Here is a 144,179-nt window from a genome sequence, read left to right on the forward strand (position 1 = left end):
GAAAAGGCTATATTGACCTGGTTAAATATCTCCTGAACTGCATAGGGGGGAAGCCTCTTCACATAAAACACTGGGCTGTGAAGCTGCCTACTTGGTCACTGGAACACATTAACATAGATTTATTATTATTTAGCTTTTAAGACCAATTTATCTCTATCTATCTAATCTAATCTATCTATCTATCTTCTATCTAATTTTTATTAAATTTTCTGTTTTACAATTTAGAATACTCATTTAAACATCCTTAAATGACTTCCCTCCTCTTTCCATGGTTCATTTTGCATATCATAAATCCCTGCATACTTTACAAAAACTAAACCTTTCAGTATTTCATTATCACACCCACCATAAATTATTTTCACTGTTGAATTTATCTAAATGCTGCCAATGTTTTAAAGTGTACACAAATTCCCCCCTTATATTCAATAAACATTTTCCAATCTTGTCTATACGTATGTTCTTCTGGTTCTCTTATTCTATATGTTAAGTCTGCAAGCTGTGCATATTCCGTCAGCTTAAGTTGCCATTCTTCTTTAGTTGGGACTTAGCTCGTTTTCCATTTTGGGGCTAACAAAACACACACTGCAGTAGTGGCATACATAAATAACCATTTTTGACACCTGGGTATTGCCCTCTGAATTATCCCCAATGAAAAAACTCTGCTGGTTCTTTTTATGGAAAAGTACTTTTAAACATTTTTTTCAATTCATTATGGATTATTTCCCAATACTCTTTTATCCTTTGACAGGTCCACCAAAGACCAATTTAGCTTCCTTCCCGATGGTTGTGAAGAAATATTTTAGCATCCCCCTCCAAGTCTAGCCGTGTGATTAGTTGTGCCAGAATTTGGCCAAAGATGCCCATTAAAATACCCATCCTACTGAAAGCCACACGGTTTGAAGAGACAGCATCTGCCTTCAGCTATGTACATTGTTACACCCAAGACATTTTCCTGCCCAAAATTGCGCCCTTTTCTGCCACCCCAGTTGGGAAAAAAAGCCCGGCTGCAATGTTCACAGTGCAAAAAGGTCCTTATTTGTTTCTATTTGAAATGTTTTTTTGCCCAAAGGTTCCAGGGCAGCGGAAAATGTGCGTGCGCGTGTGCGCGCGTGTGTAAATTAATCTGCACAACATGCGAATATAAGTCAGAACCAACAAATAAGGTGCCGGGGTGGGGAAAACCAACAAATAAGCATAACAAAATGTGACTATAAACAACAATAAGAAAAGCAGTAAAACTAAAATTGTATATGGTAAAAAAAAAACTATAATCTATTCCATGCCACGCTGCCTTTTTCCGGGGGGGGCGGATGGATGCTACTCTTTCTAATACTCTCCTTGTGGTAAGTTATATTGGCTGAAACAATGTTCTTTTTCTAGCCACTAGAGGAAATTAAATGGTATGCGGAGGTGATTCAAAGCCCTGCCCCATTCCTAGAGAGTCTATTCAGAAAGGAAGAATGTCAAGTTCAATCCGAGTATTGTTTCTGCTCCAAGACGGAGAGGGGAGAGAAGGAAGGAAGGAAGGGGGGGGACATTTCATGGGGAATCACTGCTTCTGATTAATCCACGCAGCACTAAGAGAAGGATTGCTTTGGCTGTCTGTGGCCCAAAGCTGTGTTAGCCAATCCAACAGTTGAAAAGCACTCTTTTTACATCTGCTTCATAATAGCGGGTGAAGGTGACATTATCTAGATGATGGATAAGCACTCTGGTGATTCTTCTTCATGGTTTTCTGGCAGGTCTAGAGCCTCCAATTGACAAACAAACTGTAAACAGATAAGAACCTTGGCAGTTTTATAAGAGTATACATTTAACGTAGATGGAACAAATGATGAAGTTCATTTGGAATATGTAGGAAATAAAAATAAATAAATTTAAGGAACTGCAGAAAGAGGGGGAAGGAAGTTGAGTTTTGAAATGTTAAACTGGTTGCAAAATTATTGAAATAAATTTTTATAAAGTCCAGCACCTCCGACCTGGACTAGTGCATGACTTGTGGAAGGGTGGACTTGAGGCTGTTGATATTGCAAAATGATCAATCCCCTACAGGATGTGATTGTTGTTGTTTAGTCGTTTAGTCGTGTCCGACTCTTTGTGACCCCATGGACCAGAGCACGCCAGGCACTCCTGTCTTCCACTGCCTCCCGCAGTTTGGTCAAACTCATGCTGGTAGCTTCGAAGACACTATTCAACCATCTCGTCCTCTGTCATCCCCTTCTCCTTGTGCCCTCCATCTTTCCCAACATCAGGGTCTTTTCCAGGGAGTCTTCTCTTCTCATGTGGTGGCCAAAGTATTGGAGCCTCGGCTTCAGGATCTGTCCTTCCAGTGAGCACTCAGGGCTGATTTCCTTCAGAATGGATAGGTTTGATCTTCTTGCAGTCCACGGGACAGTGGAGAACAAAAGAAGGGAAGGCTCCTTTCATTGCCTTCTTAAAGGGATCACTGATTACCTTTCAAAACACCCCCCCACAGCCCACACCTGAGGCAAGGTGAGGCGAGTACCTCGGGTCGTAGGATCCACAGAGGCAACAGATCCCAATGTTGATCTTTCGTCCCCCTTTGTCCCTGATGTAGCTCTTCCCTCACCCCTTCTTACCTGGCAGGGTAGAGGGCACAATTTTGGGGTCCGCCTTGGGTACCAGAATGTCTAGGGATGTTGGCATCTCTCTCTCTTTCACAGTATTTCAATGCAGCAGCATAAGCAAGCTATCCGGAAAGCAAACTTAAGCACAGGATGCCATATCAACTTAAATTCTCCCCCCCCCACCACGATGTGCACATTTTATCGCTTATGCATCACATTTGCGTTGGGCCAGCTGTACTTATTTAACCAATTACTGAAAGATTTTGATTTGCACAGGAGAATTTCAGTGGGATGAAGAAAAGCTAAGGAAGTTTTCTCGACCTTCTCTTTTCCAGTTCCTCAAGGCTCCCTGGGCCTACATCCATGACTTTAGGTGATCTTTCCTCAATGTAATTGCTGAACTACAACCCGGAAAGCCATTGCGCAGTTCTTCACAATGCGTCTAGCTTTCCCCTCTGCAACTAAATACAGTGGTACCTTGGTTGTCAAACCATTCAAAAACCAAGGTGCGGCTTCCGATTAGCTGCAGGAGCTTCCTGCACTCAGTAGGAAGCCGTGTCGGATGTTTGGCTTCCGAAAAACATTTGCAAACCAGAACACTTACTTCCGGGTTTGCGGCGTTTAGGAGCCGATTTGTTCAGGAGCCAAGCCATTCAACAACCAAGGTACCACTGTAGTGCCTCTGTCTCCTGTAGCTGAAGTTCTACAAAATGACAACAACACAAAATCCCCACTTTGGCATGAAGCTTTCAGTGTGGAACTTTGGCCGGTCACTCACTATCCGTAGCCAAATCACCTACTTGTTGTAAAGAAATAATGGCTGTTGTAAAGAAAGAATGGGTGGAGGTGACTGAACGCCTTGGAAAAAAGGGCAGAATAAAGGTTCGTTTAATTCATTCAATGATACTCTCTCCTAAACATTGGTTTGCTCCTATTGAATATTGAGGCTGCAATGTCTTGCTATAACCCATCTTCCCTCCCTCCACCCCCTTTTTTTCTTTTCTTTTTTCTCCCCCTACTGTCTCAATCTCAACAAATGAAACGGATTTGTAAAAATGTTACATGGAAAAATACGAGAGACATTACACTTACTTCTGTAAAACAAGAAAATCTTTAATAAAATTTTTTTAAAAAATTTAAAAAGGGGGTGAATCATGGAGATATAGGCTGAAGCATCCAGCGCAGGGGTCAGCAAACTTTACCAGCAGGGGGCCGGTCCACTGTCCCTTAGACCTTGTGGGGGGCCGGTCTATATTTTGAAGAAAGAAAAAAAAATGAATGAATTCCTATGCCCCACAAATAACCCAGAGATGCATTTTAAATAAAAGCACACATTCTACTCATGTAAAAACACACTGATTCCCGGACCTTCCGCGGGCTGGATTGAGAAGGCGATTGGGCTGGATCCGGCCCTCGGGCCTTAGCTTGCCTACCCATGATCCAGTGGGTTACCAAGAAATCTGCACAATGTCTTTGCCGCATAAAACCTGTCAACTTTACCTGTGCATTGGAAGGAACGCAAGGGCTTGTTTAATCCATCAGTGACCACCTGACTGTAATCCAGGGAAGATGGACACGCATCAAGCAAGCTGCTTAGGAGGTGCAGGGTCATTCCTCGTCTAGATGTAATTGCTCACGATACAGGGTAAAGCATACTGCTGGGAAAAGTCCAAGCTTACTAAAGCTGGGTTGAAAGTCAGGGCATACTGCCCTCTCATGGCCTTCTTCTGTACTACAGTCAGAAATCATGGTACTGAAATGGTCTCCACATTAACAGTGAAAATATTGTCATAGACCTCTATGGTGCTGTCTGGAGGGCAGAAATCAGAGACCCCAAGACCCTCTGCACAGGTGCAAAATATATCATACCAGGATCCTGTTCTACTTCCTTAAAAACATTGTACTGTTTTCATAATCTCTCCCTCTGCAATGCCCGCAATATCGTTTTCTTTATCTAACTTGCTTGCTGTACAGTGGAAACACGGTTTTCGAACTTCTGAAATGTTAAAAAATCGAGAATCGAACTTGTCAGCAAGTTCAATGGGGAAAATTGAGAAAAGTGCCTCAGAAGCCATTCGACTTACGAGGTGTGTTCAAAAACGGATGCATTCACTTCCGGGGTTTTGGTGTTCGGCTTCTGAAATGTTTGGCTTCTGAGACGCTCAAAAACCGAGGTTTGACTGTACTAGAAATATTGCTCTCTGTACTCATAAGCGCTTTCCATCCTTTTCACACTTGTTTATCTCCCTGCTAAAGATGCAGACAGATGTACACTATTCTGCTCGGGTCATAAGTTGCCACAGCATATATTTAAAGCACTCACATACCATTTTTAAAAGTCTTGGATTTGACCCCGGCATTTGCTGGTCGAAAGATACCGCTTCTGGCAACCTGGAAGTCATCTGCGAGGGTGCGTCTTCTTAAAAACAAATTCAATTGCAGTCCACACAATTGCTTCAAATGCATTGGGTGTTGTGACTAGAAAATAGGGGTGTCTGTGTGCCTAGAATGATGGCCCAACTCCCCAAGTACATTACCGGTCAGAGATAAATGAGCCGAGGCAGAAATTCAGGGAAAGCAAGGCTGGTTTTCATTCTCTGTTGCAACAGAGTCCTCCTACCCACTTGTAAGGAAGTGAAGGACCCGGAAGAAAGGAGTAGAACTCCTCTTAAAGGTTTGCATTTTGGGCTGGTTTTTCCAGTCATGTTTTTCTTACTACCATTGTATGGAAGAAAAGGTAAAGGTACCCCTGACCGTTAGGTCCAATCGCGGACGACTCTGGGGTTGCACGCTCATCTCGCTTTATTGGCCGAGGGAGCCGGCATACAGCTTCCGGGTCATGTGGCCAGCATGATTAAGCTGCTTCTGGCGAACCAGAGCAGAGCACAGAAACGCCGTTTACCTTCCTGCCGGAGCGGTACCTATTTATCTACTTGCAGTTTGATGTGCTTTCGAACTGCTAGGTTGGCAGAAGCAGGGACTGAGCAACGGGAGCTCACCCCGTCGGGGGGATTCAAACCGCCAACCTTCTGATCGGCAAGTCCTAGGCTCTGTGATTTAGAGCTAAACATGTTTTTTCAAGGTCTCATAATTTTGTGAAGTCTTGCTATTAATCAGCCTCTTCACATTTTATCACGTGAGACTTAAGTAGCGTTCAATACTTGCCAAGCCAATCTTGTAGCAAGGAGAACTTCCTTTAGAAAGGAGAGCATTACAAGGTTGCTGTCTGCCTCAGAGTACTTCTCTCTGCCCCGCACCCTTTTAACAAAAAGGAGAGCAATAATACATTCCAACGTTCTGGCTTTTTATTCTCTAGGGCAAGCAGCTATTCGGAGTATTTCCTGGACAGCTGATGCCTGTTCGAAGCCTGATTCAAGCGTTTTGCAACACTTCCCTACCATCAAGACACTGCAAAAAGAAAAATGCAAGACTATAGTTTTAGTAAGTTGCGAGAAACCCAACTAATCTTTCGGCGGTGGCGTCAGGGATTACACAGGATTGACAACACTCTAATAGTCAACATCAGGCACTAGGCAGGAAATACAGTGGTACCTCGGGTTAAGTACTTAATTTGTTCTGGAGGTCTGTTCTTAACCTGAAACTGTTCTTAACCTTAAGCACTTTAGCTAATGGGGCCTCCCACTGCCGCTGTGCCGCAGGAGCACGATTTCTGTTCTCATCCTGAAGCAAAGTTCTTAACCCAAGGTAATGTTTCTGGGTTAGCGGAGTCTGTAACCTGAAGCGTATGCAACCCGAGGTACCACTGTATAATGAACTTGATTGCCTAACGAAGAATTATAGACCCAGGCTAACACTCAGGAGGTGATCCCCACTGCTCACAGCTATATCACAAACTCTGAAGCTCTGCTGGGTTTAAAAAGAGGTTGACTGTTGACTAAAGGGCAGAGCCTCACAGGATATAAACAGCCATTATATTAAAAACACAAGCACAACAGATTTATACCCCAAAAGCTCATTTCCACCAAGGAAATTCCTTCAGTGAAGCCCTTCAGCTAATTCGTTGCGCTAGCAGAAGCCAGTGCCAGTCCCACTAGAACAACAGGACAGAGTGCTTTCCCCAGTTTCCATCCATGTTGATCTGTGAAGATTAGCCAGTACCCTTTTCACATTTAAAGGGTTTTCTCCAGAGAAGCCAGCAGATGGCCATTTCAGCTTTGGGAAAAGGCAAGGTGCCGAAGTTACTTGCCTGTAACCAGCGTTTGAAACTCCCATTGTTCTAGGCGCATTTTGCAACAGGGAACTTCATTAAGGTGAGCAAATTCAGAGCTCTGGGTGTGCGCCTAAGGTTTCCGATTAAAAACTGCAGAGTGGAAGGAAAGGAGGACCTTTTTCTGCCTCCCCACTTCCAGCTACTCTCTGAAGACTAGAGAAGAAACCCTCTTAAAAATATTAGGAGTGTGGGGCAGGGGAGGGACTAGACCATGTGAAACATGAACATAAGATTTTAGCTGCAGTTCATTCATTGTCAGCTTGGTATTCTTGTTATAAAAAAGCACACTTAGACATTGCATTGTTGGGCCCACAACCTATGTTTAAGTTGCCATTTAGCTCCTAGCTTTCATATCTCCATTTCTAGCACTGCCTGTAGCTGTAGCTCAAGTAGCTTTAAAAAGGTAAAGGGACCCCTGACCATTAGGTCCTGTTGTGGCCGACTCTGGAGTTGCGGCGCTCATCTCACTTTATTGGCTGAGGGAGCCGGTGTACACCTTCCAGGTCATGCGGCCAGCATGACTAAGCTGCTTCTGGTGAACCAGAGCAGCGCACGGAAACGCCGTTTACCTTCCCGCCGGAGCGGTACCTATTTATCTACTTGCACTTTGACGTTCTTTCGAGCTGCTAGGTTGGCAGGAGCTGGGACTGAGCAACGGGAGCTCACCCCGTTGGGGGGATTCGAACCGCCAACCTTCTGATCGGCAAGTCCTAGGCTCTGTGGTTTAACCCACAGCGCCACAAGTGCACTTAATATATATTTACTATCAGAACAACGCCAGATGCTGTTCTTACCAAGGAACAGTCTTTGGGGTCACTATAGTTAAGAGGCAGATGAGAACAGGTGGAGCTAGTCAGGTAGGATCCAGCCCGCAGCAAGGCAGGGACAAAGGTGAGCAGCCTTTTCCACCAGCTATCGCTATTCTAAGTGTGTTATCTAGAACAGCACACAACCAAACTCCTTTAACAAGTTTAGTACTGGAGACAGATGGTGACAAAAGCAAAAACGATCACTTTGCTTCTCCTAAAGAGCCTGCCCCTTGTGGGAAGAGGAGGAGTAATCCAACCATCGCATTGCTCCCTAGCTCTTTACACTCCCATTTTTTCATTTCAATTTTTAAAAAACCGTTTCATCATGCTTTCAAATTGTCTCTTTTGTTGCATGCTTTATTTTCCCAACTGAATTGTTACTGCGTCTTTTAATCATTGTATTTTATAGTTCAACAGCTACAGGCACTATTTTGCATCTTCAAAGAAGAGATTAACAACTTTGCTTATATGCAGATACCAGTTTATTAAGTTTGAACAAGAACTCTTTAAAAAAAGTATTTGGAAGGCTTTGCCCTGAAAGCCAAGGAAGCACAAACTCCATTGAGATGGCTATGTTGCCAGGATATGACCACATCCCTTGTGCTCTGTGTGCATGTGTGTTTAGCAGGCTAAGGAGGTTATCAGGAAGTCCAGAGCCCACATGCTGTTTTTAAAGTTTTCCAAATAACACATGGAGCAGCCTAAATTCCAGCAAGTCCTTTGCTGCTGAAGGTTAGTTCAAAGAAACAGAACTGAAGAATTTACAATTATACAAAAAAACAGGTAGAGGAAGACAGTTGGCCAGTTCACAAACCATAAACACTCTGCCATGAACTGTTCAAGTACATTTCAGTTGTAAACGAAGTGCTACTTCACATTTCACGTAAAAAAAAGAAAGGCAGTAAAAACAAGATGAAGGAGACAGACAAAGACAGATTAGAGAGGTTGAATGCTGTGTCACACAGAACAGCTAGAAGTTGAACGCGTTGGAAGTGTCCTGAATCTGGAAATTGTATGCATCGGTGCTGGATTCCGGGACGACACTCTCATCTTCTCCTTCCTAAACAAGCAGAAGAAACTTTTAAGTATAATAATTGGTTGCAGATACAGCAACCAATAAGATGGCTGGAGCCAGTTAGGAGCAAGGTTAGTGTGTCCATTAGCTTCAATCAGATTTAGCGCAAGCTGGCACATACAAACCTTTTTTTAAAAAAGGTACAAGATGGACTTTGCACATCTGGCACGACCATTCCTCCTCTTTGCCACCCAATAGCTTTTTCCCCCCTTTTTCTTTACAGTGCAACTATTTAACAACCAGCTAAAACCCTACAGTAGTAAAATTTTAAAAAGATAAAGGACCCCTTAAAGGAAACTAGGCAACGAGCTAACTAGGTATGGTAAGGTAAAGGACCCCTGGACGTTTAAGTCCAGTCAAAGACTATGGGGTTGTGGCGCTCATCTTGCTTTCAGGCTGAGATGGAGTTTGTCCGCAAATAGCTTTCTGGGTCATGTGGCCAGCATGACTAAACCACTTCTGGCAGAACAGAACATCATGACGGAAAACAGAGCGCACGGAAATGCCGTTTACCTTCCTGCCACAGTGATACCTATTTCTCTACTTGCACTGGCGTGCTTTCGAACTGGTAGGTTGGCAGGAGCAGGGACAGAGCAACGGGAGCTCACCCGGGATTTGAACCGCCGACCTTCCAATCAGCAAGCCCAAGAGGCTCAATGGTTTAGACCACAGCGCCATCCGCGTACTGACAGCTATCAGAACACACTTTAACCCCTGATCAGTACAATAGGATCTCTTACATGGTACAACTGCCACTGTTTCACAACATTGCAACTGCCACTTGGCCAGCTCAGAGCTTGCTCACCTCTGCTGAGAAATACTTTTCAATCAGGTTTGCCGCAGACTTGTACACCTGCTCGTTTTCATGGGACTGTAGAGCTTCAATCTTATCCAAGCCACCATACTCCTCAACCATGAGGCAAAGCTTCTCGGTCTCGCCTATCTTCTCAGCTGCCTGTCGAAAGAATACGTAACATTTGGTAGCACCGTTATCGATCCATCTGCAAACCCCATCCTCGATTCAAAGCATTATAGTACAGATAACGGCAGTTATGGAAAATACTGTGTATGACTATACGACCATAAGCAGAGGCGCTGGTGCAACTTTAACCATCATGGGGTTCCATGCTGTAACAGTTAGAAGCAATTGCCCAATACTGCGGGATACTGTTGAGGCAGTTCCTTTGAGTAGGCAAATTATTGAGATTTCACGCAGGTGAAATAACTTGAGACCTGCAGCTTCTGTTGGCCAATGTTCCTTCACACTCACACACAGAGTGCTTTTTATGGGGGGAAGCAGGGGTACGCAGACCCCTAAACATTTATGTCCATTTACTGTATTTATTTTTCACAATTTGAACTATAAAATGGTGGTTTTTATTGTGTCAAAATGAGAGTATCCCTAAACATTTTTAAAGAAAAAAGCACTGTGTGCGCGCGTGTGTGTGTATATGTATATATGTATATGTGTGTGTGTATAACAATTTAGAATATTAATTTAAACAACCTTAAAATATCAATGACTTACCTTCTTCTCTTTCCATGGTTCATTTTGCATAACATAAATCACTGCATATTTTACATAAACTAAACCATTCAGTATTCCATTATTACTTCCATCAAAACTTATTTACACTGTTGAATTTATCTTAATGCTGCCAACGTTTTCAAGCGTACACAACCCCCCCCATATATTCAACAAACATTTTCCAATCTTCTTTAAACGATGCTCCTTCACTTTTAACAGTACTGAGCATTTGGAACCGGACCCCAGGCTTCTTTGGGTCAACTTACCGCAAAAATATTATTAATGGCATCCAGGATCACTAGGATGGTTTTGCTATCCTTAACCACCAGCAGGTTCAACAGTGGTTCCACCACACCAGCCTGAACAAGGTATATGATCTGGCCAATTGTTCCACCACTTGTGAAGTTGGTCACAGCCCACACTGCTTCTTTTTGAGATTTGAAGTCTCCCTGTTTTAATACACACAAGAGTATTATTACATAGAGCTAGCAATGATGGTCAGGAAGAAGTCAAAGGGAGGTTTGGTCACAAGATACTTCACGTTGAAAAACTCAGGAAAAAATATCTGGAGAGGTGCTTATGAAAGTCAACAAAACCGTTTATAGCTAATTGTTACAGCTTCTGTTCAGCCCTTCAAAGTGTTTTCTAATAATTTTTTTTAAAAAAAACCACATTGATGGTTGTGAAGAGTTGCTTCGGCTTGTTCCAGTTCATGAATGTTATGTTCAGTTTCTGTTAATTGGTTCTCATGGGAAACTTACAGATTCTGGCTTCACACAATTAACTCAAGGCAGTGTCAATTTACTCTTGGCAGAAAGCCAAGGTCAGCTTGACCTAGAAACTACTTACTCTGATTGGTTAACGACCAGCACTCAACTCTGTTATCTAGGAATGCTAGCACAGTTTGTGTTAGGTGTGTGTTAGGAGTAGGAGTGCTGTGTATGGTTAAGAGAGAGAGAGAAAGAAAGGATTTATTTTGCTTTGTTTTGTATGCAGAAACTCTGCTGGTTTTATTTTTCCTTTTAATAAATCCTGTAAATAGTTATTCTGAGTCTAGCTGACTAGTCATTTCCACCTCAACTAGCTTCTTCGCTGTGCAGGAAAACTCTGCTACGTTTGGGCTAAAGCCATTAGAGCTATGCCTGACACTTCAAAGTTCCATGATGTTACTATAGTTGAATGTGTTAAATGTGGCCAATGAATGCGCTTGAGGAAAGTTTTCTTTAAAAAACGCAGTATTAAAGCAATGGTATTTTTTTATATACTTTACTGTGTCCCAAGAGGGCCTTCCTTTTTTTGTTTTACCCTAAGCTGGAGGTCAACCAACCTGGTGCCCATGAATAAAATGGTACTCTTGCAACCTTCACCTTGTGCCCATGAAGATAGAGCCCGAGCCCCCACCCCCGCAGAACTTATCATTTTTCTTTCTTGAAAAATACATAGGGCTAAAAGGAAGAAGTTGAGAGAGTGATGCTCTTTCCTGTTACTTCTTTTAAGCTCCGTGTGCTTTCCAAACCTCAGCCCAAATCTCTGGGATCTAACTGATCCAAACATATTGGCAACAAAAATATTGGTCTTAAAAGTTTTTAAAAGCAGTGTTCGTCTGCGGCAGAAATGGCACATTGGGGGGGGGGGAATTAGGTTTAGGTTCCTTTTTTTACCTTTGTCAAGATGCCAACGAGATATTGGACAAGCCCGTGGTCCACAACCTTCTGGATCTGGTCCTGCCGGCCGGCCGTGATGTTAGACATGGTCCAGGCTGCTTCTTTCTGGATGTTGTTTTTGTGGTGAGTAAGCAGGCTGGGGAAGACAGCGAGCGCTCCCGAATCTATTACAATCTGTGTCTGCTCATCAGTCCCCGTGACAATGTTTCCTATGGCTCTTAACGAAGGTGTCTGGGTGGAAAAAGGGTTTAAAGCCATTTGAGAAGTTATTCATAAACCACACATATTAAGCTAGGTATATCATACTATTAAAGAGATGTATCAAAGGGTGACACTGTCTAATCTAGAGTTCACTAATAGTGGTCAGTCTCCAGCTGGCTAGGGACCCATTCACATGACAAGCATCCAGCTGGCACCAGCATCAGATCAACACACGATGGAGACAACCTAAATGGATCTTATGAAAGAGTTTCATGGTGTGTGCAGTACATAGAACTAGCTTTTAGCAGACCCTTGGCTATTATATTAAGGATCCTATTAAATTAATTAATTAATTAATAATAGGCATTACAGCTCTATTTCAGTGCCAAAAACACAAACAAGCCGTACATTTCTGACGTGGTATTATGCAAAGCACTTAAGAAACGAGACATTTTTTTAAAAAGCGCCTTGCTCCTGCTACATTTATGCACTCCTCCTGATGAGGCACGTTCTTTGGATGCATTTCGAGGCAGCGTTCTGTGAAAATGTCACCATGCAAAGGGAGGACCAGGAACTCTTCAAACTGGGCCCCAAATTGTTAAAATTGGGCATCAACCCAGAGCACGTTCACCTGTACGGATGGCTGGGCAGCCTGGAATTTTAGTCATCCATTATTGGGAAAGGGGTGTGTGTCCTGAAATATTTCTAAAGTATATTATTTTATTATTTCATATATTATTTTAAAAGTATGAATTGCTTGCATGGAATGGGCATCGTGGCTGATCCCATGCCATACAAATTCTAAGGGCCCAATTATATACTGTAAAGTGGCCTAGGTGTGCCCAGAGGGGGAAAAAATCAAAGGAGTCCTTTCGTCATGGCTATCAAAGTGTGAGGAAAGGGACCCAAACATGTCGCAGAGCCTCCCTCGATGTGCTTGCACCATGAATGAATGAGGTATCCATTGATGCAAGCTGTGTGGCTTGGACAACTGCCCTGTATTACAGATTTTTCCCTTTTATCCAGATTCTGGGTGCCGACTTATAGTCTATTTTCCCAGTATCTAGCACGAACGCCACTCAGGAGAACTAAAGAGTGTCAGTCACCACGTTCAGCAGAGCCGAAAGGGAGGTGCATTTTGGCCTCTGCCACCAGTCGTGAGACTTAAGGCTGTCGGGAGGCTGCAATCCCTGCATCCCTGGAAGAGAGAAGACAACCTGGCTCCATTCATCAGTCACAGAAGAAACACATGTTCTTCAACTCTTGCTCTCTCCCCATTCCTTGAGTTTTTCTGCTGTGTTTAGTAAGATTGTGAGCCTGGGAGGGGGCAGGGATTGTTCAAGATTTTAACAGCACACAGAAAATGCTAGGTACTTTATAAGCGTTAAACAAAGCATGGTCTATTGCTGATGCTTATAAGCACACACACAAAAAAATAGTCCTACCCGGTGCTAGTCAGAGTAAATTAAATTATGTGTTATTGCCACTCCCTGCCCTGGCAGTTAGTGTATCTGTACTTAACAGTCCCTGTAGTTTGAGGTGCATTAGAAGTGCAACCTAACCAAGTCTAGTTGGACGTAAATCCTGCTGCATTCAATGGGGCTTACTCCCAGGGAAGTAACCTTTTTTTTTACTTCTAGGTAAGTGGGCTTTAGGGACGTGGGTGGCACTGTGGGTTAAACCACAGAGCCTAGGGCTTGCCAATCACAAGGTCGGTGGCTCGAATCCCCGTGATGGGGTGAGCTCCCGTTGCTCGGTCCCTGCTCCTGCCAACCTAGCAGTTCAAAAGCACGTCAAAGTGCAAGTAGATAAATAGGTACCGCTCTGGCGGGAAGGTAAACGGCATTTCCATGTGCTGCTCTGGTTCGCCAGAAGTGGTTTAGTCATGCTGGCCACATGACCCGGAAGCTGTACACCGGCTCCCTCGGCGAATAAAGCGAGATGAGCACCGCAAGCCCAGAGTCAGCCACGACTGGACCTTATGGTCAGGGGCCCCTTTACCTTTTAAGTAGGCTTTGGACTGCATCTGTACTAACTGAAAAGATTCCAGGTCATAGCGTATTGGAGCAAAGCTTAACATTAAAAAGGATGCATTCCTAAGGAACAATGTGCTGTTTGTGCTGAAGATAGCTGCTTGTGATTAAAAGCAACGATCTAGTCAGATCAGCCCAATAAAGCAGGGTTTCTTAACCCTGCCAAACCTTCATTCATATGTTCTTGTTGTATCCAGCTTACCATTATGGGAATTTCTCCACATCCCAGGAGCTTCACCAGCTGCGGCACGAGCCCTGTTTTCACCACCACTTCAATCCTGTCATTCGAGCCATCCGTCAAGTAAGAAATAGCCCAGCACGTATCTGCCAAGACTTCATGGTCATGGTGGTGCAGCAAGCGAACCAAAGTGGGAAGGATCTGTTCAATAGCTTCTATGGGCGGCGCAGGGTTCTTGTTACGGCAGAGGTTTGACAGAGTCCAGGTTACGTTGCGCAGGTAGCCAAGCTGAAAGCAATCACGAAGTTCATTTGTTAGCGCTGCTGTTGCTTTAACACAGAAGTGCCTGGCAGCCAAATTGCCGCCGCAACGCTCAAACACTTACAGCGATAGAGGAGAGATCAGGTACAGCAAGCAGAGCCAAAAGCGGTTCGAGGGCACCATATTTAATGACCAGGTCTCTGTAGGCAGAACCATCACCTGAAGGTAGAGATTGAGATCGAATGTTAAGATACACACCACCACGATATTTAAATTGTACACAGCCATTATTTTTTTCTTTTGAGTCCGCACTTTGTAAATAAAACGTTGACAGGAGAAACCCACAGGGAAGCGTTGGCATAGGACAACTTGGGCGCAGTTAAAGCATTAAACCCACAATGCAACAGATGCTGGCCATCAGATGCCACCATATAGGAGTTTCTCAACATCAAAAACGGCACAATTGGATAAGGCCCTATACATCAGCACAGAGATTATCTTCAGGCTGCTGCAATTCAGTCTGCAGAATCCCTGCATTAAGCTGAAGAGTGCCCAGATCAAAGACGTACTAAACAACCGTAGCCTGAGTTTATGGAGCAGCATGGATGACCAAAAGGACCGTGTTTTCTCCACCTGTCCCTTCAAGTGCTTTCCACACTCATCCTTCCCCACTACACCTCAATTCCTGTCAATAAACACGGGATTTCTTGAGAAACTTTCACAGAATTATTCAACTACGCAAAAGTTTCCTTGGTTACTGACTGAACAGCTTTCAGATCTCAAAGTTAAGGCCATTGGAGTAGAATTTCTTTATGGTCAAAATATCAGCTTCAACCATAAAGTGACACGCTTTAATCAATGTAAATAGGAAATTGCCAACTAATAACAATAATAATAAATTTTTAAATTCATATCCCACCCATCTTGCTGGGTTTCCCCAACCACTCTGGGCAGCTTACAACATACAGTACAGTGGTACCTTGGTTCCTGAATGGCTTACTTGTCGAACCAATCAGCTCCTGAATGCCGCAACATTGGAAGTAAGTGTTCCGGTTTGCTAACGTTTTTTGGAAGCAGAATGTCCAATGCGGCTTCTGATTTGAGTGCAGGAAGCTCCTGCAGCAAATTGGAAGCCACGCCTTGGTTTTCAAACTGTTTCGGGAGTCAAACGGACTCCCGGAACTGATTAAGTTCGAGAACCAAGGTTCCACTGTATATAAAAACACAACAAAGCATCAAACGTTAAAAAGCAAAATATCCTATACTAGCAACAAATAGAAACCAATAAAACAATACTAAATATTGTTTAACATTTAAATATTGTTTAAGAGTGCATGCCCAAGAAAGCAATGTGGGGGATTTCTAGATCTGACTAACGAATGACGTAATTTCTAGCTTTGATGACGTTGTGTCCTGATGGTACCATATCCAGTTTCAAGTGCACGATTTCAAGTGTATCATCCATTTCCACATTTTGCATACTCATTTAAAGTACACATAGACAAAGTAATCCACAGAAGAGAGAGAGAGAGAGAGAGAGAGAGAGAGAGAGAGAGAGCGTGCACGCGCTCAGTAGTATTGGCCTACCTGCAATATTTCCTAAAGCCCACACAGCTTGCTCACTGATGTGCATATGGGGGGAAGCCAGCAAGGAAATAAAGGCAGGTATTGCTCCACCATCTACGACAGCTTTTGTCTGCTCTGATGTGCCGGAGGCAATGTTGGTCAAGGCCCAAGCAGATTCAAACTGAATAGGGCTGCAATCTACTCTTCCCAAGAAGGTCACAAGCTTTGAGATCAAGCCAGCTCTGATTATCTGGTCTATAGGGGGCTGCTTTTCTCGGGATAGGAGCTTCCTACGAGAAAGAAGAAAGCAAGTTGGTTTCACTCATCAACATTTTACAGACAGTCCTCAAATCCATTATAAGCTGATAGTCAGCCCTTGTTGCATGCTATGCACAACTAGCACCCCACCTAGAAATGGTGCCCATTAGTCTAGCAGGGTTTCATGAAATAAATTGCCATTTTCTGTCAAGTCCTGCACATGGGCTTAAAACACCCCAACTTCAATTACAAAATCCGCAGATTGTTTTGACACCAGGTTTTTTTTTTGGGGGGGGGGAATTCTTACATGAGAACTGACATTTTCAAGCAATAGGCGATGTGACTGAATGCACAGTTCCAGAACTGATCTCCTAGCTCCAATGACTCAAAATTAATGCTTTCAGAGACACCCTCTCATAATCACATTGTACCATCAGCCTGGTTCATAGCTATGTGAACGCACTAGCCTGGACTGGAGAAGACTTAATAGGCATCACAGTGACAGATGCTTGCCCGAAGCACCCCAGATGGGGACCTGCACCATAACATTTTAGCAGTTAAATTATCTTTATCACTTTTATTGTTAGCCAGTTTTGGAACTACAAGACAAGGAGCTGAGGTTTAGTCAGCCTCCGATGTGCATTCACATTCAGACTTGTGCCATTTAGCTTTAGTTAGGTTCACCCTCCAACAAGGCAGTCAACTATTTAATGTTTAGGAGAAGATGTGGCAAATAAATAATAATAATAATTTTTATTTATTTATACCCTGCCCATCTGGCTGGGTTTTCCCAGCCACTCTGGGTGGCTAGATAGTAAGATGTTAAGACAAGAACATTATGTTAGAGAAAGCTTGCCCACTCTCTTCAGTGCTGAGAACTGTAAAATGCCAGCTATTCACTGTAAATAGTAGTTTCAGAACCTCAAATTATAATTGAAGTCACAGCTCTTATTGCAAGTCATTGGCTTGCCATAGTCAAGGTGCAAAGAACATGGATGTCTCTTTATGTTTACCTGGCAGCCTGTGTTGCCTGCAGTTGGCATTCCACATTATTGCTGTTGATGCCTTTAACTATTTCTTCAACAGACCAGTGGACAGTGGCCTGCAAAAGAAAATTCAAGTTATACACACCTACGCATTAAGTAGGTTGTCTTTCCTGACAAAAAAAGAAAGTAACTCAGAATTCCTTCCAACACTCCAGATGGTTTTCCAACATAGACAATGCTCAAATTAATTTTGTCCCTAAAAGAAAAGGAAGATTTAAGCCACACGTGTGGCTACTCTTTATTCAAATACTAGAACCAATTATTTTCTTTATGCTGCATAAAAGCAAAGGAATGTAGAATCTGGAGTTTTGATCCTTGGAATCAGGGAATGAATATTGCCTGAAAATCTGAAGAGTTGCTGCTGGTCAAGTCAGAAAATACAGAGGTAGGTGGACTCAGTAGAAAGAAGCTCCCGATGGGTAATACCCAACAATGGCAGGTTGCTGCTGAAATGAAATTGCTTAGGGCAGGAGGAAGATAATCAGCAATCCCCACTTGCCCTGCAACTACCCAAGTACCTTCTAGATCTGGACCAGAGGTTCTCCCCAACCCACTGGAACAGATTCAAGGTGGACAATGCAGTGAAGAATCAGCTGAGGGATTCCCTTCCATTAGCAGGCAGTCTCCACTGGTACTACCTATGTTCTCAATATATATTTTTTTGGAAAAACAAGACATCCGTATAGTGAGAAAGGGAGCCAGAGGGGCCTCGACTCATTGCTTACTTGATTGTTCCGGTTGTTCTCTTGTAGAGGGGATGTGGCATCATCAGGAAAAGTGCTAACATTTCTTCTTTTAAGCATCTGATCATCTTTTTTGGCTTTCCTCAGCTCCACGTTGACTTCCACCCGCCGCCTCCTCATTTCCTGGTGAAAACGCAAGCTTTTAAAAAACTGAACTGCATTTTTGGGCACACAAAACAAAAAACTAACGACAGTCAGGTTTACTCACATTAGAATCCTTTCCCTTATTCTTGAACCTGTTGAGACGGGCAGCATTCTCATTGGCAGACATCTCGATCTCGATATAGGCAAGATTTCAAATCTGCAAAGAGATTTTTCAGTTTATTTGTTTATGGCATTGATATATTGCCTTTCCGGCAAGGCACCCAAGGAAGTTTATGTTTTATGTCATTTATCTGTTATTTCAAAATTGTAAAGCCCGTGGAGTTGTTAAAGGTATCACCGCCTGTTCAAGAACATGAACCACTCTTCACCCAACTCAAATAAAACTAGTCTACTTAGAGAGGATAGAATCAAATATGACCAGGAGCTAGTCCTACTAAGCTCAGTGGCTCTCAACTCCAAGACAGTGTCCTTCAGATTACAGCCTTGGGAGCCTGCAAAACACTTAACACCAGAAAGAGAATAAAGTTGGGTTGACATATGTCCTCTTTTTCCAGGACACATCCTCTTTTTCCATGGGTATTTAAACGAGAACCGTCATAGCGATCCATAGATAAAAATGTGTCCCCTTTTTTGCTCTTCAAAATATGGCAACCCTAGAATAAGGTATATTCTGTTTTGTTAGGCTTCAGTTAACTCCCCCACCCCTCTTTCATTCAGGCACCCTCAACATTTGAAATAACTACAAAATCTACAGCGTTCCTGTGATGCTGTGTCAGTTATTACGGCTGCAATCTTAGGAACTGTGTACTGGGAGCAAGTTCAACTAAACTCAGTGGTGCTTACTTCCGAGTAAACAAGAATGGGTACTCTCAGTTTCAAATTCTCCTTCCTTGGAGGAAAAAGGAAGGAATGACAAAGTGACATGTAAGAGTTATCCCTCGGGGCTTTAACAATAGAATGGACAGCTTTGCTACAGTTGGGACCTCAACACTCCAATTCAGGATTTGAAAGCCAAGCTTCCTCAAGTCCTCAAATTTTCAGGATCACTTTCACATTTCCCTGAGATGCAATCCTACTGGTTGTTACTTATTAATAGGAAAATTGTTCTAGGCACATTTTACGACAGGGAATTTCATTATGAGCTCTGGGCACAGTACTGCACCTAAGATTTCAAATTAAACTGCCAAGTAGAAGGAAAGGAGGACCTTTTTTCTTCCTCCCCACTTCCAGCTACTCTCTGAAGACTGGAGGAGAGAACCTCTTACGAATATTAGGGGAGTGGGCAAGGAAAGGACTAGACCATATGGAAAACGAACACAATATTTTAGTTGCAGTTCATTCGTTTTCAGCTTTGTATTCTTGTTATTAAAAAAGTGTGCATAGACATTACGTTGTTGCGCCCATAGCCTCGGTTTAAGGTGCTCTTTAGCTCCTAGCTTTCATATTATTGCAACTGCAAGTGAACCGTTTTAAGCCTGATTCAAGTGCAACATACAACGTGACGCTAGATGGCGATGGCTAGCATTATGGAAAATTCAAAGCGTTTTTTAAAAAGCGCTTTAAAAAAAGCGTTTTCAGATTATTTTTCCGTGTGTGAAGATCCCACCTCAGTTTCTAACACTCCTTACACCCTTTCTTAAACCTCTCCTGCCCCAGCTCCCCTTTAAGCGAACACGTGCGAGAGAGAAAGAGAAGGTATCCATTTCTCCACCAGGAAAGGACGGGCTCAGCTAACTAAACGGCTCAGGCTCGAGTCACTTTCACTCGCCGAGCGTCTCTAATAATAATAATTATTATTATTATTTATACCCCGCCCTCCCCAGCCAAGGCCGGGCTCAGGGCGGCTAACAAACAATAAAATCAAGTTGAGTGAATACAACTTAAAAATAAGATTAAAATACAACGTTAAAACATTAAAAAGCAGCCTCATCAACAGGAGGAGAAAAGGAAAAAGAAAACCTTCTCTTGAGCCGAGCCAGAGCGGCTTATGGGGGACCACCCACAAGGCATCCCTCCCACCCACCCGCCACGTCGCCCTCGAGATTCCAGAGACGCGGCACAAAAGGAAAAAGGACAGCGGAGGGAGGAGGAAAGGGCAAAACCCAGTTCGGATAAGCGAGCAAGTGAGCAGGAAAAGAAGGTGGTGAGGAGAAAAAGCAAAGAATCCACTCCCGTCCCCTCCCCCTAAAAACCTTCCAGAGGCGTCTCCCTCTGCCCCAAATGCCTCTCTCTTGTCATATAAAAGGGGGGCCCAGCGCGGTCCCGCACGCATTTCCCCCAATTTCGGTCCCTCCAGGGCACCGTCGGGGGTATCCCCTACCCGAAAAGGGAGCCCCGGCTTCGTCTCGTCGCGTCGCAGCAGCAGCAGCAAGCAGCACCCGACACGGCCTCTCGCTCCACGACTATTAATACTCCGCCCACCGCGGTGGGCGATTTGAACTTCCCTGCGCTTTCGCTCTCTCATTGGTGCGTTCGAGTCAAGTTGGAGCGCTCATTGGTCCGTTTGAAAATAAGGACGCGCTCCGAGCTCGCGCTCGCTCCTGAAAGGAGGAGGAGGAGGGGAGGGAACGTCCCCGCCGGTGCCAAGACCTCGCGAGAGCTGTTAAGAAAACCGGCTCGCGGGACTACAAGCCCCAGCATTCAGCGCGGCTGCTTAGTGCTTTATTTGAATGAATCCGAGCCGGATTCGGATCGGGAATGGAGGGCGGGATTGAGGAATCGTTAGCCGCTCCCAGGGCAACTGGTGAAGACAAGACAAGAATAGAGGAAGGAGGCTGGCAGCATTAAGATAAATTCAGCCGAGCAGACAATATTTGATGGATGTCAAAGTGGAAAGTTGATGTGAATGGTGATAGTAAAATACGTAGGAAAGTTGTTGTTGTTTAGTCGACTCTTTGTGACCCCATGGACCAGAGCACGCCAGGCACTCCTGTCTTCCACTGCCTCCCGCAGTTTTGTCAAACTCATGCTGGTAGCTTCGAGAACACTGTCCAACCATCTGGTCCTCTGTCGTCCCCTTCTCCTTGTGCCCTCCCTCTTTCCCAACATCAGGGTCTTTTCCAGGGAGTCTTCTCTTCCAGTGAGCACTCAGGGCTGAGTCTCCTCCAGCACCATAATTCAAAAGCATCAATTCTTCAGGGATCAGCCTTCTTTATGGTCCAGCTCTCACTTCCATACATCACTAATGTTGGAAAGTATGATGCGTCATATGAACCGTGGAAGGAGAAGAAGGGAAGTCCTCGGGTGCTTTAAAGTTTGTAAAACGTTTTGATTTGAAATGGAGAAAAAGAAAAAATCATACTGTACACACACACCGCAACAGTTCTCGCAGTGGCCAAGCAGTTAAAAGGCCTGCAAAAAAAGTGCAGCAGGAGCACTCTGTCTGCCTGTGATTCCCAGAAACCGGTATACAGATGCATAGTGTCTTTGAAAGTGGAGGTAGACATAGCAGCTGCAGCTAATAGTCATTGAAAGTCTTATCCTACATTAATTTGTCTAATCCTCTTTGAAAAGCCATCCAAGTTGGTGGCCCCTACTTCGCTTTGTTGGGAGCAAGTTTAACATAAATTAGCTTTACTAGATGGTAGAAGGGAGAGAAAACGTTTCTCGATCCACTTTCTCCACGCATGGCACACCTAATTTTATAAATGTTTTATTACATCATGCCTTGCTTGCTTTTTTTCTATACCGTACTGTACTAAAAAGTCCTAAATGCTGTGACCTTTCTGTGAGCATAGACAGGATTTATGTTGGGGGGGGCAGGACACCCACCTGTCAACATCTTTTGTCTAGCAGATTCAGAATGAAATGTATCCACAACAGTCGTTTTAAATTACTTTATTTTGACCCCAAGCGTTCAGAAAATCTTTCTACAATCTCTACTTTGAGTTAAGTATTTATATATATATATATAAACACATTTTTAAACAAACACAATAACCATTAAACAGCAGTACAAGGAATGATGTTTCTTTTATCCATTGTCTCTAGGCATATACACTTACACATTCAGCATTCAAACATATCACTTAGTGTAACCTCTACAATGAGGATAAAGAAAGTTGTTTTTTTATATGCTTGATTTATGGAGGTGGGGGCAGCTGCCCCCTTCTATCCCTATTCTGGCTACCCCATTAACCTTTCCTCATAGGGGAAGCTTACAATCCCCTTTCACCAAAGTGTCATCACTTTTGGACTGTTGCAAGGTTGCCAAATTTCAGAAAGTAGAAGTGAAATTCCACAGTTGTTGAGCTTTTTTCTTCCTATTGCTTTTTTTTTTGTAGCTTTGGCCAAAGGTCTTGGGTTGGGGTTTTTTTTGTTTTTTTTTGCAAAATCGCAAAACAAATTTGACTATTTTGGCAAAAAGTTACAGGGAACCAGGCAGAGGGCCTTCTTGGCAGTGGTGCCCTCCCCATGGAATGCCCTTCCATCAGACAACAGGCAGATAAAGAATTACACAACTTTCAGGAAACATATGAAAGCAGCCCTGTTCAGGGAAGTTTCTAATGTCTGATATTTTATTATTTTTTATATTTTGCTGGAAGGCACCCAGAGTAGCTGGGGAAACTCAGCCTGATGGGCAGGGTAGCAACAAAAATAAAACAATAATCAACGACTCTGCCGTTACAAGCTATAAGGAACACCATTTCAGATAAAACCACAGCGGACTTTGCCACCAAACTCTGCCAATTTGTCCTTACCCACAACAACTTCAAATTCGGTGATGACCTGTTCCTTCAGATCAGCGGCACAGCAATGGGCACCCGCATGGCCCCACAGTATGCCAACATCTTCATGGCAGATTTAGAACAACGTTTCCTAAACTCCTACCCACTCAAACCTCTCTTGTACCTGCGATACATTGACGATATTTTTATCATCTGGACACATGGTCAACAGACCCTAGACACCTTCCACCAGAAATTCAATGATTTTCACCCCACAATCAACCTAACAATGAATCAATCTATGCAAGAAATACATTTTTTGGACACTACTATAAAAATACAGGATGGACGCATAGACACCACCTTATACCGTAAACCAACTGACCGACAAACATATCTACATGCCTCTAGCTACCATCCCAAACATACCAAACAGTCCATTGTATATAGCCAGGCACTACGTTACAGCCGTATCTGTTCCAATTCTACAGACAGAGACTCTCACCTAAGAGATCTACAGCAAACCTTTTTAGAACTAAAATACCCAGCAGATGAAGTTAGACAACAGATCAACAGAGCCAGACAGATACCCAGAGAGAACTTGCTGCAAGACAGACCCAAAAAAGAAAATAACAGAACACCTCTAGTCATCACATACAGCTCCCAAGTTAAAACAGTACAACGCATCATCAGAGATCTACAACCTCTCCTGGACAATGATAGTTCTCTTTCTCAAGCTCTGGGAGGAAGACCTTTCATTGCCTACAGACAGCCACCCAATCTTAAACAACACGGACACTGGCACCAGAGCCTGCAATAAACCCAGATGCCAACTTTGCTGCCACATACACCCGGACAACACCATTACTGGCCCCAACAACATCACACATACCATCTCGGGACTATTTAATTGCTCATCGTCTAACATTGTATATGCCATCAAATGCCAACAGTGTCCTTCAGCTCTCTATATTGGACAAACAGGCCAAACCTTACGCCAAAGAATAAACGGACATAAATCGGACATCAAGAATCACAAGACAGAGAAACCAGTAGGAGAACACTTCAATCTCCCAGGACATTCTATACAAGATCTCAAAGTAGCTGTTTTACTACAAAGGAATTTCAGAAATAGACTGGAAAGAGAAGCTGCTGAATTGCAACTCATTACCAAACTTAAAACCATGGAGAGACCTGGTCTGAACAAAGACATTGGATTCTTATCTCATTATAAATGACAAAGCTATTTTTCACCTTCTCACCTCACCCTTTGCTTTTTCCTGTAAGACCTATTGCAGTCGTTAAGAGTCGTCAACAGGCTCATCACAGCTATCTGCCAATCACCCATTCCCACCACCCTTCTGAGTAATACCCCTCCCCACCTTCTCACTATATAGAGGGATCTGGCAACTTCTGTTTCAAGTGTATCTGAAGAAGTGTGCATGCACACGAAAGCTCATACCAAGAACTAACTTAGTTGGTCTTTAAGGTGCTACTGGAAAGAAATTTGTTTGTTTGTTTGCAACGACTCTGCCGGTAAGAGCTACCATACACCCGGATTTCACCGGACAATAGGGCATCACTCGCGTGGACACCGCTCGCTGCAGCTGTATGTCCCGGAAATCCCGGACGTATGGCGATCCGTCTGCAGACTTGGATAGTGCAAAGCCAGGTTACACACGTCGCTTGTGAAAATCATCCCAAAATATCTAGTCCCGAGGACCGCGGGGTCAAGCGGAAGACCTTCCACGTGTCGACAGGTCCCTCAAGTGAGTCAAAGCAGTCCCCACGGTAGCCTGACATGCGCAGTAGAGCCTGCGGATCCGGGGGTGGAGTTAAAGCCAGTCCGAAGCGCGAAGCGAGTAGTACGCAGGGTGGGCGTGGCTTATTGTCTCAGGGGCGGAAGACAAAGTCAGGAGAAGGAGGATGGACGCGGAGTGGGCGGAGCCACGCGTGTCCGGGCGGGGCCCTTAGAATGCGGCGCTCAGCCATTCTTGCCAGGTGACCCAGTGGCCTAATGGATAAGGCATCAGCCTCCGGAGCTGGGGATTGTGGGTTCGAGTCCCATCTGGGTCGTTCCTCGTTTTTGCGGCAAGGCTTTCAAAATTCACCAAGAGCTTCCAAGCAGCTCGGCGATGGCTTTCTGAGCCGCTGTTGCTGCACGCTTTTGCAAGCAGTCGCGCCGTTCCCTGCTGGACGCGGGCGCAGAGGTCTGTGGACCCAGGCTGCGGAACGTACAGCAAGGGCTTGCAAGCTCTCATTAGCACGAAAACGAGGGAGAAGTCTGATCAGGCCGGGTGGTGATCGCGCGCATCCTAAACACAACGCGGTCTTGCGCCCGGAGAATGTGGGGCTTGAGGCTGCAGCTGCAGACGCCCCATTAAATAAAGTGCATAGTATTGTGAATGGGAATCTAGAATGCTATTGTGCAATCAAATATTAGTGTTTTTTGTTTCTTCGCAACCTGCTCGCGTATTTGCCTTGCCGACTTCTCTTGGGACCATGGATATGCAGAGCTGCTTCCTTTAACAAGACCTAGAACCAGAGCTGCCAACTTGAATAAAATGTGTTTTTTTTTGGGGGGGGGTAAAACCCCGCCCCACCTAAGTGATCACATGACACGCACACTATTTGAATGGCAGTGTCCATCAACTTTTGGGGGGGCAGCCCCCTCTAATATTTTATTGGGGGGAGGGACAAAAGGACCCCAGCCCCTAGGAGGTCATAGCTTCCAACATTTCTCCAATGAAAATAAGGACGTCCCATTCTAGAATACTATTTATATTATGGACTCTCCTTCCTTGGAGGTCTTTAAACTAAGGTTGGATGGTTATCTGACATGGATGCTCTAGCTGAGATTCCTGCATTGCAGGGGGTTAGACTAGATGACCCTTGGGTCCCTTCCAACTCTTAAGATTCCATGATATCAGCAGCCTTCAAGCTGCCATCCCATTCAGCAAGCAAACTTGCTTTATTGTCACATCTTCACATACTGCTGCTGGATGATCACCTTCCATTTGCCAGTTCACCTACTCCAAAGGGAAAAAAAGCAGGGGGACCAGACACTGCTGAATATCACAGCTGTTGCCAGCTGTGTTCTGCTGGGCAGTAGAAAAGGGTTTTCTCCTTGGCCTGCCCTTGTATCCACTCAGCTACCATGTGCTTTTGCAACATCAGGAGCAGTCTGCAGCCAATGGCGACAGCTGGGGAGGCATCATCCTAAACCAGTGTTTCCCAAACTTGGGTCTCCCGCTGTTTTTGGACTACAACTCCCATCATCCCTAAACAAGCAAGACCAGTGGTCCGAGATGATGGGAATTGTAGTCCAAAAACAGGTGGACCCACATTTTGGAGACACTGCTTTAAAGGAACTGGTCTAATCCATTCAAACCTACCACAATTGTGGGTATACCTCTAGTGATTTCAAGTGTTATATGCACACAGAGAGACAGAGAGTCACACACACAATTTATATATATATAGAGAGAGAGAAAGAGCACGTGGAAACATCATAAAACTGCATTTTTTTGGAGGGATCCTTCCAGGGGCCATAGGCCAGTGTTGGGCAGGGTCAGAGGCCCAGGGAAATGGAGCAACAACTCTTTATCTTGGTACTGTGGGCTCCATTCTGGCTGTACAAAAGGCCAGAGGTTTCCATGGCCCCAACACTTCTCAAGTCAATTTCATCATGTCCCATAAGTAAGTGGTCCTCTGCATATCTTAGGACCGCTAGACACAATCAGTCACAAGATGCAGCACACACACAAACCCCATTTGAATGGCAATGCCTATTGACTTGGGGGAGGATTTTATTGGGGGGTCCTGAAGGGACCTCGGCCCTTGGGAGTTGCCTCCTATGTGTGTGGGGAATCTTTGACTCTCCAGATGGTGCTGAACAACCACTCTCCTCAGCACCAGCAAACATGGTCAATGGCCAGGGATGATGGGAGTTGTAGTTCAGCAATGTCTCTGCACCTGGTCTGTTTGGGGAGAGTTCCTGTGGCATTCCCTTGCTCCTTTCTGCATGGTGCCAGTATTTCATTCTCCTCCTTCTTTTGACTAAACCTCAGTTCAATTAATTTGCTTTTTGTTTTCCCTCTGTTTCCCAAGATAGCTCATATATCTCCATTTTCTCTCATCTTCCTCTTTATACTGTTATTGGCAGCTGGAGGTACATCCCACAGCCCCAATGTTCCTCTTGCCATTCTTCCCATCCTCCAAAATCGTGTTTCTACTCTTATCTGGCTCCATTCGTCTCTCGCGGGCTGTTAAACTGTCACTGGTCTGTTAATAAATCCTTTCATCTCCATAAATGATCTCCCATAGCACTCAGAGGAAGTGGGATAACACTTTCCTTTTTTTTTTTGTATACGCCCCGTGATTCTAGTCCAAAGTGGTAATGGTTCTTTTTCAATATCTTATTTTTCTTCCTCTCCCGGTGAATCACATTTGATCTCTTATCTCCTTTCAATATTTCTTCAGCAGCAGCCATTAATCACCCCTTGTCTGTATTTCCAATTTTCTTTCCAAGTTTGAATATTGGCTCTGATTGTCTTCCTTCTTCTCTGCCAATCATTAATTATTATGGTTAATTGTAATATTCATTCCAGTTTGGCTTCTGTTTACATTTTTTTAATGCTTTGGCAGTTTTCTTGATTCTTTTAGTCCCTTTTTTCCTGTCCACCCCTCCCTGAATTATTTCAGGCCCTTGCTGCCATCGGACCAGGGTTAGTTGGAGGAAGATGCCCCTTGACAGGATTGCAGAGCCAGGCTGTTTCCAGGAACTGTGCCCTAAAGGTGGCCAAGAGACTGATATTGATTAATTGGAAAAATAAAAGATACGATACCCGTTAATTGACTGTTTGGCATCACTCGCAACCTCTGAATGGACTGCTACAGGGCACACACTTAGATAAATATGATAATATCCGGAAGGATTTTATACAAATACACTAGGCCATTAACCTTCACATAAGCATTAAGATAACAAAACTGTACCAATTTCTAGAAGAACGTGTGGGAATGTTGCATAGTGCATTTTTGCGATTTTTTTTTTAATATGTGTCTTTGTTGTTCTTTCCCCCTCCCCTTTACTTTTCTTTTTCTCTGTATTTCTTTTAATGGAAATCACTTCAATAAAATATAAGTAAATAAAACAAACGATGATGATAATAATAATAAAAAAGTTGGGTCTTGCTCCAGGGAGTGACTGATTCCCGTTTCCCCTAAGGATGCCTCTCATTAGCATGAACAGGGGGAAGGGCCAAAAGAGAGAGAAAGGAAGAGAGAGAGAGAGACACTCTGGCTCCCTTGGAGTTTGGAAAAAGATTTCCTTCACAATGACATCCCCAGGTCTTTGGCTCCTGGGCTTCGCGTTGGGCTTCCCCTTCAGCTCTGGGGCAGGTAAGGTGTTGCCAGCAGCCGAGGAGGCCCCGCGGGGACAGACACGCACTCACGCGCTTCCTTGCCTGCTGCCCAACTTTTGCCTGCACCAGCTGCAGCCCTTCCCACAGACGCGGAGGGAATTCGCCTCACAGAAAAGTCGTGCAGCTTTTCTGAGCAAAGTTGTGGAGATTATTATTATTATTATTATTAGCCAAAGTTGATGAGCTATTCTTACTTTATTATTTAGCTTTATTATTATTATTATTATTGGCCAAAGTTGATGAGCTATTATTATTACTATTATTATTATCCACAGTTATTGAGCTTTATTATTATTCTTACTGGCCAAAGTTGATGAGCTATTATTATTATTATGATCCACAGTTATTGAGCTTTATTATTATTATTAATGGCCAAAGTTGTTGAGCTTTTATTATTCTTATTTCACCCCAAAATTATTGAGCTTTATTATTGCAGTATTATTATCACCAATTTTTTTTCTATTAAAAAAATGTTTAGGGGTACTCTCATTTTGACTCAAGAAAATACCATTTTGTAGTTCAAATCGGGAAAAATAAATACAGTAAATGGACAAAAGTACAAAGATTCACAAAATATTTAGGGGTATGCGTCCCCTCAGAAAAAAAGGACTGATTATTATTGCCCAAAGTTGTGTTATTTAAATTATTATTACTGCTCAAAGTTGTTGAGCTAATAATAATAATAATAATAATAATAATAATAATAATAATAATATTCTTGCCCAAGGTTGTTGAGATTTATTATTGTTATTCTTATTGGCCAAAGTTGTTGAGCTATTATTATTATTATCATTGCCCAAAGTTGTTGAGCTGTTATTATTATTATTAGCCCAAAGTTGTTGAGCTTTTATTATTCTTATTATTGCCCAAAGTTGTTGAGTTTTATTATTACAGTGGTACCTCGGGTTACATACACTTCAAGTTACATACACTTCAGGTTACAGACTCCGCTAACCCAGAAATATTACCTCAGGTTAAGAACTTTGCTTCAGCATGAGAACAGAAATCGTGCTCCGGCGGCGCAGTGGCAGTGGGAGGCCCCATTAGCTAAAGTGGTGCTTCAGGTTAAGTACGGACCTCCGGAACAAATTAAGTACGTAACCAGAGGTACCACTGTATTATTGTTGTTATTATTATTATTATTATTATTATTATTAGCCAAAGTTGTTGAGAATGACGTTTTTGAAATATGTTCGTGGAAAATCAGCATAAATGCCAACAAAGGTTGCTGTATGTTCAGATTTTCACGGACATACCCCCGATTTCCAGCCAGACACTACTGCCAACTGCAGTAGTCCGGCTGCGTCCAGAAGATTCCGGACTTGTGGCAACCCTCAACCCCCCCCCGAGCCTTGGGAAGGAACCTTTGCACCTGTGTGCACGCCTGAGGGAGAAAAACCTGTGCACCAGCATCTGGCCTGTTTGGGATGTTAATTCTGTGTGTGTGTGTGTATGTGTGTGTGTTTTTCTGGACTAGCGGCATAGAGACATCTAAATTATGGCAATTGGTGAGGTGGTGAGGCAACACTGTAGGGTTGCCATATTTCAAGAAGTAGAAATCCAGACACAAAGAGTTGTTGAGCTTTTTTTGGACACACATACTTCTCGGTTCTGTTTGCGAATACCCAGACAATTTGCCAATTTAAAATGAAAATCCTTGGGACCCCGGACATGTTCAGGGGGAAAACAGACATATGGCAACCTAGCGCAACAGTGGCCTACGGGATAAGCCTTCGAGGGACTATGACCATTTGTTCCTCAGGCTGGTGAGATAGTGCAGCGAATCCTTAAGCCTCCAGAGATAGGAGAGGAAGGGGGAAAAGAAGAAGAGATAGATAAGAGAGAGAGAGAGAGAAAATTTGCAAAGGAGCTGCTTGACGCCTTCCCTAGCAACACAGCCTTCAACCGAGTGAGACCACTGGTCCATCTAGCCCAGTGTTATCTGCACTGACTGAATAGCTCAGTTGGTTAATAATAAATCATCATAATCATCATCATTATCATCCTATTATTTGTACCCCCACCCATCTGACTGGGTTGTCCCAGTCGCTCTGGGCAGCTTCCAACACACATAAAAACATAATATAGAACGTGGTGCTGATGATGCCAAGGTTGCAGGTTCTATCCCTGTATGGGGCAGCTGCATATTTTTGCTTTTTAAGGGGGTTAGACTAGATGACCATCAGGGTCCCTTCCAACTCTATGATTCCAGCGTTTTGGGTGAAAGACATTCCCAGCCTTCCTGGAGATGCCAGGGTTTAAATCTAGCGCCTTCTGTGTGCAAAGCACACTCTGGCAATGAGAGAGGGCCCTTTCCCAGGCTGGTTAATTTAAGCTTTTCAGCCTCCCACCATTTGGAATTCTACATCCTGCATTTCCACTGATAAGCAGTGTGACAAAAACAACCCATTAAGGTTTTTGCTTTGAGTGAAAGAGGAGTCAAACAAATCTGAAACCTTCTTCATCCCGGTTAAATTTTTGCCTCCCTTGTGCTTGGCTAAACTTGCAGTCTTATGCATTCTTACTGGGGAGTGAGCCTCATTGAAATCTATACAGTGGTACCTCGGGTTACATATGCTTCAGGTTACATACGCTTCAGGTTACAGACTCCACTAACCCAGAAATAGTACCTCAGGTTAAGAACTTTGCTTCAGGATGAGAACAGAAATTGTGCTCCGGCGGCGCGGCAGCAGCAGGAGGCCCCATTAGCTAAAGTGGTGCTTCAGGTTAAGAACAGTTTCAGATTAAGAACGGACCTCCAGAACGAATTAAGTACTTAACCCGAGGTACCACTGTATAAGCAATGCAGGGAGCAAACAATGCAAAGCAGACGGCTGTGCTCCAAGTCACCCAAGTGTATTTTATTTAAAATTAATGTATTAAAATTATTCTCACACACAGATCCCTCCTCCTCCTCCTCCTAATATACATAGCTTAGTGACTATTTTAATATTCTGCAGTTTAAAAATGCTTTTATATAAAATAAAATGTGTGATTCTAGAATGAGGATGACGATACATCGTACACTTTGGGCATTCTTGCACTATGTTCATCAGTTTTGTGCGGGGAGTGGGGCTCCAACAGGAAATTTCCCCATGCCTGGCAGCAGCACTCATAGATCCAGGGCTCCTTCTGATAGAGAAAAGGATCCTGGAGGTCCAGAAAAGTATAAAGCAGAATGCCTGTCTTACATTCTTTTAGGTCAGAATTAGCTAGAGCAGATCAGGCAGAGTGAGTCGTTGCACAAGAGGGGAAGAGCTGTAATTGGAAATATAAAAAGATCAGCATTCGCCTTTTTATCCTGCCTTTCCTCAAAGGACCTCCAAGCAGCATGCATTATTGGCTACCTCCCGAAACAACAACACACATATAAAAAAAGTTCTGAAAATGCTTTTTTAAAAAAGCGTTTTTAAAAACACATTGAATTTTCCATAAGGCTCGCCATCGCCATCTAGTGTCACATTGTATATTGCACTTCAAACCTACTTCAAATGTTTTATTTGCAGCTTTATAGCTGATTCCCTTGTGAGGTTAGGTTAAGCTGAGAGAGAAAGTGACCAGCCCAAGTTCACCCACTGGTCTTTGGAGCTGAGCAGGGATTTGAATCCAGGGCTCCACCTGCCAATACTTTTAAAGCAGTATCATGCTCCTTTAAGCAGTCATGGCTTCTCCCAAAGCATCTTGGTTTAGCAAATGGTGGTTTGCTAAAAGTGCTGAGAGTTGTTCAGAGAGTTGTTCACAGAGCTACTGTTCTCATAGTTCTCTGGGAAGAGGGATTGATTGTTAAACTACCCTGAGAGTGGTAGCTATGGGAGGGGGAACAGGGGTCTCCTAGCAATTCTCAGCACCCACAACAAAATACAGTTCCCAGGATTCTTTGGGAGAAACCACAACTGTTTAGTGATAAAACTGAAGAGTCCTAGGCCCCATCTGCACTAAGGAAAGGTCTATGATTCATTAGAACTCCCTGGGATGAGACTGCGGTGAAATCTAAACACATTTTTTAAAAAAAGCCATGAAAATGCTTTTAAAAAAGTTTTGAAAAATACATTGAATTTTGCATTGCTCACCTTCGCCATCTAGTGTCACATTTGTATATTGCACTTTGCATCACATTTAAAACGCTTTATTTGCAGCTGCGTAGCTGAGTCCTGTGCAACCCTGAACTTTCCTTTTCGCACGGCATGCAGTTGGCTCTTGTGCATATGAACACTTAGCTCCTCTACGGTAAATGGGGCACCCGAGAATATACAGGCAGGAAATTTTTAATGTAAGCACCATCTGATAAAAGCGCAACCCATTACATGACAACCTACCCCTTGGAATCACATGTGATGGACTAAAAAACAGAAATGGTGGGTCTGTTCAATCAAAGGAGTGCAGGGTGGGGAGAAGTGGGCATGGTTAGATGGAAAAGCCACCATTTGGCCTGCAAGGGATTTTCCTCTCCCTTCATGGCAATGTTCTGCCTTCGCTGGCGGTATCAGGGCAATCTTTACTCTCACCAGCTGTGGTCATGGGAAAGAGCATGTCAATGACGATGTCAACTGGCAAGAGACTTCAGAACTGGAGTTAAATCAGCAGACAGAATCAACAGTGGGAGTTGCGAATATTTGTTTGAGTATCTTATGTGTAATATATATATATATATATATATATATATATATATATATATATATATATAATTCTCTATATTGACAATCTAAATGTGGGAAAGAAGGGTTGGAATAATGCAGTCACCCACCCACAAACAATCCTGCTGGCGGGGTAGGGGGTGGGAAAGCTCATTCTCCATGGAACCGGCATAAAACCAGGTCTGGGAAGTTGCCTGTTTTGTATCGCCAGCTTGTGGCAGTAACAAAATACAACTGAGAGCTCACCATCATTGGTTTTTTTAGCTTCCATTAGTAAAAAGGTCAAACCTCCCTAATAAAATTTCCTCCTATTCAGCTGCTAAGAAATAGGCCGCCTGCTATTATAATTGTGCATATTTTTTTTAAAAACACAGTTGCTTATCTACGTGGGAAGGTTGAGTTAAATTACTTGTATGAAGTATTTTGAATTCAAGGTTGTTAATATGTCCAATCAGAGAGTTAACTTGACTGTGGATAAACTAGTTTCAAAGCTTAAACTGCGCTGTTATTTGCAAGCTGAAAGGGGAATACATAAAAGTTGGTTTTGGAGACTGAGAATCCCAGAACTGAAGGTGAGGTGTTAAGCGTTCCTTCTCGGAAATCGATCCAAGCAATGAATGGGGCTTCTGAATAAACACAGTTGGGATCAGATTGTAATTTGTAACAAACGGCAGATGGGACATTACAGTTCGGTTTTTAGGGTTCTCAGACAACTGCCTTTGCATCTTGGGGATCTAAATCTTAGGCAGAAGAATTATTCATCAATATGCAGAGCTGGTGACAGGGCTTAAGCAGAGCAGACGACATTGTCAACAGAGCTTCCTGTGGATGGGAAAATCAAATAGCCATGTTTGTCAGGGACTTTTAAACAATCAGACCAGGATGCAATGTGAACCCTGCTCCCCGGATGCTCCCTGGACATTCAGCATTCTTTTTTTAGAGAGGAGTTTGTTTATAAATCGTGCTTTTAATTTGTAACGAAAACAGGGGGGGAAATAATTCTAGGTTTCCATGCTTCCGCTTGTCCACAGCTGGGTTTTCTTTTTTTAAAGCACACAACGCAATACATTGTTCTGCAGCGCTGAGGCCTGAACTGGAAAGATGCTCGGCTAGCCTAACAGTTTCACCACAGTAGCAATTCAAAGTTATATGGAGGCTCTAAACGGGCTCCCCCAGTCTTGTGCCCCCAGTTGTCCAACTCCAGGGCCCTTGAGCATTGGTACTGCTGCCTGCGGATGATGGGAGTTGTTGATCTGGAGACCCCAGATTAGAGAAGATTGCTCTAGGGCGGGAGAAAATAGACAAATGCCATTGAGTTTCTTCAGTGGCATTCATGGATAGGGTAGTGTTTTAGGAACTAGAAGCTGGCACAGAGACCTGAGACCTGAGGACAGCTGCCCTGATGTAGCAGCTGCCACTCAGTCCTGTTCTTCCAATGAGGTCCCTGACCAAAATACGCCACACAAGGAGAAAGAGGAGGAGGAAAAGGCTGGCTAAGAAGTGGCTGGTCTCCTTATGATTTGATTGTATGATTTGCATTTATTATTATTGTTATTATTTATTGAATTTATATACCGCCCTATACCCGGAGGTTTACCAGATCCTTCAGAGGTAGCAGGACCATTTCAGCGGTGTACAGTGGTACCTCTGGTTACGTACTTAATTTGTTCTGGAGGTCCGTTCTTAACCTGAAACTGTTCTTAACCTGAAGCTCCACTTTAGCTAATGGGGCCTCCCGCTGCTGCCGCGCTGCAATTTCTGTTCTCATCCTGAAGCAAAGTTCTTAACCCGAGGTACTATTTCTGGGTTAGCGGAGTCTGTAACCTGAAGTGTCTGTAACCCGAGGTACCACTGTACAAACGTACTGCATGTAAAATGCTTAAAGGCAAATGCAAAGGAGCAGGGTAATCCCACGAACATCCATGAATCCCCCTTAACATCCCATTAGTCACCAACTTTGACTTCCACTAGGAAACTTAAATAAACACAGTTGTGCTCTTCTCCCATAGTACGTTAAGGCCTTGCCATAGAAGGGAAGAGTGATTGCTGCACCCATGGAACTTGGATCGTTGCTCGAGTTGCATTTTAACCCCTCCCTCCCTCCCTCCCTCTCTCTCTCTCAAATGCAGGGCCCCTGCCATATGCTGGAAAGTCTATCCAGCCGTTCAGCAAAGACATGTATGGGTTCATTGGCTCCACACCAAGCCAGAGTAAGTCTCCACTAGGAGGCGGCAGCACTGAGGACCAGACGCTGCCTCCAGAAGACGTGGGGAAAGGGAAAGCCGAACAGACGCACCTGCTGTCCCGGGACAAGAAGAAAAAGGTCAAATATTCAGTAGAGAACCACACAGGTTTAAGGAAGGAGCCCATTCAGGATGCCAAGGGCTTCCCTTCCGAGAGCCGCCAGGAGAGCATTCTCCCTGCCATTAACTTCAGTCAAACAAACCGAATGCACACGGATAGGCTGCAACTGCAAGCAGCCAACAGCATCTCTGCCTACTTCCGGCCCCCTGCCTATTCCCATCGCCAGGGTAGATTGCTGGCAGAAGCTCACCCTTTCAAGAACGCAGGGTCAAGCCCCGGGCAACGTTCTGGAAGTTTGGATCGCCTCCATCGGCCTGGCAAGATCAATCCCTATGACAAGCCCAGCCGTTTGCTCGGAAATGCCACCGATCCCTCCTGGCTCACAAACCGACAGGCGTCAAGCTTGCCGTATCACCACAGTGTCTCAAAGAACGGTAAGGAATCAGGGCTTTGCTGCTCACCTTAAGTCCATTTACAGCTTTAGGCGGCAATCCTAAACCCCTCTCACACTAGCTTGGGAGTGCCACTGATTTTACTGGTGCCTACTTCCAAATAAGGGACGTGGGTGGCACTGTGGGTTAAACCACAGAGCCTAGGACTTGCCGATCAGAAGGTCGGCAGTTCGAATCCCCGTGACAGGGTGAGCTCCCCTTGCTCGGTCCCTGCTCCTGCCAACCTAGCAGTTCAAAAGCACGTCAAAGTGTGAGTAGATAAATAGGTACCACTCCAATGGGAAGGTAAACGGCGTTTCCGTGCGCTGCTCTGGTTCGCCAGAAGCGGCTTAGTCATGCTGGCCACATGACCCGGAAGCTGTACGCCGGCTCCCTTGGCCATTAAAGCGAGATGAGCGCCGCAACCCCAGAGTCGGCCACGACTGGACCTAATGGTCAGGGGTCCCTTTACCTTTTTACTTCCAAATAAGCATATGTACGATCAGGTTTTTAAGCTCAGAAGGTTGTGAGCCTTAATTGGACCTCCCATGTAAAACAGCTCATTCATTTTCAGTTTATTCTATTGGATAATAGCGGCTTCATTTTCCCTAGCATTTAAATACCATGCACAATATATCCCACTGCAAGTAGTACGTATCATGGTAGCATCTGCCACTCCCAGTAGCAAATGCTGTAGTAAACGCTGATCAAATTAATGCTTCAAAATAGCCAGAGTAGTAAGTATACAAGCCGCTCGCTTCCTGCTTTTCATTTCAAAATAGCTGCGTGAACCCAGTACAGATCCGATCGTTCCCCACATACTTATGCATTTGTCAGCTTAAGGCCCATTTATTTTTGCAGGCCTTCGGAGCATAGCAGGAGCTGTCTATTTGTCTAGGACTCAGCTATCCAGCTGCAAATAAAACATTTTAAGTGTGCCTTAAGTGCAATATACAATGTGACACTAGATGGCAATTTCTGTGCACTCTGGTTTCTGTCATGGTGTCCCATTGTGCTAGAAGCAGTTTAGTCATGCTGGCCACATGACCTGGAAAGCTGTCTGGACAAATGCCTTCTCCCTCGGCCTGAAGAGCGAGATGAGTGCCACAACCCCAGAGTCGCCTTTGAGTGGACTTAACCATCCAGGGGTCCTTTACCTTTTACCTTTATACGATCGCACAGGTAAACCATCAGGAAAACAAAACAGAGAATCTATATATGCAGCTGTGCTTGTTTGCTGTTAGCTTTCTGCCAGACAATGCAAGGCTTGAACACATCCAACTAAGCTAATGGCTTCAAAAGGTCTGAGAAAGAATGAAATTGGCAAGGCTGACAATGGAGCAAATGAATGAAAAAACAACAAGTAGTTGTTAAATACATGATGACACGGGATTTGCTTCTTGACAAAGGTGTCTTGGCAGGCAACAAGCTTTACAATTACAACAGACAATTGAAAATTCATCTTGTTTTCTAAAACATATATTACCAGGAGAAATGAACTCTGGCTTGAATCCTGATGTTTTTTGTGTTAATGGAGCAGAGCTCATGGTACATAATACATTTCTACCCTCTACAGCCCCCTGCAATGTTTGTATATCTCTGGTCCCAGGGACCGGGCAACTATTGAAATTGGAGCAAGATGTTCCACAAAGTTCTGTAGGTGGTGGAAATCGCTTCCCTCCTGTGCGAATGGAGGAACAACTTACATTTATGTGAAATTCAATGGATACTTAAGAAGTCAAAAACAAGCTTCATTGGGGAAGGGAGGGAAACCAACCAGAATCATGCTGCAATTGTTTAGTTCATATGCAAATTAAACATATGGATTTGGCAATTAATATGGGCTCAAGGTTTAGGAACAAAGTCTATGCTTGGTTTCAGCCTTTTGATAAGTGTTCTGTTAGGCATTTGAAAGTATTGTAAGGGTACAGTATTATATATATATATATATATATATATATATATATATATATATATATATATAAAAAATATATTCCAAATTTTTTATTAGTTTTCACAGTATTATAAACAAACAAACAAACACACAAAACAAACAAACATAAATCATAGCCTTATTGAAAATTACAGTTATTAACTTTGTTAAGTGACTTCCTTGCTTCCCCTTGGTTGAATTTCATTGCATGTCCTTTTAACGTTTTCCAAATCCCAATTTTTTATGAAATTTAACTTAAACATTAACATCCTTAGATCTTCACCTTATGGAATTAAACATATTAATTCATCACTTAACATAAATAAAATCCTAAGCCCATTAAGTATCTGCAAGCTGTTTTCAGTTAGTTTAACTTAGCAAATTTAACTAAATAATCATTAAATTTATTCCACTCTTCCTGATACTCCTCCTTCTGGTCGCGGACTCTTCCTGTTAGGTCAGCTAGCTCCGAAAAATCCATCATCTTCATCTGCCATTCTTCTATTGTTGGTAATTCTTGGGTTTTCCACTTTTTAGCTAACAAAATACGAGCAGTTGTGGCATACAAAAATAATTTAACATCTTTCTTGGGCAATTCCAAACCTGTTATTCCAAGAAGAAAGGCCTCTGGTTTCTTTATAAATGTATATTTCAACATTTTTTTCAATTCATTATAAATCTTTTCCCGGAAGTCTTTCACCTTGGGACAGGTCCACCACATATAATAAAAGGTTCCTTCCTTTTCTTTACATTTCCAACATATATTGTCACAATTATGATATATCTTTGCTAATTTTACAGGAGTCAAATACCATCTATACATTATTTTCATTATATTTTCCTTTAACAAAGTACATGCGGTGAACTTGACCCCTTTCTTCCACAATCTTTCCCAATGCTCAAACATTATATTATATCCTACATCTCTTGTCCAATCTATCATCACAGATTTAACTTGTTCATCTTTTGTATGCCACTCCAACAATAACTTGTACATTTTAGATAAATTTTTACCTTTAGTATCCAACAACTCCATCTCCAACTTAAATTTTTCAAAAGCAAAACCATTTTTCTTATCCAATTTATACAATTCATTGAATTTATACAATTCATTCAGTGATAAAGGGTACAGTATTATAAGCACTGAATAGCCACGGCCCCTGCTCTGGAAAAGCTGAAGCTGAACAAATTACTGCAGTGATTTCTTAATATGTTTTTTAAGCCGGAAAAGCAGCTGAAAATCTTAGTACAGGTACTACTTCTGGGTTAGCGGAGTCTGTAACTTGAAGTGTTTCTAACCTAAAGCGTTTGTAACCCAAGGTACCATTGTATCACTTTGAAAATGCTCACATACCCCTTAATTTTCTGTGTGTAGTTCGTGTGTAGTCTGTGAAATGACTCAACTGTAGCTATTTAAACACATTCAAAGTTCTGAAGGGATTGTGGAATCATAGAATTGTAGAGCTGTAAGGGACCCCAGATATCATCTAGTCCAATGGATTCTCTTCCTCAGCTTCCCACCCCTCCCTCCATCCCTACAGAATTTCTTACTCACACCCACAGGGGATCTTATCTTTTGCTTCACTGGGCAAAAGCCTCTCCAGATTCTCCAACTCCCCTCTCCCTGTAAATGAGCCTTCTTTGGCTTCATGGGGAAAGGGGAAGGACGAAGCTTGCAGCTGCCACTCACTTTTTCATCTTTCTCTCCGGGTAAAGACCAGACATGCTGGGAGCCTCAATTATGCTCCTCTGCTGGCTTCAGCCTGGGTAGAAACCCTGCCTAGAAACCTTTAAAGTTCGCTTTTCAGCTCAAGTTTCTCTGCTGTGTGAGATCTGTTGCATTTGGGTCTTCTGAATGCATCTGCACACATGAGAGTTTTTGTTTGTTCCAATATTTTTTTTTTGAGAGAGAAAAAATCCAATTAGTGCATCAGGTCAGCATTCTGATATCACAACAGGAGGTACTGGAAGTTTGGTGGCTGCTAGAACACCCTAGGAAAACGAATGTCTTTAGAGCCATTAACAAACTGGTCTGCTCCACTGCTTAGTTGCTTGGGTAAGACGGGCTTCCATTCCTTCCTGCTACGGAGCTGCTCAGTGTTAACTTTCTGTACATCCATGGGACTCTTGTTCTTGCTCTAGATGCTGACAATACAGAGGTGTGCCTGACAGACTGCAGGAGGGAACATGAAGAGGTGGAGGCGTTCTGCAGCAGCGAATTCGGTAAGATCACCCAGCTCCAACTAAATCGGTCATACTTCGGTTACATACAAGTCTTACTTCAGGCTTGGGGCAATTTCAGCAACTGTTTTCTAGCACTCCCAAAAGAGTTTTCTTTCCACCCAAGAGAGGAGTTGTCCCTCTTTCCAGAGTCAGGGCTAGCACAAGCCTCCAACTTACTTGAATGTTAACGTTTTAGTTTTATCATTGCCATTGCTAACATTATTGTCAACCCCCAAAGGGCAGAGTAGAAATATAGAAACACATGGAAATACATTTCAAAGTACTCAGTAGTAGTTTTTTTCTCTGTGCATGTTCTTACAAAGTGCTCCTTGACATGCTTTTACTTTTGACCACCTAAGATACCACGGGAACCCCTGGGTTTCCGTGGAATGCCCCCAGGGGGTCGGGGGCCCCATCTCTTTGCCTTCCCCCAACTAATTTTTTTGTCATTTTTGCATGGAAATATCACAAATATTATGGTCTGGTTTTTAGCATACCTAAAATCCTTTGCTTGTTAGGGGCTACCCCACAATTTTGCAACGTTAGTGCTGTTTGAATTTTTATCCAGCGTGGGTACTGTAAAATGGCTTCATTTCTTCAGCAGATGGGAAGGTCACATCGAGACAGAAATCTGTTGTAGTTGTGGTTTGCAGAGGCTGCAATTTATCAGGCTGTATTTTTGAATACCCACAGGTTGGCCTCATATTTTACTATGAATAATGTATTCAGTTGTTGAATTAAACTCACCAATTGTAAATTTTTACTATTTTTATTAGTTCTAACTTTGACATTTTAATTAGTTTTTATGCTGTTTTTTATTGTGGTGAGCACTGTGCAGCGAACTTATATTGAAAAATAGTTTATAGAGTGTTATAAGCAGCTTCAAACAATTGAAAAATTAGTACCGGCTAGCTATCAATGACGTGCTCCTCTCTTTTTTAAAAAGTGGTGAATGGGATTGTTCATGATGTCATCATGGTTCATAAAGGAACGAGTTTGGTGACACTCTTGGTGAGCAGCAATGGACTGTACAAGATAAATCGCCTGTACTTCACCCCTGATGGCTTCTTCTTACGAGTTCATATGATGGTTGTGGATACCTTGAACTGCAGTAAACCCTGTCCGGACTTTAAACTTGGTAATGTACCACAGCCTTTTCTCTTCTAACTCAGCCCAAGTTAGCAGGGCCAGGCAAGGAGAGAGAAAAGAATAAAATGCAGAAACAATGTGTTAATTTTTGCTAAAGAAACTTCCCTAGTTCTTTTACAACAGTGTTTTCTGAACTTGGATCTCCAGCTGTTTTCAGACTACAATTCCCATCATCCCTGACTACTGGTCCTGTTAGCTAGGGATGATGGGAGTTGGAGTCCCAAAACAGCTGGAGGGTCAAGTTTGGGAAACCATACCTGCAACCTTCTGCATGCAATGCAGATGTTCTTGCACCGACCTACTTAACATTCCCGCCACAACATTCAAAAGCCACTCAAGTTGTGTATACAGTATTTTAGATTTTAATTACACCAATAGGTTGTTGTTGTTTTAAAAAAGCGTGAGGTTTCTATTTCCCCAAAGCTTCTTGAGTTAATCAAACTGAGCTTGTTGCATATGGGATTAGGTAATGAACGACAAATGGCCCTTGCAGTTATGGTCCCCTGGCCTCAGCTAATGCCATTTTGGCAAGTTAAACACAAGTGCTCTTAATATGGGGTCCCTCAGCTCGGGCTTTAAACAGGAAGATGGAATACTGCTGAAGACTTGGTTGGCGATGCCAACCTCTCAGGCGTTAATTAGCCGCATAATCAAGTTAAGTGTAAAATGCAGAACCTCAAAATGTGCCCTGCACCACGTTCGCTGCCGAACATCCAGAAGGCACCCATGATGCTTGCTGTTTTGCAGGAAGCAGATACATAATGATGGGTCAGATCTACCACAGGAGAAGACAGCTGCCGGCAGTTCTGCAAGAGCATGTCAGAGGGCACCTGAGGCCAGGAGACGGGCTGCTTTGGAGGGGCAACAGCTACATGAAAAGGTTCAACAGAAGGCGGCATCAGAAAGTTCAACAGGCAGCTCACACCAAATGTGGGTGAGGATGTACAGTTCCTCTGGGACTGAAGCAGGTTTGCAGCTGTTAATTAGAAGCAGCCATGGCTTTTCCAGCTTCTCTGGAAAAAGGCTCCAGGTCCTGCCAAAATGGCGGGAGGTTTTTTGTTTCTTTTGCTGTGCATCCTAATGACTAACCAGGTTATTGAGACATGAGCTTTCATTGGCTTCAGTAATCTACCAGCCAACACAAAATCCACAACAAACCTGTTTGCATCTCAAGATTGAGCTGCGATTCTGGAATTTACTACTGTTCATGGTCAACGCATGCTTTGAATTTCTTACTCCCTTTCCTGTTTATAACGTACTTTCACAGCGGTATTTCTACCTGTCTCTAACCATAGTCCTTCAGTGGATTACATATTTCATCAAAACTGATTATTTTCATCTCCTGGGCAAGTTTCTACAGGTGCAAATCAACATGACAAGAACAGTTCTAAGCTGAAGATTTATGCGAAAATGATGAAACGTGATAACACAGGCACACTTGCTTCTTACCAGGCATCTTCCAGGTTGTGGTCCTGAATAATTTCATTCTCAATTCTTAAAATTAAATCAAGTTTAGGCATCTAACTATTCCAATTAGCTTGCCTGCTATGTACTTTGCTTGATCAAAACTACGGTTTGTTATTACCCAAACTCTGCAATAAACAGCATAGGAAATGCAAGCAGTCTACAAAAACAGCTCGAACGGAAAATCAAATGATGGCTGAAGTCGCCAGCAATATGCATGCTTCCATGAGAAACAAACAGTTTTGGGCATTAATATTGGAGAGTTCACGTTTTAAAATATGATACATTCTTTGGCACGATCAGAAGTGCATGTGATTACAAATAAACAACGTATAGAATTTTAGCTCCAAGTAAACCTGCTTATGGAATTGGGCTTTCCCAATTCCACATCCCCACTATAGTACTTTGGAGAGTGGGTTTTTAGCACAAGCCATGCCATTATTTACCTTCCTTTTTGCTTGTTAACAGAAGTAATTTATGGTGGGAGTTTCTGCTGACCTGAGAGTACACAAAGCTTATGCAGTCATATTCATCCTCAAGTTCAAATTTAATAGCCACGAACTAAGCAGAACATTGGGTGAATGTTGTAGCTCTCAGGCCAGAAGGTAAGTGTCTTCTGTTAATAGATATTTCCCCCCAGGCAATTGTACAAAGAAATTAGGCACATATGAATCATAAGCAAAAATGCAAAGTTACCTGCTTTGGGGGCAGTTTCACAACTGATCTCACAAAGGCAACTGCCTTATGTAGAAAACAATGCATTCAAACATTTTGAGGAAACATTGAGAGTTGATAACTGAATGTTTCGAGAAAACTAGGCCTATGTTCTCAACAACAGCAATGTCTCCAAGATGTAGTTACTATTAAGAGAAAGCAATATTGTTATCAGAACGGTCCAATTTAGTAACAGGGCATATGTATGCAATGGGAAAAAATGCAGCTCTTCGGCTCAAGTTTCAGAAGGAAAAAAAAAAGACTGCTTGATGAGAGATGGAAAGGGAATGGAAGGCTTCATAAGCACTCTCTGCCATTGTAGGGTTTTGGTGTTTTTTAAAAAAGCTCTGTCTGGAATTACCTAGGAGAGCTGCAACCTTATACCAGCAAAACAATTCAGAAATGTCTCCTCGTTAGATCTGTCATGATTTCATAACAGGTTAATGCATTTTATTAATGGAAGGAAAAGAGTTGGTTCAGATTGTGTGGGGAAATGGCACACTTACAATCAAGATGTCAGAATTGAATTTTTTCCAAGATATCTTGAATGAAGGCATTTTATTTTGTCAAAAGGAGACTTCCTGGCAGCAGCCCAGACCAGTGGGAGGACAGGGGGCAGCCTGCATACAACTATTCCCTACATTTATTCCATTAGACTATTTTCTATAATTAACTCAAATCTAAATGCCTACAATGCCAGATTCTTCCATTACCAGTGGAAAGGATGAGCTGTTATAGGACCAGTGTAGTTTTAAAACTTGCTTCCTAGAAAAGGCAAATACCTATTTTGATTATATCAGTATGAGGTAGCTATTAATGGACCTGTATTAAACTAATTATAAAAATGATGTTCAGAGATCCTCTTAATTGCTTTGTAGAGCTTGCTGCTTTGGAGAGCTTAGTTCTACTTCCATGGCATTTTATTCTTGTGTATGTGAGAGGTCTTTCCTAAAGCCTCATGGCTTCATGACAGAGGTGAGATTTGAACTGGGGATTTCCTGTAATGCAAGCGCTTGGTAGAATCCTATACACTAAAACACTTAGTAAATCCTCTAGGACAGACTTCTGAGTAAACGTGTTTAAGATGTGTCTATCTTTTCCTAACATTCAAACACTCCGATAAGGATTAGTGCTACATATACTGAAGTTTGATGAAAGCAGACTTGGAGGTGAAGAGAGTAACATTAAAATGCACCAATAGCTGGTGAACTCAACCCTTTGCTTTATCTGAAATGTTTGGCTTTTGTGTGTGTTTATTTTCTTTGGAAATGCAACTCAACAGATTCCTTGTTTACAATGTAAACTTGTAAAAGCATCTGAAACTCCAAACATTCTTCTTCCCAGCAGTTTTGAAAATGCTGTTTTGCATGATGTGGTAAGAACAGGTAAACTCCCCTCATTTCTGCCTCTCGATTCCTGTTATGAGTTGGAAAACGAAAGGAGTGACATCAATGTCCATATCTATCTATGTAAATTTCTTTGGAGAGTACTATCCCCCCTTTAACAGTATTAGCTAATTTCCTACGTAGTCAGACTAATATGTCTAACGGTACACGTCATAAAAAACTATGGTGAAATATAGTTGCTTCTCTTCCTTGCTTTTAGCGTACTGTCACAAATACTTGAAAACACTGGCTGCATTTCAGCTTAGGTTTGTTCTCTTTCTGTGAAAAAGACAACTCTGGTTGTACTTGCACTTACCTTTTTCCTTCCAGCGGTATCTAGATTGGATTCTTGTCCCCACAGTAACTAGTTCACTTTGGGTGTGTTTACACAGTATGTTCTTCCAAGATGTAACCACTTCTACCTGCTGCGGGACTGTGCACTGAGAAAAGGAGCTAGCATACTATCCATGACACAGTAGTTATATTTATTATGAGTAAAACCCCACCAAATGTCATTAATAAAACTCTGGAAAATGTTCTTGCGGATTTACATGCCAATTACTAAGAAGAGAATTACTTCAAAGTAAAATAAAATTTAGAAGTGCTGTTGATGTGAAATCAAAAGTAAGTCGTGCTCCACTAAATGTAACAGAACAATGGCTGTCTTTGGATGCAATGCTAAACCATGATTTAGCACTAAAAGGACAAGCCTAGCCTCCTCCTGGGCTCTCCTGCCATGCAGCTAAGGTTTTAAATTAACCAAGGTTTCATGTGTTGTCCAAACCAGGGATCATGGTTTAACACTAATTATGCTTACCTTCAAAACTAAGAACTGCATACCGTGGGTTACGAAGTGGGCCTGTTCAACCATAAATGGTAAAGGGACCCCTGACCATTAGGTCCAATCATGGCCGACTCTGGGGTTGAGGCACTCATCTCGCTTTATTGGCCAAGGAAGCCGGCGTACAGCATCCAGGTCATGTGGCCAGCATGACTAAGCCGCTTCTGGTGAACCAGAGCAGTGCACGGAAACGCCGTTTACCTTCCCGATAGAGCGGTACCTCTTTATCTACTTGCACTTTGACGTGCTTTTGAACTGCTAAGTTGGCAGGAGCAGGGCCCGCCATAGTTTGTGTTAAATCATGACCCTCAGGTTAACTGTGATCCAGAGTTAACTATAAGCGGAAGCAAAAGCTTCCAAACTTCTGCTCTCAGCCATGTGGAAGGGTATGTGGTAGCCCAGGAGGCTAGGCTTATTCTCAAAGCTCTAAAACATGATTTAGTGTTATGTCTGAATGCAGTCAACCTTTGAGATTGGTAAAATAAAATGGTTGACTATGCAACTTAAAACATGTATTTTTGTTTTTAAAAATGTTTAAGAGACCAGTTGCATATGGTCCTTGCTTACAGTGATCATTCATTAAAATCCACTAAATGTTGTGTTTTGCCACAGTGGTAGAAATGTTCTGCAGCTGTTCAAAGGCAAACCATTCCAACTTAAGACTCCATAAAGAGGCCCTAACCCGTCACAAAACAAAGCACCTAATGAGAAGCTTTTGAACTCCATTTAGACATGGAACACCAAATCCTTCAATTTGACTGAGGAGCTGCGATTAAAAAGGGACCTCAGCTGGCTCATTTTACATAATACCCATGTTAAAGAGATATGTCTCAGTAAGTGAACATACATTCTGGAGTTTTAATAATGCACTGAGATGTTCGGAAACAAATCAAATATTCTGCACATTGTTTCATTAAAAAAAACTGAGTAAAGTATAATTTTCTTTATTCCTTTTACAGAAGTGGTATTTAAAATGTACACACATTACACTGGCTCATAAATAAAACTTTTTCAAAAAAACCCCCAAAAACTAAAAATTACCATAGTAGTTACAGCTAAGAATTGTCTTCATATATTACAAAGCAGTAGGAAAAATGATGAGGCTTGGTAAAAAGTGTATGAAAGTAGCATTTTCCTCATTTCATAATTATTTATATGAAAAATTCCCCCAAGAATTACCGCACAATATGGCAATGCCAAGTGCTACATATGTTATTTTAAACAACTGATGTTTCATTAGGAATTCCACCAAATCTGATGTCCAACAACATTCCTTTATTTGTCTAAGATGAAATGCCCTATTATGTACAAAAAAGTTATTCTTCAGTTTGTCACAATTTGTTAAAAACAGTGCTCTATTGCCTACGGGTAAGAAAGTTCATTTCTCAACATGGTTTTTTTTTTCAGTGTCAGCCATATGTATGAATAATACAGAAATATTGTGAAGAGACAATATCTGTAGGATTAAGGATGAAAATTCTCCTGTTTTTATAAACATAATGCATACAATATGTAGCATATTTTTTTGTAAAAAGTCCTAAGACAACATAGCCTAAAACACAAATACTCTTTTTTTCCTATCTTCTAAGAAGCATAAATGGATGCTCTTTTCACAATGAACAATTAACTTCCTTTTGATTTCACATTGGTTAAAATGACAGCATCTATATACAAAAGCGAAGGCTTTCGTAGAGAAAATTAACCCCAAAGTATTTGTACACCTGAGCCTGTACTTAGTAAGAAAATTGTGGTTGATCGCAATGTCTAAGAAAGTAACAGAAAAGGTTCTTGCATAGCAGGGTGAAGTTAAACCCAAGGAAAGCTTATCCATAATCAGATAAATTCCAGATCACAGAAGGGCAAAATTGTGAATTAGTGCAAAATCTAGTTAACACAGGTGTAGAGCTACCAAAACCAACTGCTGCTGGTTTATAATATACATATTTAAACTGTCATCAACAGCAAGTGTGATTGGTTGGAAAAGCAATTTTTAAAAAATCTGCAAAGCCTCTCTTTCTGTTGGCTTTCATCTTTTTACACACCTTTCCTAGTAAAGAAGCCACAAAAATGAAACACAGTTTTGAGACCGTTATTTATCCTGACATGATCATTTGCTCCATGTTATCTCACTTTGCAATGGACAATGACAACTCTTACACAACTCCTTCATCATCAAGGCAAAAGTTGTGGCACCACAGTAGAATTTTATTACATTTGATTAAACATAAGGAAAACCACACTGAGGGGTTAGTCCACCTTCCTACTTTTCCCTTCCATACTATCTCAGGATTGTTACAGTTCAGAACAAACCTCCAAAACCTCACGAACAGGTTAGCGAACATTCAAAAGACACCTACATCTGTGGAGAGAACAATGATCTCCATTTATTTTGTTTCATATACATCCATATTTTGAATTTTTAATACAAAAAGGAGAAGGGAAAAAAAATTAAAATCTGACAAATGTTTACAAACAAGATACCTTCGAATAGATTTTACTCGTATCAGTCCGGTGCAGAGTAAATGACAAATTGTACTGTTATATTCAAGGCAACAAAGTCTGTAGTACATGACCACTTAGCCCAACTTTTATGCAAGCTTAATTGTTTTCTTCTACCATGAACGATAAACTCATTGTTGATTCCCAGTTTGTTTGTGCACATGTGTACATAGCAGCTCCTTTCATAGAAAGAAAAGACATTTAGAGGTCATCTTGTACTTTTAGCTACAGGAACCATGGTAAGATACAGAATGGGTTACATTTAACCAGAGCTGGGGCTTATAAGAAAGAAAGAAAAAGCTGACAAATGAGGGCAGCAATAAAAAAGCGTCCTTTTGCAACAATAAATAAATACAGTCAAAACTTCTCTGTGTGGACTTTAAACCAGCTTCTTCACTGAAGAACAGATGTGGCATTTCTATGGGGTTAGGACTTGACCCCATTTTACTGTATCTTGTTTTCTCTCGCTTGTTTTCCTCTCTCGTCCTTTAATAAAACGTTTTCCTGTTTCTGTCACAATTTGATCTTGACAAGAAAACGATGCTGCTGAATTTCATTCTTTTGTCCTTTGGACAAAATCAAGCCAAGAATATAATCTGATGCGACTGATAAAAATGCAGTTTACATCAAGACCTTGTCAGGACACCCTGACTTAAAAACCACTGGCTTTTCCAATTTAAAAATAAAAATAAAATTCAGACAACCAGATTCTTGCTCTTTGTGTTAGGGTAACACGTGGAACTTTAAGAAGTTGTAGACTGCAGTTTGTTGTTATGAGACCTGCAGAATGCAGAAAAGGGGAACAATTAAGCACCCTTCATTTAAAGAGATCTCAGTTGTTTCAAGTGGATGCCAAGGGCCTGTCACTCAGCTGGAAATGCAGCCATGCTGCTGTTCCCCTTCATCTTTCATAGGCAAACACCATATACACCACCTACATAACCACTTTCAGTTGTGTATAAAAGCACATGATGTTCAATGGAAATATAAAAATAATAATCCAGAAATGTCACATGATACTCAGAGTGAGGTACATATTATATGTAGCCAATTTACAATGCTTTGGTAGGTGTTTAGAGAAAAGTATATTTATTGGCAGAACATGAATTTAAAATATCACATTTTGGTTAGAATTCATCAAAACCTCTTTTGGGAGTTTTTTTTTTATTAAAACTGATTATTACATAGCTTCCACTGCTATTACTGGACTTCATTTTGACACAGTATTCAAAGAACGGATCATTTTATTTTCTGACATAGCTGCTAGCCAACGGCAGCTTCCACATTAAAGCGCAGTTTAAAAGCGAACAGCAAGTATGGATTTGTTTTTGTTTTTAAAAAAGTGATTTAATGACATGGTACAATGAAAAAGTAAGCCAAACATCCAGTTCTGATTCCAGTTAGAAAGGTCAGACTAAAGTTATCACAATCTGCAAAAAAAGAACATGGGTGGTGTAAATGAAGCAGCAATGGGAGTCACAACCAAACAGTAAGTGCTGGTAATAAAATAAAGGATGAGACAAAACTAATGACAATCTGAATGGGTGTCAACTCAACTGCTGCTTTCCGCTCATGTTACTATTGCCTTATTTTGGCCTTGCTGGAAAACTACCGCGAATGAAATGTAAGAGCACCTACAGATACACTAAGAATCAGGGAGCAACAGTGCTGCGGCAGAAGTAGACCTTAACCTTTGCACTACTGATCTTTAAAGCAACAGGGGAAGGGCTGGAGCAGACACAGACAACATCACTGAGAATCACCCTCATTCCCCACTAAAAGTGACTCTCATTCTCCTGGAACCAGGAACTCTCCACAAATTTCTTCACTAGAGGGAAACCAAGCGTATGATTAAGTCAAGGTTGGGCCCTTAGATCTCCTTGGTTTATAACCGAAGAGTTCATCAGCAGGTACTTTGTTCTGCTGTATTTGTAAAATAAAATGAAAAATCTTTAGCACTTTCGACAGGAAGCAAGTCCCACCGATTCCTGAGCACACCCCCCGAGACTGATAGAACTTTGGGGGCACAATCTGCCTAGGTAGCCAAAAAGGGTTTTTGCCTGCCACTCCCAATATTCAAAGGCGCTATGCAAATTTTACACCCTCCTCATTATACCGTACACCGTTTCTGATTTAAACAAAACTGCTCTGCCATTTCACGAGGATTGCACAACTGGTTTGACAAAACCTTAAGCTAGTTGTGCACTCGTTCTACATTCACTGCTGAAGGTTTACTTTCACAGCAAAATGTGCGGGGAGAACCAGACATTCAAAAAGTTGAGCATATAAATTGTTAGCAATAAACATGTATGCCATGCACACTTAATAGAAAAGCGTGCTAAGGGGGAAATGGCTACTTACCTGCTTGCTTTGAATCCTTTTAGTTTCTGTACAAAGAATGATTCGAGAACCTCTGCACACTGATAAAAAGGGGAATCACTTGGATTGTAGTAACGACAGTTATCAAAAATTTTGGTCATGTCAGCCACAAACTCGGTCACCTTCTTGTAGTAACGTTTCAGTATTCTTTCTTCCATGGTGGAAAGGTCTTCAAAGTAAACAAAGGTGTTTTTTTAATTAAATAAATAAATAAAATGTCAGTAACCTATAGAATTCATCTCATACACTGAAAACAAGTAAGAAAAGCAACACTTTATAACAGTTAGTAATAGGAAGGTGGAGTAGAGAACAGGATGGAGAAGGGGAGGGGAATGTATTATCATTAGCTACAAATATGCAGATTTTTAAGAAATCCATGAAGTCACTGTGGAGAATTTAATAAGCTCGCTGACATTCCTAATGGAGATCACTTGGTTTTTATACCCTTAATTTTCAGCTTTGGCTTTCCTCATTTTTTTATCACTCAAAGCAATTAGTGCACATAAACATGCTTAATTTGCAGCTCATCTACTCCTGCTGACTGCTCCCTATTTCAATTAATAACCTTGGTTGACTGCTTCAATTAGTTGTCACTGAAATGCACATGCAATCACACAAAGAGCAGACTGTGATGAAGGACCCAGTTCTGTAACTGCCATAGTAACAACCGAGGACGAAATGAAAGCGGCGAAAAGGAGAAAGAGGGTACGTGTACACCTTCTCGTCACAAGAAAATAGTGATAAATAATAGTCAGGAAATAGAAACATTTCTCAAATTCTACGTGAACAGTATTTCCTCAACATACACTTTCTATCACAAACTGCAAAGCTTTTTTATTATTATTAAAAACTTGCTCTAGTGGAAGTCTTTGCACAGGCTTCTGCTAGTGGGAGTTGTTAGTTGAATCCTGCAGTTTGAGTAGGAAATCAGATTAAAATATGCTTATGTAGGACCAAATTTATTCCTAATTCAGAATATAGAATTAGCACATGAACTTTAACTTATTTAGGGCACAACCTGCCAGACATTAGAGCTAGGCCAAGCACAGATGTAGATTTATCTATGTAACTAAGACTGCTTTACTCTAAGTTAACGGTGCTGTCACACAGATGTCCTGCTAATGGTCTTTCAATAAGCTTCTGGTTGGCCACCGTGAGACCATGTTGCTGGCCTTTGGCCAGACCCAGCACGACTCTTCTTTTGTTCTTAACGTCAGGATCTCTGTTAGAAGACTTTAAGGCACTGGGGACAGGTTATTTGAAAGACCATGTTCTCTCACATTGTCTGTCACCTTTGCTCTTCTGCCTTCACAGACACCACTGACTGGGCCACAGAAGAGGGCCTGATTCGGTGGTGGCATCAAGGATGAGGACATCCTCCGTCGGCTCCGTGTTTTATAGCAAATACTCCAGACATCCTCATTTTGTCAGGATTTTGGGTTATTCTAACTTTGTACCCTACACTTACAAACGGCTTTCATGTTGCACTGTTTTCTAATTCTTAGTTATGCTTTATTACAATCTCGTTGCAATTTTATTGTGTGTGTGTGTGTGTGTGTGTGTGTGTGTATTCAAACCATATGGTGAGCCACCATGGTGACCCTTGTAGTAGAAAAGTGGGATACAACTCTCTAACAATTTTTTAATTGGTTTTTAAACAAATACAAACGCAATAACCATTAAACACTTATCCAGCAGTACATCGAAGGGTGCATGTTTTATCCATTGTCTCTAGACATGCACTTACACATTCAACACTCAAACATAATTACTTAATGTAACAACTCCACGGAGAATGTTGAAAGGCTGGTATAAGAAAGTCTTGATTTTGGTCATTAACATAGTTAAAGAAAGGGGTCCACATTTCCTGGAAGGTGTCTCTCTTTGTTGTGCCTTTAACTGCTCTCCTGTGTCTGGTGAGACACTCAGAAATTGCTATATCCCAGATGTTATTTTTACAAATCTCTTTAAGGAATCTAAATCAGGGGTCAGCAAACTTTTTCAGCAGGGGGCCGGTCCACTGTCCCTCAGACCTTGTGGGGGGCCGGACTATTTTTTTTTTTTTTGGGGGGGGGGAGAATGAACAAATTCCTATGCCCCACAAATAACCCAGAGATGCATTTTAAATAAAAGCACACATTCTACTCATGTAAAAATACGCTGATTCCCGGACTGTCTGTGGGCCAGATTTAGAAGGCGATTGGGCTGGATCCGGCCCCCGGGCCTTAGTTTGCCTACCCATGATCTAAATAAATACATCATTTTGCTCCCTCATAAACTACAGAGCCGTATGAAAATTTCTTTGGCTGCCATTTTTTGCAGTGACTAGGCAGTAAGTCCCACTGAATGCAATGGCACATACTTCCAAGTATACATGAACAAGATTGTTTCTTTGGATCTACCCTTCTGTGTGGTGAGCATATCCTGGATAACAGATCTGTCAATGAAAGGCAGCATATGTGCACTGCACATTCGTGACTGTAATCAAATCACGTGGGAATACACTTACCCATCGGTTCTTTGATAACACCGTAATAATCTGGAGCATCATTGGGATCTACTGGTTCTAGGAATGGCCATGCCATCTTGTGAGCCTGTTAGGAAAAGGAGATATTCAGTTCAAAATTCACTTCATTCATTAATATGAACCCCATTTCAGCCCAAGTCTAGAGGGCTGGATCGACTGTTGGCTGTTCCACAAACAAATGGGCTCCTTCCATTCACGGATGCTACTCAGAACCAGCAGAGGCTCCAGCTAAAGAAGAAGGGGGAGGAGAGATTATCTTTGCTGATTCCCTTTATCCTACACTATCTCACATGCTGTTTCTGAGCAGCTTCTTGGAAGCAAAGGGAGATGCAAGAATCTGCAATAATTGTCTTCCCCTTCCTACAGTGGAGCATCACTAAGCAGAAACCAGGATCCAACTCTGTGTGTCTGAACTGCATGGCGTTGGGAAGGGATGTATGAGGAGATATTTATAATTTTGGGCAATTGCTACCTACTAAGTGACCTGCTCTGACTTCAGAGGGAGTTTTATGTCCTCAAGAGTGCTTTTCAATTCCATGCATTTAATGAAATTCCATTGCCAAAAGATGTATTAGAACCGAATTTAAATATGCTGGGGGACTAAATTAAAATGAACCAAGTCTGGTCCTTACCTGTAATGACCGTAGCACTCTCTTCAGCCCCTCATAATCTTTATCAGTCAAGGGACTGAGTACTGTCATGGCATCTTCAGTTGACTGACATTGCGGACAGACATACTCATCAATGAGGTCTGCCTCACTTTGCAAAATACCAACGCAACGCCCATGATACCAGTTCTGACACCGGTCACAGCCAATGTAAAATCTGCAAGATCCCAAAAAAACCAGTTAACCTTTTCATGAAAATATTCCACTGGTCAGAAATCTAAACCGAGTAAGAACTTTTGCCTCTCGAATTTGAAATGAAACATGCTATAAATGCTAATCAAGCTACATGTTTACTGAAATAATTGTAACAGCATTCAATTGTGAAGAAAAATTACCAAAAACCACCAGAATGCCTATATTACGCAAATCCAATTGAAAAAACACGTAAACGTAATAGGCCGTATAGTAACAATTGCAAGGCTATTTACTCAAAACTACTTTTCAAAAATTAGATACAGCTTCTTAAAAGAAGAAGCACCTAATTTCTGAAAAGTAGTTTCGAAGAAAAATTACCAGCATCAACAACATTTAATCTCAAGCAATTGAATTATCTACAGACCATAACTTGCAAAGCTGAAAGAAATAAAAGTGAAGCCAGAAATCATACATTTTGCATTTGCAAACAGAGGTGTTACCAAAAGTAATAGTTTGCCCAACTATTTTTTAATATATCTATATTCATTTAAAAATGGTAATTCAGAGTCCTGCAACACATTAAAGGGGTACTCATAACAGACTTAATACCACTCAGATACCCATACCATATTCAGTTTAAACAAAGCATAACTTTAATTGCAGTAAGTTAGGAACTCCTACTAGCTATTGTATTTTGTAGGAAATGTGTTGTAACAAATCAGTAAAATTTGCCTGCTTTAGAATATTAACTTGTTTTATTACAAATACTGCAAACCCCACTTTTCCTGAAAGTCAAACATTCATCATTTTGAGCAACATTTCATATATATTTTTTTAAAAGTCACATCACTAGATACAACATATGTGGAACAATATTTCTTTTTTGTTCAAGAAACACATTACCAAACTCAGAGCAGTTTGCTACCTATATATTAAATAAGAGGTTCTTGTCAGAACTCACTGTGACTCATCATAAGGTGTTCTGCAGATACAGTATAATTCCTCACTGCTGCCCTCTTGTGCCCGTTTACACTCATTACAGATGTACACATCCATTTTCTTAGCCTCCTTTTCTGTGATGCCAACACATTCTCCATGATACCAGTTAGTACAAAGATCACAGCCAATATAGAACCTAAAAGTATTTACAATGAAAATGACAATGTAATTGTCATTTCAAATGGCATGGCACTTGCTAACCTGATTCCCTGAAACGTTCTGATTTCATTTTCCTAACTACATCAACCTAGCCTTCCAAAGCTAACCTCTGAAGCTAATGCGGTGGACATAGTTCTTTAGGGCCTGGTTCAATAAACAGTTGTATTTCTTAGAAAAACAGGTTGGTTGATATGCACTGAATTCTGAAATATGCGAATGTCTCAACTGTGAATGCACAAACACAAGGCCAAAGAAAAAGATATTCATTTTCAAAACTGTGCAGCTAAGAAGCCACTTAAATAGAGGCTAATTTTGTAAGATTTGAAAATGTCTATCTCCATTTTAAAAAACAAAGCACAGACACAACTGGAAGTTAGCAGGTACACTAAAAAGAGCATGCATACCAGCCATGTGTAAAATACATATTGGTATAACATGACATGAAGGAAAATGGGACAAGTGGATGTAAGTTTTAAAATTTCTAAGAAACAGCCTGAAATCGGTGGAACTTGACTCTTTAAAACTGAAAGGCTATTCCTTCAATAATGTAAATTCTCAAGACAACACTGTGTGACAGATCAAGTATGGTATGGTTAAGGCATGAAGTAAAAAAAACACCACACAATTCTGCAAGTATCTCTTTCACACTGGCAATTTTGCAAGTCGATATCATTTGACTGCATCTAAACTCAAATGCGACTACCAAAGTTATGGAGGAAAAAGAGCCACGTCTGTGGCATACCGTGTCAAACCACAGTCTGACGCTCCAATTCTTTCCCATTTGTCCTGGTTGGGGGCAAACCATATATCCAAAACTAGGTTGGAGGGGTGGAGAGGTACTGTGTGCCCCGAAACAAGAAGGGAGGGAAGGAAGGAAAATGCAGCCAGTACGGGAAGAAGGAGCATGTTGATTCTTAAGGGCGATTCTAAGCTCGTTCATGTGCCACCAAAGCTGGTTTGGTGTTACATCTTGAATGAGCTTCTATCTCGAAGCTAATTTGAGTACGCCTTCAGGGCGCCCTCTCCTCGTGCACCATGTTAACATTTTATTAACGTTATGGGCTGAATTCCTGCAGACTGATTGGCTCCAACACAAAACATTGCTGCACAGCAATGCTTAGTATATATTCTGTTCCCTATCCCCAGCTCATAAAAAGGTTACCCCCCCCCAAAAAAAAATAGGTTGGAATTTATTTACTACGGCTTCAATGCTCTCTTTGTAGCATTGTTGAGGAACTTCTCCACTATAATAATAATAAATTTTTATTTATACCCCACCCTCCCCAGTCGAAGCCGGGCCCAGAGCGGCTAACAACAGTAAAATAATACAGCATTCTAAAATCAATTCATTATAAAATCAGTTCAAATCAAATTGATGGCAACCACTGGGCTAGAGTTCTGTGAAGAATTACCAAAGGAGGGAGTCAGGCTGTGCCTTGGCCAAAGGCCTGGTGGAACAGCTCTGCCTTGCAGGCCCTGCGGAAAAATGTCAAGTCCCGCAGGGCCCTAGTCTCTTGTGACAGAGCGTTCCACCAGATCAGAGCCACAGCCGAAAAAACCCTGGTTTTGGTTGAGGCCAGCCTAACCTCCTTGTGGCCCAGGACCTCCAAGATGTTTTTGTTTGAAGACCGTAAGGTCCTCCGTGGGACATACCAGGAGAGGCAGTCCTGTAGGTACGAGGGTCCTAGGCTATATAGGGCTTTAAAGTTTAAAACCATAACCTTAAACCTGATCCTGTACTCCACCGGGAGCCAGTGCAGCTGGTATAGTACTGGGTGAATGTGATCCCGCAGCGAGGACCCTGTAAGGAGTCTTGCCGCGGCATTCTGCACCCGCTGGAGTTTCTGGGTCAGTCTCAGGGGCAGCCCCACGTAGAGTGAGTTACAATAATCCAGTAATTTTTAAAGCGATATCTCAGTTCACCACCTTTACTCCTGGCTTGCCTTCCACTGCTGCCACAACAGAACATCTACTGAGCCTAAAGAAACAGTTTTGCTACAGGATGGCCAGGCATACACATCACAAGGACTGCTAATACCAATACACTATGGCTTGGATCCAGGCAGCATGAGTGGAACTCTGTTCACACAGTGGGGCTTCTCTACCTTCTCCTCCTCTGAGCACCCCCCCACTCAATTCTGGATAAGTCCCCTCCCCATCAGGAGCAGCAGAAGAAGGAATGCCCCATCACGAGAGCAGAATTCTGCTCACCCTGCTCTGTATGCAAGCCTATGGCTCCCGATAGATTTGCTTCTCTTACGTTCTGTCAACCTCTGAGAAGACTGAGAACATTAAGGCTATGGGCTTGAACTGCAAGAAGCCTCATCCCTACACTTAGCATAATTCTAGCATAAAAACATATACAGAATGTGGTATGAATTGTCAGTTCTCTTCCATGCAATCACTGAAACTTAATTTTTTTAAAAAATAATCCAAAGTAACAAAACGGCTTGACTAAAATTTTAATAACCTGCAATTTGTAAATACCAGTGCTGCTGTTCCATTTGTGCAGAAGGATTCTGCTTGAGCAACAAGACGCGCCACCTCTCTCCCCTGGTGTCCCCTGCACACTCCCAAAACCTGTTCCATATGGTTGGGAGGTGGTCTCTGGAGCAGGTTTTTGGGGCACGAGGGAAGAGAAGAGAAAGGGAAGTCACGTTGCACGAGGAACTCTGTTCACGCAGTGCTGGATCCAACCCTAGCTGATCTACTCACAAACGGAATAAGTTCAGAGTTTGAGTAGAGAATGAAACACCCTTCTAATTGTTTTGAACTGTAAGGGAGAAACTACCTTATTTGTAGAAATGCATTAAAAATGCTGAACCCATAAATTAAAATCTGAGACCTACTCCTAAGACAAGCCCCATTAGAAATAGTGTCAGATACAAAGGATCCGAGTTTGGTGGATCATGCTCAGTCTTAACAAAACAAATGCTTTTTCACACACATGGTGGAATTAATTTCAAATATGCCACCTCAGCCACATGGTTTCACTATGCTGCATTTTACAATACCGTACTTTTCCATCTATAAGACGCCCCCATGTATAGGAACCGCCAATTTTAAGAAAATGAGTGGAGATGGCTGCACTCAAACAGAAGCCGCGTCGGATGTTCAGCTTCCAAAAAACTTTGGAAAGCCAGAACAATTACTTCCGGGTTTTCGGCATTTGGGAGCCAAAATGTACGAGTACCAAGGGTTTGAGAACCAAGGTACGACTGTGTAGAACTCTCCCTTTCCTTGTTTAGTATTATTATTAAGTTGAACATATTTTATATAGAACTGCAGTTTCCATTTTGTTAAGTGCCTTCAGCTTCTGAAATACCAAATCTTAAAAGTCTGAAAAAAGGTATTAAATAATCTAAGAAGAAATAAACACTTAAAAAAATGTACTGCAGCACAGTAACTTGGACTCTATGTAAACTACAGAAGAAATGCTTCTCCCCTGTGCAGAAATACAATCCAGAAATCTCTTTGTGGGATGTCCAGAGCCTGTTGAAGAGAAGAAGACTGGCCTATAATCCCTTGCTTCCAAAGCAGAGGCATAAAGACAAAGGAAAGAATAAAAGCAAAATAAAGGATGTGCAATGTGAGACATCATATAATGGAAACATGCAAATAGATAAAATATGAATCACAAAAACTAACAGACTGGTATTTAGAAATACAATCCTGAGTGCTTACATCTTCAGTACCTTCCCAGTGACCGTATAGACAACTGATATATACATATATACAACCCCATTTCTGGTAATCTCCCACAAGTACTAACTAAATGCTAAAACTAAACTAAGTATAACACAAACACCTTTAAGATCCACTACTCACTTAGATTCATCATAAGGCGTCTTGCAGATGCAGTAAAGCTTGGTGTCCTTCTTGGATTCCTTTGAGGTAGTAGATATCATTTTCTTTTTCTTCGATTTAGAAGACGAGGACTCTTTCTCTTCCTCTCGTTTTCTCTTATGGGATGAAACGGGTGTCGTGACCGTGGTTGTCGATGCAACATTGGTACTGTGTGGTGGTGGAGGAGGAGGAGGAGGTGGTGGAGGTGGAGGAGGAGGAGGAGGTGGTGGTGGTGGTGGTGGAGGTGGCGGTGGTACTGCTGCTGCGGCAGCAGCGGCGGCAGCAGCAGCTGCCTGCGCCTTTTCTTTCTCTCTCTTAATTTTTGCCAGGTCTTTCTTTAGCTCTTCCTAAGTGAAATTAAAAGCAAACGAACAGCAAACATGGACAATTAATTACAAGGTCAATCTAGATATACGCCATTAAACACACGGAGCTAGTCGCTCCTGCTGTGTATGCAAGTTTTCTGCATAGCTGTCAACTTTCAGATTTGAAAATAAGGGATCAGCAGCCTCGAAAATAAGGGATCAGAAGCCTCACCTGTCCCGGGGACAGTCTACAGGATATCTAACAATCTGGGATACCAGCAGGTAATGGCACTAGAATAAGGGAATTTGCAGCAAAAAAGGGGAAGGTTGACAGCTATGGTTTTTTGTATGGGTGGTGAAGATTTCGCACGGGGGTTCTGGTCCTGGCCCCTGTGAGCGTCGGTGGAGCACATATAAGCGTACTCCACCCCTTTCTGCCTTCTTCCAGGTCCAAAAAGACCTGCGCATCAATTGGATGTGCCTAAAATAGTCGCCACATATACTATGATACTGTGAGCTGCCCTGCGTAGAATTTATTGGACCACAGCATTTGTGGACTTCTGCATTTCCATAATGTTGTTTAATGGGTATTTATACTTTGTAAGCGGCTTAGAAGTCTGTTCTGGCATTAAGAGGTAAATTAATTAATGATTAGGGGGATGCCAAAGCTCTGTCAAGAAATCAGAAATCAGTTTGCTACCAAAGAAGAGAACAAGGCACACAGATCTAGTTTTATGAGATGCAAACCAACAGGAAAACATTTAAATGGAATTATCTTAATGTAGTATCTGTGCCTAATTTATCAATACACCAACATTTCCTTAATAATAAATAGCTCTGCATAGGCATATTCATGTGTATAACTTTATATCAACTTAGCCTTTGTTTCGGAGGCCTAAGGAAGCAAATCTCACCAAAACCCAAAGGAAAGATTTAAGACTATGATGAGCTATACCTAGAAATGTGAATGATTAGCCCTTTGCTGATTGCTATCGCTAATCTTCAGTAAACATACAAATTTATTTTTACTATAACTACTAAAAAAGTAAGAAAACACCCATACGAGGTGTTTTTAAGGATCTGACTTGGGCACTAATAAGCAGTTCTATAAGAGACAAAAATTAGAAATGTATGTGAAGCGGCAACTTAATCCAAGATGACCAAAGGAGTCACAAATTACTCTGCAAGTAGGTGGAAACTAAATATTTTACCTAAATATTGTTCTGTTTTGTGGTAAGACGGCATGGAATTCCCACAGTGCTAAATCTGTCTGGAACGGACCAATTAAGATTTCAGCTAACAGGGGTTCTGGATCATCAGTCAAGAGTGAAGGCCAAGGGAATATAATGGGAGAGAAAGTGCTAAAATGTGGCAAACTGCACTGAGACAGAATGCACTTAAGTTAAAATGCATATATTGAGTGGGAATATCCATGAGTACAAAAAGTCTAGCTCTGAACTTTCTCTTACATTTACCTGCACTTCAATTTGTAAGTCTTTGTCCAGAAGTGCCCTTTTCTTTAGTATTTCCGCTTTAAGTTGTTCCTTATGTTTGAAGAGCAGAGCCGAGAGTTTAGTTGCATTCTGTTTACTGCGCTTTTGTTCCACACTCTCTTCTCGCTTTCGTTTCTTAGCAGCCTGTTTTTCTTCTTTATCTATCTTATCCAGAATATACTTCATTACTTGGTTGCACACTATCATTCTGGAGAAGAAATAGAAAAAATACTATTATGAAGAGACTAATAAGGGGGCGATGGAGAACCACAAAGATTGCATTTAGTAATCAAATAAAAATAAGAATAGTTTTAAGATAATGACTAAAGCTGAAGAGCATTTTTAGGGAGAAGAAAAAAATATCAATCAGAAACCAAATCTTTTTATAGTACCACAGCCTCTATATTAGATGTTAGTACACATTATGTGAAGCTACAAGGTGTATAAACAGGCACCCCAACCCTCTAAATAATATTCTGTATTCACAGCTTTCCTTTCTTTTCCATCGTTCAAAGTTTGTAGAATAGTAAAAATACCAGCAGACATGGGACAATGTCAGGTCATATTGTAAGCATGCAGAAAAAACATGGAGCGGTTTAAGTAAAGGGATGCTTATAAAAACATACTGTTATCCAATTTTGTAGCATTGTGCATTTTGTGGTTTCTGTGTAGGATCAGAGGTTGGAAGAAGTTACTTAAAAGAGATCGCAATATTGAGTAGTATGGTCGCAGCAGGAGAAAAGAGACCCCCGGGCTTCTTCTCTGCCTCTTATCCCCGCTCCTCCTCTCCAGCCTCCAATTCTGCTCTCCACCAGACTCTTCCTGCTCACTAAACCCTGTTACCTCTTCACCTTCCAACACCTTCTTCCCCCAGTCTGCTCCCTTTTCTCCCTCTGACCACTCACTGTCATCCCACCACCAATCCCTGGCTCCAGATCTTCTCCCTTGGGGGTTGCCCGGCTGTTGAATCCCACCACTTCTCTGCACCCAGCCAGTTCATGACACAATGGCTCAAACAAACATGAGCAACTTTCTATGAGTAAGTTGGTAGTAAACGTTTGAATCAGCACATATTCTTCTACACCGGAAAATACTGAAAGGAACCATACGCCTTGCTTAATGTCTGTCCATCTGCCTTACCGCTGATTCTCTTCCCGTTCAGCAGGGGTCAACGTCTTTTTCTGTTTTAGATGCTCGATCACAGCGTTGTGCTTCATTACCACCTTCAAGAAAAGGGGGTGGGGGGTGGGAAATCAAAACCTTTGATGGCAAGAAGCGACAAAATGAAACACACTTTTAAAGCTGCAGGTAATTTTAAACCTGAGTGTCACAGGGATTAAACCCATTGCCAGTAAAGTAAAAGCGACCTTCATTTGCTCAGCAGTTGCCTGTGCAATTCTGGTGAAGGGAAATAGGAGCCCTTGACTCCTTCTAAAGCTGAGGAAGAAGCAGATCAGGAGGGGTGGGGTGGGATATTAGCTGCAGAGGAAGATTTGATGGAGAAGTACGTGAGCTCAGAGTGAAGCATTCTCCGAGTTTCAATTAAAGAGGACTACAAAATGCTTTTGAAGCTCTCCTTCAATTCTGTACAGAAGCCTTCAAAGTATTTTAGATGTATGGCACTATAGCAGGGATAGCCAACATGTTGCCCTCCAGATGTTGTTGGACGCCAGCTTCCATCAGCACTAGGCAGAATGACCAATGGTGAAGGATGATGGGAGTTGAAGTTTAACAAGTGGGAGGACGGGGACATCACCTACTCTAACACTGTAGTATGGCAACAGAATTGACTGTGTATGAATTTTCTTCCCCAGATCCATCACTAGTAGTTTACAACACTAGGCTGCTATCATGCCAAGTCTTCTCTTCTACAGAAAAAATGTAGTGCGGAAATAGCGTGGAAGACTGAGCAATCAGATCCAAGTCTCTTCTCCCCTGAACTGAAGATGCCCTGGCAGCAAACTTTGAAGTAGTAAATCATGCCACCAAGTACTTAAAAAAACCCATTAAGATACAGAACATCTGTTACATTTACAAAAAAGGGATATGCAATGTAGTTTAATAAGGAAAGACCCCTAAGATTTAAACCAAATGCACAGGCCAAAGGATTCACATGCATAGAGCTTGACGACCAAGAACAGGAGTGATAATGTCTTTGGATAAGTGTACCTGTTTCTGGATAATGTCACTCTGATTAGAAGCCTGGAGGGAGTGCTCACGTTTAATTTCAATATGCTGCTGTTTTTTCTTCTGCTGCTGCTCTCTGAGCTGCTGAACCCTTTGCAGTTGCTCTTGAACGCTGGCCGCTTGAACAGTTACCACGTTCTGGATCTGATGAGCTTGCACCGGGCCGGCTTGCTGAATCTGAATAGGCAACTGAAGTTTAATTTGCTGAGGCAGACCACCTTGCTGGGCCTGTATCTGAGCCACAACATGGGACTGGAGCTGAGAGAACACCTGGACTTGCTGCTGAAGCTGTGGGACTGTGATCACCTTAGTCTGCGGTGGCTGGATTTGCAGCTGAGGACGTGGAGATTGCACGGTAACTTGATTTACGTTTGGCGTGGGGGGCAGAGTTTGAACCGAAGTTGGAACCTGGGGCTGTGAAGTCTGGATTTGGATCGAAGGATGCGGCTGCATGGGGACGTGCTGTGGCGCTGGAGTCTGGACCTGAGCTGGCTGAATCATCTGAACTTTGGGCGGGGTCTGTGGGTGTACCCCTGACTGGGCCGGGCTTTGAACTTGAGCTAAAGGCTGCCCTTGCGGAAGGCTCTGGGGTGGAGTCTGAGCAGTGGCTGGAGTTACGGTTGGTTGCGATACAGGAGGCTGTGCTTCGGAGATAACTGGGCATGGAAGTGAAGCTGGAGGCTGAGCTTCGGCGGCTGCCTGGGCTTCAGCCCGAGGCGGAGATTGAGTAGGCTGCGTCTGAGCTGGAGGCTGAGGCTGAATACTCTGGGGTTGCCCCTGAGACTGGCCTTGGAGCTGACTCTGAGGCGGCTGGGGTTCAGGAGGAGGAGGAGGAGGAGGAAGCTCTGGCGCTGGCTGTGTTTGGGTCTGTGCTTGAGAAGTTTGCTTCTGTTCTCCTGCAGCTGGGGAGATAAAAAGCAGGACTTACCTTGAGAGCCATACTAACAACAATCTGAGGAGCAGCTTTCCTTCTCTAAGAAGCCACCATAAGGCTTCAGCATTTCTGAGCCCGAAAAGCATTCCCAAAGAGAAACTACTTTTATTTCAAAGCTGAAATGCATTTGTTTCCATTTAATATACATATATATTTTTAAAAACAACCCTACCTGGTGTTGAGGTGGAAACTGTAGTTGTAGTAGTACTAGCTGCAGTAGCTGCTGCTGCTGCTGGTGGAAGTGGGGTGAAAAGAAACCGCTGGATTGTACCATTTGGCATAGCTGCTTGCATTAGCTGTTGGCCTGGTCCTGGTATTACCGTGACACCCTGCGGGATCAACTGCAACTGCCCAGTGGTTTGACCTTGCCCTTGAATCACCACAGTCAAACCTTGACTGCCACCCTAAAAGTGGGGGAAATGTAAACGTCAATACCCATAAAAGATCCCAATGGAGTATATCAAGGGCTTGCACCGTGTAATGAACTTTCCAACTGGAACGGTTGGTGACACCCAATGTTGGTGCGTCCCCTTCTCCTCCCCTGTAATCACCGACCCACAATTTGCTCCCGGAGGCCCCCCAACCTTTCAGAGAAAATCTTGATCGAATACACAGGAGCTGCAGGGAGGAGAGAGAATCCCTTCCACCGCTAGTGGGTAAGATTTCACCCACAAGCTCTGGCATCTGGTTATTTAAAAGAGCAGTCTTTTATGAAAAATAATTTACCACACCTATAAGTTGTTGCAAATAAAGAGAGGGGAAATTGAAAAGTTTTTCAACAACAAAGCTTACTGGGAAATGATATATATTGAATTGAAAAAGATGTTTAAAATAACATTTGTTTTAAAAAAAACAAACCCCACACAGCGGCCTTTCTTCTGGGAATTATAGGGGTAGAACTACCAAAACGGTATAGAAATTTATTCATATATGCGACTACAGCGGCAATGATGTTATTTGCTCCAAAATGCAAAGAAGAAGGCCCGACGAAAGAAGAATGGATACAAAAACTTATGGATTATGCAGAGATGGTGAAATTTACTAGAAAAATAAGAAATCAAGATAACAAACTTTTTATAAATGGATGGAAATGATTTATTGAATATGTACAAATAATCTGTAAACAGATACAGACACTGGCAGCATTATTGTAATAACCTGCAGTTTCATAAGAGTAAATAATTAAAGTAGATGAATAAAAGAATAAGTTAAGTTAATTTAGAATATGCAGGAAATGATAAAAATAAATTTAAGGAACCGCAGAAAGAGGTGGAAGGAAGCAAAGTTTTGAAATGTTTTTTATGCGTGTGTGTGTGTGTGTGTGTGTGAGAGAGAGAGAGAGAGAGAGAGAGAGATTTTCATATACATTTCAATAGTTTTACAGTCATTTTAACATTTCAAAATTAGACTTCCTCCTCTTTCTGAGTTTTGAAATGTTAAAATGACTGTAAAACTGGAAATCATTAAAAAAAGAAAGAAAGAAAAGTTTTTCAACAATAATGCAACAGAAACTAAACATGTCATTTGAGATCAACCCATTTACCTCACGCGGTGGAGGAACCTTAGTTTATCATGAATCTTTTCCAAACTTCTTACAAAAATGTAGTAGATGCAGTTATTAACTCAGAAGATGCCTGCTTTAAATTGACATTGCATGTGCAAGGAAAGGCAAATCATCGCCACACAACAAACATCATGAAAGCTTACCTGTCCTTGTGTGAGCTGCGTGAGCTGCGCCATTGTAAGTTTCACCTGACCCTGTTGAGGACGAGGTGGGTGTGGTGATGCAGCTTGCGGCTGCATGTGCTGCAAAGGGGCTCCTGGAGTTGTCACTACCTTTGGATTTGCAGAAACGGTGGTAGCGCTAGACACTGCTGTGGAAACAGGCTGACCTCTGATTATCTGGGTCACTACTTGCTGGGTCTGGCCTGCATGGACATATCATTTGTATTATTAAGAAGCTGTTCCCAACACAAGAAGCCTCTGCGAAAAAGAATTCCAAGGCTGCTTCTCCCTCCCATCTTCCAAGTTCCATTGACCAGTAAAATCACTGGGTCCATTGACCAGTCGTGTGCCTCCATGTCTCTTCAAAGCCATGAAAAAAAATGCAGCCTAGTATTACCTTTTCCTCATTCTGCAGCTTAGTTATAATATATGCCAACGTGGCTAAGCTTTGGTCCTCTGGATGTTGCTGGGCTTCAATTTCCAACAGCATAGCCAATGGCCAGGGATAATAGGAGTTGTAGCCCAACTGTATCTGAAGGGCCGAAGCTTAGCCACTCTTGATAGAAGCCAGGAAGTCCAAGATGGGTTTGGACTCGTGTTTCTGAAAAAGAAGCCTTCAGTGCAGTCTGCAATGTATCTCAGCTTTTCAAACCACAAAAAAGAAGGCAAAGATTCCTATCATCTAGCACAAGCACCTTGTCTGAACATAAGAACAATCTGAATACCAGCCAGAGTATTTATTGTTTTTATGATTCAGAAACAAAAATAAGTAGCAAAATGCATAGTGCTTTCTTTTTAATATTATTCAGCTGACTGGCCCGAAATGTTTAAGTTTTATCAGTAATTTAAAGCAAAAATCCTAACACAGACATGCCTGAACTAGTGTTGATGATACTTCTTTTTCTTTTTTAAATGAAGAAAAAAAAATCATGGATTTCACATACTGGAGGTTTAAAAATCAAAATTAACCTACTAGTTGGAAGAATACCTTGCTGTACCACGACAGGTGTTCGAATGATGGTCTTTCCTAATGCTGATTGCTGAAGTGGTGTCCTTATGACTGTCATCCCAGGCCGGAGAGGTGTCCCAGCCATGACCTACACAAGTTACAAGGAAAACAGTCAACTTTTTCTTGAACTAAACTTATTTCTATACATATTGTGACTCGTATATGGAAAAAAAAACCACTTTTAAGAAACCATTTTTTAAAAAACAGTTTTTCAGGTAAGCTAAAAGTTGAAAAAAGCAAAACATCCCCCAAAGTTAAATATAAAATGTAACAATATATAACAATATACTGTTAAATTTTTACTTTGGGTTCCGCCCCCCAAGCTTTTTATTTATCCAAAACACTTTTCAAAAGCCTTTTTAAGGTGCAAACTACATTACTTTTTCTCTGGTTAATCCACCGCTCTTCAAACATCTCCATTCATATTTCTTTTCATGAAGTTTTATTTATGTAGTGCAACCCAAACATTTGCAACAATAATAAAACTCCAGCGCTATGAAAAATGAAATCACGTATGTCTTGAGAGAAAACTGGAAGAAACGACAGACCGACCGACCGAGAGAAACACACAAGAGGACCCATAAAAGAAAAAATCCCTTGGGGCATTCTTCAAACATGGGTAGCAAGGAGACCTGAACCGGCCCAGAAGCCAGCTGATTTAAAGCAAGTCCCCATGGTGAAGATCTACTGAGAGATAAGTGACAAAAGTAGACAATGTTCTAGTTCGTGCATAATCCTCAGCCAGGCCATGACTTAGCAGAAACATGCAGGTTCCTACAGCAACCATGGCTTAGCCCCAGGTAGTGCTGGAGGAGTAGAAAAGTGCAGCGGATGCAAGCTTTGGTCCAGGATGCTAGCTTAGTGTTATGTGCAAACTGGGCCAATGAGTGTCTCTTAAGAAAATCAACAATTGTATGAAACCCTAGGTTTAGATTTCAGATTTTTAGTTCCAAGTTCTGGCACGGTAAATAGTTTCTAGAGTAAACACCATCTCAAATGGAGTCCAAGAGCAACCTTATTACAAAACTTCAAGATCATTAATCTTAAACAACAACAACAACAATCTTACTTGTGAAGCACTCGTTGTACACACCGTCCCTGTGTTATTTGGCCTAATAGTTACAGTTGCTGTCCTCGGCTGGAATGAAGTAAATGTTTGTTGGTTTGATCCAGTAGTTGATGGAATGATACCCAACACTTTCTGCTGCACTTGAACTACACCTATTTGGGAAAAGTATTCATCAATTTAAAAACATTACTAAGTAAAAGATTAACACCCTCTTGTTTTAGGTGATGTGACTCACTCTGCAGAATATTTATACAGGTCTCTAAAGAATGAACCCACATTCAGGAGGGTTTGTACTGGTGTGCAGTAGGGAGAATTGACACATGTTCACTTAAATAAGAACCACACTATGCCTCAACTTGTACACCGCTAAAGAAAATAAGCAATCTTAGTCGCTGAGAATAGTTCTAAAATTTGAAAGTTTACAAGGGAGTTAAAGCAGAAGAGCAGGTCTTAGTTTGGGTTTAAAAATGATTTAACAGACATATCTTGTAGAAAACCTGCGAGCATAATGACAGCTCCTTCTTCAACTGAGAAATCGGGAACGGCACGAAGGATCACACATATCAATTCTAATCTGGCACAGAAATCTTTTGATCTTCCCTACAGAGAAATGGTATTTTGGCAACCAGTAGTTTGGCTAACCAGATTCCTTGCTAAATGTATTCCTTTATCATGGTTAAGACAGAAGAAAGAAATTCACTCGGTGGAGGGGAAAGGCAGTGCATGATCCCATGGTTCTCTCTTAATCGCTTTAACTACCATAAACAAAGTCTACATGTTACATCTGTATCTCTCCAGATATCAAAGACAAAACTCAAACGCATAGCTAAGTCTTTAATTGGTGTCTGAAACTGTAGAAGAGGGGGGGAAACTGAGCTCCCTTGGGGAGAGAATGCTACAAAGGGAGCCTCAATGCAAAGAAAATCCTGTATCTCCTATATCATCTGACCGACCCACATATTCCAGCTGATGGGACCACTAGCAGGGCCTCCCCTGCAGATATGAAAGCACAAGGCATTACCTGTGCAAAAGGCATTCCTGTAAGTAATTGGGCCTAAAGCCTTTTAGGGCTTTGTACACCAGTAGAACCACTTGAATTGAGCCCAGTAGCACACAGGTATAGTGCAGTATTTGGTTGGATTGGCCACTGAAGCTACCTGTGCTCTGAGTGTTATCTTAGAAATGAGAAGAATCCGTCCCTTCAGGGTGCTATTATATCACCCAGAACTGTCTTGTCTTCCAAATTCCTGAACTTGGGAACCAACTTCCCATAGCACCTCCATCTTATCAGGATTCAGTTGGTCAGCCCGTATTCAGCCAATCATGTCTCCAGGTACTGGTCCAGCACTTTCACAGCTTCTCCCAATTCAGATGAATTTTTTTTTTGGGGGGGGGAGAGAAAGAGCAAGCAAGTGAGCCTGCTGGGTGTCAACTCCGTATTTGGCACGTGGTGCTACAAATCCCCAGCTAACACCTCTGTTCAGTTTTGTACTGGTATTAACTAGCATGCCGTCAAAGATAGTCCTGAAAGTAGGCGTGGAACTGCTGCAACACAGTGTACTCAACCAGCAAGGCCTTTCCATGGTCAATGGCAATAAAAGTAAAAGCCTGGGAACTCTCTAATATAACCATTTCCCAACATACTGAAAGGCATATGCAGCCCTTCTATTAAGCTTGAGAGTAGTTTTTTCACTAAAGTCTTCAAAAGCTGATAATGTGGAACATTATGTAGGTGAGCAAAGGGATATCAAAGATAGATCATTTCAAACAGGAACAAATTCCCACTGGAGAAACTTTAAAAAGCTAGAAATGTGACCACTCAATTTTCCTAGGAAAATATGCCTTTGGAACCTTCTTGCATTACATACCAGATAGGCACTGTCTCTATTGTCTTTTTGGCCCCTGCTGAAGACCTCCTTTTTCTAGAAAGTCTTTTAAGCGGGTATTTATTTATTTATAATTCCAGTTTGCATTTGCATGCATGTTTTGATGCTTTCATTGTTGAAATCGCTTTGTGATGCTTTATGAAAAAGCGATTCATAAATGGAATGAGCAAGAAAGAAAGAGTTCAAACTGCAACGGCGTTCTCCTACCTCCTTGAGTGGCTGGGACGTTAACAGCAACTATCTTGCTATTTGCTGGTAGAGGCAGCTTTGTTATCACTTTGCCTGCCATAGTCACTGGGCTGCTTGCAATCTGGAAAGTCTGACCACTGCTGGAAATAGTTGTTGCCGATGTAGCAGTTGTGCTTGTGGCTAACAAAACAGGAATGGCGGTCAGTTTCTGTTTTCTTGAGACAGGCCACTAGCAGCAAGTATCATCGCAGCATTGTAGAAACCTATGGCATGGTTGCCTTTAAAATGCTGTGTGCTCTAAATAATGTCTCTTCGACAAGGAAAGGTCTTAAGAGCTGGCACTTTCTTATGAAGATTATAAAATCTTGAATGGTCGCAACAGTGGATAAAGAAATGCTTCTTTAAAAAAACAAGCCCCATTTTTACAGTACTTCAGTTCGTCCAGTGAAAATTTTCAGGACAGATGCAACAGAAGGGCTGCTTCATGCAACTCAATTCATTACCACAAGGAATGGTGACATCCTTACATGAATTAAATCTATTAACTGCTGCTAGCCATGACAGCTATTTCAAACCTTTATGACAGAGGCAACATACCTTTTTGAGTATCAGAATACAGGGGTAAGCTTTCCCCATCAGAACCATGCATTGCTTTGAGCTTCCCTGTAAAACGTGACTGTTCTCTTGAGGAGACAGGAGTACTAGGCTTGATGAATGAGCCTTGGCCTAAACCAGTTTATGCCCTTATAAAGCAGTTGAGGCACACCCCATACCCCAGGTTGACAAATGTGTTAACCCACAACTACAGCTTTTAACAGAAAAAAGTCTTTCTTCCCCGTTCAAGGATGTAGCTGAAGAGAGCATCGATTAGGTTTTAAATACTTTGTGTGACTGCTTCCCAGCTGCAAGCTTATCAGCAGTCCCCTACCCCATTGGAGATCATGGCTAAGAGATGCCTGGGCATATGAACCACCTCTAATAGTACAAGTAAAAATTTGGTTATATGTGTTTTGTTTTTAAAGGGTGAAGATTCTCCGTCTTTTTTTTTTTTTTTTAAACTAACTTATTTACCTGATGAAGACTGGCCTTGTTTAACCCAGGTAGCAAAAGTCTGGTGAAAGTTCTTGTTCTGCTGGAATGTTACTGTAGCTGGAGATCCCACTTTAGTAGCAAGCACCACTTTGGTTCCACTGGGAATAGAGCGTGGCAGTGGGCCAACCATAACTTTCTGAGGAGTGGAGACGGTGGTTGCCGTACCGCTGGTAGTCGTAGCTGTAGCGGTGCCACACACGGCAGGCAACTGCTTCTGTTGCTCCAGTCGCTTCTAAAGGAGTTAAGCAGAGGGGTAAAATGAAGAAAAGCTATCACTAGTCCGCTCTACAATATCAGCCCTCTCACCCTATGTTAAAAAAGCAAACTAAGGCTGCTGTGATCTTATGAATGCTCATTGGAAAGCAAGTCACGCTAAACACAGCCGGACTTGCAAGTAGGTGTATGTCTGTACCATGTGCTTCGCGTGAAAGTCATTTCAAATGCGAGAATTTTCAAAAGTGAGATGCCACCGCATTTGCAGAGCTAGCAATAGGAAGGCTTCCAAAGAACAAGTGTTCACAAGTGCCAAGCTATTATCTGCTGAAAGTCTGACTAGATTGGATCTGGTGTACCGCAGCAGCTATGAGACGGAGCTACAAAGCAGGATGCCTTTGCTTTGAATCTCTCCTCTTGCTACAACCGCTAGGGGGGTGTTCCGCTCTTGTCATTTGTAACCTGTAGGTGGTAATAATACTGATCTGCTTTAGGATTTCATGTAAGAAATCCTGCACCCTCAAAATTGGGGTTGGGTTGGGAGAGCACCCCAGAACAGCATGCAGGGGAAGATTGTTTTGTATGTGAAGCTGATATGCTTGCACAGACACTGTTTGCCTTAGCATGATGCTGAATTCCACCTTATTTAAAAATGTGTTGTACAGGGTTTGTGTTTAATTTGGGGGGGAGGGGGAGGCCAGGTTATATTAACAGAAAACCAACCCATATAAAGCAATGCTTTCAAAACTTAACTTCAAGTAAATAGCCTTTTCTGATTACATTATTTAATGTTTAATAATGTATAGAAAGGTGGTTCATAGCTAAACATTAACCAATTCAAGTTAAGGAAGACTAAATATCTGAAAGAAATATTATCTTCATTCTCATTATTAAGTGGTTTTTAACAGTCTGAATAGCTGTAATCACTACAGTGCTTGGTTGTATTTCTATTTTGTCACATGCCCCTCATATACACAGTGATTTGCTATAAAAATAGCACATTTTTAGAGAAAAGGGGAATTGGTTGGGGTTTTTTTTCCTTTTTAACTGGAGCGGCATTGTATCAGCTATCTAAAACAAAAAGAATGGCTTTGTCATTAAGAAATTGTAAGCAATCACTGAAGAAAGTATTATTTTGGTAGACATTTTTGAGTTGCCTCCCCTCCGTGGGTGCTACCCTTTTCATTTGTCTTATTTTTGCATTAATGTGGGTTTAGTTTTTATTATAATGTCTTTTGTTTTGAAAGTCAAATGTACTAAAATATATAAAGCAAGCAAGCAAAATAAACAGGGTTGCATCTTAATTCATCATTAGCTACCGTGAGTGGACATTTTGTTGAGATAGACATAAGTTTTCCAAAACATAAATAATGAATGACATGTTTAAAAAGAAGAATAAGTATTGAAAGAACTTTGCAGTGGTGACACCATTCTTTACTGGGCAAACAGGAAAAGTTACAGATTTTTATGACTACATGCATGCGTCAGAATTAGGAGACTGAAGGTGTCTCCACTTTTTAAAATACTGATTTATACAAATTAATAATTTAGTTTTCATTCCAACATGGAAGCGTCTCCGATTCTATACTTGGCAGGATGTCAAACCTTACTTCCACGAGATCTAGGTTATTTAGGTATCTTAGCAACATCTACCCTAACACTTTTGTAAGACTGAAACACAACCCTGAAGGAGAGAATCAAATTCCCACTGTATGTGTAATACTAAGAGCACATCAAATGATTAATTTTAGTATCGCAATCTAGTTTTTCCGATAGGGATATGGAAATATTTACTCAAATGAAAACATTTGAACAATTCTGTGTAAGAAAGAGACACTTCCATGTTTATTTTAGGATGCACAAATGCAAGCAATGCAAACTTCAACAGGCGGGACTACCAAGAGCTACCCCACCTGCTGGGCAGCCAATCGCTGTTGTTTTAGTTGAGCCTCCATTTGGGCCTTGAATTCCTCAGCCTTCTTCTGTTCACTAACCTTAGCCTGTTGCTCAACTGCTTGTGCCTTTTCCTTCTCCACTCTGTCAAAGAGATGAACAGAAAATCACTACTGGGCATTGCAAAGTACTACAAAACATGCATTTTATACCAACAGCCCTTTTTATGTGATAGGAACCAATTCTCAGTGTTACTGAAATGCTACACATCATTTCCAGACATTTTCTAGTGCCGCCCTGTTGCATATAGGCCTGCTTATGTGTGAACTTTCTTAAATCTGGCTGTCACCTTCTGTCAGTTTAATGAGAAGCAGCTCCCATGAACATTCTCACAGTTTATGCACTTTTACAAGAGAAACTCTATGGGTTGGATCCAGAGTTGTACTTCTGTTTGCAGAAGAGACTGAGAATCAGCAAAGGCTTGCACTGAAGGGGAGAAGAGGGTGATTTTCATTTTATTTTCCCCTTTCCCTGCAGCCACCAGCACCACCTTCCACAATTTTTTCTAGAGGGTCTCCTGAATTGGAAAAAATCACTCCCTCCTCTTTCTTGTGTGGAGCATCCCAGGGAGTTTCAGTGAGAATGGACTGAGCTTAAATCTGAGACAGAACTGTGTGGATAAGCAAAAAAGGCAAAGGGGTGGGGGCATGGTCCAAAAAGAGTGTGTGTGTGCTGGGGGAGGAGGAAGCCCAGATGGAATATACTGAGCATGCACCAGGTGGCTGGCAGGGATAAATGTCAATAAAGAGGCCTGATGTGAAGAAAAGAAGAACCCAAGTTGCAACAGAAACCAGGAAAAACATACAATGTAAGGACACACAGCACTGTTGCCATGATGAGACAAGAAAGGTTGAAGTTTAAGAAGTTGAGTCTAAAGGGATATCAGAAAGTAGGTGTATTGACTATGTAAAGGTAAAGGTACCCCTGCCCGTACGGGCCAATCGTGTCCGACTCTGGGGTTGCGCGCCCATCTCGCTTAAGAGGCCGGGGGCCAGCGCTGTCCGCAGACACTTCCGGGTCACGTGGCCAGCGTGACAAGCTGCATCTGGCGAGCCAGCGCAGCACACGGAACGCCGTTTACCTTCCTGCTAGTAAGCGGTCCCTATTTATCTACTTGCACCCGGGGGTGCTTTCGAACTGCTAGGTTGGCAGGCGCTGGGACTGAGCAACGGGAGCGCACCCCACCGCGGGGATTCGAACCGCCGACCTGACGATCAGCAAGTCCTAGGCGCTGAGGTTTTACCCACAGCGCCACCCGCGTCCATTGACTATGTAGAAAGCTAAAAATATTGAAACTGTACAGAGATGTCATGAAGCTGACAAAAGCAGGGGCAAAAGCGAAAGGAATACAGAGACCAGGGAGGGAAGGAGTAGGAAACAGTATGCAAAACAGCTAGAGCAACAAATGGCTGGGGAAGAAAAAGAGGACTGCACAGTTTAAAGTGTTGGGAGTCGTATCTGATGTTGCACAAGCAGAAGGCAAGTTTCTCCCTTTTCCTCTGCCTGCACTGAATCACCCAAAATGTCAGGTTCTCCCAATCTCCTGGAGAGGATTTTGGGTAGAAAGTCATGGAGGGGGAGCGGTCTTCTGCTTGCTCAACAATAGATACCACCCTTAAGTGTTTCAAATTCACATACTGATTGCAATTAGCCAACCAAATATTTGGCTTCATATCTCTGGTTTCCCAGTTTTCCATTAACTGACAGCAGGGCATGCCAACGGAAGGTATATCTATTTGATGGTGTAAAGTGTACTTTTGTTTCTACTTACTCGAGTGCACACATAGTTCAAAATAATTTTGCAGCTTTAAACTTACTATTTTAGATATTAAATCCACACCCAACAGGATATTTACACATCTAAATACGTTCAAAACGCAAGTCAAAGAGCTTAATTTTAAGCTGTTAGATTACCTTTCAGAAAATGCTTTTATTTCCCATAGTTCTAATTCCTCCTCCGCTACCCAGGTTTCAATTATAACAGGGCCGGTTTGTTTTGGAGTTTCTGGCCTTTTGGGTCGCAATGCACTTGATCGAAGCCCTTTCCTCTGAGGCGTAGGAGTTTCTGCAGGAACAGAAGAAAAATTAATATTCAGTTTAAGTATCTGATAGCGTCTCCCTAAAGTCACATACTCCTCTATAAGTAACTTGGGAATTTTATATTCATGCTTACCTTTGGGGGCCTCTGGAACACCAATCGGACAAATAATTTTCCGTACACAGTACTCTGATCGAATTCCATATGGTCCAACATCTCTTCGCTTGATTATTTCAGTTGTTGTTATTTCCGTTTCCGATGTGTCTACAAACATTCATTTCAAAAGTTTCAATTGCAAGTCTAGTAAGAAATGTTTCTCCACAAATTCTGGAACAACTTATTCTCAGATAACATGGTTGAAATATTGGCATTTTGTTAAAAAACAGTCCAGATTTATTTTCACTTAAAACTTATTATTCTGTAATTAGAAAGAGAAAACTTTCCAGTTTGCGAAACTACAGTGTCCCCATGATGTCTGACACAGGTAACTGGGTTAAGGCTCTTTGTAAATCAGGATTGCAAACCACATTTTTATATCTGTTTGTAGAGAATACTAAAACACAGTTTTCTGGTTTAGACCTCAAAGCAGCTGTGGTTTAATAAAGCAGGAAGTCTCCTCTGTAGTCAGGTACAGACAGAAGGAGCATCTGAGCTTGTGTCCAATGTATCCAATGACGTTGCCCTGACGTTGCACAATGCAACGTTTTCTACCTCTCGTTGCACACCAGCTGTGCCCCCCCAAATCAGTTTTGGGTTTCCTCCAACCCTTCAGAGCAAACTCGGGGGGGGGGGGGGGAGGAAGTATTGTTGCACAGGTGGAAGTCCTTGCACTAACAGGATGACTTCACTGGATGCAACCCATAGTTTGGTCGACTGGGAATGTTACACCTGAATCTGTGCTCAATGTGACTTACATTCCCTGTTCCACTTAAAGACACCCATACCACATGGAATCACAGAATCATGGAATTGTAGAGTTGGAAGGGAATATTGCCAGGAAGGAATGGAACCAGTGAAATACAATGACTCCAGTTCTCATCTCAAATGATTCCAAGGGGATAATCAGCATAGCCAGACCTCACCCTCCCCTAATCTCCTGATGAAGATTGCTTAGGAGGAAGGAAATTTCAGTGCCAAACTGGAAACCAGACTGAGAAGGGTCTAGTGAATATGACAGAGGTTATCATGGATCCATCCATGATAAACTTTCTTAGGGAAAAAGCAAATAAAAAAAACAAACCTCTTTTGCTTCAAAAGACTCTAGTTTGTAATGCATATTACAAGTTCTGAAATAATATTTAACCAGCAATGTTTTTATAAATTAGCAAAATTAAGTATTCCTAAAATATCTACCTGTACGTGTAGTTCCTCCACCAGGTGGGGGTTTAGCAGCCATGTCATCCCATTTCAGACATGCCCAGAGTAACCTCAACATAAGGCTAACCCCTGCCAAAGATTTTACGGTTTGCAGTCGGTATCTAGAAAAATAATAATAAAGGAAGTCATGTAAATCACTTCTAATTTCACAAAGCAGATGGTCTAAATGCCATAGTTCTCAGAGATAAGGCAAAGCTTCTTAATTTACAGCTAAAAGTGGAGTGTATTTTCATATAAATTACAAAAATCTGTGGTACTCATTATACAGGCCCGTGCTATCATATATTGGATCTTGCTCCATGCAAGTTTTTAGAATGAACTAAATAGGTCCAAAATATTTCTGGAACAGAGGTCCACATAATAGCTGACTTTTTCCTACAAATATGTAAGGTATTGGGTGACATCCAACGTCATGCAATCAGACTTTGCTGTAGTCCCTCCCAACACCCCAACTTGGGGGCCCCATGCGAGGGAAGGAAGGGAAAGTCCCATTGCACCAAACAGAAATACATTTAACTGCTTTGAGTTTTTATTATAGTCAAGCAGTATAGAAATGCTGCAAAATACATAACTAAATAATAATAATATTTGTTGGCAGATGGATAGCACTGGATCTTACCCAAATGTTTTCCTACACCCACATCGATATTATAAAGGAAGGTAACATACAAAATGTGTAGAGAACACTAGCTGACAATTTCAAACTAAGTATGATAAACTACTAGATACTTGTTTCAAGCGCTCTTAACCAACTGAAAAAAACTGTACATGAAACAAGGGTGTGCAATTAAAAAATCCTTACTCAAGTAAAGCAAGCTGAATAATCTTGGATGCCTTGGTATTTTATTTTATTATTTTATTTTATTTTGTTAGTTAGTGTTTTCTATTTTAAAACTGCCATTCTGGAAATCACCAAGGTATCGTCAAGCTCCAGACTAGGCCAGTGGCATATTGCTAGGGTATGACCCACGGTTGTTCTTTCTGAAAATCCCATCACTAAATACTGACAAAATGGGGGTTGTTAAACAAAAGCCTATTTAATAAAGGTAAAGGTAAAGGACCCCTGGATGGTGAAGTCCAGTCAAAGGTGACTATGGGGTGCGGTGCTCATCTCACTTTTCAGGCCGAGGGAGCAGGTATCTGTCCGCAGACCGCTTTGCGGGTCATGAGGCCAGCATGACTAAACCACTTCGTGCGCAATGGGACACCATTATGGAAACAGAGCACACAGAAATGCCGTTCACCTTCCTGTCGCAGTGGTACCTATTTATCTGCTTGCACTGGTGTGCTTTCAAACTGCTAGGTTGGCAGAAGCTGGGGCAAAAATGGGAGCTCACTCCATCGTGCGGATTTGAACTGCCAAGCTTCCGATCAGCAAGCCCAAGAGGCTCAGTGGTTTAGACCACAGCACCACCTGTGTCCCTCCCCTATTTAATAATCTAGATCAAGGCAACTTTGTAACGTAAAATCTTTTGTCTAGCAGATAACTAAACAATCTGTTTTTACAGAATATCAAATCATTTTTGCTAGACCCATTTTAACTGATTCAAATCGCAATGGTCAGGTCAGGCTTTCAAGACACCTCCATATAGGTTCTTGTGTCTTGAGAAGAGTTTATTCAACGCATATAAGACTAGGAATGTACATGCCAACAGTGTATCATCTGCCCTAACTCTTCACCCCTCTGCATGGTAGATGCCAAGCAGCCATATGTACACTGGCTGTTTCCCCCCCTTCAATACTGATCCTAGTCTTTGACGGTACACAAAACTTTAAGCCTGGAAGCAGGGTAACCATTTAAATTGAGCATACCTGGGAAACGAACATTCCTGCTAGGTAAATTCAGCTCAAATATCCTCAAATGTGGAGGACCAAAAAAATGTTGGTTTAATATTTAAAAGGGATAACACCTGAAGTGCCGAATTTTCATGCTGGATTATAACACGCCTACCATTTGTACGAAGACATGTTCTCCCACCCAAATGATTTTAAAGAGCTGTTAGCACTGTACCTCCAAGTGATACCAAACGTTGGTCTCGGGGATGGATATGGCCAAATATCCAAAGCAGGCTTCGCAGTATAGTTGAAACAGGGAACCTCTCTGATCCCTCCTCTTCTTGCTAGCTTCTTCAAGTCGTCATTGGGCAAAACAAATATGCTCTTTTTACTGCTTTTGGTAACAAACTTCCGGTAAGATGGCAAGGCTGTTCCAGAACGAGTTTTTTTCGGCCTTGAAAATTTCATGAGCTTCACTTTGTCCCTTGTGGAATATTCCTTGCTGACTGTCATAGAAGTCACCAAGGTTCCCGCTGCAGTAGTCAAGGAATCAGTCACTGTTGCTGTTACCACAGTTTTGCTATGCTCCTTTACAGAAATGACATCAGTATTGCTATCTGTAGTGGGAGCGGTAAGTTTTCTTACAGTGGTAGTCGTGGTCGTGGTGGTGGTTACAGTGGATACAGAACAGTTTTCCATGGACGATACCCCACTTTCCCTATCTTCCTTGATGGCTGACAATCCCGATACTTTATAAGTAGTTTTGGATTCTGTCGAAACAGTTGACGTGGTGGTCACTTCGGTAACAACGGCTTTTACTACACTTTCTCCGTTGACGCTTTCGGTTTTGTTGCTTATCGGTAATCCATTCTGATCAGCAAAGTCATTACTCAAGCTAGATTCCTCACAGGAAATTACAGGTGATGGAGCAGTTTTCGTAACACAAGGTGGTTCAATCTCCATGCATTCGGTTTCATTATATATATTGTTTTCACTGGAGGAATGGAGAGATGTGATGGATGTGTCATCAACAAGACTAGACCTTTCAGGAGAACACTGCTTTCTTCCAGTATTTTGATTAGACTGAGACATATTATCTTGAGGCAAATCATTGTCTCTAGAATCACCACCTACAGAACTCTGTACACCCAACTTACTGACCAAATTATCATTTGCATCTTCCACTGCAATATCACCATTCATAAATGGTTTTAGAGATTCGTTAGAAGAAAATGATTTGACCAGAGGGTTGCTTTTGCTAATATTATTGATTTTCGAGTCAACGCCACTCTCGGTTTGTGCAAGTGTCTCTCTCTTTAAGCACTCTTCATTAGGTAATACTTTAAAATCAGTGTCTTTCCCATTAATCTGAAATGCTGCTGACTTTCCCTTTTCCGTTTGTGTATTCAATTCCCCGTTTTTATTATTATTTTTGTCAGCAATACTCTTAATCTGATCAAAACACTTGTTGATGGAACTCGGTGGGACACACTTCTCCTGGTCTTGCTTTTCGCCATTTGTTTCAGTGATTTTAGTCTTCACCACCTCATCAATAATATTTTCTCCAATCACGTCAGGAATTTGGGCTTCAAATGCCTTTTCTGAAATTAGCTCAGTATGCAGCGATTTTAGGCCCCCGAGAGTCTGCTTTGGATTTAATGCAATTTTGGGTTCAGATGCATCTGCAATGTTTTTCACAAGACTCTCTTTTGCTTGCAGAGATACCATGCTGGGATGATTTTCTAACCTACGAGCTTCTGCAGAATCACAGTCATGTTTTTCAGATGTTAACGCTTCATTTCCTATCTCGGTTGAAGATGAAGTGTCTCCTTCACAGCTGCTTTCAGTTACCATTGGCCGAATAACATTTCCGCACTGAGACACAGTATTTGCTTGCTCCAAACATTTTGCATTATCCTCTAAGATACCACATGTTGTTGTTTCTTTGTTTTCTATTGGTTTAGAGTCTTCTGTTTTCAAACAGTCAGTGCTTTTCTCCTTACTCTGCACTTGAGGGTTATCCGTATCCATGGATTCAGAAACACTTAAATTACTATCCTTTGCTTTCAAACTCTGAGTATCTGGACACTGAACTGAAGTTGCATCTGCTTCTCCCTCTAAAAGCCTATTCAAGCAAGGCAAAGATTGGACTGATTCACTGGTTTTGGTAAAGTGGCGATTGCTAGGTGACAAGCGGTCTTTAACAGGATCTTCTGTTTGATTTGTCTCTGAAGTATCAATTCTGCTTTGGGATGTCAAATCTACTTGCTTCTCATCTCCTGCTTTAGGTAACTGTAGGTCATCCTCACTCTCCTGTTGCCTCAACAATTTACAACCTGAAGAGTTAGAACCAGATTTGAGCTTTATTCTTTCTAGTCGCTGCTTTTCCTCAAGTGTAAACTGTTTTACTCTCCTTTCAAGCAGTCCATCGAGTTTTGATGATTTTACTTTCCTTTTGTAAAATGTCCTTAAGTGGAAACTCTCGCTGACGTTGATTAAATCCACATTGATTGGGGTTTCCTCATATTTTGTGGAGGTATCCACTTTCACTTCATCAACCTCCATAGATTCTTCCTTGATGTCTTTATCACCTTCACCAATTTCTTTCTTCTCTGTGAAGAACAATTTAAATTCAGTAAGACATTTTGGTAATTACTGGGTCTTTCCGACCTGTTTCGCCTAACCACATGGTTCCATTCATACACATCACAACTATGTGTGACCACAGCAATGGGAAGTGGCTTCCATATGTATGCAGGTGAATGTGTCAACGGGACTTTAGTATCCGACATCCACAGTTTCAGATTTTTTTTTAATGCCCCCCCCGATTGTTCTCAGATTTACATAAGCACACATACATTCTGCTAAACAGAATTAATCCATGTAAACCTAAATACTCACCCACCCACCCATATGCCTTAAATGCTTAATACCTTCTTTTGCATGATCTGATTTTTCAAAATGTTTGATTTCAGATTTTTCTTCATGCGGTTCATTTTCTTCCTTGGTTTGAGCTCTCTTTGTGGTCTCGGAGTTTTCAGTTTCTTTTTGGTCCTTCTTGTGTGGCTCACGGAAGTATTTTATCTTTTCTTTCGAAGAACCATGCTCGACCTTCACTTTTGCTGGAGTTTTCCTTTTATCCAGTTCACGCTGTTTTTCTGGGATGGTAGTAGTTTCACTTTTTGCTGGTTAAAAAAGGACACATATATTTATTTATAAGATTTCTATGCCACCTTTTCAAGCTCTCAGGGTGCATGGATTAAAGAGAGAATTAAGTTACGGTGTGAAACAAAAGTATTCAAATGTATTGATTCTTGCACCAAAACACAGCATTTTGAACTCAGAAATATAACTGTAATTAAAAAGACAAAATTCTTACAATAGAATACTCAAAACTTAGAATGAAGAAATACATGAATGCATTTGAGTATCCCAAAACGTTAAAAAACGGAGCTGTTCGAGAACTGAGGTTTGACTATAGTGATGAGAAGGCCTGTTTATGATGCAGTAACTAACAGTAAAAATTATTTCAAAGCAAAGATATTTTACACTCACCTGGTAGTAATTTCCTGTAATTGACATTAGTATTTCCTGGTAATCTTGGTACAAATCTATGAACATGAGTTTTACTAATCCAGATCCATCCACCATACCCTGTTACTCTATATTCTTCTCCTTTTTGTTTCCAAACCTGTAAAGCATTACAGACACATTTTAAAATAATAAATTTACTTTAAAACCTTATATACAATTACAAAAATAAAAGATGGCTTTTCAACAAATGCTGCAGGAAACTGCTTAAACTGTGGCTACAACACAGATCTGCAACATAAATGCATGAAAAAGGACTGAGCACACTACTAGAACTAGCCTCTGCTCCCAACAGTAATGCACATAGAAAAGCAACAACATTTTAGGGATGCAGATTTGCCATGACCAGTTGGGTTCCTAGAACCGCGACTTCCACACAAAGAATACTAGGGGTGCATCTATGCAGCTACTCAGGCCTTCTTTTTTTTTAGAAGGGCTTATCAAAGGGTTCCACATAGACTTCTTAGTGATTGTTATGGATAACTCTTAATAGATAAATGCTACTATATTTTGTTTTTAGGCTTTTTTGTCATGGGGCTAGAAGGAAAAGGAAATCATCTTCATTGAATAGATGGAGTACATGGGATCTTGACCTGTCTCAAATTTCTCTTACACTTGGAACTGGGATATGTAAATCACATCCTATGCGCATACAGTATCAAAGATGTTTGGTGAAATCTCTCTTCTATCACCTGAGTAAGATTACAACCCATCATGGATTAATATCCAATTAAACAATGGCCAAGACACAAGTCAGTCTCAAGTTCTCTCTTTTCATCGATCCTATTACTCTCCATGTTAAAAAAACACACACCCCACCCCATACAGCCTTTTAAATTTAATAAAGGAAGAGCAGAAATCTGCTAAAAACATATACTTAAGATTACTATGCAGAAACTGTACCTGATGTTTGATAGGAAATGTGTATTTCACCCATGTTGCTTGCTGCATGGTTTCTTCTTCCTCTTGTTTTCTTTCCTTCTTTTTCACTTTTTCCTTTTCTTCTCTTTCAATAGCTGTCATTCTGCGCAACCTAATCGCAAGATACACATTCTTTTGGGCCAGTTATACTACAAATACACAAACAGCTGCACACTGCTGTACAAACAGTGAATGCAGTTGAGTCAAGAGCATTTAAAGTACACTGTTGTTGAACTTTCAAAGTAGTTTTTCCATTGCTGAGATTAACTGACATGAGGCAACTTCCAGGTGGCGAACATATTGCAAAAATTGTGCCTGTGAATTTTCAGTGCTAAAATGGTGTTAAAATTCTACAGTACAGTACTTGCACATATTTTAATGTAGACTTATGTTTTTCACTCATTCAGACATCTTACCTGGTGTGTCCTAAGGACTCCCTCCAGATTGGCAGCATGACAACTGGCTTGATTGCACATTCCAATATAGCTAAAGCCAATGCAAATTCTCTAGGTTTACTACACATCTGCACAGCCTTGATCCAATTAGACCTACAGGTGACAAAAACATTATCAGCATTTGCTGCATACAGTAGAATAAATGCTACGTCAATAGCATACTTTAAAACAAAACTGCCCAGAGTAGCAGGGGAAACCCAGCCAGATGGGCGAGGTATAAATTATCTATTATATATTATAAAACACTACCTCTCTTCATTAAAATCCCTCCTCAAAGTGTTTCTATGAGGATATAGCAAATTATTTGTGCTATGAGGATATAGCAAATTATTTGCGCTATATAGTGGGACCTCGGGTTAAGTACTTAATTCGTTCTGGAGGTCTGTACTAAACCTGAAACTGTTCTTAACCTGAAGCACCACTTTAGCTAATGGGGCCTCCTGCTGCTGCCGCATTGCCGGAGCCCGATTTCTGTTCTCATCCTGAAGCAAAGTTCTTAACCTGAAGCACTATTTCTGGGTTAGCGGAGTCTGTAACCTGAAGCATATGTAACCTGAAGCATATGTAACCCGAGGTACCACTGTAATTCAGCCTGCAACAAAGCCTAAGCGCATGCAACTGAGACAACTACATCTATTTCCCTTCTTTTTTCCATTTCCACCCTGTCAACTTTTACAGTAAACTCATCTTCTTCAGCTACCCTGCAAGCTGATGGTGCTTAACTTATACTAACTTACAAGCTGTATACTAACTTATGCTCAGAAAAAGGGAGCAGGGCATTTATTTATTTATTTAGCAAATTCCAGCTTCTCATGTAGCAACCTGTGCCCCTGAAAAGCCTGCAGGCAGCATGGAAAGTATTCCTGAGGGAAACGAGGAATAGGTAAAAACTATTGTGCCGCTCCCCCCACTGCTTCCGCCAGCAGGGACGCTCTTTTGCAGGTTCCTGCACAAATGGTTCATACAGGAGAAAGTCTGGATCCAACCTATATAATTTTAAAAACCACTGCATAAAAAATGATGAAAATCACAACTATATTCACCTGTGGGAAGCCCAGTTGGGGTGAAGGAATGAGGATGGGATGTTGTTCTCTAGCTGAATTATTGTTAATCTCAGGGTGGATATTGTGAGAACCTTTGACCCGTGGACAGAGCCATTCCATTTGAACTCTCCAGCAGGACTCAGACAAAATTTGTGAGAGAGGTGTCGCCTCTTGTCATGATCTTCCCGGTGTTGATGCTTGTTCAAAGCAAAAGAATTGGTGGCATATTGATTGTGGTACACACGGTACTTCCCTTCTTGGCCTAGTTTGAAATAATTGCTGATGTTTCCTTTCATCACTATTTCTTTCTTCGTGTTCAGTCGGGAGATTTCTCCTTGGGAATTAACCACAAGGACCTTATTGAAATAAAAAACAAAATGCACACAAATTTTTAAAAATTACAATCTTTGGTCTTAGATTTTAGTGTTAGCCCAATCCCTGCTATCTTTAGGGAATGTAATGTCGAGGATTAGAAAATGCAGCTCTTAATCTATAAATACGTGCACAGGATGAAATAGGCTCTGACTATAAGAACTTAGGCTAAGGATAAACTTGTCTTCAAAGTTGATTTTCCTAAAGAAACAAACTCTACTTATACCCAGGAGTAGGTTCTGTTAAAATCAATAGAGCTGACTTTTGAATAGCCATGAATAAGATTGTGCTGTTAGTTTTCGCCACCCAGTAGAAGCCACCAGGTGACCACCTTCATTTTGCTTTCCGTGAACAGGAGTATTTCTGCAGTAAAAAGTCTGCAAAATTAACACAAACCTCTTTGCCTTCTTTAAATAGCTTATTTGCTTCATGTGCAGCAGCAGCAACTTGCTGACTTTTCAGCTGGCTGAGTTTGCTATCCGGATTTCGTAACCTGGTGACCATTCGTGTTGAACCCGGCGTGCCTCTTCCAGTGTTTGGAGATTCACTTCGTTCACTGTTAGATCTATCCCCTGTCAAAAACCAAAACAAACCACCCACTTAAACAGGAGACAGAAAGGCCAGTTAGTACAGATATTGCTGAAACGTGTCATTTTAGGAGCAGCAATCAGCTACTCCAGGCTTAGGCAAACTCGGCCCTCCAGATGTTTTGGGACTACAACCCCATCATCCTTAGCTAACAGGCCAGTGGTCAGGGATGATGGGAATTGTAGTCTCAAAACATCTGGAGGGTCGAGTTTGCCTATGCCTGAGCTACTCTAAAGACAGACTGCTTTATTTTTACCTAGCTCCTCTGAGCTCTGGGATCCTCCTTCAATATTTTCCACTTCATCAGAAGCCTTCATTGATTCATCCTGCATGGAATTTAGTACATTGCTACAGCTGTTTTCTGGATCAGACAAAAGTGCTTCAGTGGAAGAACCAACGTTCAGGCTGGGAACCATCTTAGTTGTTTCATCTGTGAAAGATAGGAACTATTTATGTACCTGAAGGGCACTTTAAAATGCAAGATGAACATCTTGAAATCAAAAGGTGCTGAAACATCAATAGTATGAGAATATAAATGATAATTTCTTTTTGAATTTAAGTCAACAGGTGTTGTATATATTTTAATTACGTGCACCTTCTTCTATAAAGAAAGCCACTATATTTCTTATTTTAGCTCAACAGTTAAGCACATTGTTATTCCTGCATTTAGCAAACATGATTTAATAACCAAATTACACATTCTGAAAAATCCCATTGGGGAGTGGGAGAAGAGGAAAGGTTGAATTTGTATGCACACCCACATTAAAAAAACACAACCTCTGAACACTGAAACGATTACATGGGAAGAGGGTTGGACTACAACTTTTCCCAGATACATGTTTTACATAAAGGGAGCTGTATATTTTGGTTAGGTGGGAGAGCTTACAGAGAGGATTACTGAAGACAGTCTCCAATGCACAAAAGGAATACGTAGCAGACATGAGTAAGAGGATAGGAAGGAATAAACAAAAGTATTTTAATTATGAACAGAACTAAAAGAGGGGCTATTATTTTTGAATCATTGCTATCAATCTTATCATGAGTCACCTGAAATCAAGGATGAAATATCAAGATGGCCAGCACTGAAGATGATACCACATTATTCAAGGCAGTAAATTCTCATATCACTGGGCAACAAAACAACTCCTAACAGGTTCACAACAAGCTGCTGAGGCTGCTAGCTGGGCAAGAAACATCCATGCAAATAAGCCTGTACATATTGCTGTGGTATTCACAACTTCTGCAGTCATGGAATAGCACCCTAGAGACATAGTTTCCCAATTGGTCTTTATATCTAGCATATAAAAATAATATATTGCTGTCATTTCTATACAATGATGCTTTCCCCCTATTTACACATTCTTCAAATCTTTCCGAAAGAGGTTCACATGCATGAGATCGGTAACACTGATTCTGATCTATTCACATTCATTTCTGTCTGCATACTCTACAATCTCGGCCATTACACCAGGTATTTTTACCGTTGGATGTCCCCAACATGGCATCCATGGGATCATGCTCTGCCGCCCAAGAGGCTCTCACTCCTTTGCATACCACACTAAAATACGAGCCAATGCATTCTGGGAGTTCTAAAAATAAACACAGTGCAAATCCATGCGAAACATCATTTCAAATTCCCCTATGAAGAAAGAGTTTGCCCATGTGGAGGTAATGTGCCTGAAGACTTACTCTACTACTTACTGGTATGCCCAATCTACGAGGACTCAAGAACAAAGATTTAAATCTCCCAGTTGGGAGACTGAGATGAGTATGTGATAAACTTTTTATTAGGGAACAAGTCTCCTTACACCTCACAAAAAGTGGCCTGTTTTGCCTTTAGAGCGGCAATTTTAAGGAGAAAAGTTTGTGGGGATAAGTTAAATTCTTTGGGGGATCAAACTCTTATCGGGCAGGATACCTGATTTTAATAATTATTTTAACCATGTCATGCATTTTATTCTGCTTTCATTCTGTTTTATGTATTTTATCATTCATAACGGCTTCGGCTGAAATAAATAGTAGTACAGTGGTACCTCGGGTTAAGTGCTTAATTCGTTCCGGAGGTCCGTTCTTAACCTGAAACTGTTCTTAACCTGAAGCACCACTTTAGCTAATTGGGCCTCCTGCTGCCGCCACCACACAATTTCTGTTCTCATCCTGAAGCAAAGTTCTTAACCTGAAGCACTATTTCTGGGTTAGCAAAGTCTGTAACCTGAAGCGTATGCAACCTGAAGCGTATGTAACCTGAAGCGTATGTAACCTGAGGTACCACTGTAATCACAAATATTTGAAGGATGCAGCAACACAAGTCTATCCACATTAAATCTGGGATACTATTAATTCAGTTGAAGACAAACATATCCGAGTGTCAGGGATGGCAGTGCAAACAAGCAGCACAAATAGCATACATTGTAAGTGGTTTTAGGCGATTTCCATTTACATAACTGTTATGCTCCTCTAAATTACAGAGGCATTTTTCTGTACCTGAGACATTCTTGAGGGCCTCTGATGTCACCAGCTTCTTGTTCGCCTCATTATCATCCAGGATTTCTGACTCATTTCCGACTGCACTCTTTCCTTCAGAAGTACTAGACTCTCCAGCAGGAGGATCTACGCTGTTGCCTCCAACAGCTGATGTCACGGAGTTGCTTTTATCTATAGCATCTGTTTGCTCTACAGTAACGAATGGGTAACAAAGTGCAACAGGTGTTTTAAAAACTGGCTTATACCAAGATGCCAAGTTTTACCTACACTGAAATGAAAGTTTGTGAAAACTGCTTGGACTATGTCACTGGGGAATGAGAGCTGATTCTGTGATGAGAAGAATGTCTGTCTAAAACTGAAATTGTTGACAGACCAAAAGATACAATAACAAATGCTATTAAAATGAAATACACGGGAGTAAACACTACTGCAGAAAATATGTTAATTTCGCAAGTATCATCTTTACCTTCCTTTCTTCCTTTTTCAGAACTTTCATCTGGTGGCGTTTCTTTGTTTACATCCAGCAGTTGGTTCGAAAGTTCCTCTTTGCCATTATCAGTATCTGTACTGTCTTTATTCTCAACACTAGCCTTTTCCGTTTCCGTTTCATCAGCTATTGAGCTTTTATCTTCTGGTATTTCCCCCTTTCTGGCTCTGATTGCTTCCAGAATCTCTTCTAAAGCAAAAAATGGACAATAGACACCTAGTTCAAAGACTAGGGGCTCCAGAAGTATCCATTTTAACCCCTGACAGACCCATCTAACAATTGGATACATGGTCCACAGTGCAACTGACATTTGTGAAGTACTGTTTGCACATGTAATTTTTAAAAAGTCATTTAACAGGTGGATTACAAGTTGATACAAGCGGCTCTCAATTTACATCGGGGTTATGTTCCAGGGATTATATGGAACACCAAAATCTTGTATAGTCAAAACACACTGGGTGCAATGGCAGACGGGATTGCCAAAGTTTTTCTTCCCTGGACCCTCAGACCCCCCCTTTTTTTTGCCAAGTGTGTAAAGTTGAATATGCACAAGTTAAATGCACGTAAATTGCAAGTTACCTGTATACATAGTCTCAAAAATGGCAGGGATTGCAAACTGAATGGAATTTTGTGTACATCACTCAGTCAATATGGATAATCTACAACTCTACAAGCGATGTCAGAGAACATGCATTAATTGCTATTGATTCTGCAGATTAATTGAAGTTTTGATAACATGCATATATAGTAACCTAACAGATCTACAAATCTGTGGCTCCTGGACATTAATCTGGCTCCAAACATGCAAAGACTGAAAAATAAGGCTGAGCTGTGGGATTATGGAAACCTCAAGTTAGCAACTCTTCCAACAAGGATGATAATCAATCTGACCTGCTCCTGCCCTCATTTATTTATCCGCTGCAATATTTTCAGTGCTCTAGAACTAGACTCAGATCCCAGTGCCACCAAGAAATCCATTTGGTTTGAAACAAGTCCAGACTCGAGAAGAAAGCTGCGCTCTTCCAAAAGGCAGGTTTCTCCAAAAGCAAAAGGATGCTCACTGCAAAATAGGGTCCTCAGTTTATGTCTCCAGTTGTTGCCCTGTTTTAAGGCACCCAGCCTAGATGTAGCCAGTAATCCAACCGTTTGCAAAGAAACAAAAATTTGCTACGGCTGTTACAAAACAGAACACCGCCAAGAAGGGATGGTTGTGAATAAAAAGTATGGAGCAGGTGGTCTTGCCCATACTGACCCACTTAAGACTGAAGTATTATTTCTTCTATAAAGCAGTGGAGGTTTTGTAAATGCCACTAGGTATTACGATCAACTAAGGAAACTGATAACGGACAAACACTATACTGGTGACTATTTTTCAAAGGCACACTATAGCTAGCTATATTTAGGAGTGAAAAAGACAAGCTTAAAGTCATCAGGAAGAGCTCTGTAGACTACAGGTGTTAGAGGAAGAATCACATTTTATCTTTTGCTTAAGAGCAAAAATATACCATTTTATCTTTAAATACACCCCCCCACACACACACAGAGTTCCACAGCCAACACCATTCAATTTGTTTCCTCCTGAAAAGAGCAGAGAAGTCACCTTCTGCTCACATCCTTCTGTATATAGATCTCCTGCAGTTTCTCGGTTTTTTTGCACTATTAAACAAAGTCTGCATAGGTTAGCGTTTTTTCTGGGGCAGCAACAAGGATAGCCCTGGACCAATGCTCGCCCATTTCCCTGAAAAAATCTATAAGGCCTAACAGGTTTAATCAAACCTTCTCAAATGTACCTAAAGGCTATATGTATTCCGGTGGCACTATAAATGCAGTCTGTGGAACTTGGCCTTCCCAATTTTAACAGACATGCCCTTTTCCTCATAAACTTTTCTTCACTAGAATACACGTCAATGAGGTAGAAATTCAAAATGCGCTCGATAATCCATTGTGTGCTGTTAGCAATTCAGGATTAGTTTTGTAGATTCTTACCATTTGCTGCAGCAAGAAAAGATTTGTTGCTACCCCGTGCTTTATTGGTAAGGTCCTCCGTTATATCCATATGCCGATGTATTTCTTCACGCATTTCTTCCAGAGTTTTGCAGATATCAGCTTCCCAGTAATCTTTGTCAAGGCTTTCAATTAATTCTGCCAGCTGGACTTTTGTGCTATAGTACCAGATTTTCTTATCTTTCTCACACTCTGAATCTTCCTCTCTGTGACAGTATTAGAATAATTGTTTATGAGACAAATGGCAATGAAACATATGTATATACTGGGAAAGAAACAGGAATGAAAAGAATAACTGAGTTCATATCATAAGTTCACTGTTGAGCATGTATTTTTAGTTTACCACAAACAGCTATTACCAAACTCTAAAAAATGTTATGATAACATAATTCAATTCTTCCATAATTCAACTGCATAATATGAGTTGCCACATTTAAAAATTGTATTATCACAAAACACAAACCTTTTATTCCCTTTCCAATACACAAATAATATGTTTCTTTACCATACCGTACTATTAAGGATTATGACATTCTTATACAAAAGGAATTTTCAATGATAATTTCAAAAATTAGACACGGACTCATTCGAAGAAATGATTATTTCTTCCAGGATGTTCTGTGGCTTCTCACCTAAGAAAAATCTCAACATAGGTTTTATTCACCATGAAGTCCTGTACAACCAGTTAATCTGATCCAATTATTGATGACTTGGAACTGTATAGCAAAAATATGCTGACTCTATTTCACACAAATATGGTGACTGTCTATTTCACACAAATCAGAATCATTAAGTGGAGGGCAAGCACTTTGGGTACAGGCATTATTACTTTACATCACATTTAGCCAATCTTGGTAGTCAGAAGAAATCTGCTGTCATGACTGACCCTGCCCATTCTCTTATTTTCGATATCGTGCTGAGCTTTGGGGGTGCTCCAAAGCAAGAATTAAAAGATATGGTCTGAAAATAATAATGCTCTGCCACTTTAACAAATCCACATTATGCATTGAGGAAATAATTCACTTTTAAATATAGTATTATATGACCTTTACTTCTTTTTATAAATCCAAGAAGCAAGTAACAAATGTACATACGAGATGAGAGTAAAGATGAAATAATATTAAAAAAACCCCTTAAGGTGGGAAAGAGGATGGAGGGAGTGAAGGAGACCTGGGAGAAACTATACCACATCCAATGTGGCTGCACATAGGCTCTGCTCACACATCATGATAAGCAACAAACCCCACTTTACTATGAATGACCAATATGTTACTGCACATGGCTCAATCACTCCTGCTTTGCTCTACCGTGTCTGAAACGTGGAAGAACAAGCTGTGAAATACCATATGCAAAGGCTTTAATCCTAATGTTGCATACAAAATAGTGTTTAAGTTCTTGCGCACCTCAGCCTACAACATGTCCTACTGCAAACAATGAGTCTTATGAATTAAAGTGTCTACTTCTTTGTCATGTATCTAGATGTCTGCATGACTGCCTGGTGCAATTGGTATGGAGCCCAGGGGTTCAGTGGCAGAGTCCATGCTTCACATGCAGAGGGTCTCAGGCTCAACTGAAAGTTAAAAATGATCAGGCAGCAGGTTTAGATGGGAAAGCCATCTCCCTGAGACTCTGGAGACCCACTGCCCCTCAAAACAGACAATGCTGGGGGCAAGATGGACTAATGCTCTGATCTGGTGCAAGGTGGCAGGATATGTTCTACACAAAAAAGAAGTTTTTGCTGAATCAGTTGGCACAGCAAGTATGGTAAAGGTAAAGGTAAAAGCAAAGGACCCCTGGACGGTTAAGTAGACTATGGGGTGCTCCACTCATCTCGCTTTTCAGGCTGAGGGAGCTGAGACAGCTTTCCGGGTCATGAGGCCAGCATGACTACATCGCTTCTGGCACAACGGAACACCATGATAGGAAGCCAGAGTGCACAGAAATGCCGTTTACCTTCTCGCCACAGTGGTACCTATTTATCTACTTGCACCGGTGTACTTTCGAACTGCTAGGTTGGCAGGAGCTGGGACAGAGCAACGGGAGCTCACTCCATCATGCAGATTTGAACTGCCGACCTTCCGATCGGCAAGCTCAAGAGGCTCAGTGGTTTAGACCACAGCGCCACCCATGTCCCTGTAGCAAGTATGGAGTCAACCCAGGGACTGGAGAGCTGAAACCAGCACAAGGAACCAAGGCTCCTGAGAGGTTGTTTCATCTACATCACGGCAGGGAAAGACCAGGCTGAGCTCATTCATTGGCCAGAAAAGAAGTGGCTTCAGAAGCTTCCTCCCCACACACTACCTGCCAGAGAAACACAGCAACTACTGCCAGTTGCCCAGGGAATGCAGAAGTAAAGGAAAAGAACACTCTGGCCCTATCTATTAGACAAAGGAAAAAGAAATGCCCATTAGTACTCAATAAAGAATACCAGCAAGGGAAGCTCAGCCTGCACCCCCCCTCTTACACCCACTTATAGCTCACCACTGTGTTCTGGCATTAGACAACTGACCCCCCTCTCCTTCCTTTCCCATTTCCCTTTCCTTGTGTGTTCCTGCAAACCTGATGGCAATGCCATCCCTTTTAACTGATGTGAGCAGCTGGGGGGGGCAACATTTGTCTGAAAAGTGGAATACAGTACATATAGAAAAATAGAAAGTAGTAAGTAAATAGTTTGATGACATGCATTTTCCATTCAGACTTTGATATGGGAGACCCCCAGTTCATTTCCCTAGCGTGCACTGCAAATTTAGTATGTGTAATTATCTCTTTAAAGATTTACACTGCAGTCTTAATCAAAATATCAAAGAAGTCTAGCCAGAGGAGAAGTATCAGGAGCACCCAAAGAGTCTGGCCTAAATTTGAAGACGGGGCACTTGAGTTTTACCACTGGGCAGTCTCAGGGACACTGAACTGTCACTGTTTCAGTAAAAAAAACCAATGAATTTTTCAACAAGCCCCTCTTACACGGCTTAAGGGAATATCTTTAGATATTGAGGCTTTACACAGAAAGGGGACTCGGCTACATTACTAAAGATACAGCAAATTGAATGCGCTATAAACATGCAACACCAGATGGCGTCAGAGAGCAGGAAATTTTAAAACACAGTTTTCCATAGTGATTTTTTTCTTTTGTTAAAACGATCTAATTTCTGACTTATTTATAGCATTTCCCCCCATGTTTAGATCCACCTTGGGTCTACCTCAGATTCGTATTATTCTTCACTGGCACAGATGCAAGGAGGCAGTCAGAAGCTTTCTTTTCCATTCTTGATTAGCCAGTGTTCAGCATTACACCTGAACTCTAAATTGCACTTCATCTTTAACTATAGTAATTGAAAATAAGTCAGCTTTGTAAATCAGGGATTGAAATTTACTTGCTATCATATTCTTAAGACTAAATGCAGTTTGTGTTTGGACATTAATGATAGCCATATGCTTGTAGGAAACAAAGTAAAGAGTTGTTCTCTAAAATTTTATTATCTATATTCAACACTATACTGCTATAGCAGACTTATAAACAAGCAATAATGAGCCATATTGAAGACCAGCCCATTCTATGCTGCTTACAATTTTTTAATGGTGCGCCTTTTCTCAAGTACCAGTGTAAGATGTTTGAATAAAAAAAGAAAAGTTTTTCAGTTTCATAAAAAATTCTCTGCCCTGTTGCCTAGAGGCAATTTTTGCTCATCCTAGGTGAATAGATCACTGGCTGTTTGCAAGCCAACAATGAATCTGGTAGGAATCAATGGGAGTTTTTTATCTTCACGGTAAAGGAAACTCCTTGAGAAGCATATACGTCCTCTCAAATGATCAAAATACAAGGGCTTTATCCAGAGTGCCATCTTTTCTTTCTACAGATATTTACTGTACTCATTAGTGGTAAGATCACATGCCTACAAATGGATGTGGGTTTACAGAGAAAGACAGCAACCTTGCACTGAAAAAAGGTCCAACGGTTGATTCTTCAAAATATGAAGTACAGTGGTACCTTGGTTGTCGAACGGCTTGGCTCCTGAACAAATCGGCTCCTGAACGCCGCAAACCCAGAAGTGTTCCAATTTGCAAACGTTTTTCAGAAGCCGAATGTCCAACACGGCTTCCGATTGAGTGCAGGAAGCTCCTGTAGCGAATCGAAAGCTGTACCTTGGTTTTTGAACTGTTTTGGGAGTCGACTGGACTCCCGGAACAGATTTAGTTCAAGAACCAAGGTACCACTGTAGTATGAAATCCTCATACAAGCTGAGATTTCATGCCTGATGATCTCATATATGAGTTTTTACTACAGGAAGATGCATTGAGAAAGCACAGAGTGTCATTTAGCTATTTCAAAATGAAGAGAATTTACTACTGCATTAAATACAATTTATATAATAAACTGAAATAACTTTTTGTGTTTTGGCAAATTATAAATACCAGTCAGTTAAATTCAGGACTCTATGCCACTGAAAAAACACTGAATTTGGTAGTGGGCACAAAATTCACCTTCCCGAGAAGGAAGCTTCTGCTTTCTTTCTTTTTTAAAGTGATGTTTCCACATGTAAAAGACTTTCTTGAAAGTATAAAAGCAATGGTGCTGAAATTGCAGAAGCCAGAAAAGGCAGAGTAAGATTTTTCAAAGATTGCGGGGGGGATGGGGACTTCAGAGTCCTTACCCATCCCCAACTGGCAAAATCAGCATAGATTTTATAAAATAGGAAGCCAATGCAGTATAAATTAATTTAACCTAAAAGGAAATCATACAAACTTAGTCCATTTGCATAATATATACATTTTACAGAATCTAGCTTTTCTTGGAGAATAATTTGGATGGCCTGCACAGAATTTAGTTTTGTGCAGCCAAGGAGTACATAAAACTTACTGCTATGTTAGGAAGCAAAAACATTTCCTCATAGCCACACCAGAGGCAGGGGAAGAGGAAGGGGAGCAAGAGAGCCCCAGAGCCTGGGTTCATTCACATTACACTAAACTGTGATTTAGAACAGGGATGGGGACCTCCAGTTCATGTGGTAATGAGGAAAAAACCCCGCACTTGACAAAGCATTTTTACAATGCCTTGAAGTGCCTACCATCACCTCAGAAAAATATATTAATGACTCTACAGACAGGATGGAATCACCACCCCATGGTAGCCTGACAGCATTTGCAGAAAGAAACACAGGTGGCAGGCAGGGTTTCTTACTCATTTTATTTGACTTCTATGTACTCCAAATTGCTGTTTTATGAGATCAGGTGTGAGGTGTGAGAATTGCATTGCTGCAAAAGCTGCTTAGTTGCCTGATAATGGTGTCAGCAGAGTTGCAATTTCTTTTTCCAACTGAGACTCTTAAAATAAACGGTATTTAAAATTTTATTCTTAGAAGAATCAGTGATCTGGCCCTTGGGCTTTTGTTGATATTCAGCAATTTGTAATCTTTTCTGATGCATTCTAAATCTCAGGGTTCTGCAATCATGCCTCTACAAAAAATGACTTTGCACACTAAGCTCTACTACCTGGGTCATAACATAGCAGCTATGTTGCATTTGGATTTAAATGAAGTCATTGCCTAGGCTTGAATTTGTAAGTTTATGAGAAAGATAAGAAGGAAAGAATGGATTCACAAAAGACTAAAATTTCAGCAGTACTGTCAGGGTTAGAAAATTGTCACTTTGGAGAAAAAGAAAGTAATACTGCTGTTAAGCTTGTTCATTCAAAAAACATTAAATACAAACACTAACAGGATAACACAAGTTTTCTGTTGCCAGACCAGATCTTATGTTTCTAAACCACAACTTTTGTTTTGAAACACTGTAAGCAGGAGCCTGGTATTTTTCAGTGACGGACACTTCATTTCGCCATTGGCCCCTCACCCCCCCGCAGTGCAATTTCTACTGAATGGAGATAAAAACACATTTTTGGCCCAATATAAAAGCAAATCCCATCTTCTTGAAAATCCACCATGCACCAATATTACTGTGCTTAGAACATTTACTTACATAACAAGCCTCCTGTTCAGGAACCAGTATTTCCGCCTGTTTCTGTCGTATCCAATAGGTTCATGTCGAATGTATGGTTTATTTTTTTGGATTTCAGCAATACAGTCCGTTACACCAGGCACCTTATGTGCTACACAAACTTCACACTGCCATTCATCCTCAGGTACCTCTTCAAGAGGTGGTTTCACACACTCCAAGTGGTACACAGCTGAGCAAGTTTCACAGCAAAGCAAATCCCCCAGTTTGTGACAAACTCTACAATGGTCATCGTATTGTATCACACCTTCCGACATTAATTCCTCGCGTGCAATGTTTGTTGTAAGAAACTGATCCACTAAAAACTGCAGGACTTCAATTTTATTCTCAACAGGTCCATAGGGGTAGTCATCTGCCTCTTGGAAAGGAAGAACATGATGATATTCCTTGTCACTCTCACAATAAACCCGCAGAACCTCGGGCCACGTCATCCCGTCTATGAAATACAATGTGGAATTAACGCTATCTTTGAGGTCAGCAGGTCCAAAGGTAGTATTTGAAGTGTCTTCTTCACGTAAAACAGCTTTTAAAAGCACTATATGCATCTCTGCCATAAGTGTACACTGCTCCTGGCTTACCAGAGCAGCACAGAAGTCCTCAAAACGAAAAGGGGACAGTCGCAAGACAGTGCCAAAGTTCCGCAGTACCTCATAGATGGCAATAACATTCATTATATGCTCATTAGGCACCATTAAGTCCTCTGAGGATTTAGGCAAGTCAAGAGAAGGGACATCTTTTTCTTCCAGTATTGGAGAACGTGGACGATGTACTCTTTGTCTCCTCCTACCTGTAAGTAGAAAGGAACAATAAAAGATCAACAGGAAACAGAGGTTCACTTATTATACAATTAATGTGATGTGAAATAAGAACCATGTTTAGACGTTTCTCGCACACTTCAATGGTCTTAACACAGTTGTATTTTAAAAGTCTTGAACTTGCACTTCAACATAGGCAGTTATTCTTCTACCTTAAATTGAAACTAACATACCATGCGTGTTGCACTTTTACCAATGACTTTCCTTTGATGAAAACACCTGCCATTTACAAGGGTTAGAACAAAACTTGCCCCTCTGCAAAGGGAAGGGCTCTTTCCATTTCTCAAAGGAACCATTTTATATTGTAAACTGCCCTGTGATCCTCAGATGAAGGGCAATAAAGATATTTAATTAAGAACCATCACCACCACAAGGTAACCATTTTATCTGATTCCCTCTTCCCCATGTAGTCTCCAACACCACTAATCCTCAAATTTTCAGGGGAAAAGAGGAATCAGCCAAAAGTGCCTTTCCACCTCCTTTTCTCTACCTCAAGCAGAACTTAGCTGAGCACAATCCAAGCCCAAATCTTGTTTCCTCTCCTAAATTTCAATTACGTGAGAGACAAGTTCATTTTTCTTGTTTAAGATATTGGTATGAGTGAAAGAGCTCTACAGAGCCATTGTGCCGCCTGTTTAAGTTTGCTGAATCTGTGGGCTTTCAACAGTTCAACGAAAACATTACATAAATATATTGCTTTCCCAGATGTTGTAGGGCTTCAGTCCAGGCGGCATGACATGCATATATGCCATGACTGTATGGCAGCTTGAGCTGTACTTTCTGGTTTTCACTGCACATTCCTCACTGCCTACAAATCAACTTGCTCTTTAAGGTGAAGTGGCAATGTGAACAGCTGCAGTAAAATCTGAAATGAATTTCCCTCTATTTGTCTACAAATTCAAAACACTTCTTTCTTCCTAACTGTAATTCAGTTGCAAAAGCTGGAAATGTTCCGTTTTCTCTTCAGTGATGAACAAAAACATATTACTAACTGCAAATGGGAGAAATCACAGCACTCTAGGAACACTTTACTAAATAATAATTGCAGCAGTTTGCATTCTGATACACTCAAATCTAGAAAACAGTTTACCCTGGATTATGGTTTCCATTTAAATTATATCTCTCTTTTGCTGAAGCTACTCATCCATATTTTATACAATGTTCTCTGATCACAAAAAAGCAATACGTAAGCTGTCTAATTCAGAGTAGTTTTGAATTCTTCTTTAGATTTCACAGCAGTAGCGTAACAACTAGAGATGCAAAACACTTAAACATATTCAAGGTACTGTAGTGGTAAATAGGTAAAGGTAATGTAAACAGAGTTTCCGTGTGCTCTGGTACTTGCCATGGTGTTCTGTTGTGCCAGAATCCATTTAGTCATGCTGGCCACATGACCCGGAAAAGCTGTCTGTGGACAGCTCCCTTGGTCTGAAAGCAAGATGAGTGCCACAACTCATAGACGCCTTTGACTGGACTTAACCGTCCGGGGGTCCTTTACTTTTATCTAGTTGCAAATGCTGTGGGATCCAAAGCCTTTCTAAAGAAAATTAAAAGTGAGTAGAAACCCTATTTATTGATCGATTGTTTTTAAACTCAAAAGTTTTGGACAATTTGACACAAACCAAGTTCTCTAGGTACAGAAGTTATTTTTTCCCCCTTTTAAAATCTCTCATGACAAATTCCCAGAGACTCTTCCTCTCCTCTAGTTGCAACCTGTTATCACTAGATAGAAGCACTTAAGCATCAGATAAAGCAAGAACACTGTGACGCAATAAACCTGAGAGGTTCCCTTTTTATTTTTGCTATTGGATGCTGGTCGTTATGTAATTTTGTTATATTTATAGTACTAAAATGTTATTTTCTGTACGTAATTATATTTGCTACTGTGTCGTTTTGCTGGGCTATTACGAAATTATTTTTGCACTGTTTGGTTTTGAAATGTTTTCCTGTTTCCTTTGTTGTAAACCACTTTGAGAATGAATTTTATGTGGGAAAGCAGCATGCAAATAAAATGAATGAATGACTTGTTGAGTGAATCACTTGGCCCAGATTTATTTCTAATCTTTCACTGGACTCCTGTCAATAACAAATGGTTGTCATGTCAAGGTCGCTATGAGGACAAAATTTAACTGGTAAAAGAGGCTACTGATTTCTTAAAGAACTCTTGAAATCCATATAATGTATGTGTGTATTAAAAGTGCACAGGAAGGGGGAAATGCCATTGGCGGTGCTGTTTTGAAACTACCAATATTGTTTATTTAGATGGTTCAAGGTTCACTCAACAATTACTTCAGATTACTCAAAGCTTATTCTGGAGCATCAGGCATAGTCCATGCTTCCAATGAGGGGACAACACAAAAATGGGCCGTTTCAGTGGTCTCCCCATGGTGCCATTTTTATCGATCCTTAGGAGCCAAGCAGTGTTAGAAAATCGGATATATAAGTTAGGTGCCAAATGGCACCTGGGCTCTAGGTTACGGTTGCCACAACGGAGTATCTATTCGCCAGAAGGTTTGACTAGATGGCCCTCAGCATCCCTTCCAACACTACAATTATCTGATTCTATGATCTCAACTACATTGCTTGATTGTAGCTTGCTCTTACAACAATCCACTGGTCCCCAGTATGCAAGAAGAAGTAACACACAGGGGAAACGGAAATAGTATTAACTATGAACTAAGGCAGAGGTTTTTTAAATGGTGGTCGCCAACCTGACACCCAGAAATCTCCATAGTCTCAACGGGACCCGCACCTGTAGCAAAACGTGCCTGGTACCTGCGGAATTTCCAACACTGGAGCCAAGCAAATAATATTTTTTTAAAAAAAACAGGGCTTTTGGTCTTTAATTTGAAGGGCTTCAAGTATTTGCGGCCTATTTTAGTGCAACAGGATCTGTAAGACCAGTCCTTTATCTGTAAAGATGCGTTGGTTAGGTTTTCATTGGTTGTGCTTTTTAAATTTGGTTTTAGTGTTTATGATGTGTTTGAAAGTTGCTTTAGTTCACTTCTGTGAGAAAAGCTAATAATAATAATAATAATAATAATAATAATAATAATAATAATAATAATCCAGTTCAACTGCTCCAAATGACATTCAGTAGTTTTCCATTTTAAATAAAGTCTGGCTAAGATATCAAATGCTGGCCTAAGAGACATAATAAGCCTGGTGGCTTTCACCATTTTCCTAAACCTTAGTATCCATCACAGCCCTTGCTTAGGAGGACACCCCACGTCCATGGCACCATATACTTTTCCAAAGTTAATATTCTGACATTCTTAGTTTTTGGTCAGTGGGGGAAGACTATTCCAAATAACTCTTTAAAATAATTCTTAAAAAACCATCACTTTCTTGAAGTGATAATGAACTTTTTCATGAGGAGGCAACTACATCCATCTTGCACTTGTAATGTGCCTGTGAATTATTCAAGGTATTGATTTGTCAATAAATTACTGCAAAATTTGGGACAGACTGCAGTGGGGAATCTTGTGTTTCAATTCTATCAATCCCCACAAAAATAAAGCTCCCTGGGCTTATCACGTGAGGACTATCACATGAGAAAGCTATAATAGCTCTTAATTGGTCAGGGATGTCCTATTCACATGTGCACGTTCTGTAGTACTGGAACGTTTGCGCAGTTAGAAATCAAGAGGTCAAACTTAGAGCTGGTGCATGTTCAGAACTGAGCAACTGCCAAGTTTACAAGTGTGAGTCCCAGCAAAAACAACCCTACAGAGTTTATATTTTGTGTCTCATTGCCTCAGACACAATGATTTTTAATAGACTCAACTCAGTTCATACATTCAGCTGTCAGCCATGAAATATTCAATAATTTAAAAATCATCAACAGCTAAGTGTGTGAACCAGGTCTTTTTGAGAGTTCACATACCATGTGCTTTATACTACACATACATGGTAACAGAACAGAACAGATTTCACAATTTATAAGCAAAAACACCAACAAATATTTTTACCACTGTTATTATTGTTGCTAGTACTATCACATGCCCTTTGCTAGCAGGTCCCTGGGCAGGTTACAACAATTTAAAATTCATAACTAACAATCATTAAAACAAACGTCAGTCACAAGAATAGGGTGGATCCTGAAAACACACATCTTAGACCAAGGTAAAGAGGTGCATCTTCAGCATTTGCCAAAAGCTATACAGTGAAGTTGCCAGATGCAATTCTGTGCAGAGGGAATTCTACAGTTAACCTGGAAACAGAATGCATCCTGATTTAAACCTGATAAACTGCATATATCTTGTTGGGGGGGGAGCATAGATACTTAGCATGACATACACTCAACACAGGTATGACTCTGCACTTTAAATTCTGCTACAGCTGACTATAGAAATTATGGCAGAGCCAACACCTGCCCTACTGGTTCACGAAGCAAAGCTCTGAAAAGAAGCACTCCAAGTTATTATTTAATTCACATTACAGGGCTAGTTTGGTTGTGGGTCTTTAGTGTAATGGACTTCAGGACATGACAGGGTTATCAGGGTTCCAAATTTGAGAACTGTTAGCAACAGGGTTGTCTGCCATATAAAGCTTAATAAAAACAATATAATCATGGCTAATTTCTTAAGTTTGATGGGAGGCTAAAGACTGTAAAAATCTTTCAATTAACCGGAATACTGGATTGGATGAAGCTTTAGTTACACGAAAGTCCTGAATGAGAATGCACATTCCCTGATATACAGAGATATACCCAGCCAGTTTAACAAGATGAAGATGTACAAAGGGAAATGTGTACCCAGGCACACACCTGCATGAGTACTATACGCAAAATTTTCTTTTAGGATTTGAGCAATTAAACTTCAGATCTAATGCCAAGTTTAGGCGATATAAATGTGAACTTATATAAATATGTATTTGCTTCTTGCACTTTTAAGTTCTGCCTCCTCTTGTATGACCTTCTGTAATCTTTATCATCACAAACAGCACATCAAGTGCAATATATATACAAAGGGGAATGCCTATTGGTTTTCCCATAACTGCACTCCTGGCGAATCATCAAATCTGCATTTTAGACATCTTTCAGAAATTCTGCAAGAAGTTTAAAACTTCTGCATTTTGACAGCTAGGGCTAAGTCTGCAATGAATGAATGAGATTTCATTCTGTGAACTTCAGCTTGTTTTACATGCTTTTATTTACTTTTGGTACACTACCAGTTATCCACTTTCAGTCTTTGGATAGGATTAGCAGCAGGTTTAAACAAAATGTTATCTTAATATACACTGAAGACATGTTATTTCAAAGCCTCATGTGCACATCAGAATACCAAGCCACTCATAGTTTGAGGATCAGTCCTAGAATGATTAGCAGACTAAGATTTCTGGTCATCAACAAAGAAAGGTAATCTTAAAATCTCTTTAATGGAACACACACAAGGAATGAAAGCTCACAAATGCTAAAAATATACATGCATTCTTTGCAAAGAAACCATGCTAAACCATGGTTTAGCACAGGCATAGGCAAACGCCGGCCCTCCAGATGTTTGGACTACAATTCCCATCATGCCTGACCACTGGTCCTGTTACCTAGGGATGGTGGGAATTGTAGTCCCAAACATCTGGAGGGCCAGAGTTTGCCTATGCCTAGTTTAGCATGACATGAACAAGCCACAATGAAACTAAGGTTTACAAACGCACATCCCCCTCCTGGGTTGTCATTAAGAAATTGTGAAGCTTTCAGTGTGGAAAAATGTGGTTTGTCAAGATGTCTAGAACAACGAACTGTGAGTAACATTAACTACTGTTAGTTTAAGACATTGATTATGCACCCCTCCCCCCACACGTTCAGAAAAGGAGCTGATATTCTGATCTGTACCGTCTTTTCAGTCGCCTTTCACAAGTTACCCAGGTTACAAGTATTCTTAGATAGCCAACCTACATTTAAAAATAAACTTTCTAGTGATCTTGTGAAGAAACTCTTAAGGTATTTACAAACCACAAGCCATGCAAGATTTGCATGGATCAAGGGTACCTTATGGGCTGCCTTCTCCTGCATTAATGTAACTACCGAATGAGGCCTTGCTTCATCTCCTGCCACCATCTGAGGTGCGGTTTATTTTAATTCATTCATACCAAAATACTAAAATTTATACTCTGTTTTTCCTTTCCAAAAGAAGTTGCTCAAAGCGGCTGACAAAAGTATTTAAAAAGCACAAAAATAAAATAATAATCCACCTTTTAAAAAACCTAACCATTGCACAAACCATTACTAAAAGCAACATTGAAGAACAAAAAGGAGGAAGAGCTGGAGCTTGCAACAAACAAATTACATAAAGCAACAGCAGACACAAAGGCTTGTTTAAAAAGAAACGTCCTCAATTCCAGGCAAAATACAAAGAGGGAGGAAGATAAGCTAACTTCTTAGGTATTGTCACAGAGAATGCCCCAATAAGCATATAACTAATGCACAAAGGGATGTGGCCAGACAGTGACTGTAAGAGGAATGGAAAAGCTGATGCACCAGCCAAAGCACTTCTGGTGGCATCTTAAAACAAGGCCAAGGCCAGGAGTACTTTGAAACTATGAATTTGATTTTGTAAGAGGAGTGCAATCAAGGCCAAAATGGGCTGGAGTCCTATTCAAATAAACTGTTATTTAATCCAAGCCTTTTTTTGAATGAAAGCTTTAATTACAAGCCTACCGATTTATGTCATGTGACAGTTAAGTTGGGTGTTCTCGTAAACCTAACCAACTCATGGATTATGAAGAGCATTTTCACTTCTGCAATGAAAATTCTCGGGGAGGTTCATCGGACCTCAGAAGAGTGCATACAACGTAAACAAAGCAGCACCCCTAACCTTAGCTCAGCGCAGAGTGATATATATTACAATTGACATGCCACTTGTGCAAAAGGTAATCAAATACTGGAAGGCATCCCTGCCCACTTTTGGCAGAAGCCCTACTAATTCTGTGTGATGTGACCATAGGACGTGCAACCATTGGTGGAGTTTTTCAGTCAAAGTGAGTGAAGTTTAATCAACAATAGGCATAACCATGCCCACTGTGATCCTGAATGACAACTGCAACATATTAGTGTGAATAGAGCACCAGTTGATAAAGTGTAACTTTTAAACAGCTCTCTTCTTCCATCCCCAGCCTTTACACCATTTTCCAAGGAGTGCATTGTTGAGGCCACGGCATGGATTACTAAAGCTTTGTAATGTTGCAAAAAATATTAATCCTTACCCTAACCGTGGGTAAGAGATTGGAATCACCTACAAGCTTGCACATTAATCCCCTGCTCTGCTTACCAAGATGTGCTATTTCTCCATCGACATTTACACTTACCACGGTTAGCTTGAATAGCACTTTGAAAAGCTGCCTTCTAACAAACTCTAGTTTGAAGGAGTCTTAACACTGCCTGTGAAAAGCAAACGGAGGGAGAACTTGTATGCAAAGCAGGGAAGGAAAGAGCTTGCAAGTCTATAAGGCACATATTACCACATCACTGGGCCACTGTTGTACAGTGCTCATTGGCATAATGTAAATCAGGCATAGGCAAACTCCGGCCCTCCAGAAGTTTGGGACTACAACTCCCATCATCCCTAGCTAACAAAACCTAACAAGTGGTCAGGGATGGTGGGAACTGTAGTCCCAAACATCTGGAGGGCCGGAGTTTGCCTATGCCTCATGTAAATTTTACAAAATGAAACATCCACTGCTCTGAATTATTAGTCACTCCACTTTACTCAGAATTATTTTCCAGAAACATCACATTCTCAGTAAAGGTAAAGGGACCCCTGACTGTTAGGTCCAGTTGTGAATGACTCTGGGGTTGCGGCGCTCATCTTGCTTAATTGGTTGAGGGAGCCGGCGTACAGCTTCTGGGTCATGTGGCCAGCATGACTAAGCCACTTCTGGCGAACCAGAGCAGCGCACGGAAACGCCGTTTACCTTCCCGCCGGAGCGGTACCTATTTATCTACTTGCACTTTGACATGCTTTCAAATTGCTAGGTTGGCAGGAGCAGGGACCGAGCAACAGGAGCTCACCCCATCGCGGGGATTCAAACTGCCAACCTTCTGATCGGCAAGCCCTAGGCTCTGTGGTTTAGACCACAGCGCCACCCGCGTCCCTTCACATTCTCAGTAGCGTTCAACCACTTGTGACCAAGTGAAGATGCCTGGGATGGCGCCTGACATCTCCACCATCTGAGGATTACTGGATCTGGACTGTTTTCACACACTAATACCCCATCCTGTAGAACTCTATCCGTTATATTTTATCTGAACAACTGGAATGCATTTCTGGAACCAAATTGCCTTTTCTGTGCAGCCTGAGCAGGAGCGGTCACCATTAAGACATCACAATAGGCCAACATATACATGGACTGTCCCTGACAGTCTTTTCTTCTTTAAGGTCTCAAAGCTCTTAGCCTAGCTCAAGGTTGTCGTCTTGAACTAGCCATGTGTTTAACTGAGAATCAATCAGTCAGTCCATCATTTGGAAAACAAGACTTTAGAGCTGTCTTGCCCCAAAATGGCAACTAGAAATTCCATTTTGGCAACTGCAACCTCGGTTTAAGGAGCCATTTGGCGCCTAGCTTATACACCTAAGTTTCTAACACTGATTCTATAGCACTTTAACAACACACATTCTAGGGTGTGTTTATGTATGTGGGTGTGCGTAAACCAAGTAGGTCAATAGGTGGATGCAGTATTTGCCATCCAGTACACCATCACAACCAAAAGATTATGGTAGGGCCAAACAAACCATGTCATACCAGAAGCCAGCAGAATGCAGGTGCACACCGTTCAAGTTCACCTGCCCTACTCTTCAGTTGTTCCCCATGAGGAGGAAACAAACTAGAGCAGTGGATTAGCATTATGTTGCTTCTTGTTATCTCTAGGCCAGTGCTCTGGTTTGGTTCCTCCTTGTTGAGCAAAGAGGGGAGCAGCAGGGCAGGCATGATTTGACAAGTGTATACCACCTCGCTGCTGATGAACCAGGACAACAAAAACATAAGTAGCTACTGAACCCGACTGATGGACCATCATTGGCCATTGTAAAAACAAGGAAAGCCTGACACCAACTGTCAGAAAGAAGCAGCAGCCGCAAGAAATACATGTAAAGTAAATCTGTCTGTTTTGTTTTAAGGGTCATTCCGTGTCAAGTGATCAATTTTTTTATATATATTTTTTACCTTATGTTATCCAATTTCCTTAATATTTTGTACTTGTTGAATGATCAAAACTAAGTTAAAATCTAAAATTTTAATTTTTTATCTCATCCCGTTTTTGAGCTATGAGGGTTGGAAATTAAAAATAATAATACATTGAAAATTTTGGCCTTGCCGGGCAAAAAACTAAGAACTCAGCTCAGAATTGAGATAGATCATGAAATGAAGTACAAACAAGAATTATTTCAAAGCGTTAATTCTATCAAGCAACAGCAAGCTATCACGCTGCCTTGAAACACATTTTTAAAGGAAAAGGCTGACTAGCTTTTCAAATGCCTGAAAAATAACTGATATTATATTTTGAAGCCTAGTTTATTCTGTTATATTTTACTCCAAGAAGACCCATTTATCCTAAATAGAACCCAGTAAGGCAGACATGTATGTACCTTATATATAAATTAATGTGATCTCATTGAGAAATTTTGATGAAATTTTGCAGGTAGTGCTTAGAAACATTAAATAATCAATACATTTTTTGGAAATTTCTGAACATATTATTTTTAATCACTTTTTAAAATTTAAAATTTTGTAACTTAACTTTAAAATGTAAAGTAAGGTGACATATCATATTATGTGACATGTCATATTAAAGCCAATGACGTTCTGAAGAGATTGGTATTTTTAGTTTTGACATACAGTATCTCAAATCTAGGTTGAGATTGTAAGGTTTTTGTGTAGACCAAAATTGCCAATTCTTTGAAATTTCAAACCCTCATAACTAAAAAACAGGATGGGATAAAAAATTTTGAACTGAAATTTGGGACTGTCTCTTACACTACAGTGGTACCTCGGGTTAAGTACTTAATTCGTTCCAGAGGTCTTAACCTAAACTGTTCTTAACCTGAAGCACCACTTTAGCTAATGGAGCCTCCTGCTGCCACCGCACCGCCAGAACACAATTTCTGTTCTTATCCTGAAGCAAAGTTCTTAACCTGAAGTACTATTTCTGGGTTAGCAGAGTCTGTTACCTGAAGTGTATGTAACCCAAAGCATATGTAACCCGAGGTACCACTTTACTTTCAGGAAACTGAAAGTGGAAGCAATATAAAATGGTAAGGTAAATGTGATTGGATCACTTGATATAGAATGACCCTTAACACCAACTCTTAACTCTTTTAAAAACCGTTAGAATAATCACTGTGTGTGTGTGTGTGTGTGTGTGTGTGTGAAAAAGTCATCTCCACTGCAAGACATCAAATATCTATCAGTGGCACAATGTTAGCATACAACACAAATTAGATACAAAACAATACATATTTTAATTTGGGTATGATTCAGTTTCTGAATTGATCTGATTAACATTAACACATAACATTTTAGAACTGTGGCAATTGCATTCAGAAACTGAATCATATCCAATTAAAATATACACTTTAGAAGTAAACTAAACAGCACTAACATTTGCTTTTCTACAGGTGAACAATTATGAAGGTCTCCTTGAATAAAAATTCAGTTCCTATGTTGTTGATATAGAAAAATATTATTAGTACTATGAAATAATCCCTTGCCATTGAAAAGCCACAGTGAAGGGAAAAACCACAGCTAGGAACCATTACAGCTAAACAAAACTTTAAACTTGTTCATACAGTGTTCACTCTCATATTGTGAATTAGGAAAGCTTGCCTTTATAAAAGCACCTTAACAACAAACAAAATTAACCGTCTCTTGGAAAACTCAAAATCCATTTTAATATAGAGAAGTGTGTCTTTTGATGTTGTGATATAGATGAAAAATGGGTCCGATTTCCCCCATAACTTTCACACAGCCACTGTAGTGTACAGGCATATTTAGTAAAATGTAAGCTATTTCAATATTCCACACTGGGGTTTTCCTTGTCAAACTGTAAAAGCACAGAACTGTCATATCACTCACATCTACCAATATACAAGTCCCAATCCTGATTGTTTACGTACTTGATAAAATACATGCAAGTATATAAAAATAGTTGCCACCAAGTAAGGAAAGTTAAGCATGTAAGATTTTATGCAATAATATTTTGCTGAATTAAATCTTACCTTTTTTAATAAAACCCACAAAACATTCTTAAAATGCTAGTAGTTCAGCATGATCCATACTACAATCAAACTCTTAAAACTTGTTATAAAAAAGTTGAACATAATTTCTTCCAATGGTTGAACTGGCAAAGTCACCGTAAAATTAAAAACCACAAGCTCTCTTTAAAACAAGCTGGAAGCAAACACTGCTGCATAACAAAAATTGGTAAATGAAAATGAATAAAGAAAGAAAGAAAGAAAGAAAGAAAGAAAGAAAAAGATATCCATTTGAATGTTTTCAATTACTACAAATACATGTGATGGGCTTGCACGCTATGATTTAAACCATACTGCGCTTCCGCCAATAATTTGATCTCTATTCCCAACGCACTGCTTTCCTTTGTAAACAAAAACACCAACCCCTAGTTTTGCACAAAGTCAAGAGTCTGCAAGATACTCCCCCACCTTCCCCAAGCATCACATGCGTGCCCCACACGCGCTCCCTTTCCCTTGCTATTTCGCTCATCCCCAATTTATTCTTCCAAGACAGTGGTTCCCAATTAGCTGATTACTGAGGAGCCCCTATTTTTCAAGAGCCACGGACACCCCACCCCAGCCTCGCTTTGCAACATGTTGATAACTGCATGGTAGCTGCCTCTACAAAGCAATTCCGTGCACAAAATGTGGGGCAGCCCCTAATAAGCAAATGAGTTTTGGTATGTACTAAAAACAGCAACAAACAACAACAACAGGCCCTAAAATGTGTGATATTACCATGCAAAAAAAGACAAAAAAATAGTTGGGGGGTAGGGCAAGGAAGGGATGGGGCAGTGGATCCCGTGGATCCCCATTCTAATGACCCCCTATTTTTCAAGAGCCACTTGAAAAGCTCCCCGCTTTGGAACATGTTGATTCCCTGCACAAAATGTAGGGTAGTCCCTAAGAAGCAAAGGAGTTTTGGTATGCACTAAAAACAGCAACAAACAACAACAGCAGGCCATAAAATGTGTGATATTACCATGCACAAAAATGACCAAAAAAATTAGAGAGAAGGGAGGCAACGGATGGGGCCCCTAACTGGGAACCCCTGTTCTCAGACCATGTTTGCCATCTCCTCTTCCTGCCAACAAGTAGCCCAGGATTGCTATTTATTTTCTCTCTCTCTCAAGTTCTGCCACTGTGGCTTCCCGCACCTTGCCCTCTTCCTGCAGGAGCCCCCCGCTTCCCTTCTCCCCACATCTTGCCCCCATTGCAGCGCGCATCCCCATGGCGGAGGGGGGGTTCAGCACCACCCCATTAACCCCCCCAAAGCAAAAACCCGTCCACCACCCCTTCCCTAACGCGATGGGCTCCGGGGTGGAACAAGTGGGGGGCGACCCCCCTCACCCCACCTACCCCTCGCCATACCCGGGGTGCTGCTGTAGGTGCTGTGGCTCTTGAAGCTGCTCTCCGTGCAGTAGCTGGCGTCGTCGTCCTCGTCCTCCTCCATCTCTTCGGGGTAATCCGAGTCGTCGTCGTCGTTCTCCTCCTCCTCTTCTTCCGCCACGGCCTCGTCTTCCCCGGAGTCGGGCTTCTCCCCGGACTCGCCTTCCTCGTCGTCGGACACGGCGCTCTCGTCCTCGTCGCTCTCATGGTCGTCGTAAACCACTTGGCTGCTGCGGCCGCTCCTCTTGGGAGCGGAGGAAGAAGCACCACCACCTGAGGCGGCGGCGGGCGCCCTGCTTTGGCTTCCTCCTCCTCCTCCTCCCGCCGCCGCTCCAGCAGCAGCAGCAGACCTGCCCCTGCCCCGGCCGCTATTGCCTCCCCCGCCAGGGGTGCTGCTGCTGCCGCTGCCGCCCTTCCTCCTGCCGCCTCCCCTGACTGAGGGGGAGGCCTGGGCAGCGGCCCCCCTCGGCTTGGGCCCTGCAGCCCCGGCCGCCTGGGCCGAGGCCGCCCACCTGCCCCGGCTGCTGCCCCTCAGGCGGGAGCGGAGTCCCCCGATAGGGCCCGGCGGCGGGGCTGCTGGAGCCGGGGTGCTCGCCCGAGCCGGGGCCGCCGCAGGCTGCTGGTGCTTGGGCGGCCTGCCTCGCCGGCCCCGCATCGCTGGGCGCTGGCCGAGAGCGCTGAGGGGGGAGGTGTTGTGTGTGCGCGCGAGGGCCTTCGGGTGGCTTTTCCGAGCGGGCGGTTGCGCTCTTTCTCCCTCTTCCTCCCCGCCCCCCTCCCTCGCCGGGGAAGGAGGGCCTCCGGCGAGCCGCTCGGGCCGAGGGGCTTCAATGCGAAGGGCCGGCGTCCCGCTCGGGATCGCCGCCGGCCGCCATCTTGTTTCTTCGCCTGCTTGCCTCGGATCGCTCCGCTCCGACAGGGGGGAGGGAGGGAGGGAAGCGGCGGCAGGGCCGGAGCGGGTCACGTGGCCGGGCCTTGCCTGCGCTTCGCCGGGAGAGGCGGAAGGGGGCGCGCGAGAGGGGAGCTCGTTCGGGGATGATGCTGATGTTGCGGATGCTGCCGCCTGAGCCAGATCTTCTTTGCACCCGCGAAAAGCCGCGTCCAGAAAACACGCGGGGCGCTATCGCTTTCGCAGATAAGAGTTAAGCCGCGGCTCATTTGTACACGGGACTTAAATGCCGCGCGCATTGCAAACGGTCCCCTTCGCTTGCGTGTCTGAAAGGCCTGTGTCTGAAACAGATGGTTACTGGGGTTGCCAGATTGTTTCACCAGGGCACCCCGAAAGTTATTGTTAAAGGAAATTGCTGAGCTTTTTTTTAAAAAACAAGTTCAATACCTTGCTACGCAAGCCTTTTTTTAAAGCCAAGTTGTTGCGCTAAAAGAATCCCATTATTTTTTGATTGACTTGACTTTTTTTCTTGAGCTATTTTAATAAAAAGGAAATTCTTGAGCTATTTTTTTTAGACAACGCTCCCCCCAAATTGTTCAGCTTTTTGTTTTTATTTTTTTGAGCCCCAAAAAATCCTGCGAGTTTTCAATTGACTTGACTCAGAGCCAGGACAAAGTGCCACCATTTCGGAAATCCCAATTCGGGCATCAATTCTGCCTTTGAAATCCTGTTGATATCCAGGAAAATGTCCGGACGTATGACAGCCCTGTAATATTCATCTTTTTTTTAATAATATATTTATTAAGATTTTTTATAATATTACAATAAAATAAAAAAAGAAAAAACAGAATAACAAAAATACAGAATAAAGAAACTTTTTAAGAAAAAGAACACACATAAATTTTCAATTACTTATTTTCTTTTAACTTGTTTCCCGGACCTCCTCATACCTCCCTTTTTTGTATTCCACCCCAAATTGTTAGTTCAGCAAATCCTTACCATTATATTATTACCTATTTATAATCCTTTTTTTCATATTCTCTTAAAGCATTACAGCTGGAAACCACTTAATTTCAATCCAACATCATTCTAACACTCATTGATTTTACAATATTTCTGTAGATAATCTTTAAATTTCTTCCAATCTTCTTCCACCGACTCTTCTCCCTGGTCTCGGATTCTGCCAGTCATTTCTGCCAATCCCATATAGTCCATCACCTTCATCTGCCATTCTTCCAAAGTGGGTAGTTCTTGTGTCTTCCAATACTTTGCAATAAGTATTCTTGCTGCTGTTGTAGCATACATAAAAAACGTTCTGTCCTTCTTTGGCACCAATTGGCCAACAATGCCCAGAAGGAAGGCCTCTGGTTTCTTCAGAAAGGTATATTTAAATACCTTTTTCATTTCATTATAGATCATTTCCCAGAAAGCCTTAATTCTTGGGCACGTCCACCAAAGATGAAAGAATGTACCTTCAGTTTCTTTACATTTCCAACATTTATTGTCGGGCAAATGATATATTTTTGCAAGCTTGACTGGGGTCATGTACCACCTGTATATCATTTTCATAATATTCTCTCTTAAGGCATTACATGCCGTGAATTTCATACCCGTGGTCCACAACTGTTCCCAGTCAGCAAACATAATGTTATGTCCGACATCTTGTGCCCATTTAATCATAGCAGATTTCACCGTTTCATCCTGAGTATTCCATTTCAACAGCAAGTTATACATCTTTGACAAAATCTTAGTTTTGGGTTCTAACAGTTCTGTTTCTAATTTTGATTTTTCCACCTGGAAGCCGATTTTCTTGTCCAAATTATATGCCTCCATTATCTGATAATAGTGTAGCCAATCTCGCACTTTGTTTTTTAGTTTCTCAAAGCTCTGCAGTTTTAGTCTATCTCCCTCCTGTTCCAAAATTTCCCAAAGTTTCGGCCATTTGGCCTCCATATTGAGCTTTTTCTGAGCCTTCGCTTCCATTGGTGACAACCACCTTGGGGTTTTATTTTCCAATAAATCTTTGTATCTTATCCAAACATTGAACAATGCTTTCCTGACAATATGGTTTTTAAATGCTTTATGTGCTTTAACATTTGTCGTACCACAAATATGCATGCCAACCAAAAACGTTGTTAAAAGGTAAAGGTAAAGGTACCCCTGCCCATACGGGCCAGTCTTGACAGACTCTGGGGTTGTGCGCCCATCTCACTTAAGAGGCCAGGGGCCAGCGCTGTCCGGAGACACTTCCGGGTCACGTGGCCAGCGTGACATCGCTGCTCTGGCGAGCCAGAGCTGCACACGGAAACGCCGTTTACCTTCCCGCCAGTAAGCGGTCCCTATTTATCTACTTGCACCCAGGGGTGCTTTCGAACTGCTAGGTTGGCAGGCGCTGGGACCAAGCAACGGGAGCGCACCCCGCCGCGGGGATTCGAACTGCCGACCTTTCGATTGGCAAGCCCTAGGCGCTGAGGCTTTTACCCACAGCGCCACCCGCGTCCCCTAAAAACATTGTTAAAACCTTCTAAATCCAAAATGTCTGTGTTCTCAAGAAGCAGCCAATCTTTTAGCCAGCAGAATGCTGCTGATTCATAGTAAAGTTTAAAGTCTGGCAGGGCAAATCCGCCTCTTTCCTTTGCATCAGTTAATATCTTAAATTTTATTCTGGGCTTCTTGCCCTGCCAGACAAATCTAGAAATATCTTTCTGCCACTTCTTGAAACAATCCATTTTGTCCACAATCTGCAATGTTTGAAACAAAAACAACATTCTAGGCAAAACATTCATCTTTATAGCTGCAATTCGGCCCAACAAGGAAAGCTTCAAATTTGACCAAATTTCTAAATCTTTTTTCACTTCCGTCCAACATTTTTCATAATTATCTTTAAATAAGTTCCCATTTTTTGCTGTCATATTAATCCCCAAATATTTCACTTTCTTGACCACAGTTAAACCTGTCTCATTCTGAAACCTCTCTCTTTCGATCGGTGTTAAATTTTTCTCTAAAACCTTAGTTTTTTACTTGTTCAGTTTAAATCCTGCCACTTGACCAAATTCTTGAATTAGTTCTAAAACCCTTTTGGTACTAGATTCTGGCTCCTGTAACATAATATTCATCTTGCACATGGCAGAGCTTTCCTACACCCTTGGCCTCGGCCATAGGGCTGCAAATAAAACATTCTAAGTGTGTTTTAAGTGCAATATGCAATGCAACACTAGATGGCAAAACTTATGGAAAAATTAATGTGCAGTGGTACCTCGGGTTACATACGCTTCAAGTTACAGACTCCGCTAACCCAGAAATAGTACCTCAGGTTAAGAACTTTGCTTCAGGATGAGAACAGAAATTGTGCAGCGGCAACGCAGCAGCAGCAGGAGGCCCCATTAGCTAAAGTGGTGCTTTAGGTTAAGAACAGTTTCGGGTTAAGTACGGTCCTCCAGAACGAATTAAGTTCTTAACCCAAGGTGCCACGGTACTGTACATGTATTTTAAAAATCAAAACAAAAAAGTATTTCCAGAATGCTTTGTACATGTGTGTAGATTCCACCCTTGTTGAGCCTGATCTGCTCCTCAGTGGGCATCTCTTTGTTAGTTGATCAAAGAAACTATATTGAGCTTTAGAAGTGACTCTCTGAAGTCCAGGTATGGTATGGTGTGTCCCATTTTCATTCCAACTATTGCCCTGATTGCGGATGGGGAACCTGTAGCCCTCCAGAAGTTCTATTCCAACGCCTGTCATCCCTGGCCATGCTGATTGGGGCAGATGGGAACTGGAGGGCACCACTTTGGCCCACCAACATCTAGAGAGCCACAGGCTCCTCATTCCTGTCCTATAGCCTCACAGTCCAGGAACGAGGAACCCATGGCTCTCTAGATGTTGGTGGGCCAAAGTGGTGCCCTCCAGATATTGAGGAATTAGGCGCCCACTGTCCCTGACCGTGTTGGCACAGGATGTTGAAAACAGTGGGAAGGAAAGGGAAAGGATAGGTTTAGATACGCTCAGAAATGTGTCTAAATTCCACCCTGGTCTGGGAGAAGAAGAAGAGGAGTTTGGATTTGATATCCCGCTTTATCACTACCCGAAAGAGTCTCAAAGCAGCTAACATTCTCCTTTCCCTTCCTCCCCCACAACAAACACTTTGTGATGTGAGTTAGGCTGAGAGACTTCAAAGAAGTGTGACTGGCCCAAGGTCACCCAGCAGCTGCATGTGGAGGAGTGGAGACATGAACCCAGTTCCCCAGATTATGAATCTACCCCTCTTAACCACTACACCACACTGGGAGGATGCCAGAGATCAAAGTCTCTGCCTGGCACACTGACACCAGAGCTACGTTTGCTGAACAAGGGAGGGAGAGGGAAGCTAAACATTGGATCTCCCACTCGGACCTCAGAGTAACATTGGGAGAGTAGATCGAATCTATCTTATGGCTCACTGGACTCCCTCCATTAGGCCCTAGAATTACACACTGAAGGTACCCTCATAATATTTAGTTTGTAATATTTGGCACCAATAGAGAATGTCTTTCCAATGCAAATTGGAAATTCAGAGGGGCTGTTTCCCCGTCCCCTCCAGCCGACACACATCTAGTTGGGACCTTAGCAGAAGAAAAGAGCTAATTTGAGTCAAATGGCTAATGTGCATAACAACAAGCCAGTGGACACAATCACCACATCTCATGGAGAACATAGGAGCCAACTCCTAGGGGCCAAGGCCCCTTGCCCCCTCCCATTAAAATATTTGAGGTGGCTGCCCACCACCAAAGTTACTGGGCGTTGCCATTCAAATGGTGTCTGTGCCTTACCTTACCTCCCCCCCTTCATTCAAGTTGGTAGTCCTGATGGATAATGTGTGCATCATCAGTCCAGGGAACTGAACACCTTTCCTAGTCAAAATACAGTGGTTGCACTGGGTACGATGCTGCAAGCAAGGGGTGCCAAAACAATGCTGTAGAACGGAGCACGAGAGGTCGGGCACTGAATTTTAGCATTGCACAGGGTGCTGCTGAAATTTTGAGAAGCCATTGTGCTATGCATCCTCTCCAACAAGCCTTTGAGAATGTGCGTATCTCCGCGAGATTTTGCACCGTCACTGGCATTTTGCATCATCTCCAATAAATGCACAAAGGCCTGCCTACATATGCACATTCCCCAAGGCGCATTGGAAAACTCGCGCTACCCCTAACATAAACAAAATAGTGATATGATAAATCAGCAAAATGATCAACAGCTTATTCCGCTTAACATATTGCTTATACAAACTGGCAAACAGATGTGTGATGACGAGCGAGCCTTTTAAATCTATAATTGACTCCAGTTGAATTAAAGGGCTGATAAACCATGGTGTCTTCGGTATTTCACAGGCGTTTTGCCTTTTTATATATGCAATTTAATGAACGAACGTTGAGTATAAAATCTTCTGGGCAGAGCAGTCCTATGGAAGAGGCAGTGGGTGAGGAAGACTCTATGGGGATGACCTGCACTGTTAGGCTTGTTCTGACCAGAGCAGACACGGTGTGCATTTGTCTGGGAGGAGCAGCTTATTCTCCACCCCGTTCCCCTTTTGTGAGCTTCCTTCCCATTGAGTGTGCCCTCTCCAGGATTGGCAGTTTCATAGCCGGCTTGGGGGCATGTGCAAGGAACTGGATGGCTTGGGACCCTGCAGACCCAAAGCTTCCCTAAATCTGCAGGGATGTGCTCTTTTTCATCCAGTGCTGCCATTGAAGGCAGAGAGATGGTACCCTACAGACTCCTTGGGCTCAGCCAGCGACATTTCTAAAGCTCTCTCAGAGGTCTGCTACCTTGATGTATTTAGGTCATTAATGCTTTATATTTCCACCCGTTTCAGTTTTAAAATAATTCTGCTTGTTACTTTTAAAAATGTGCCTTTTATCCCCCTGGTACCCTCTGCTTTTCGCTGTCCACTTTACTACCAACATCTTTTATGTAAGGGAGTTGGTAGCAATTTGTCCCCTAGCTTTCTCTCTTGGTGCAGTACTCCTACATTAGGTGGATGTGGGAGAATTTAGGTGGTTTCAACCAATGCTATTAAAAAGTAAATATAGAGACTGGCTTGAATCCATCCCTTCCACAGATTATGTTCATTTTTATAGTAACCCATACAGGCTTCTCAGTCAGAATTGCGATCTGAAAACCAAAAGCGGCCTGGAAGCTCATTAGCCGTGCAAAGTCTTTGCGGATAGCCCTTATCCATAAATCAGCAGGTTAGAATAAAAACAAACACAAAATAAAATGTTGGTCCTCCCTTTTCAGTCAATTGCATCTCGATGTGGAGCTTGCACTATACAGTGGTATCTCGGATTACAGACGCTTCAGGTTACAGACTCCACTAACCCAGAAATAGTGCTTCAGGTTAAGAACTTTGCTTCAGGATAAGAACAGACATCGCACAGCGTCAGGTCCCATTAGCTAAAGTGGTGCTTCAGGTTAAGAACAATTTCAGGTTAAGAACGGACCTCCGGAACAAATTAAGTTCTTAACCTGAGGTACCACTGTATAGCACAAATAATTTGCCTCTCTCATTCAAGTGTTGGAACAGTAAATACATTTAGTGGTAGTATTCCACTAAGTTTTACTCAGGGTAGACCCACTGACATTAATGGGTGGCATTCAATGAAGTGCTAAGTGAGGTTAACTGTTAACCCAACAAGACTAGTTCCTAACCCTCCAGAGCAGTTTTATGTGGCACAGCAAGGCAGGGAGAAGCTGGGAAAGTCCTTTCACATGAGCAGACCTCAAGCACACAAGAACTTAGCTGAATTCCACCCAATGACCCTAGACTGGTCATATTCATGAATTTAAATGGGTCTACTCAGAGCAAAACGCAGCGCATTTTCAAAATACAGCAGTCTTTGAAAACAGGTCAGATTTTGAATGGTTACCCCCTCCGCCTTCCACACCCCATATGGCCTTGGATCCCATCTGCACCCTTCAATTCCAGAACTGCCATAATCAATGACAGGACATTAGATCTGGAAAAGAGACATGTTAAATCTTCTTCAGGGTTAACTGTGTGATCCTTTGATCACACAGATCAGATTGTTAATCATTTTGGGAGGCAGGAATATTTTGCCCCCTGAATAGCTTAAACTATGTGAGATTAGGTTTCCATTTCATAGAACATTATCATTAGACTCACCTGTGCAAGTCATCATAGTTTATTCTACAAGTATCTTCTTGAGGCCTGCTGTCTGCTTGCTCTACATTTGCAGCCTTGTGAAGATCGGGAATTCCTATATTCTGTCATAGACCACTATTCTGGTTAACTTGCAGTTCTACCACAACATGGCCACCACATGGGAAGGGTATTATTAAAGGTGATTCACTTAATAAATTTTCAAGGGAGACAAGATGCACAAACCTTGCATGCTACCTGCTCCTGAGTTGCACTTTCCCCTATTCTTCCTGCAAAGGTGTACAAAAATTGAATTCCAATTATTAATATAGCAACTGATTACCTGCAGATGCTGTCCTTTATAGCTTTGTTGGCAAAGGCTACCGCAGAGCTTTCCAAACTTTTCATGTTGGTGACGTACTCTTTAGACATGTGTGATTTCGCGACGTGGTAATTCAGTTTTACTAGCAAACCAAAGGTTAAACTCCTTTCCAGCCCCAGGAGGAACTTGGGGAGCATTTGTATGACACACCTACATGCTGCAGCCAAGCTCTGGGCAACTGGGTAAACCTCACAATGATACAACCCACTCCAAGGGAGTTTGACATTTAACAATAGCATCAGGGTTCAGCTACAATGGGTTAGAAAGATCCACAGGTACCCTTATGGTTTTAAAAGGGTGTTTTGATCTGACAAGAGACCCCCCCACATACTTAAGGTAGGCAAGTCATTTTCAATATACTCAAATGTCAGAAAATAGTATTTCCCTTTTCCCCTCTCTTCCCTGAAAAATCTGCTTGGGAGGGATGAGGGGCTCCTCAGAATAGTACAAGAATAGTACAAGTGGCCTGGTGGAAAAATTATGGGCAAAAGTCATCTCACATCCTTCCACTTCTAGAAGCATTCACCGGAGTGAATGCTTTTTTAAATGGACTCCCTAAGTGAATGATAGGACATTTTTGGATCCAACCCAATGTGATTACAACAAATTGTTGATGGTTGAGTAAAGCTATACAGCTTTAATGTTTATAGCCACTTTCTTTTGTGTGGCTAGTCAAGAATGACAATTTGTCATTCTGTCTGGATGCCAGAGTATTGGTTTGCGTGAAGTATATGAACCAAAACTTTGTTATCCACTCCTTTCAGGAAAAGGCATTGCGTTTTAGTATAATGAGGCCAAACCTTTTGTTCTACCTATCACCAAATTCATTCTGGTGTTGCTATCTTTTCTAAGTGCTTCAACTTGATGCAATGCCTGGGGAAATGGCTATGCTAAAGGACTTTCCATGTTCCAGGCTGCTGTTAAGCTCAGATCCTCATTACTGGAAGACAGCCACCATTCAAAGGAAAGTCTAAGCAGCTCTTCAGAGATCTGAGGTGGTGTCTGTATGGAACATAGGTGTTCTAAATGATATATGAATCACCAAGATCTTCACACTCAACCTCCTTTGGTAATTTATGCAGCAATCAAAGCTTATCAGGTGGAAAATCAGGGACACTTGAAATGCAGAATACGGCCTCCAGCAGAATACAATCTGCAAATTTTGCAGCATTAAAAGCAGGCTAAGTTTTATGATGATTATCTGACAGCTGTACAAGGATTTTGCAGCCTATCAGACTTGCTTTTGTAAGACTGACATTTCCCGATAGCTCTGTTAAGGTACAAACAGTGCTTTTTCTAACTACAGCCATATCTTCTATTGCAAGCTGCAAATGACAAAGCTCATCTGATTTCCATTTTAATTATGAAGGGACTAATTCATGAGTAAACAAGAGACCACAAATCTGTTTTTCTTTGTAGCACCACATTTTAACTCTGATTTGTCGATAAATGCATTTTTAAAGTCGCTTAGGTTTACTGTGATGAACCATTGCCACTAGGCTTTACCACATCATAAACAGAACATTACAGCTCTCCTAACTGTAGAGAATGGTTACCAGAATGCCTGAAGATGATAAAAAGGCACAGAGCACCACAGAACCTTCATCAGCAGCGAGTGGCAGGGAGTTGCAGGCAGGGTACACCTGGCTTCCCAATGTCAATGCCACTGAGAGGGGGAAGGACAAAGGATGGGTGTGTGAAAGATGGCAAGAGCCAATCCAATGCTTCTGCAGCAGGTTTATAAGCAAAAGGACCAGTGGTTGTCTACCTGCATATGGTATTCCCGTTGGGTTGACCCAGTTGATGGAATGCCGAAGACTTAAGTCAAAGCTGTCTTAACACAGCAAACTATTGGAATTTGTGCGCTTTCTGTTCCCAAGTAGTTCACAATACCAGTTCTGGTGTACAGAGCTGAAAATTATGTTTTCAGGAGCATCTTTCCCCCGAGAAGCCCAATAGCTCTTTCCTGGTTTGTTAGGCATGCCCTATTGAACAATGTATCAGCATGGAAGCTTGACCAATTAAGGCATGGACTGAAACTTTTTTTGTAATACTTAGGAGCTAGAGTTATCTCTAAACTGTATTGTGTGTATTATGTATTATGCATGCAGTACAGTGATACCTTGGGTTACATACGCTTCAGGTTACATACTCCGCTAACCCAGAAATATTACCTCGGATTAAGAACTTTGCTTCAGGATGAGAAAACAGAAATCGTGCAGCGGCAGCACAGCAGCAGCAGGAGGCCCCATAAGCTAAAGTGGTGCTTCAGGTTAAGAACAGTTTCAGGTTAAGAACAGACCTCCATAACGAATTAAGTTCTTAACTCGAGGTAACACTGTACTTTCAAGCTACTGACACCATTTACCTACAACGTTTATAATAGGTCTGAACTTTGCTGTTGTAATTTACTTTTCCTGTGTTAGATAGCTTGCAAACAAGTCTACAAGACTGTAAGTGTAAACAAGCTAAGACCTCTTTTAAGAAATGCATGTTGCTTTCCTAATGACACTCTCTTGTGTTTAGTGTATCTTAAAGTGGATCTAAGCTATGGTTTATATATATGTGCATGATATTCAAGTCAGATGTTGTAGTCATAATGTAAGTTACAGCAGCCTCTGCCATCCTGGTGCCCTCCAGATGTCAAAGGCTTCAAATCCCATCTGCCCCAGTCCAAAACATCTGGTAGGCACCAAGTTAGAAAAGACAGCCTTGAAGGGGTATCAGTACAGATCACCAATGAGAAATTTGGTATTAATAAGCTTTTACAAGGTAGAACAGATGAGCCGGAATGCAAAGAGGGAGAAAAATGTCCACAGTAGATTCGTAACAATAATTTTATGAGAAACATGTGCCTTATTCATACAAGTTTCAGAACTTCAATGGAATATAAGCCCACATCATCTGGGTGCTGTATCCTTTGCAAATGCTTCAGGCTTCCTTCAATCTTGTTGAGTTCTGAGTAAAAACGTACCTAAAAGAGGAGGGAAACAAATAAGACTTGTTCGTATTTCCTGCCAGCCCTTTATAAACATTGCTTTTATTCCCACAAGTGACACTACTGTTGCCTTCATGCAAAAGGGCAGCACATGATATCAAACAAAGGATAACATTTGTGGTTTTCAAAAGGAAGCTTGGTTTGGTATCACCACCTATAACGTTCAACCTGTGCTTCTGGTGCTGCAATTTCAAAAGGAAGGGAAACTTACTTGGGCTCTAACAAACTTGTGCAGCTTAGAAAGTAATTCTCTTGCTTCTGGCAACATCACAATAACTGTAAAGTGAGCATCTAGGAGAAGGCATATCCAGTCCATGATCTGAAAATTAAACCAGTGATAGATAAGCGTAAGCTAGTGATACCTCAACCTTCAGCACATGCATGAGAAAGTCAGCACCAATTATTAGACAGAATTCCACTGCCTTATAATTTTATTGAGTGGCATGTGCTCATCCGTGAGCAGAACCAATTTCCTTTTGTGCAATGGGGCTTCTGATTTTAATCTAGCCCTCCATTCCTCCTGCCCCCACTCAAGTTTTCTAAGCAGATTTGGGGGACCTTTTAAAGCTCCTGCACATTTAGGGAGTACGGAAGTTGGTGGGAGGAGAAGCAGGGAAATTCTGTTCATGCAGCCTTCAGATGCAACTCTCTGCACTGAAATGGAAAATAACAATATTCCACAAAAGACAGTCATTTCTGTACAATCATGCATATGATGAAGTGGGTTGTAGTCTACAAAAGCTTATGCCGTTATAGATTTCTTGAAATTGGATTCAATGATGGTCCTACCCAAAATTAATTTCAATAGGGCTAATGGGTAGGACTTAGCTGAGCACAACCCAATGTTTTAAAGGTACCACAAGACTTGCTTAGCTTTTATGCAAAAGACTAACACTCAGGAAATAATTTCTTTATAATATAAAAGCTTCCCTGCCACACTTTTGGCAAGAAATGTACATGCAGCACATTTAAATTTAAAACAATCTTGGCTGCCGAGTGGGAGGGAGTTGAAACTGTCATATTTCAACAATGATTCTGCAAATAACAGTGCGTAATGCAGGCATAGCTAAGCAACTGCTTATAGGAGCAGAATCTCCAAGGCAATCATGAAAGCAAATACTTCCCTGTCTCACTGTATGATTCTATCCCATTGTAAGGGATCCTATCAATGCTATCTTGTCAACTTTCAGATCTGTTTCCCAAACCAAGTTAGCTAGGGCAATAACATCATTCAAAATTGGGAAACAGATCAATACCACATCATGTGTGTTAACAATCCTTCTGTCACTGCACCATAAGCAACTGGAGGAGGGAAGCATATTTTTCTTTAACCATGAAAAAGGGAACCAAGGATCCTATAAAACAATTTCTGCCATAAGAGCCCAAGTCTCACTTTTAGAATAAACATTAATTGAAGACAGTTATGTTTACCATTGGGCTGAAACGGACTCTGAATACACAGAGGAGTGCACATGCAGATCTAGTCCTTTCAATGAAGCAGACATCTAGAGTTGAAACATAGATGCTGATAACTCACAAGAACAATGATGAATTTAATTCCCACCTGCCCCTTACCTGGTTTATCGACAGACAAAATATTACAGGAAGGTCTACAGCAGCCTCTTCATTGCACTTCATGTACAGATACTGCAGATACCGGAGAAATAACTAGGAAGAAAAAAATATTTAAAAGTAGTAGTTCAATTTTAAGTATATACAGTACAGAATTTTTAATATACTTGCAATCGAGTATTCAGTCATTAAAAAAATTAATACTTGTCTCAATTTTCTTTCTACAGCTCAATTCAGGGATCTCACTATATCGCCTATCTATGCTGACTTTTTCCATGCAGAAACAAATATAAAACGCAAAGCAAGCCTGCCTTCCTATATTGATTTCAGATTCAGACATAACAAATCTACATCAGGCCTGTAGCAACTTGCATAGAAGTGAAATAGGTCCTCAGTCTAATCTGACCAATGTCATGCAGTAATTCTACACTCCCTTTCTAATTTGTATAACATATGACAATCTGCGTAAGTGCAGCAAATTTAATCATGAACACATCCTGAAGCTTACACTAACAGTATACCTGAAGTTTAAAACTATCACTACCAGAGGCTGAGGAGGTTCTACAGAACCAGTGTGGGATGAAATATCATTCAGTGGATACTTATCTATTTATCACAGAAATAATCAACATGGATTTAGATATGGATTTCATAACTGAAAAAGTTCATTGATAACTTAATTTCTCTAAAAGCCACAAGATGCTCAAAGAACAAATATGTAATCAACAATGATATCTAGAAACAGTCAAGAGAGGAGTCACTACTTACAATGACTTGCTCAGCTGAGAGATCTTTCAGATGAGGCAAAAGAAATGTCTCACTGTATGCTGAACGAAGAATGGTGTTTCTGCGTAAGATTCAGGTCATAGGGTCAAGGACCAATGTGCATTAAGATTTTTGTTGTATCCCAGCCTACCCCCCAAATTCTTTAAGAGCAACATCTTTGAAAAAGAAAGCATTTTCTTAAAAGGCTAACAAAATAGGTTAGAACTGCAGTCTTCTTTCTGCAAGTTGAAGGGATCCTTCTGCCAAGGAAGGGACCAAGGTTCAACAGAAGCTCTCCGTGAAGGAAGAAGTGGGGGAGGCAGCAAACTGCACCCCACCTTGTTCTCTAGAGCAGTTCTTCAGGGTGCACTGGGGGTGGTGCCGCAAAATACCACCTTCCCATTCCTTCACGATGGTTAAATCTCCAAGAAATGAGGTTCCAACATAGTGGAACAATACGCCACAGGTGCCACATAACCATTCCGCATCTGTAAGAACAACTTTATTTATTGTGCAAAGGATACAGCAACGTTGCCTTCTGTGGTCCAACAGGGCATATTTCTCTTGTGTATGTCATGTGAGATTTCTGAGTTAACGGTGTGTCGCAGATGTCTTCTTCCGGGAGCTCAGAATTGAAGCCATTCTGTATAACTTTAGACTGCGTTCCCATTCTGTTGTTGTGCGCAGTATCAACACAACCTGCTACAGAATCTAAATACACATTCATTTCTTCAAGGCGGTCATCACCAATGCTAGGAAGAAAAAGATAAGTCCCCAGATGCTGATATTAGTTTAAAATGGCATTTTATAAGAAATTTCTGAAATTGACATTTCATAACAACAACATCAATAACTACTATCTGGGATTAAGATGGACAGAAGAACATGCCTTTCCATGCATGTCTAGAGAAGTCTCTACATAAATAGCAACACCCAAGTGGTCCCGGGCCCTAAGGAAGTTAGATTAGCTTCAACCAGAGCCAGGGCCTTTTCAACACTGGCTCCGGCCTGGTGGAACGCTCTGCCTCATGAGACCAGGGCCCTGCAGGATCTGATTTCTTTCCGCAGGGCCTGTAAGACAGAGTTGTTCCGCCTGGCCTTTGGCTTGGAGCCAATTTGATTCCCTCCCCCTCTTTCTTTTTCCTTTTTCCTTTCTCCTCCTGTGATGAGGCTGCATTTTAATATTTTAATGTTTCAATATTTTAATGTTGTATTTTAATCTTGTTTTTAAGTTGTATTCATTCAACTTGTTTTTATTATTGCTTGTTAGACGCCCTGAGCCAGGCCTTGGCTGGGGAGGGCGGGGTATAAATAAAAATTATTATTATTACATTCAATTTGCGTTGATCAATAAATAATAATAATAATTTATTATTTATACCCCACCCATCTGGCTGGGCTTCCCCAGCCACTCTGGGTGGCTTCCAACAAAGTATTAAAATACAGTGGTCTGTTAAACATTAAAAGCTTCCCTAAACAGGGCTGCCTTCAGCCTCCCATAACACAACATCCCATAATACACAAAATTGCATTTTAGAGATGACTGCGCATTTGGAGAATGCCTAAAGCCATCAGGTAGTTAATTTACTCTCCCTGATTTCATATACTAACCTTTTCTGACTGCAGTCAATTAAAAGGAAGAAGATTCAGCATTTTCTAAATGAAAATTTCTCTAAAACAATGGAAATCTCATCTGATAAATGCAATGGAGTCCATTATGAACAACTCTCATACACAAGGGAATTAAATAGGGTAAAATACATGTCATTTCTACTTCTTGCCAAAGTGGAAGGCTAGTGTTCATACACCATGATGTCTCTGAAGTACTTCAAAGCAAACTATTGCAAGCATGATCAATGAAAATGTAGGATAAATTGCTTGATACTGACCTCAGGAAAGTCCTCAGGCAAGCACAGGTAATTGCTTCAGGGATGTCAGGAAATTGCTGGAGACATAGTTGTAACAAGTGTACATCTGTTTTCTCCAAGGCAACTGCCATTAGATCTGGGCACATACTTGAACAAAAGGGTAAACAGTTACATCTCCGGATATAATTGCAATTAGTTAAATATTAACTTTTATCCACAAAAATATTTCAGGTTTCTTGGAGCACCAGAGGTTCACAAGAAATCAGTTTCTGATAAGCCACTATTCTCAAAGTTCCTGAAGGATCCCAGTTCCTTAAATTTCATTATAAAATAAGAGGGACGCGGCTGGAACTGTGGTCCAAACCACCAAGCCTCTTGGGCTTGCCAATCAGAAGGTTGGTGGTTCAAATCCCCACGACGGGGTGAGCCTCCATTGCTCTGTCCCAGCTTCTGCCAACCTAGCAGTTTGAAAACACGCCAGTGCAAGTAGATAAACAGGTACCACTGTGGCGGAAAGGTAAATGGCGTTTCTGTGAGCTCTGGCTTCCGTCATGGTGTTTCCGTTGCACCAGAAGCAGTTTAGTCATGTTGGCCACATGACCCAGAAAGCTGTCTGTGGACAAACGCCAGCTCCCTTGGCCTGAAGCAAGATGAGTGCGGCACCCCATAGTCGCCTTTGACTGGACTTAACCGTTCAGGGTTCCTTTACCTTTTTAGCTTATTATAAAATAAATACTAGCTCACCTGTAAGAGAGGCCTTGTGTCTGGATAATTTGCACCAGGCAATTCTGAGGGTAAAATGAGGACTCTCTTTTACACCTGTTCACAAGAGCAGATAGTACGCATCCAACTGATGCTTGAAAGTCTGGTATCTGAGTACTGGAGAAAAATGTCTTCAGCTTTTCTTCAATTACATTCTGAGAAGAATCCTGAAAGAGAGTATTTTGTTCAACAGTCCCAGAAAATCAGCTTTAACTAGCCAAAGTAATTAAAAGTAATCTTGGTTGCCCTATGAGTTTTAATCCATTAACTGTGCAATCCTACACATAACTACTCAGAAGTCAATCCCGTTAAGTTCAATGAGTCTTACTCTCATGTGAATGCATAAGATTGCAGCCGAAACCTGCATGAGAATGTTTTGTAAGAAACAAAAACACTGTCTTTAGATGCCTGGATGTGTCACAGCTGCCACCATATTAGAAAAGGCATTTCAGAGAGTTCTTTCTGGTGATGGTGGCAAGGAATGCCGTGGTATATGGGTGGAGGAGGGGATGAGAAAACCTCCCTACATGAGCCTTCCCCTGCCCTTACAGTACTCAGGCTCTAAATCATAAGATTTTTCAGCAATACTGTCTTAACATGAATGAAAACACTACTAGAACATTGGATTCAATAGCAAACATTTGCATCTGCTTTAATTTTTAAATGGAAACTTTTTGATAAGCATTGCCCCCTGGTTGGGAGAACTACCAGGAACATAAGAGCCAGCTCCTAGGGGCCGTGGGGGCTTCGGCCCCCACAATATTAGTGGGGGCTGGGCCTCAACAAAGTTGATGAGCATTTCCTTTCAAATGGTATGTGTGCTCTGCATCATGTGATCAATTATGCAGGACGGGGCTTACCTGGGCCCCACAATATTTATTCAAGTTGGCACCCCTGACCAGGAACTTCTGGAGGGTACCATGTTGGGTCAAGGTTTCAGTTGTTATTTCAGTTTAGCAGAGGGGAATGAAAATTGCTGATCTAGTTCAGTCACATATTTACATTGCTAAAAAGCACAGCAAACCAGGTTTAGTTTTGCTAAAGTTGAAAGATGGGAGTATAAACCATGGTTTATTAACTCACTGTCTGGTTATTGAAACCCTGCCCAACAGCTTAACTATAGTTTGTTTACTGCCAACAAACCATGCTCTGAAGGTATGGTTTGCTGCTGGTTTATGAACTCTGGTTTGTTTCAACTGCGGCATGGAGTTATATGATTTGTTTGGCACCCCAGCCCTGATGCTCATCAAGCTACAAAAGGCATGAGGGAAGAGGAGCTGGAAAACAAACTATTGTTTGTTTGATCAGCGGTGAGACGATTCATTGGTTTGGTCTGCACGTTATACCGACATGTGGCTTCATGTGAATGAGCAGCCATGTGGGTACTTGGAGCAAACAAAAGTAGCTGCCTCCCTCTTCTCCCATTCCTGTCCTACATAAATGAAGTTATAAGCAAGATAATGGAAGCAGCGGCGGAGCAGGCCAATCAGGCACCTGGGACGGCGTGCATGTCCTGCACCTGTGGAGCAGGACCAGCTGCCCATGGGGCGAGACCAGCCGGGGCAGGGCGCTCCTTGGGGCCTCCGAGGAGTCTGCCTGCCCCCTGCCACTCAGCCACCCTACAGCTAAGGGGGGAAGCAGTGGGCGGACCGTTTGGGGCAGCCTGGAGTCTGCTGGCGCAGAAGCCACCGCGTCACCCCCAGGAGAGATGTGTGGCTCGGGCGTTCTGCAGGCCCAAGGTGAGTGTCGCCCAGCATTTTGTCACCCCCCTCAGTGTTGACACCTGGGGCACCCCCCCTCCGCCCCTGAATGCAAGCTCTGTTAGAATAAATTTTATGTAAAATCTCCAATTCTACTTTGTAAATACAGCTCTTTATTTCAGTGGGATTCTAGCTTTGCCATATAATTACTTGGCTGATAAAACCCCACAAAGGTGTCCAATTGCTCTCACAATATCAACCAACAGTTACCGTAACACTTGAAGGACCAATATTTTAAATTTGGTTTCATCACAGTGCTTAATCACAGTGATCTGAGCTGTGTACAAGAGACCCAATTTGGTAAGACTTAAAACAAGTTCAAACTGAAAGTCAGAGTTCAATTTAAAAGTCTGATGGAAAAAAGAAATTTGCCAATTTCTTTTTAAAGAAGTTAGTATACATATTTTTTAATATTGTGCATCTGTATATCATATTTCCTGATACCATTTTTTCTAGTTAAAGCATAAGTGATATCTTGTTCTCTACCCAAACACTCCACCTTTCCTAAGTGTTTTTCTTATGGGTGTGGTATAAATAATAAATTATTATATTTACCTTGATAATTAAAAGCAGCTGTTCCATTGTCAGAGTCTCCAGTTGAGTTTTTGCATCCATGCTCTTTCTTGACCTCAACTGCAAGTATTTAAACATGCAAAGTAAGATTCTTTGAGAATTAAAGTTCCATGACAGTTAAAGAAAAAGAACAGCCAATGGTAACACGTATCCTGGACCAATTACAACTAGTTTTAGAAATTCTGCCAGCAGATTCAATTCACTGGTAGTTATACTCTCTTTTGATCATCAAAACAAAAATGTTTTAAGGACAAAACAGGTTAATAATTTAATAAAGGAAAGAGATATGCAAGCATCAGTTTTGATCTTTTTAGAAGAGGTAGAGAGAGAAATCCAAGATTATGAAAAATATTTCAATATGCAGATTTTAGCACATGATCTTTGTTCCTGCCGAGAGCCACAATTTCTAAAGGACAATTTGTCTAAGGTCACCTTCTAGCAGTGGGTGGTGGTAGAGTTAAAAAAATGTTCTGGATTAACTAATCCAGAATAAAGAGCACCCTGTTTCAGTAGTGAATTAGATTTCCCAATCCTATGCAAGTCTGCCTTGCAGTTCACCCAAACTTAAGTAAGAAAGATATATTTTTTTTAGTACAATGGTCCAATACACCTAATTTTCTGGAAAGCATTTATTAGTAATTCCTTTTTTACTTTAATATGACATACATGCTTACCAATTTGTTTGCTGGCAGCTAGGAATATCTTTTCTGAAGTCATAAATCCGCAGATATTTTTTAAAAAAATATTTTTAATCAAAATAAATAGGGATGGGTCTGCAACTTGATGACCCACTGTCAAACCACCATGTTTGTAAAATGGGGGGGGGGGGAGGAAGCAAATGGAATAGGAATTTTTTACTGATTCTTCCTGTAGAGCCCCATGGAGCTGCCTGAACAGCTGTTCCACAGGGTTGGAGGATCCTCTGGAATAGTGTAATGAGTTTAGAGGAACGTTGGGCAAAATATTCCTGCACTGAAGGGGGTTGGACTAGATGACCCCCGTGATCTCTTGCAACTCTACATTCTATGATTCTATGGCACCGAAGGGGGAAATAGGTGATTAGTGCACCCTGCTAGAGCTTGATCCCCCCTAGTACAATTTAGCAAATGCTTTCAGGACTAATATTCCCCCCCCCCCCGAAACAAGGTAACTATTTAAGATCAATTTGTAATCAAGTGATGTGAAAAGTTATTCATGACTATAAAATCAAACTGCAAAAGCTTAATCTGGATTAAACCCCAAGTATTCAAGTGAAAATCTTCCAAAAACCAAAGAGTGGACTGACATTTCCCAATTTCAACTGTAACCATTATGCAGATCAGAGAGGTTAAACTTCATCGTTAAAAGCTGGACTACAATTCCCTTAAATTCAATAGCTGAGTTTCTTTTCGTAATGATTGGAACTCCCTGCTTTGCATTGCCTATTAACATTCTGGCTGTATTGCACAGAAACCAAGGATACTTAAGGAATTTTGGTATCTTGTGCGGATTCTTAAAAATGGTATGCCTTTTTGTTGAAAATGCTATTTTATCCATCTATCTAAAGAGTTTAATAAATAGTGAAATGGATATAGCAAAAGGAAGATTGAATAGTGACTATGAAACCAACATACCAGCCTATTAGATTCACACTTAGCAGGCTGATCTGGCTTTGCACCTATCAGATCATCTTCTTGAAGCATGTTCCAATCTGCAGGTATAATCTTCATTTCTGGAAAAAGTAATATAGATTATCATATTAAAGAGTGAAACCTATTATTGTTATGCACAAATGACCAAAGAAAGATTTCTATAAAAATTATACCGGACAAGAACTTGGCTTTTGTAATGCGTGGGTTTGGATGTCAAAATAAGCTATTGTTATGAGTTTACCATATTGAATGTCTAACTGAATTTAATCATAATAAATTAAGGTAAAGCATAAACACTAAATATACTTTTCAACATACCATCTAAAATCCACAGAGAATTGGACAATACAAATGAGAGTATTTGTGAATATTAAAATCCAATTTGTAAACTGAAAAATCTTAGTACAATGCCTTCTAATAGGATAAGCAGCTTAAGATGGGCATTTTTTACATGTAGTTTTCTAAAGGCATTTCCAAAAGAGGATTATGTGAATGTAAATATAAGCTTTATAATTAAGCCCTACCTGATGTTTGTGTATCCTTAACTTTCCCAACAGCAGCAGCCAAGGAAGATGTTTCACACTTATACAATATTACTGTTAATTCGTTACCATGTGTTATGAAGAGTTTGTCTCCGTAACACCAACACTAGGAAACATTAAATACAAATAATTAGCAAGTAGAAAGTGAAATAACGCAGTATACTCACAACACAAACACTCTCTTAAATGCTACAGATCTTTTCAGCTTTCTAATTTCTTCTGAAAGGTAACAGTTTTGTCATCTATATATACCTGCAGCCCTGCAATAACTGAGCAATGGGGCACACTTACAAAGATTTACTCTTATTGCTAGATCTGTAGAAGATTAATTGCAAACTACTGATCAATTTAGGTACGTGGGTGGCACTGTGGTCTAAACCACTGAGCCTCTTGGGCTTGCCGATCAGAAGGTCGGCAGTTCGAATCCCCGTAACCGTTGCTCAGTCTCAGCTCCTGCCAACCTAGCAGTTCAAAAACATGCCAAAAAGTCCAAGTAGATAAATAGGTACCACTCTGGCGGGAAGGTAAACGGCATTTCCATGCGCTGCTCCGGTTTCGGTGTTCCGTTGCGCCAGAAGCAGCTTAGTCATGCTGGCCACATGACCCAGAAAAAATTGTCTGTGGACAAATGCTGCCTCCCTCGGCCAGTAAAGCGAGATGAGCACCACAACCCCAGAGTTGTCTGCGACTAGACTTAACTGTCAGTGGTGCTTTACCTTTACTGATCAATTTACACAACCAACACCCTTCAAAGAGATCTGTGATGAGCTTAGAAATATCCAGTGATCTGGATCAGTCAGTCTCCAATTCAAAAAGTGACAATGGCTCTTGAATGAGTTTTGCACATGCACTGAAGCAGCTGGGCTTGCACTGCATTCACATATATGCTCTTCAAAGATTGCTGCACCCCTTATGCACCCAATGGATCAGTGCACTCTGCAGGACATCTAATATGTGCACTGAAAAACAGGGAATGTTTTAAAATCTGACTAATACCCTTTTTCAGCATTCTTTTTTTCATATTTCATACGTTCTGTTCAAGGTTTTCCATTGCAAACTAGCTAAGTAAAGGTAAAGGGACCCCTGACCATTAGGTCCAGTCGTGGCCGACTCTGGGGTTGCGGCGCTCATCTTGCTTTATTGGCCGAGGGAGCCGGCCTACAGCTTCCGGGTCATGTGGCCAGCAGGACTAAGCCACTTCTGGTGAACCAGAGCAGCGCACGGAAACACCGTTTACCTTCCCGCCAGAGCGGTACCTATTTATCTACTTGCACTTCGACGTGCTTTTGAACTGCTAGGTTGGCAGGAGCAGGGACCGAGCAACGGGAGCTCACCCCGTTGCGGGGATTCAAACTGCCAGCCTTCTGATCGGCAAGTCCTAGGCTCTGTGGTTTAACCCACAGCACCACCCGCGTCCGTAAACTAGCTACAAGTGTATTAAAATGAAAATGGATTGATCACATTGATCACAACTTACTTGTCCAGTGGTTCCCCGTGGTAATTCCTTTAAAGCCTGTAATGTTTGAAATTTTATATTCCATATGGAAAAGCAATCTACAAATAGGAAAAACAAGAGTACCATTTGCAAAGCTTTCAGTTATGAATGCTGCCTGCAAATTGAGTAAGATAACTTTGGCAACGTGCCCTACAAAGTAATTAACATACCCAAAACCATCCTGTCAAACATTGCCAAAGTAAGTCTCAATTCATAATCAGAGTCATTACTAATCTCTTACAAAAACAGTTCAACAAATCTATTTCTGAGAAAGTGAAGCTTCAGTTGTATAATTAATCACTCTACCATGTATGGTTTAACAGATCAATAACAATCAACTGTACAGGCAACTCCCATTTTGCTAGTGTTCCATGAACATTTGCACCATTTTCAGACCCAGAAGAGGGCCTAACCGGGTGGGCTTATGCACATGATGACCCGGAATGCAACCCCCATGCAAAGTGGGAGTTGCCTGTATATCTTTCTCTGCTGTCTTTCCTTGCTCTTCTTTCTTACGCATCTGCATTTTTAGATTAGCTGTCTGCAGACCAGACACCTGTTGCTTTTTATTCTACATTTTATGTTGCATGATAGCCCTCCAGATGTTGTTGGATTCCAACTCCTATTAATCCCAGGCAGCACAACCAGTGGGAGTTGCAGTCAATAAGTATCTGGCAGGCACCAGGCTGTTGTACAGAATCTTGACTTTAGGTGCTCAATATTTGTTTAATGTTTATTTAAGAGTGCTTCTTGGATGTTTCCTTCCTGTTTACAGTCAACAAATTAAGCAGAATAGATTTAGTCCAGCTGCTGCATTTTGAAGCGATTTACGTTACCTTTAACGCGGCCATCTGGGGAATCCAAACATCCTGTTATGGCAATATGATCTTTATCGAGAATAGCAATTGAAGTGCTTTTTAAAATACTGCCGGATACTAGAAGTCTGATCAGAAGAGACTTTTGTAAAAATTGCTCTTCTTCAGAGCCACTCTGTTGCAGGGGCACCAGAACCTTATACACACATCCGTTGGAATCTGTAAGAATAGAAATCAGTTACATGATAGTTAAGAATTAATAAATACTAGTTGACATACACAAATCATCACAGTAAAAGACAGGGCATCACTTAAGAGGAGGCATGGTTCGGAATGGTTCCATTTCTGTCAGCTGCTTCCATGGAGGTCCTGTGTCGCCCATGCATACCAGCCACAATTGCCAAAAATCCCCCAAGGAGTTAATGCATGCACATTGCCTGCCAGATAATTTTAATGCGTTGGGGAAGCCTCCTTCCCTGCGACTTCTGTTCACAGCTACATACTCTGTTATCAATGGACTACTGTCTGTCCAGTTTCTACATACCATCCTCAACTAAAGGCTTTATGATTGCATAGGTACCCCAAACTAAGAAACAGTCTTAGGTTTTTGACCTTTAATACAGCAATCCCATTCGGATACAACAGCATGATATGGTTTGGCAATTACAAGTGTGACAATTACAAGTGTGATTTACTGCATGTACTGCACTAAAGGAAAATGTTATGAAAATGATATACAGATGGTATATCACACCAGTAAAACTTGCAAAAATGTACAAAACATGTAAGAAGTGTTGGAAATGTAAAGAAAAAGATGGTACATTTTATCATATGTGATGGGAATGTAAGAAAGTGAAAAGCTTCTGGGAGTTGATATATAATGAGTTGAAAAAAATGTTGAAATATACATTTGTCAAGAAACCAGAGGCCTTTCTTTTAGGAATTGTTGGCAATGAAATAAATAGAAAGGACCACAAACTTTTCAAATATGCAGTAACAGCGGCAAGAATATTACTGGCCCAGAAATGGAAACAAGAACAAATACCAACGTTGGAGGAGTGGAGAATGAAGCTGATGGACTATGCAGAACTTGATAAACTGACTGGGAAGATCAGATATCTACGAGATCAAAAGTTCATCGAGGACTGGGGAAAATTAGTTGAATACTGGGAATGTATAAGTGATAATGCAATAACGCTAGTGGCATTCAGAGAAGCTCTGTAACAGAATAAGAAATATTGTAAAAAGGCAAAATAGAAGTGGGGGGTAGGTATAAAGGCAATAGTAAAATTTGGAAATGTGTAATTAAAGAAGTTTGAATTTGGATGATTGGCAGAGAAGCCAAAGGAAGTAAAAAATGGAAAATTTAACAGAAATTGTAATGTGGATTGAATGTATGGAAAATTAATAAAATATAATTTAAAAAAAAAGACAATTACAAGTGTGCAAAGGCTTAGCAATTCTGGCAAGTGGTTAAAACAGCAAATAATGTTATCATAAATACAGTGGTACCTCAGGTTACATACGCTTCAGGTTACAGAGTCCGCTAACCCAGAAATAGTGCTTCAGGTTAAGAACTTTGCTTCAGGATGAGAACAGAAATCGTGCTCCGGCGGCGCGGCAGCAGCAGGAGGCCCCATTAGCTAAAGTGGTGCTTCAGGTTAAGAACAGTTTCGGGTTAAGTATGGACCTCCGGAACGAATTAAGTACTTAACCTGAGGTACCACTGTACAGAAAAACTGTAACCTTATAACCCCCTCCCATTTAGTGGGAAGAGGCAGCATTTGGCCCCGAGTTCATGTTTGTACATTACATCTGAATGCAGTCTCAGTGTACTGAATTTGTAAATATGCATAAATGTCTATGCTCCTCACAGAAGTATACAATTATACTGTTAAGAACTATTAACTACTATGCCTGTTTATGCAACATTTAATTGCAAAAGACTGATTGGAAATAACATGATGCTTGCTCTTCTGCGCTTTATCAAGGCAGGGTTCCCCTCCTGTACAATTAGAATATACCTTAATACTTACACAAGCAAAGCAACGTGACAACTTTGTTTTTCAAGTATGCTGCAAAACCCAGCGGTGTGGCTGACTCGCCACCTTGTTCCAGTTTAAACTTCTGAAGGATGCATGGATTACACTGCTGAACATATATGAAGCAATTCCCATCCTGAAGAAAAAGAGTGGCCTTCTTTCATTTCCCAGATAACCAGGTTCATTAAAAAGACATTGCAGCTAGACAGAAGAAATTAACTATATCATATACCCAAGAGATATTTGGGCCCCCCAAAAAACATTTGTAATGGTAATTCCCCACAAATCATTGTGTAGCTGTGATTTAAGTGAAAAAGCAAAGACTGTGTAATACCAGCAAGTTACAGTGAACAAATGCCTGTGCAATAGTATGCTTGCACCATTAAGTTTGAGGATTCCTCTTACAAGAAAGTATTCCCCATTCCCTACAAAGCAGGACTTTCTAAAGCACAATGAAATAGGAGTTTCTTGTTGTTCATTCTGGACAACCTATTGTACTGCAATATTGAAATAAATAAGTTTTTTTCTGAGTTTGAGAATGATTCATTGCTCATCCTGTCCAAACCGTCCCAAGAACTGCAAATAAAAACTGCACCACAGAAGCATTGCATCTGTATTAATCTTCTACTGCATAGTAACATTTCCATAGTGGATCATATGAAGAGGCTTAATTCTTAGTAGGCCTGAGCAATCCTTCCATCAGTCACTGTATGTTTTTATTATTATTATTTCTGTGGAGTACATATGCACAATGCACATATGTCAGGATTCAGTTATGTGTGACCATTGCTACTACAAGCTTGTTCAACTTAAATAACTTTAAAATGCTTATCATGGAAAATAAATCTAAATATTTATATTTCAGTTTCCAAGGTTGGAAATATCTGTTAGAGCACCTTTGTTGGGGAGACAGAGGTACCCAAATTTAAGCATGTAAGTAGCCCCCTGCAGTAGAAGATTCTTATTCAAGTGTTAAGACTGATTCTGCATCAACAAATAAGATAGTCAACAATATGCCACACCTGTGACTTAAACACGAAAATGTACTTTTAAGTTGTTGCATCACTACTTTACAATATTTATCACTTACCTGCTCAGTAATAAATGTAACAACAGGATGTCCAACGTCCAAGAAAGCATCACTCCATCTAAAAATAAGTTATATTATTAATGCAGGGCAATTAAAATTAAAAACATGGCCACAAAGAATATTTAATACAATGGCCTACTTTGCACACTACGGTAAGCCAAACTATTGCTTACTAGGACCATGCAAATATGCTTCTGCTTCTCTGTGGCTTCTTTAGGTCTCATGTGGCATCTAAGCGAAACCAAGGATAGTGGTTGAGCTCACTTCTCCAAGATCAAAAATTGGCTACAGCTTGTTATCAAAGAGAGAGCTTAACCACAATCCTGGGTTCAGACAACACACTAACCCAAGCATAGCTTCTGCACCAGAGAGAGCTTATAAGAACCAGGGAGTAGCAAAGCAGGTGTGAACATCTCCCTCGCAGTCCGTACATTCATGCTAAGCCATGGTTTGGTCTAGCATTGCATGCTAACATGGTTATTATTTGAAATAAGGTTCACAGCCAATACAACACAACTATGAGTGTAAAGTATGATGCAAATTTGAATGTATGAAGTTATCCGTCATGCTTTGCACTATCCCCTTTTTGGGGAGTAAATAGAGAGCCTTTATTCACCATATTCCTTAGTTCCCAAGCCTACTTAAGAAACTTTAATTGTTCACCTGCAGGAAGAATGAACTGAATAAGGCATTACAAAGAAACAAGGTGATGGGTAGCTCTGGTACCAGAGTGAGGTTAAGGGATTCAGAGAGACCCAGCACCAAATCTATAGCTTAATTTTTGAATTGGAAAGCTTGCGTTAACTGTGGCACTCACCTAATAACTTCGTCTGAAACAACGCTTTCAATTTCTTGCTGAGGGGCTGTGAGTAAAGCATCTAAACTCTTGACAGCACCACCTTTGAACAGGACCAGGGGTTCGGTATCAGGCAGAGAATGTATCCGATACACATCTGCTGACAACTGCAAAATAAACTCTTAACTTTAGTCTGGAATATAAATGTGCAATATAAACGGTAACAAAAGTGCAGGTATCTTTGTAATACCATACTTTTCCGTCTATAAGACGCCCCCTATTTTTGGGGACTAAAATTACAGAAAATGGGGGGAGATGGCAAAAAGTTGTTGAGCTTTTTTTTGCGGAGGATTGCCCAGGGTTATTTTAGGGGAAATGCCGAAAAATTATCACCCACACGCATAGAATATTCCGCCTCCCGTCTGTCCCCTCACCAGCTGAAGCTGCCAATCGCCCGCCCAATTGCAGCAGCAGCCACTCAACACCACCCATTGACACAGCAACCAATAACACACACAATAGTTGCTGACAGCCGCGGCAGCAACCAATCAAATGTCCGCCCTATGTGCTACCCATGTATATGATGACACCCACTTTTTAGCATGATTTTTAAGGGGGGAAAGCTAGTCTTATGCACGGTAAAGTATGGTAAATGTTAATAAATATTGCAATGTTCAGCAAAAAATTATATTCACTCTAGCTGGCCTCAAAAAGTTGATTGCTCCAGGTACTGGTATGAGCAATGGAATGAGTTGCAACTGAATTACAGATCTAAATATTACTAGGTATGCTTGTCTGGGGGTTTTCCTGACAATTCACAGCAGATATGGGAGAAGAATTGGAGCAGGGTAGGTCCACTGTGCTAGCAGAAACTCCTGTGCTAGTTTCCACAAGGGTGCTGAGTTAGTTAAATCTGGACTCTTGTCATTTGCTATTTACACCTTTGAAGACGGGTACGGTACAGTAAAAACAACTGTAACAGCTGGGAAATTCTGCAGCAACTCAGTGACAGCATCTGCATTACTATTCTGACACTGAAATATAACTCTTTCAGCAAAGCAAGATTGGTTATGCCCAAAGAGAAAAGAAAACCCCAAAAGGTCATTACTCAGTTGAATATTTTGATGATTCACAAAAATCCAAGTCTAGATATTGAAAGCACAGATACTAACTAAAGTGACTGCATAGCTTCTACTGTGCAATAGTAGTTATTAGCCCTAGGTGGAAGGACTGTTTCAACAATTTGCAAAAGGTCCTCTATCTTACTAAGGCGGGAAGGAGAAAGGACAGGTGAAATATAGTGTTCTAGAAAGACACAATTATTTTATTTTTCAGTGCAATCCAGACTTCAGATGGGCAGAGTTCTGCTCACATGGCATTTCCCTACAATAAGAGGTGACAATATTCACCTGCAGCCCCAACATCATCTGCCATGCCATTCCAGGTTCTCTCCTGAACCTGCGGAACAGCTTGTCCAGAGGTGCTTATCAGTGAAAATCTCCTTCCTTGCTCCACTTGGTACCCCTGCCAGATCACAGATAGGGAAGGACCGCTTTGGTTTGCAGAAGAACCTTTCTGGAGCCAACCCATAATTTGCAAGGCTGGTGTTAACATATAGAGAACTCATGCCATCAACTGATTGCACAAGGTAATTACCATGCTCTAAAACAATTTTATTACAAGTTATCAGCACTTACCGTTGCTTTAAAGGCTTTATCCAAGTTACTGTCATCTTCCTTCCATATCTGTAAAACCTTTTGAAAAAACCATCATTTTAAAAAGGCGTAATATCTATTTGCAAAGTATTACCTCAAAGCTCGACTAGACAAGCAATTCAGGTTAGGATATTTAAGATACACTAGTTTTTATGGTCTGTGATATTGTTGTAAATAAAAATATGCCCTTTTCCCTTATGGGGTATCCAAGAGCCCATAGAGTCCTTACATAGGTTCCCTATTGGTAGGAGAAAATAACAGAGGCCAACCAGAGAATATTGAGAAGCAAAGCAGCTAGTAAGCTTGATCTTTATTGATCTATTGCAACAGGGTACTCCCCTCACACGCAGGAGAGGAAGAGGACCCCCAAAAATGCTGTGCAAGGGCTTATAAAGACTTTTGAAATTCCCATCCTCTAGATCAAGACCACCCCCAGAAACATTATGCATTCATCACAGAAGGGGTGTAACCTAAGACCACCCCTCAGATAAGGTGGTCTAAAACAGAACTTTTGCATGTTCTTTTCTCCTGTCGCTTTGTTTATTTCCTGTCTGGCAGGTTACTTGATTGGATTTCTTGGGGAGCCTGGGCAGTCTTTTGTAATGATAAGGCTCACACCCTTATTCAAACACAGATTAAGACAGGATTTGTGAAGGAAGAGACAATGGGGAGGCTTTTCCATTTTGACCATGCAGAGAAACATTTGCTCAGTTTAGGAATCAAAATGGTTCCAGGTTGGCTTTCCTGTGCTGATCTATGTACGTGTGGTTATGAACGTTGCCATATATCTAAGACCATAAAATTCCTATCACAATATACACACAGCCAGGATTTCCAAAATAGATGAGTGTGCACTCACGTATGTGTGTGAATGCTGCAGAGAGGACAACTACGACAGACCCATGCCAGTCTCTTGATATGTGCAGAATTTGCAAATGTAAACCTAAAAAATCCAATTGGCTTCTGCAATGTACATTTAATGCATTTTTGTTTCTATGGAAATAAATCCTACTGATTTTGACTGAAATATCGTGAGGCTCAGTTCCCCATCAGAAATCAGTTATTGCACACTAAAAATACGAACAAGTTTTCATCCACATTAGCATGCAGTTTCAAAACAGACTGATTAAACATGAATTGTTTTGCCTACTACAACTTCTATAAAGGAAGTTTTTTAAAAGACCACCATGGCTTCAATAAAACTATACCAAATGCAACAATTTCCCACATAACTACAGTCAAATGCTTGCCTTAATAAGAAATCATACCTTATCATCATGGACAATAATGAACTCCCCTGTTTCAGCATTGCACACAGCAGGGCATGTAATTGTTTGACCTTGTTTGACTGACCAGCAACCCAGTGGTTTTTGATCTGAAACCTAAAAAAAATCCAACTTATCAACTGTTAAGACACTAAATCCTTAGCATGTTATTAAGATGCACACAAGAAAATTTCAATTTGCTATTGCTCTGTGTATTTAAAAGAGCTGAAACCCCATAAGCACATGGCCTATAGTTTTATAAACAATTCTAGAAAATGATAAATCCTTCTACAGAACTATACAGCAGGGTGCTTTTTCCAACTATGATTTATGGCAGTTCTTCCAAGCTGGTATGCACACTCCTTCATATGCTTGTATGCACTTTCTCAAATTGCAAGAAAATGCATACAAACATAAGGAGAAGTGCACACACCAGCTTGGGAGAACCCCTATAAATCATAGTTGCAAGAAGGATCCTACTGTATAAGGATTGATCTTTTCCTATACTGTAATTGTTTATAAAACTGTAGGGCAGACATTGGCAAACTTGGCCCTCCAGATGTTTTGGGACTACAACTCCCATCACCCCTAGGTAACAGGACCAGTGGTCAGGGATTATGGGAGTTGTAGTCCCAAAAACATCTGGAGGGCCAAGTTTGCCTATGCCTGCTTTAGGGCATGTGCTTGTGGGGATTCAGCTCTTTTAAATACACAGAGCCGTAGCAAATTGAGATTTTCTTGAGAGAGAATTCTAGGGATTGCAGAAAGAGACCCAAGTCTTTTCCTATGTCATCTTGTTGTTGTTAATATCCGTCTGTCCTGCGGAACAAGGGAAGAGGGAACCTTTGGAGGTGAAGGCGAAACTGCAGGAAGGTTGCCCTCGCTTTTGCCATCGTTCCTGCCATCCAATACTGCGGGGGATGCCGGGGACTCGAACCCGGGGGAACCTTCTGCGCGCAAAAGAAACGACCGGGTGCGCAGGGGTCCTCGCCACTAGGCCCCCCTCTTTTGCGACTATTCCTAGGGATCGTGCCTGAGGGACTTGAAACAAGACATGGGGAAAGCGGCAAAGGGCTCGCATCCCCTCCCGACCGCCCCCCGTTTCTCCTCTCCTCAAGGAGTCTTTACCTTATACAGCGTCACCGTCCGGCCTCGGTCCGTGAGCAGCACCCGGTCCGCATCCTGCTCCAGGCCCAGCGGCCCCTGAGAGGGGACCCCGGCTCCCGCCAAAGGGCACAGCGCGAACTCCTCACAGAAGGCCGCCATCTTGAGGGCCACGCGAGACGAGAAGGGCGGGAGTGCGCCTGCGCCCACAGGACGGCGGCGGCGGCGGCCTCCACCTCCTGGTTTTAAAAGGAAGGGGCGGGAATGAAATCGACGGGGGCCAACCAACCGGGCTCGGCGCAAAACCAAAGTCGCGCAGTCGCAGTGAGCTTCCGCAGCGGGAACAGTGCAAAGCGCCATCTGTTGGGGAAAGAGAAGACGGCGAGGAACTGGGGCGAGCGCCGGTCAGATGGGGGTTGCCATACGTCCGGGATACCCCGGAACTGCGTGGTGCTACGAAAACCCGGACGCACGACAGCTTTCCCATGAAAAATGCAACAACTTTGCCAAAAAGCCCCTCAATAACTTCTCTGTCTGGGATTCTCACTGTTTGAATTATGGTCATTTTAACAGCACCCTAACCAGGCCCTGCCATGAAGCGCTTACCTTCTATGCCCTTTAAAAAATGTGGCTTCTTGGGGGGGGTGTTATTGGGTTGTTGTTTTTATTTTGATTATATATTTTGTGGTTTTTATATTTTTGCTTTTGTTCCGTGAACCGCCCTGAGACCTCCGGGTATAGGATGGTATATAAAGTATAATAATAATAATAATAATAATAATAATCGAGAAAAGAGCGAGTTGGCGCCCTCACCAAACTCCCGTTATTTGTAAAAAATCCAAATGGACTGGCGGCCGTGTTAACGATGCTGAGACCCCAGAGGAGATTTTTTTCTGGGTCATTCTGCAAAAATTAACTTTCACCAAATGACATGCTCTGATGGTATACAGTGGTACCTCGGGTTAAGAACTTAATTCGTTCCGGAGGCCCGTTCTTAACCTGAAAACTGTTCTTAACCTGAGGTACCACTTTAGCTAATGGGGCCTCTCGCTGCGCCACGATTTCTATTCTTATCCTGAAGCAAAGTTCTTAACCCAAGGTACTATTTCTGGGTTAGCGGAGTCTGTAACTGGAAGCGTCTGTAACCTGCAGCATCTGTAACCCGAGGTACCACTGTATAAGTGAAAGTTTATCCCATGATAAATTTTAAAAGACTAAATAAATAAATAAATAAATAAATAAATAAATGAATGAATGAATGAATGTATGTTGCCATATTTTGAAGAGCAAAAAAGACTCACTCCTGGTTTCTTTTGATCTCCTTCCTCTTGTCGGCACTCTGAGGCTTCCTAGCAGGCAGGGCGCATTGTGTTAACGTCCTTTTACTTCACAAACTTAAGGACTTCTGCAAACCTAGGGCATCCCCTGGGTACGTGGAAGCAGCTACCTTTTGGGTTGGCGCCATTTCTCTTGGAACCTGATAGGTACTCAGCCACCTGTGATTCCTGTTCATTGTATCTTCCTTCCTAAGTGTTGCAGCAAACCCTTCCCTGCTCTGATTAGGGGAATTTTATAATGATAATTATACCACTCTTCCAATTTTCTTTTCCCAATGTCTTTTGTATTCTCTGTGGGCAGGGGAGGAGTTTTACCCTCCTTTAAGTTTTTCTCCTACAAACCTCCCTCAAACATCCCGATACCTGCTGCTGCTCAGTTCTGTTTCTGCAATATTCCTGTTGGAAGATGTTTGAAGGAGCGGTGACACTTGGGATTTGTATAGCAGAGCTGTGAGCGTTCACAAGTTTCACGTACGTTATCTTGTAATCCTTACGGCAGCTTTGCAAATTAGGTCAGGATCGCCACCATATTGCAGATAGGGGGACTGAGAGACCTGGGGCCATCTAGCGAGTGGGGCAAAGGTAGGATTCAAACTGTGAACCTCTTGATTTGTAGGTAGCTGTTCAGTGACTATGGCTCACCAGGACTTGCATGTCAACAGAAATCTCCAATCTCTTTGGAGGGTTTGGACAGATTACACGCAGTGCAAAGTATATTGCTTTGCAACCCAGTCCCTAAAGAGCATTACTGAGATTTAGTTGAATAGATGGGAGTGGTTGTAAACAGAACAGTTTTGAGAACTGCAGCTTTACAACTTCTACTTGGGCAAGTTTGCTTAGGAATTTCACTGTAAAGGATCGCATTCAAGTAAGCGTACATAGAATGTCAGTCTTAATGGAACTGCTTTCAGTGTGCCATGTGTAAAACGACAAATTTCTGGACTTCCAGCTTTCCAGGAAGTCACGCCCTATCTCATGTGTGCTCTTCTTAAGCCAAGCTACAGCACTATGGTTATGGTTCCTTAGCAGCAAGATGACACAACACTGGTACATGCCCAAAGGCATGTTTTCCTTTACTGCATCGTATCTTGCGCACTGAGCTCTGGCTTTAGCAACAGGTGTAGGGATAAGCCCTGGCTCAGATTAAGCTTTGAATAGGTTTGCGGCTAACCTTTCTAAATTACAAGTTTTAACTCTGATTTTTAAAAACCTATTATTTTTAATAATGTTGTTTTAGAATTATTATTTACAGCAATGAACGCAGATTTTGTTGCTCTGCAGTGCCTTGAGCACCGGTAATAAGCTGCATAGAGAAAACAAAAAACAAATACAACACTGAGCCGGTCTGTAAAAATGTTTTCAAAAGCTTATTAGTCTGAAGTGATGGGGCAAAGATTTGCATTCTATCTACATATAGATTTTGAACTGAAAATACTATTTTCATATACAAAATAATACAAAAAAAGGAGAGTAACACTTTTTCACCCTTCAGTTGAGATCAAAACCTGCTACCCAGGGTGGCTGCTTCATTTTTCCACATGGTGGGGCTAGTTCTGCATGCTTCCCAAGGTAGGTATGTTGAGACTTCAAATGTTCTTTCCTGACGGTATCCATTATGTATATCCCTATGTGTATTAATGAGGCCTTCCCCACAGCCCTTCAAGCAGTCATATGGATGGTTGATCATGCCAGCGAGGTTTCATTTAAATGTAGATGAGTTCTACCGCATCTGATAAAAGAAAATGATTCAGAAATGAACAGCCCACACAAAAAGCATGCATTTTTGTTATTTCATAAATGTTTTACACATTGCTTCTTTGCCAGATAAAACTGGCTGTAGGGGGAGTTGCGTTAAAAATGTATTGTCACTTGTTATTTGCAAGAAAGCAACAGCTTTAGTTACTAATGTTTCGAAGGAACCACCAAAGATTCAGGCAGACAAGTCCTAAAATGGTGGTACAGATTCTGTGGTGGAGATACTGCAACCATGCCGGCCAGGGCAGAAGGTGGGGTGAGGCAGATTTTCAGAACCCCATTTGGCGTTTTAAAAACGTTACCTCTCATTGAAACCAATGGAAGGTAAAGTAAATCCGGCATATGTTTTCAGCCTATCTAGGGGCAAGTTAGGATACAAAGAGGCTTTTTGATGCAACTGATCCAAGGCTTCCCCTGAACCAATGGCTTCAAGTCACAAGACAGGAGATTCTGACTAAACATCAGGAAGAATTTTCTGACAGTAAGAGCTGTTCGACAGTGGAACGGTCTCCCTCGGGAGGTTGGTTCTTAAGCAGAGGTTGGATGGCCACCTGCCATGTATGATCTAGTTGAGATTCTTCCATCGCAAGGGTCC

At 41.6% G+C, this 144,179-nt stretch overlaps 4 protein-coding genes and 1 non-coding gene across 17 annotated transcripts; 2 read left to right on the plus strand and 3 right to left on the minus strand.

Annotated features, from left to right (window-relative positions):
* Positions 1-8,092: 8,092 nt before the first annotated feature.
* On the minus strand, positions 8,093-20,736 carry KPNA2 (karyopherin subunit alpha 2). Its single transcript, XM_053375318.1, has 11 exons — positions 20,607-20,736; positions 18,390-18,482; positions 18,164-18,304; positions 17,406-17,494; positions 16,156-16,424; positions 14,693-14,787; positions 14,332-14,595; positions 11,893-12,126; positions 10,498-10,680; positions 9,509-9,658; positions 8,093-8,688 (listed from the first exon to the last, which is right to left on the minus strand). The coding sequence occupies exons 2-11, from the start codon at positions 18,450-18,452 to the stop codon at positions 8,599-8,601; spliced, it is 1,578 nt and encodes a 525-aa protein (XP_053231293.1). The 5' UTR covers positions 18,453-18,482; positions 20,607-20,736; the 3' UTR covers positions 8,093-8,598.
* Positions 20,737-24,956: 4,220 nt separating this feature from the next.
* On the plus strand, positions 24,957-25,029 carry TRNAR-CCG (transfer RNA arginine (anticodon CCG)). The gene has a single exon. It is a non-coding gene; the product is annotated as a tRNA-Arg (tRNA).
* A 3,183-nt stretch (positions 25,030-28,212) lies between these two features.
* C2H17orf58 (chromosome 2 C17orf58 homolog) lies at positions 28,213-42,447 on the plus strand. 3 transcript variants are annotated; one of them, XM_053375320.1, is made up of 5 exons: positions 28,213-28,356; positions 35,143-35,751; positions 39,824-39,904; positions 40,851-41,042; positions 41,801-42,447. In XM_053375320.1, the coding sequence occupies exons 1-5, from the start codon at positions 28,293-28,295 to the stop codon at positions 41,989-41,991; spliced, it is 1,137 nt and encodes a 378-aa protein (XP_053231295.1). In that variant the 5' UTR covers positions 28,213-28,292; the 3' UTR covers positions 41,992-42,447. The 3 variants fall into 3 exon arrangements, with proteins under 3 accessions (XP_053231295.1, XP_053231296.1, XP_053231298.1); XM_053375321.1 differs by lacking the exon at positions 28,213-28,356 and adding an exon at positions 28,367-28,517; XM_053375323.1 differs by lacking the exons at positions 28,213-28,356; positions 35,143-35,751 and adding an exon at positions 39,293-39,737.
* A 3,938-nt stretch (positions 42,448-46,385) lies between these two features.
* Positions 46,386-110,205, minus strand: BPTF (bromodomain PHD finger transcription factor). 10 transcript variants are annotated; one of them, XM_053375328.1, is made up of 32 exons: positions 109,281-110,205; positions 95,834-96,656; positions 89,843-90,066; positions 87,836-88,045; positions 87,370-87,558; positions 85,142-85,315; positions 84,694-84,869; positions 83,926-84,281; positions 82,844-82,975; positions 82,410-82,539; positions 81,471-81,606; positions 80,849-81,100; positions 78,151-80,527; positions 76,116-76,240; positions 74,898-75,026; positions 74,639-74,789; positions 72,685-72,808; positions 70,538-70,790; positions 69,485-69,646; positions 67,392-67,543; positions 66,287-66,410; positions 65,296-65,516; positions 63,761-63,992; positions 62,637-63,556; positions 61,608-61,690; positions 60,450-60,675; positions 58,652-59,016; positions 54,627-54,800; positions 53,495-53,687; positions 52,845-52,929; positions 50,318-50,504; positions 46,386-48,736 (listed from the first exon to the last, which is right to left on the minus strand). In XM_053375328.1, exons 1-32 carry the CDS (start codon positions 109,951-109,953, stop codon positions 48,700-48,702), a joined length of 9,795 nt encoding a protein of 3,264 aa, XP_053231303.1. In that variant the 5' UTR covers positions 109,954-110,205; the 3' UTR covers positions 46,386-48,699. The 10 variants fall into 10 exon arrangements, with proteins under 10 accessions (XP_053231303.1, XP_053231305.1, XP_053231302.1 ...); XM_053375330.1 differs by having other exon boundaries at positions 72,766-72,808; positions 84,694-84,896; XM_053375327.1 differs by having other exon boundaries at positions 66,302-66,410; positions 84,694-84,896.
* Positions 110,206-120,518: 10,313 nt separating this feature from the next.
* Positions 120,519-140,729, minus strand: NOL11 (nucleolar protein 11). 2 transcript variants are annotated; one of them, XM_053375337.1, is made up of 18 exons: positions 140,517-140,729; positions 139,392-139,505; positions 138,106-138,162; positions 136,430-136,575; positions 135,613-135,670; positions 134,517-134,658; positions 132,502-132,699; positions 131,648-131,724; positions 130,153-130,276; positions 129,611-129,708; positions 127,980-128,057; positions 125,647-125,831; positions 124,924-125,049; positions 123,559-123,786; positions 123,038-123,116; positions 122,273-122,365; positions 120,909-121,016; positions 120,519-120,673 (listed from the first exon to the last, which is right to left on the minus strand). In XM_053375337.1, the coding sequence occupies exons 1-18, from the start codon at positions 140,652-140,654 to the stop codon at positions 120,560-120,562; spliced, it is 2,163 nt and encodes a 720-aa protein (XP_053231312.1). In that variant the 5' UTR covers positions 140,655-140,729; the 3' UTR covers positions 120,519-120,559. The 2 variants fall into 2 exon arrangements, with proteins under 2 accessions (XP_053231312.1, XP_053231313.1); XM_053375338.1 differs by lacking the exons at positions 136,430-136,575; positions 140,517-140,729 and having other exon boundaries at positions 139,392-139,437.
* Positions 140,730-144,179: the final 3,450 nt, after the last annotated feature.

Source organism: Podarcis raffonei, chromosome 2, assembly GCF_027172205.1.
Source record: "Podarcis raffonei isolate rPodRaf1 chromosome 2, rPodRaf1.pri, whole genome shotgun sequence".
NCBI classification, from domain to species: Eukaryota; Metazoa; Chordata; class Lepidosauria; order Squamata; family Lacertidae; genus Podarcis; species Podarcis raffonei.

What these genes read in the sequence shown, in the direction of transcription:
- KPNA2 (XM_053375318.1), bottom strand. Translation starts at nt 18,452, where the DNA reads ATGTCTGCCAATGAGAATGCTGCCCGTCTCAACAGGTTCAAGAATAAG. An exon ending in AGAACAACCGGAACAATCAA is followed by an intron (nt 17,495 to 18,163) that starts GTAAGCAATGAG and finishes TTTCTTTTGCAG; the next exon opens with GCCACTGTCCACTGGTCTGT. An exon ending in CAGGCAACACAGGCTGCCAG is followed by an intron (nt 16,425 to 17,405) that starts GTAAACATAAAG and finishes TCTTTCTCGTAG; the next exon opens with GAAGCTCCTATCCCGAGAAA.
- C2H17orf58 (XM_053375320.1), top strand. Translation starts at nt 28,293, where the DNA reads ATGACATCCCCAGGTCTTTGGCTCCTGGGCTTCGCGTTGGGCTTCCCC. An exon ending in CCACAGTGTCTCAAAGAACG is followed by an intron (nt 35,752 to 39,823) that starts GTAAGGAATCAG and finishes TTCTTGCTCTAG; the next exon opens with ATGCTGACAATACAGAGGTG. An exon ending in GTTCTGCAGCAGCGAATTCG is followed by an intron (nt 39,905 to 40,850) that starts GTAAGATCACCC and finishes TTTTTTAAAAAG; the next exon opens with TGGTGAATGGGATTGTTCAT.
- BPTF (XM_053375326.1), bottom strand. Translation starts at nt 109,953, where the DNA reads ATGCGGGGCCGGCGAGGCAGGCCGCCCAAGCACCAGCAGCCTGCGGCG. An exon ending in GTACAACGAGTGCTTCACAA is followed by an intron (nt 66,411 to 67,391) that starts GTAAGATTGTTG and finishes TAACTTGTGTAG; the next exon opens with GTCATGGCTGGGACACCTCT. An exon ending in ACGCCTTATGATGAATCTAA is followed by an intron (nt 54,801 to 58,651) that starts GTGAGTAGTGGA and finishes AAATACTTTTAG; the next exon opens with GTTCTATATTGGCTGTGATC.
- NOL11 (XM_053375337.1), bottom strand. Translation starts at nt 140,654, where the DNA reads ATGGCGGCCTTCTGTGAGGAGTTCGCGCTGTGCCCTTTGGCGGGAGCC. An exon ending in TGTCACGTTGCTTTGCTTGT is followed by an intron (nt 132,700 to 134,516) that starts GTAAGTATTAAG and finishes CTATTCTTACAG; the next exon opens with ATTCCAACGGATGTGTGTAT. An exon ending in AGCTGCTTTTAATTATCAAG is followed by an intron (nt 125,832 to 127,979) that starts GTAAATATAATA and finishes ACTCTCTTTCAG; the next exon opens with GATTCTTCTCAGAATGTAAT.